The following is a 138968-nucleotide window of genomic DNA, read 5'->3' on the forward strand; positions in this document are numbered from 1 at the left end:
GGAACGGCAGACAGAACAGCAGAATTTTAGGAATGTTAAGAGACAGGGTCACTTCTGATGAAGCTTAATGCAGCTCTTAACTTTGCAGTCGGTGCTTAGCTAACGTGCTGATGGCTCTGGCTGTGGGTTAGTAGCAAGGGTCAGCCTGAGGCTCATGGTGCTTCCCAGGGTGGAGGTCTGCTGTTGAGGTCCTCTTGGTCAAACTGGCTTTCTCCAGCGGTCCCCCCTAAGCTGTCTCCTTGGCTGGCCAGGAGTCTCCTGGGCACAAACCTGTGGGGGCAAGCTTAGGTGAGCCATGCAAAATCGGGCCAGAAACGGACAGCAGAGCAGGAGTTAAGCCGGTCCCTGGCCCCCCAGGCTGCTGCTGCAGGCACTGTTGGTTTTCTCTGCCTCCACCCCGACGGCATCCTCAATGTTGCCCTTGTACTCGGCCGTCCTGGCGGAGCGCGCACAGATCAGGCTTGCGAGTAACAGTATGAAGTTGTACTGATGCCATTTTCGCAGGCGTGCCACAGGCTATTCGCCCCTGCCTAATGCAACTCTCCCCCAGATTTTCCTGCCTGCAGTGGGGCTGCGCTCCCCCATTTCAGACAGTTTCTGATTCCTATCCTGTTATCCTAGTATGGACGGGGTGGAAAACCAGGGAGATGGGCTGCTGGGCAGTGGCATTTGGGGCTGCCCTGCTCCCCGCCTGATTTACCATCATTCCCCATGAGATCATGACCAGGCACCGTGGAAAAGACAACACCATCTTTGAAATAGCAGAGAAACGGGCAAACTTGTAAAGAGTAGCTGGGGTTTTTTTTTGTTTGGTTGGTTTTTTGAGTAAAGGGGTGAAGCTACGAAATAGGTGACTGTGTGGTGGCTGTGAGACGGACCTGGACGCAGGTCGCGTGTGAAGCTGACATCACGTGTACAGAACACACACTGTCCTCCTGATTTGTATTTTTTCCACCAATTTTTGTGTAGTCTCTGCTTGGCGTTAATTCTTTGGCCGCCTCTCCCTCCCCGCATGGGGTGGCGCAAGCCTGGGGCCTGAGGGCAGTCCTGGTGCTATCTGGGGGACGGCACGGCCCCCCCCCCGGCATGACGTCACCCCATGATGGAAGGTGACATCAGAGGATGAAGCGGGGGGCGTGGCGCGGGGGGACCGGTCGCGCTAGGCCGCGAAGCGCGGCCGTCTCCATGGCAACCGCGGCGCCCCCGTCCCGCCTCTCACGTGACCGGGCGGCGGGCGCTCACGTGATGTTTGGTTGCCGCGGAGCTGTTTCCGGGTCAATGCGGGACGCGGCCGGCGGGCCTGGGTGAGCGGGGCCGCGCCGCGCCGGGCCGGGGGGGCGGTTGGGGGGGGAGGCCGGGCCCCCCGCGGCGGGGCGGGGCGGGGGGCAGGGCCGCGGCTCCGCCCGGCCTCCTGCCCGCTGCGGGGGCGCGGGGGGGGGCCGGGGACGCCCCTCCTGTGCAGGCGCTCGGCCCGCGGGGCTGCGCGGCTGGCGGTGGGCGCTCGGCTGTGCGGGGCGGCGGTGACAGCCGCTCCCTGTGCTCAGGCCGCTCTCCTGCAGCCCCGGGGGGCCGCGCAGGTGCTCGGCCGCGGCTGTCGCGGCAGGGTCCCTCCAGGCGCGGGCCGAGCGGCACGCCGGGCCCTCTCGTGCGGTTCCCCCCGCCCGCCCGTTGGCATCGGCCGCTTCTGGAAACGCGGGCCTGCGGCAGGCGAGCAGACAGCGAGGCCTGCTTTGGTGGTGTCTGACACGGCTTCGTGTACTTGGGCAGCTCCCCGGGGTGGCTCAGGGTGCATGTCCGCCTGCCCTGATAGTTTTCATCCATCCCTATCTTCAGATCCCTCCAAAAGTAATTTCCCTGAATCTTGTCACAGAAAAACATACCAGCTTCTTTTAGACAAGTGTATGTATTGTTTCATCTATACCTTACTTTTTTTTTCCGTATATATGAACATGTCAAAACACGTTAGGTGTGTGGCTGGCTAGAACCCTCTCTGAAGGCCTTCAGATGGCATTGGAGTTCATTAGAGCATCATTAGTGATGTAATTTTTCTGACAGGTCTTTTTTTCTTTTTTTTCAGCTTATAGCACTAAAACAGATATGTTTTCATGTTATTTTTGTTTGGTTTGGCTGTTGTCCTTCTCACGCTTCCCTCATCGTCTGGGGCAGCCAGATTGGTTTCCCTTGGAGCTCAAGTCAGGTTCACGCCCTTCTTTGCAGACGCTTGGTGTGTTGTATGTCATTGGGGTCATGGCCTTTCAGCAGCATGTTTAAATAAAAAGAATTTTTGTCACCACCTTCTGAAATCTGAGCACACCTTTTGGAATCCATTGTGTTGTTTGGAAAACCCCAAAGTTATTTTAGGATATGAGTTGTTCCTTGAACCACCAGTACAAGAAGCACTGGGAAGTGCGCACCTTGCCAATTATCGTATCCTGCCCTTGTGCAGATGACATTCATTTCAAATACCTCTTTCTCTGAATGTTTGTTAGCCCTTGTTATTAAGTAACGTAGTAATTCAGAGAAGCTACGTGCCTGACAGGTTATTATACTTAATGTTAAATCTGATGAGAAGGGAAGTGAGAAGGGTAATTGGACCACCTGACACTGTTGTTGTCTGGCAGCGACATTGCTTTGCTAAAGTATATCTTAAAAAGAAAATGTTTGTGACTGAAAGTTTATGAACATAAATGGTGTTAGTTTGGTTTTTTTTTTTCAGTTCTGGAGTACTCTCGTGTTTCAGGAGAACATGTGAATTTTTTGGTGTTTTTTTCTCTCTAGTGTTATGTTGAGGTGACTTCCTCATTTGGAATTTCCCACTTGATGTTAGCTTAGTGGATGAACAGGAGCGGAGTTGACTGAAAAGCAGAGTAAAGGACAGCAAGTTTTATGGGTGGGTGAGTTCCAGAGCAGGATGTTTTAATGTCCACCTAGAAACCAGTATCCATCTCTCTTACAATACTGAGCTTCAAATCCACTTTTAGTTTGAGGGTCTTTCAGCCTAAGGCCTTGGCTGTCCATGTAAATCATTCCTCTCACATACTGAATGCTTTATCTTAAAATTAAATGTCTTCTTTCCAACACAAGTTTTTCTTTGAGGACTTGCTTTTAGATTCTAACCAGATGCTAGGATACTGACGTGAAGTTAACTCTGCAGTATGAATCAGACAATTAGTTGATGTGGGGATAAAAAAGGGTTTGTTGCTTGGGGTATTTCTTTTTTTTTTAGTAAGACAAATCCTTTAAGTCCATATTTGTAACATCTAATCTATATGTTATATAAAAAATGTTAGCAGGCTTCAATCGCTTTGCTCCTTGTTATACCAAATTCCATTGCAAGAGAGGGCTTTTTGGTAGTCTGTTCATGAAGGAGCAGAGTAGAGCTCGTTAAACAGTTGATTCTTAGCAGAGGCACACTGAACCTTACTTCTATTTTTTGCTCAGGAATTTATATCTATCCTTACCTTTTATGAATCTAAAAGAAAGTTTTTGGCAGCAGAGAGAAGTTTTAATTCAGTGTTGGCTAGCAGCATCGCTTCAAAATAAGCGCGGTCTCCTCGTTAACTCAAATTACAGATTTTCTCTAGAAGTCTGGGAGTTGCTGATTTGTGTGCAGAATGCATACGTGAGTTGAGTTTTGCTGGTATATTGAAAATGTAATTATACAGTAATTTATGAAAATGCTACTCTGTGACTAATTGTACACTCTAGGAAATCTGCATTTGTTTCCTGCAAGTTTGCGCCTTGTGGAGTTAGAACTGGCAGCTGTGGATTTCTCCTCTGTGCCCAAGATAAGTGGCAGGCCCTGCTCGGGAACGCCAGGGCTCTATTCAACCTGCAAATAATTTGGTTCCCTTGACTCTGCACAAATCGAATGTGACCCCCTTTTATCTGGAATAACATAAAATGTGAAGTTCAGAGTATGCGAAGCAAAGTGGGACAGGTAAATTTCCTTTCACCTCGGGCGCAGCAGAATCCTGACCGCGATGGTATCATTGTGCCAAGTAACTTCCAGATGACGTTTGATATCTTACTAGAAAGGTCAGCAGCCCACAGTATACCAAGTCTTTTCCTGTGCTGTTCTGTTCTGTGACGTGTAGATATGAAGGGCACGTTTATCTTCAAGATACATTAAACAGCTGCAAACAAAACTTTCTTTTTAGGCTGGCCAAATGATGTGCTCAGATGTGCTTGAGACTGTTTCATGACACAGCAGTTGTATTCCAATTAGAAGCCCAGGTTTGCAAGCAGGGTGGAAGAATTGTAGTTCTTTGCAAATATCAGAGGAGAAATGATGATACTGCTTTTCAGGCTAAAACTTGCTTTGAATGAGGCACTGCTGTCAGTGAAGATGGGAGCCCTGAGATACCTTGGTGAGCTTAATACCAAACTCAAGTACTTCCATGACACCCTGTGGGCCAACTGATGGAGGCCTTGTCAGCAGAGGCTGCTGAGCTCCAGGCTATTTACTGCATTGGGGTAATTTAAAAAAAAAAACAAAGCATGTCCTGTTTTGCATAGTGCTTCTTCATAAGCAGTTAGAACATAAATTTTTGTTTGTTTGTTTGTTTGGAAATGCAAAAAGGTATGACTAAAGCCATCACCTTTATTTTGTCTACCTAGCTGAAATGCAGGCCTCTGGGGTGAAGCATATCTCTATCACACGTATGCAATTGAAGTGCACCGTAATCTGTCAAAGCAAATGACAGTGGATAAATATTATCGTCCCCAGCCAACAGAAGAGTCATTTTGCGTCGGAGCTTAAAGACCGAGCTGTAACTTCAGCACACCGAGCACAGCAATTAGAATACCCAAAGCCAAACTTGACTGAAAGTCCTGAGCTAGAGAAAAGGGAAGTGACAGGATGCAAACACCTTTTCAAGCAATTTCTTGTTCTTAAATAACTCTTCCTTCTCTGCCCTCCTTGTAACCCTGTAAATGTCTCTGAGAATATGTACGAAAATCTCATAGTCTCCTTGTAAGGCAAATATATACTCTCTTACAGCCTGGGGAGTATTGGGAACTGGGCAGGTCTGGAAGAGCATGTGGGGTAAAGAGGTCTTGTACTTGGTCTGTAATGGTATGATTGAATGTGCCTGTGTATCTTGAGCCCTGTTCTTTTCCAAGTAGCGTGCTACTCGAAGATTAATTTTGAAATATAACCTAGTAGACTAGATCTGCAGTTCAGAAGAAATGAAACCCATGACCTACCTGGTCACCTTTTTTCCTGTGTTTCTAAGGACTGTTACTAGAGATGATTATTGGTAGCTGACTGTTATGTCCTCTGATGTTTTCTTTATGAATTAGAAGTCCAAGAAGGGAGCATGGACCAGCCCAGTGGAAGGAGTTTCATGCAAGTTCTTTGTGAGAAATACAGCCCTGAGAACTTCCCGTATCGTCGTGGTCCCGGTATGGGAGTGCACGTCCCGGCAACTCCGCAGGGTTCACCTATGAAAGGTAGGGTTCCTGTCTTTCTGAGCGTATGTGGGGTTTTGTGTGGGATCAGTTCCTCTATTGTTCTTGCTCGTGTTGAAGGAAGAATTCCCCTTAATTGCCTCAAAGAGAACCATCATACTTGTATTACTATGTGTTTCTTACTACTCAGTTGCGTATCTTGGTCAAATTAGTATGTTCTAATCATTGCCAGGCTCCATGTAGTTGGACAGCATTGCTCACAGCAGCAGCCCAAAATTATGTAGGGTTATAGAGCAGGGTTCATTTGCTGGGGCCAAGTGTCCCCTGAATTCTGGTCCTTCTGACTCATCTCCTGACCTTCCTTCTTAACTATGGGAAGCCTATTTTGCATTTATTTTTTTCTTCTTTCAGATGTAGATGATTGTCTGTTTGAAGTATTAAGGGTTTAATTAACATTGTTTGCAAATAAAATGAAATGTAAAAATTGCTGGGAGAGGAAAGAATCGAGAGACTGGCGTCTAACAAAGAGGGAAAGTTGATCCAGTGACTGAACTGGGTACTGTAAAATTCAAGTAAGTTTTCCTACCCCCTTCATTGCTAGCGTAGCAGAATCCTGTCGAAGGAAGATGGGAAAAGGCCCTGTACAAAGCTGATTTTTTTAAGGACTCAGCAGTCCTGCAGTTTATTTTCCTCAGACTAACTATTTTACTAGTAGCTGTAACAACATGTATTTTTGCAGAGGTGGCTTAACAAACACACAAAACTTGATTCAAAGTCTAGGTAGCTCCATATGCCAATGGTATTACGCATTGCCATCAGCTTACATTAACGCCTACAGGTTCAGAGGGAGTCAAGTGTGCACTGGACTGGGCCATTCATCGACCCAAGCAATGAGTCCTTTACTCTCCAAATAGGCTTCTTTTGCAACAAGTGGCTTGAGTCAGTTTGTGGTTTACTTTAGCCCACTTCTCAAGGCACTGAATGATCTCTGAGCAAGCTTATACTGACATTGTGGAGAGATGCCCCTTTCTCCCTTGCTTCTGCCCGTACTGCCTTGAGGGAGTTTCAGACAGATGTGTCTGAAGCGCTCTGCTGTTCATGTGCGTCCTTCAAGCCTTCTTCAATGCAAAATCCATGTTGCTATTTCCAGCTTTTTAAAGTGGATCAATCTGACACCCTTTAGTCTTCCCTCAAGCTCTAGTGCTAGCATTTGGTTCTCTGTTTATTCAGATGGTTCTGAGATTCACATTTATCCCACCAGAACCACCGCTTTTTTGTATAACCTTTTGACTATCTTGAATTGTAACTACAGTTTAAATTTCCGTCAGGTCAATTTGTATCATAACCAGCCCCAAAGGGGAAAAGAGCCATGGAAGTTAGCTGGATGAATTTACAATAACTGAGTTTGACAGAGGAGAAAAAAGTGCCTGAGTTCAGCTGAGGATAAAATGTACTGCCTGTTGCTCAACATTAACAAGAACAGAAAATCGCCTTAATGGAATATTCAGTCAACCCCCTTTCTCCTGTGTGTGAGCACACACTTACCTGAGAAGAGGGTCCTTGTTTGTAAGTCTTAAAATGTGACTTAAACATGACTTACAAGTACCTCATGAATAATTTCCAAAGTGCAGCACTGTCCTTTAAAGAAGCCCAATGCTAATGAACTTGAAACTCAAATTACTCTGATAATTGCCTGCCATTGCAGTACCTTTCCAGTCATGCAATTGTCAAGTACTAAAGAGAGAGAAAAAGGACTAGCTTTTTAGGAAGAAGCTTGTTGTTAAATTTTAGTGGGTTTTGGTACTCAACAGAGGTGAGTGAGAGAGCTGTATTCTATTTGAAAGACTGTAAGATTGATGGTATGCTTTGTCTAAACATGAACTTCTTGTGTTGAAATGGTTTTCTGTTACAAATCCATAGCTATTTACTTTGTCATGGTTATGCATTAGCAAATCAGGCTGTGACTGTGATCCACATCCTTGCCTGTGAGATAGTTGCAAGAATATTTACCTGCATGAGAAGGGACTAGAGCAAAATGTGAGCAGAAACATAAAAGGCAGAGCAAACAACTAAGCTTTCCCAGGTCCCTATTTTGTTGAAAAGGAAGAGCTCAGAAGAGAAATATTTAAGTATTTCCTTGCTGTCCCTAACCAAAAGTGAGCTAAGTACAAGAGGATAAAGGAGTCTGACTCAGTACAACTAATGGTCCACGTAGACCCATATCCTATCTGCAATAGCAGATGCCTGGGGAAGAGCCCAAGTTCTGGCAAGGACTGATAAGACACGGACTATAAACTACAAGTGTCTGGCCTGTCCTTGCTGGGATGTGGAAAGAAATGCGTGTAGTAAAAAAGCATTGATACAGAATGATACTTCACTTTTAGAGGAAAGAAGACTTCCTGATTTATGTCAGACACTTGTTGTAAAATACATTTGTATCCAGATATCTCTTGAATATGTATAAATTGTGGTAATTACCATTGGATCCTTTTCTTTTGCTGGATTTCATGCTCATCTTTTCTGTGCTTGTTGAGACCAAGGGGTAATCTTCTGTAACTAAGGAATGCAATGCTGACTGGAGGGCATCTTTTTTCCCCCTGTTTCAGATCGCCTCAACCTTCCAAGCGTGCTAGTATTGAACAGCTGCGGCATAACCTGTGCAGGGGATGAGAATGAAATCGCTGCCTTCTGCGCTCATGTGTCTGAGCTAGATCTTTCTGACAATAAACTGGAAGATTGGCATGAGGTAAAAAAAGCTTTCTGAATAGCTTTGATGGCTGCTGCTATGACTGTGAATGCATTGCAGGTTATAAGATTATTATGCTCGTTTAAGGAGATACATGTTTCCATTTTTTTGTGGGCTCTTTCTCATCTTTGAAGTTGATGTTTATTTACTTTGACAACTACAGAGCGATAAACTTGATGAATACAATCCATCTGAGCACTTGACTCCATTTTCCTAGTGACTTATGATCTTGGCCTATAGGTAACAAATGTATTTTCTATCGTGCAAAGCACTGGAACTGTCATTTCAAACATCAAGAGGTTAGCGAGCAGTGCAGCTTGTTAACAGAGTAAGAATCAGGAGGTCTGAGGAATGGTCCTTGATTCCAGCTCTGCCACTGATTCTGTGACACTGGGCAAGGTACTTTTTCTTTTTCTGCTTTTGTTTCCCCATCTGCAGAACAGGTTTAATAACATCTGCCTTATAGGACATTTTGAGGCCTCATTAATTAATGCTAAATGCTGTTGTAATATGCATTGAAGTGCTTGACTGAAATATGCTAGGTAAATGCTATGTAATACCAGTAAAATAATCACAATGCATTCAAGTGTTGTTGTTCCTCACTGGCGTATGCTCTATTTTTTGACAGTCTTGATTGCTAGAAATACGTGAAAAAGCACAGGACCTGCGACCTAAAAATTATCCTGAGTTTCTACGCTATCAAGCTCCTGTGTCTTTAAACACTAGCGAATGTAGATTTGCGTAGATGTTCCAACTCTGGCACGATACTGCCAAGTCAGAGGCGGGATGGGTCTCTCCCTGTCCTGCCCACGTCTCTGTTAGCCGAAAAGGTATCGTCTCTGTGGGTGAGAAGGAGAACTCAGTGTTGTCTGCTGAGAGTAGAGCCAGGGAAGATGGTTTTGTACTGAAGGCATATCTGCTTAGAACTGGGATGGTACCTCCTGACTTGGTTTATCCTGACCCCTAAAAGCCCCCTCCCGCAGTGATCAGTTGCTGTATCCCTGCTCACTGTTCTACTACTTGATCCTGGTTGGGCTGGCTTCATGGCTGTTAGCATATTAAGGTCCTTAATCGGTTGAGAGAGATGCACTTCAACTTGTGACTCCACGCTGTGTGCCTCACGCCCTGCCATTTGTTCATTCTGGTGCACTGTTTAGGCTACCCCTGGACAGCACAATTTTCTGGCTCCTGCATGAACTGCAGTAAACTGAGAAACGAAAGGCTTTCCATGCACTTTGGCCCCTTCCTACGAGACAGGATTGAGTTTTTGTAGCCCGTCTCCCACAGATAGTTACCTAACTGGCGCTTAAAAACTGCCAGCGATGGGGATTCCAGATCCCTAGCTAGCCTGTTCCCATGCTTAGCTCACTTTGTAGTCTGAACTATCTACCTGAAGTCTTCCATGCTCCAAATTAAGTTAGTTACATCCTGCCCTATCCACAGGAGGTGTGGAGGACCATTCCTTACCGTCCCCTTCATGACAGCCTTTTATCCTGTGAAGAACTTTAATGTCTCCTTCTGTTCTTTTTGTATGTACTTGTATGGACTTATGTATTTCATGGTCTGCCCTGTCTCCTCTCATCCCACTCGCCTTGTGGAATGAAGCTCTTTAGCCAGTTGTTTTCTGACTTGTAACTTTTTTCTGGACGAACGTCTTTTTCCCCAGATGTCTGTACTTTGACCTTCCCCGAACTGAACTTCATGTTGCATGTTCCACGTGGCTTCACTTTGGATTTTAGTCTTGTACCCCAGTGTGATGGCAGCCCTTCCCACCTTAGAATCACCCACACATTAAGAAAACGCATAGTATTTGATTATTTTGGTCATTAAGAACATAACAAGTAGTACTTTGCTAAAACACCTCCTTGGTTCATCTACCAGTTTCATTTTGAACTCTTAACTTTGTAGTACTTTCCCAGAGACTGTAACTCCCCAGTTTGCCTGTGAGACTCGTACGTGGGTCATGTCAGAAGCTGTCGTTCCATTATATCTAGTACTTCTCACTGAATCAGTTATCCGGTCGAGGAGGAAAATCAGATTGATAGGATGTGTTCTTTACAAATTGATATTGGCTGTCTGTTCTTCTCAGTTAATCTTCTTTTAGGTGCCACGAGTTGATCATTTATTAACGTGTTCCAGTATTTTTCTGCATATAGGTGATATTCACATCGGTACCTACCAATCACATGATCCACTATGTATCCATACTTCAGAGGTGCACACTGTCTGTATCTGCCTTTCTTTTTTATTTGTTGATCTTTCCTCTGTACTTCTCTGCTGATTTGTCCTCGGGTACACATTTGGTACACACAAAAAGAGCAAGTAGCCCCAAGCACAGTTGTCTGAACATTTGGACTGATTGTAAGAAAGCTGCTCTTTTCAGAATAATGGAATCTAGTAAGGAATTCATTGTACGTGTACAGTGAGCTGCTATCTTTTACACTGGGCAGAACAGGGTGGTCTCGGACTAGTGGGGAGCAGTAGAAAGCTGAGCAAGTGATCAGTGTGACAGCCGTAAACTCAAGGGACATACCAATTGCCTCCCTGCCCAAAGAGGACTACAGCAGTTTTCTAAGATATTAACTCCTTTAACATGCTACTTCTTAAGCTTGGTGTTCGGGTGGATTTTATGACCTCTCCCAGGAGACCTGCTTTCTCTTATCAAGCTGCTTGGAAAGTGTAATTAAATGAACTGTTGAGGTGAATGAGCAATTAACCAATCAATCTAGATCAGTGAATACCTGGAGTATGAATTACAGATAGTTATCAAGAAGTCCTTTTTTTTTTCCCCATGTAATTTCCCTGTCTCGTGGTCTTTCTGAAGGGCCCCCTTTTAGGAGATGGGATATTATTGCATGAGGTCCGATTACTGCTTGATATGCTTTTCTTTCTTTCTCTGTTTTTTCCCTCCCCACCTAGGTCAGTAAAATCGTGTCCAACGTTCCCCACTTGGAGTTTCTAAACTTGAGTTCCAATCCTCTCAGTTTGTCCGTTTTAGAGAGAAGGTGTGCTGGGTCTTTCGCTGGTGTTCGCAAGCTTGTACTCAACAACAGCAAAGCCTCCTGGGAAACGGTCCACACAATCCTGCAGGAATTACCAGAGTAAGCTTGGGGAGTTTGGCACAGAAAGGGGTGCTCACTGCATGCGGGTCAAGGCTGTCTTATCAAATCCTGTGGTGGGCATGAGTGAGAGGGATGAGGAAGTGAACGTGATCGGTAGAGGAAAAGGGGATTTGTTCTTTGGGAGCTTGGAAACTGTCCAGTTGAATGTTTCACATTGTCTTTAAAGTTCAAGTTGTTTGGCTCTGCAAAGCCAAAGGCCCCTCTTTCTCATCTAAACACTAGTGCTGAGAGATGGATAATGATCCTGCCAGTTCAGGTGACATGCATTCCTCTGAGTCAGTGCCGAATGAATGGTGCGCCGCACGCCTGTAATAATAACTCTTGAAAGGGATGTAAATTTGAGGGTCTGGCCACTTGTCAAGTAATATTTCATCATGCTTTTTTGTGAGAATTTGTTGATTTCTGTGGCTTGGCCACGGTCCACCTTGGCAGTGGCATTCTGCTTCCCTAAACTTCAACTTCCTTAGTGGCTTCAGTGTGATACTAGATTTCTCTTTATACCGCTTCATAAGCAGAGAAGATCACAATGGTATATCCCACTTGGCAAATGCACACTTAACAGGGATTAGGGGAGCCAGTTTAGTTGCCTGAAAACTTACCAGGACCTGTTCTCTAGTTAATGAGAGTCTTTGGCTCAACCAGTAATATGGATAAAAAGGGTTGTCTGTGTTGTATACAAATGCCTTTTTAAATTAAATGGTGAACATTGACTATTGCAGCAGGTAAAATGACCATGGGAGTTGGGTTAGTGACTTGTTGGACACAAATGTGTAATGCTTTTCTGAGCAATCTATTACATAATTAATACCGACAAGTATTTTGGCGGTTAGGGCAATGCTCAGAGGTATTTTTCATCTGTGGAGAAGGCTTGTGGATGGGAGTGAAGTAGAGACCTTGTTGAAACCCTCCATTTTGACTGTTCCAAGGCCTTTTCTACACTGAGGTTTCAAATCATGTATGAGCCTTCACAGACAGCTGTGTTAAAATTGCACATGCAAGTCCTTCTACCTAAGGTGATAACCATTTCAGAAGGAATACTGGGATGATAATATGATCTTTCTTCCCCTGTGCAGCTTGGAGGAGCTCTTCCTGTGCCTTAATGACTATGAAACAGTGTCTTGTTCTCCAGTTTGCTGTCAGTCTCTCAAATTACTCCACATAACTGACAATAATCTTCAGGACTGGACTGAAATTCGAAAATTAGGAATTATGTTCCCATCACTGGACACACTTATTCTGGCTAACAACAACCTAACAACCATTGAAGAGTCAGAAGATTCTCTAGCAAGGCTGTTTCCAAACCTGCGATCCATCAATTTGCACAAATCAGGTGAGAGCCTGCAAGTTATATGCTTTTTGTTCTCAGTGTAAGTGACAGCTGTTGATCAAAATATTTGCTCTTGAGTAGGTGAAAAACATGCTTGTTCTGATGCACTTTGAAACTTATGCCTTGGCGTGATGGCTTACTAGATCTCTGTTAGTAGTCAGCATTGCTTCCTGCAAAGTGTGAGAGAAGATAGGTGAAGGCACAAGTGCTGTGTGGGAGAATAACTCTTGTGGGATGTCTGTTTTACTCTCATGGAGGTGAAAATGTCCAGTTACCTTTGACCTAGTCTATGCTGGTTTATCAGCAGAATCTATAAATTGTTCATAAATGTGGTCAGGATAAGCTTATCATGTTGAAGTCCTGTTTCCTAATGGAGCTGAAGGAAGGCCACGCAAACAGATGTAGCAAAGCAATGACCTGAAGAATACAGCGAAATCTTTTCCTTTAGGAAAGAAAACAGGTGGGAAATGAACTTGCCCATCTCTGTTGGCTTTGCTTGCTGCTTTTGGTAGTTACTCGTTATCTAAATGAAGAGTCAGAGTAACGTGGACTGGCAGTTATTCAAAATGAACTGGCAAAGGTTTTCTACGTTAGTGGTTTCCCTCTCTTTCCTCTCCCTGGCCCCAGGTGCTCCTGGCTGGGGAAAGGCTAAACAAATGTCTGACAGTGGATGGAATAAAAATATCTCATTTGCCTTTCATTTCCCATGTTTTATGGTCGGTGAAATTAGTGTTGTTAAAGCCAATCTGTATGTGTAGGTATGTGGCATGGAAGGGCTGTGTGTGCACCAGCAAAAGGCATCCATCATCTGTGCTCAGTTGTTAGAAGCTCACCAGAAGTTATGCTCAAGGCTGCTTTACGCTGCAGCTCCAGGGACTTTTTAGCCAGCACTCCTGAAGGAGAATAAGCGATTGGCCTATTAGAAAGTGCACTCTGCGATCAGAGATCGGAAGCTGCAGGGAGGTCGTGAGTGCTGTGACGCATTTGTGAGATTACACGTAGGCCAGAAATTCTTCTGCAGATGTACTAAATTTGTCATCATCTTTTGTTCTGTAAGACTTGACACATCTATGGAAGTGATAGTTAAGAGTTAGCATGGGTAGAAGGTACTTTATTAACAAGGTCTGCAACATAAGCATCATCTTCAGATGTAGTTGTCTCTCAGCACTAGCTTTCTGCCAGATACAAGAACTTTTTGGCCATTTCAGACCAGGGTGATTCAGAGTTACTGGTCACTCCTTGCTGTCACTGCAAGCACTGCAGAGAGAAGGTGGAAGAGTTCTGCTTCTGTATCACAAGCTCTTACTTAATTTGTCTGTCAACGTGGCTGCGGCTGACATCGTTACCCAAACTTTAGTTATAGGTCACCTTGGCAGAGATGTTTTGGCTACCATGGAAGAAGGAAGCTCTCTCGGCCCACCTCGCTCACAGTGCCATGCTAGTTGCAGGAATTTTGATTCTGCTCTGAAAACAGCCTGTTCTTCTGCGTTGCTATTGCAACACAAGGTTTGGGCTTGAACTTATAGTTTCCTGCCAGGCTTAGCTTAAACAAGACCTCTAATTGTTTTTGAAGTGGTAATTTTTCTGTCTTTTCTTGTTTTCTGTGCTGTAGAGGTGAAGCTGCTGATTGGTTTTCTGACAGAACAGTTTTCTAACTTGCTTTGTGAGTTTAAGCATCTGGAACATTCAGCGAAAAGGATTACATTAAACTTTCCTGCAATCACAGCAAAAGGAAGCAAAGATGATTGGTGTTGGTATCGCTACATGATCAGAGTTGTACTGTTGCTTGATCCTCCACTTTTTTATTTTACCGCTTCTACTTGCCTTATTATCCCACGTCAGATCTTGAGGGGGCTAAAACTGAGTTAAAGCTGTTTTCATTAAATGGTGAGATGGCTTAGGGGACTGTTTCACCTTTGGATTGTGAGTTCAGACTGGACTCAGGTTGGTTACATGTGTAAGTTAGAGCAGTTTGATAGCTATTTAGCGGCCTCTAGAATGACATACATCCTGGTAACTTTAATACTGCTTAAGGCAGCATCCCTTTATAGAAGCAGCCATCCTAACTGATGCTAATTGGTATTCAGCAGTGAAGCCAAGGGCTGAGTGGCACATAAAAACTAAGCTCCCTATTCAACGATAGAGATCATCCTTCTAGAGTTAAACAACAGCATGAGAGAACTTAAACTACCACCTCTTACAAGCAAATGAAGGAGATTTGTCGCAGTTTTTCACCAGCAATAAGTTGACTTCACCAAGCAACTTCAGTTGACACTGCCCTGTCATGTATGTTCTTTGGCTATGTCTAATATTCTTTGGTATATTATGTATTATCTGTGTTTGTTTAAGCAAGTCATTTCTTCCAAGCAGGTCTGCATTGCTGGGAAGACATTGACAAGCTGAATTCTTTTCCCAAGCTTGAGGAAGTCAAATTGCTAGGAATCCCTTTGCTGCAGTCCTACACCACTGAGGAGCGCAGGAAGCTGCTAATAGCCAGGTCTGTTGTTTGTTTGCTCTGCTCAGCAGATGTACTAAATTATAGTGAATGGCTGGGAATAATCAGCTGTTATGAGGTGCTGTTTTGTATGAATTCACAGCTCAGAAAGACTTGATGTTTTTCATGTGTGGGAAAGAAGGGGAGAAGTGGAAATGTTCAGCCTAAATTCTCTACTTTTCAGAGAATTTTTTGAGTCTCATACATGTGTGTGCATGCGATGCATATCTGTGCTCAAATGATAATGCTTAATTTTAAATCTGTTTGGGGAAACTGCACGGAACTTGCCCTCCTGAAAGAGGGAACAGAGGCTCAAACCACCTGTCATGATTCTTCTGACCACAGGGTTGCAGAACGTAGCTTTTGGCCGTGACTGTCTTGTTGATCACCCTGGCTGCATTTCTTTTCTCGCTGACTGTGTTTCTCGGTGCCTACAAGCAGGTTGCCATCTATTGTCAAGCTTAATGGAAGCATCGTTGCCGACGGGGAGCGAGAGGACTCGGAACGATTCTTCATCCGATATTACATGGAGTTCCCAGAAGAGGAAGTCCCATTCAGGTATGAATTCTTTGTCTGGAAATGCTGAGCAGGCACAAAAGGGAAGCAAGGCAAAATAGAAAGTGACTGAGAGATGATGTTACATGGGAAATTGGGACTAACTGTTCCATAAAAAACATTCTTTGCCTTCCTCCTGTCTTGTCTTCCTCATTCTGTTTCAGTTCATCTCGTTCATGTTGAGATTGTTGTCCGATGACTTGCTGAATCACTTCTGAGTCACATTCAGCCTTAAAGTGTCCATGTCAAGTGCCATTTCACAACATAACTGTTCAGTTAATGATCTTCATTGCTCCCTGGCCTCCCTGGTGGCTAGCTTCATAATCCACCTGTGTTTGGGAGTCCCCAAAAGCCAGTACAGATCTCTGTCTCTGGTGCCGGGCCGAGACATCTAATTCTCTTGACCATCTGGCATGTGGAATGTGCCTGGTGTTGGGAAAGTGTCCCCTCACTTTTAAACCCGCAAATCGGAAGTCTGATGGTTTTTCCTTGCCAAAAATGTATGTCCAATGATCTGTTAATCTTAGTAAACTAATGAACTTTGACAGATGCTGTTCAGTCAGTGTCTTCTCTAAGCCAGCATCTACTTACTGCTTCTTAATGGGGTGAGGAAGGATCACTGAGCATCAAGCTACTGCATTTGCATGCGTTTTGCAGTAGGACAATGCGCTTGCCCTCACTTACTTTTCAAACAGCGAAGCTTTGTAATCTTGTCTTTAGAGAAGGGGGTGAGAGAAGTGTGTGTGTGCAGGGGTGTGCGTGTTCAAGGACAAACTGAGGTAGAGAGGGTTAAAGGTGTGGCCTGGTAGGGATCACAAAGATGGAAATTAGAATCTGGTCATTGTTTTGTTGGCCTGTCAGTATTTCCTTTAGTTTAACTCATAGGTGAAACTACCTCTGTTTTTTGAAAGAGTTGTGTATTTGACCTGCCAATACAAAGTGCCTCGGAAGGCTGGGTTGGGGAGTGAGGCCATGGTATTTATATGAATACGAACGGGTCCAGCAGTTACAGTATTTGTTAAAGGTGTGCAAGGGATCAGTTCAGAGGTGAATGCTACTAATGTAGTCAGGAGAACAAGACAGCTGGTGATCCCTCTGTGTCCTTTTCTGAGGACAAGTCCTGGCTTGTAATTTTAGCAGTCCTTCAAGCAGAAAAATTGAAGCAAACATTGGAAGGGATAGCAGCACAGCCTGGGAATGCAGGGGAGAGGAAGGGGAAAGGGGGACGGGGACTGTGAGCTCATAGTGCTGTTCCTAAAATGGATTGTTTTCATTAACATGTTATTTCTAAGAAAACTGTTTTATGTCCCTGCATTCATGGCTCCAGAAGGAAGAATTGCAGGGCAGCTGAGCCCAGTTGCTCCAGCTGAGTCCAGCTCTCGGTGAATATGGCTGGGGGTGATCTGGAAACCCTACGCAGGAGAAGGTGAGGCAGGCCCTGGCACTGAAAGAGTGTTCACTTACAGGGTAGGAGGGGAACTAAGGTGCAAGTAACCTTTTAATCATAGTGTGCCACCTTGAGCTCAGAAATGGTTCAGGTGTGAGAGAGAAGCTAAATAATTAAGTGTGCAGACTCTGATTTTTTTTTCCCCTGCTTGTTGCCCTGGACCTGCATCTCAAGGTATTGTGGTGCCTTGTGTGTACAGGAGCAATATGTTATTGAGAAGAAGATGGCCAAGTGTAGCTTCAGATGCACGTGATGCTACTATTGAGCTCCCAAGCAGTGGGAACAGGCCGTGTGTGCCCATATAGTTGCATAGTACCATGTACAACTGAACCGTGTTTCCAGGTGTGAGCTCAGGGTATTCTGGCCATTTCATAAACTACTATTATCTCTCACACACCCCTATCAAAAAGCTGGACTGGGAAAAGAAGTATGTTGATGAACATGCTATCTCTTTATGCTGTTTCAGTAGATACAGGAGATTTACCTCCTCCACTGATTCCTTGACCTTTAAACACTGTTACTGTCCTCCTCTTAATCAATGGGCTCTTTGTCTGGATCCCTTCATCCATGCAGTGTTTCCAAGAGACTTGTGCAGCTCCTAAAGGGGGTTATTCTGTTCTGGAGGGGTTGTGTGCCACTTCAGAATATTTTCCAATGAGGCTGCAGAGGGCTGAGAGGGTGTTCTTGGTGCCAAGGGCCAGATTTCATTTCCTAGGCTCATATACAGCATTTCTTGTAAGAACCGAAATTTGACATTCTTTGTAGAGTGAATATTTGTTTGTTTGTTGTTAAAACTTCCTCCGCTTTGCTCCTAAGTCTGGTACTGTCTCTCAGAAGGTGGTTTGTAATTAGAATCTAATCAGGATGAATACACGTTGTTGCTGGGAGTACGGCATCTGCATTGCAGTGCTGCCTCAAGCGGAGGCATAAGACATATTTGCGCATGGAAGACTTACAAGTGTAAGCACCCTCCCCCCCGCCCCATGGCTGTAGATGCATACTGTGTGATAAACAAACAGCGTGCTGTCTGGTGTTAAACCTCCCCGGTTGTGTTGTATCTCTTCCCGGACTACAGCTTGAAGGGATTGGAAAAGGAGTGAAATGGACAGAATAATTTCTCTCCCTGGGTGACGCGGGCTGGAAAGGAGTGCTGAGCATACAATCCAATATTGGCTGGCTTCTTGAGTGACGTCTTTGTTTCTGTGGGTTTTTAATGAGTCCTCTGCTTGTCTGGTCCATTGTTTATCTGCAGAATATCAGAGCCACTTTTAGCCAGGCTCGGTTCTTCAGCGTCATCTTCTCTGGCAGCCAGCGTCCGTCAGGCTATGAGGGGCGATTATGTAAGTCCCAGAGGTGCCTATTACCAGGGTACGGCAGAACCGCATGAGCAGTATGCCTTCGTCCTTATTGATGGAGGGTATCCAGTTGTTTAGACTTCTAGCTTTGCTTGCGGATTGTGGTTAGTGTGCAAGGAGTGGACTGGAAAGCTTGTTCTGCCTTTCCTTGACTTGAGAAAGTTTAAGACAATCTTGCCCAACCCTCTGCATTTTTACAGCTTGTGTTTGGGTAATCTTAGCACCTTCACAGTACTTCTTCCTCTCAGCTTACCTGAAATTTTTCCTCCTCTTTATTCTGTTCCAGCTGTCTGCACCGTTTGCTCTCATCTGTAGGCTGTGCTTCGGGGAAGCAGCTGTGAGCATACAGCCGTTATGGCAGGGAGTCACTGCAGCCCAGCTGTCTGCAGGCTTGCTGTCTTTGCCTCGCTCTGCGTGGCATGCTGTTTCCCTCAATGCATGAGCTGTGGCAGTACTTACAGTTGGCATGCGAGAAAGCCGTTGCCGGACTGCAGCATGCAGAATTGGTTAGGCCAAGGGAAGTCCCAAAGCAGGCTGAGGGGCTGCTGCTGCAAGGTGCAGCTTTGCGCTCTCTCCCCCTCTGGCTGGCTGGTGCTGCTCAGTGCGTCCCTCCGGAGGCAGTGGAAACTGTGCCGTGTGGAAATCATCCTTGCCAGCGGCATGTTGGCTCCTGCTCGTTCTTACTCCGGTGGTAGCCCAGTGGTAAGACGTGGGGGATGCGTTATCTCCTCTGAGAACGCATGGCTTTCTGCACGAGCCTGATTGTGCCACCCTGTTAGTTGTGAGAGCAGGGCACCAGCCTGCGTTTGGACACTCCACCCTGGAGAAGGCTCATTTTGCCCATGAGGCTAGGGAAGTCCTAGTGCGGTGTGGCCCTTGCCTCATTGCCCGGGCAGACAGAGGGCCTGCTGCTCTGCAGGAACATTCCTACCTTCAGCATGCGTCCCTGGGGTCACCCGTCTTGCCAGATCCCATCATCACTTGACAGGGGCGGTGACACAGCACCGATCACATTCAGCCCGGAGTCAGATTGGGAACAAAAAAAGCTTTCTGTGTGGCGCACAGTGGAGAGCCTCTGAAATGTTACCTCCTCTCAGCAGCCCTTGGTCTTTGTCGTTTCGGTTGCATTGTGTTCTGGGTTGACATTTTGCCACTTTCCCAGCCAGGCAGGAGAGCTGCTGCCTTTCCTGATGGGAGAGAGAGCGGTGGACTTGGCTCTACACGGAAAGTCTGTCAAACGTGTGGTGGAGCTGTTAGAGCTGTGTCAGTAAGATTCCCATGTCATTTTAGAACAGATGCGAGTGATCAGTTGGTGAAGAGTCCTGCTTTTGTTCTGGCACAGTACGTTTACGTAGAGAGCGGTACTGACCTTACTAGAGCAGTGCGGTTTTCACTGTATGATACCAGTTTCCAAAATATGTGGCTGCTCACCTTGACACAGGTGATCTCAGTGATGCTGCGTTCAATGAAAGTGTAGCATCTGGAAACTAGCTAGCCTCCTGAAAAATGCCAGGAATTACCTGAGAATTGGGTCAGGCAGTTAAGGCACCGTTACTGGGAATCTAGACTGAGCAATGTATCATTTGTGTTATTGTCTGTTTAATTCTGACACTCCTTGGGGAAGTGTTTTTGTTTTAGCAGCAGACTTGAACTCTTGCAAGCACAGCATCCTCTCTTATTTCCAGGTCCCACTCCAGTCACAGCTGTTGTTTCGGCAGCTGTAGAACAGCGGTCGTGAGCATTGCTGATAAGTTTTCTTCATTAGGCTATTTTGAGACCAGTTGACCTGAGCCTCTTGGATTGGTGATAGCTTTACCTTCAGTGAGATACCTCCTCCCTGGTCTGACACCCGCTCAGCTTGGTATCTGTGCTGCACTGCAGCTTGGGGACTGTGTGAGACGAGGTGACGGGAGTGGGTGAGCTTTCTGGTTCTATTTTTTCCTTTCCTGTGTCATGCTTGGGAAGCATTGTGAGATCTGTGTTGTGTCATGCTAAAAGAGGGGAAAAGAGGACTCGTACCATTCCAGATTTCTTCCTAGTGGATGTCTGTTCAGCTCGTTTAACTTGAGTCAGGGTTGAACATTGTCTAATGTGAACAAAATACAGTAAGAATGCTCCCTGAAGTGTTTTGAGATTTGGTGGCAAATGGGTTATTTCTTTGATTGTTCCCGGGTGGGACACTTGTGTGATGAGAGGAGTGTACTTCAGGCTTTGAACTCTAGTGCAGCAATATTCTTTACTCATGCGAGCTTCATCCTTTCTCACCTTGAAGGAATTGTCAGTTAAACCAATAGACGTTTCCAGGAGAGCCGTATATGAGCCATTCACTGGAATGGAGGACAGGGATCACTCAGCACTGTCTGAGTTCTGGTCTTAGTTCTTGTCAAATAGTTCTGGGCTTTGCATGGATCGCACTTTGGAATCTGCCCTTACCTCTTGTAAACTGGTTGCTGTATTCTCCATCCAGATGTTAGTTTAAACTTCACGATCTAGTAGCATCCTTGGATGACTGCTGCTACAGAATGGTAGTATTAAAAAAAAGAAAGTGTCTTGTGAAGAGTGCAATGGCTGTATGAGGAACCGCGCCATAACTCTGGACCTGTTCAATTTTTCAGGTATCACGAGCTGGTAACAAAGTATGGGAAGTTGGAACCTTTGGCGGTAGTGGATCTTCGGCCACAGAGCAGCGCGAAAGTTGAAGTTCACTTCAAGGATAAGGTAGAAGAGATGTCGATCCGCCTTGATCAGACTGTGGCAGAATTAAAGAAACAATTAAAAACTGTAGTGCAGTTGTCAACAAGCAACATGTTGCTCTTCTACTTGGACCACGAAGCTCCCTTTGGTCCTGAGGAGATGAAATACAACTCACGAGCACTGCATTCTTATGGCATTCGGGATGGAGATAAACTTTATGTGGAGCCCAGAATGAAATAGCCTCTTTTGACCTTGTGCGTGCACGCACGTGTGCACACACCCCCACACACCCACACACATGCATTAAGGAGTTTTCGCTGGGTTTTTATTTCAGCCGGTTGGTTGAGGTTTGGTTGTGTTTCTATAGCAGGTAATTTCTTAGCCCGGAGAGCGTGCCCTGATCTGAGAACCATGCCCACCATCCAATGCAGGTGACCTTGAGATGGCAATTGACTTCAGCGCATGTGTTTCAGTGTGTCCAATACCTTGATGTTTTCATCGATGCTCCGGTATACTCGTGATTTGGCATGAATGGTCAGTTGTTCAAGCTAAAGAATACTAGGGCCCATAAATTAGGGAGCTGTTTTTTGTGGGTTTTTTTTTTTGATACAACAGAGCACCCTTTTGCCTAGCTATCTGACTGTGGCTTTAGCTAGCTGAAGTATTTTTTCTAGCTGGGTGCTATCTCTTAACTTTTTGTCGCGCTTCAGTTCGCTGAAAGGATGTTAAACAGTATTCAGCTTGAATCAGAGCTCAGGTATTTGGTGCATCCTGCATCCTTAATTTCACTGGTTTGCGAGACTGAACCAGATGGGAGAATGAAAGAGACCCTGTTAGAAGGAAGATTTCTTTTCAAAATTTGCAGTCTGTATATGTCTGTCCCACTCAGATTTTTGATGAAAAGGTTTGATTTCTGTGCCCGTCCTGTAACACCGAAAATCTGGAGACAAAGGTAGCTTGGCCATGTACGTTATGAAGGAAATTTTGGAAGGCGATGGATGGGCCTTGCATTGGGTGGTGTTCAAGGGTGAGAGTACAGAATTGTGTTGAAGAATATATTCCCCACCTTGGCTACTGGAACATTGCCGCAGTGCTGAAAAGATCCAGTTATAAGCACTTAGCATTGCGACATTTTGTACTGAAAGTGGAGTGGCTAAAATTGCTCTCCTGGGAGAGAGTAAGCCTAAAGCTGAAGTTTTTGTATGTTGCTGTTGCACCAGAATTGAAATTGAGCACTTTCCCCAGCCCCGACTGTGGGGTCCCTGCTTAGGGTCTGAACTAGGGAAGTTTTGACTCAGATCGGTTTATAGAAGGTCAGTAAATGAGCAACTATACTCACCTTTATTGTAAAGCAGTTTTTCACCCCCTATATCAGCTTCCCCCCATATGCACCTTGTAGGCATTGTGTGCTGCTGCTTAAATTAGCTCCTTTTTTCTACTTCAGAGATTTCCTTCACCTGTGCTATGAGACCCTCATTCCTTTATATCTCTTGTAAATCAGACAGCCGTTTCGCTTTACTGTGTCCTGCCTTGTTCCTCTGTCACCCTGACAAGCTGAAGACTTTTCAAGTTACTTAGTTATAAGCAACTGCATAAGAAGTTTTTCAAGCTATGCAGTGAGGGCTCTAGTTACACATGAACTTCTGACCTTAATTTTTAAGCGTTCTCAATCCCCACGTGCACTTTCTTTTCCATGATGCTTCTGTCCCAGTCACTGAGCTCCTTTATATTCTTGGAGTTGTGTACTTCTCTTCATATTTTACCTAGATTGTGGGGTGGGGTAGGATGGGGAGGATATGAAGTATTATTTCATAATTTTCAGGTTCAGGATGTAGGATCCACTCAGAGGAGACTGGTTCTGCATCCAAGGTAATGATAAAAATGGGAGGATATAAGACAAGTTAATTATTTGTGCCTCATCCCCCTGCCAAAAAATGTGCATCTCGTGGCGTTGCTGAGATGAGCAATACGAAACAGACCAAGACTTGCTGTTTGTGACAGAGAATCCGCAGTACCTGGCTGTGGGACCGTGGTACCCATAACACAGAAGAATGGGGAGATGGCAGCCGTGTAACATAAGATGATGCTTTTATAAGCTAGAGCTTTACTGAAGATGTATTTTCCATTTGGGTAGTGAAAGGCATTTGCTGCCTTATAGTGGAACTCTAAAGCCAACACTTATGTATGATATATACATACATACGCATAGGAGAAGTTGTGTTTAATAAGATATTTTGTTATAAAGCAAAGTTTTATGAAGATATGGTTGTTTAATATTAGAAGCCTATTTCTCCCATTGACCTGTTTAAGTACATTATCCATCAGTCGCTGGATTGTTAGAGGTAAGCGACTGATGCAGATACAAAGAAATATCTGATCTAATTCTATAGAGCAGTAATTGCCTATGTGGGTATATTTATGACATTGTAACTGGTATTAATGAGATGCTGTAATTATTGACCAACTTTTTCAGCACAATTAAATGTCTCAGTTTCAGAGAAGGAAATAAACAAGGTCAATTAAAGAATCGAATGGGATTTTGAAGAAGACCAAATATGTGCTTGTAAGTTTGTTTGCCTGCAAAAAAGTTACACTTGTCTGCATACAGAATGATGGTGTCACCATGCTGGCTCTGAGCTATAAGTAAATAATGGTTTGATTTACGGCGGATCTGGTGGGAAACTGAAAATGGAAAAGGAGAACACCTTCTGGCGTGCAAGGTTGACACGTGCTGCATAGCCACGGGAGATTTGGTGTTAACATCTAAACTGGATCCCCTGGTCTGTCCGGGTCTGCAGAAGTCACGGTACGAATGTTGCAGTCTTGCTGCATTGTGAGGGGAAGGTTATTTTTGGCCAGCGTTGTAAAGCCATTTACCTTCTCTGCAGCTAGCGGAGCGTGCGTTGGGCGAAAACCAAAAATACCGTTTGGCTTCCGAGGAGGAAAAGGCATGCCCCAAGGCCAGAGTGGGTCTCGCATCCCGGCGCCTGACCTTTGACAGTAGGCAGAGTGGCACACCGCTAATGCGGCAAAATGTTCCAAATCGGATCGCTTTTCATGCGTAACAGCTTTTGGAAAAGGGTAATGTGTTTGTGCAATGTTGCCACTTCATGTAGGACTGTGTCTTGGGGAGAGGGGTCTGAACAAGATAGCTTTTTTTGCAGAAAGTGGGTTGTGAGAATCTGGGAGGGCTCTGAGACGGCAGGAAATTTGATTTAGATCTGTTCAATGTCATAAGGGTCTGCGTCCTCGATTTGCCGACATACCTGCTTTAGCAAAAGGTCCCTAGTTCTGTCTTGTCCTTTCAAGGAGACAAAATACAGGCTTGCAAGCTTCTTTAGCTTTTGTGTCCTTTTATCCGATCGCGACTTTTGTCAAGAGCCGTTTTGTTGTTCATGCTAGTTCATGCATAAAAGTCTGCCACTGGCAGTTTGCGCAGTGGAAAAAGCACCTGGTTCACAAGGAGTTAGGTGACAGCTATATACCAAAGTATCACACGGCTCTGTGTATTGGGATCAGATGCTGTGCCGTTGTGTTTTTGGATGTGTTCCTATTGAATATCCATGTTTTGACCAGATGTCACAACCGGATTGCTTAACCAGCAATGTTACGAATGTGTATAGCGTGGTGATTGTTCGTCCTCTGCTCCCTTGGTGTGTTTTGTAACTGCTTTTACTGGGAGTTGCATACATACTGGTGGTAGATGATATGATGTGGCTGACGGTGGCTTGGGACACCTCAGAGGAGCTGTGCTTAATCACGCTCCTGGCCTCTGGGGAGGGGGTCTTGTTTTGCCCTTGCCTCCTCTGGTCTGTAATCCTAAAAATGCAACGCGTCGGCTCTGCCTCTGTCAGTTGCCGTTTTTGCTTGTAAATGAGGTTCTTCAGGTCCTGTTCGTGTGCAGATTTGCAAATGCAGGCGAACTGCTGAAAGCAGCCCGGAGGCTAAAATATGTATTCCTGGCGGCCGTGCCACCCTCGTTTGCTTGTGGCGCTTCGTGTAGGCATTAGAGGAGACGCCTTCCCCAGAGCGTCGGTAGAAGGGGCTTTCGCCAGCTCAGGCCTTTGTCTCTGTGATTGCTTTTCTGCGGCTACTGGAAACTTCAAATATAATTTAAATATGAAGTTCTATTCTTGCACTCTATTAATTATACATCCATATGTAATTTTAAAGAAAAAGGAAAAACTGTAAGTCCATCTCTTTTTTTTTATTCTGGTTTCTCTCATGGGGAGTATACTTCCCGCGATTTGCCTTTGGTTTACTCGCAGATTGGTGGTGGAATTCAGGCCACTTAGGTAATCGGTTTGGATCAGTTCAATAAACTTATTTAAATTTTTGCACAAAAAAAGTTTCCAGAGTTTTGTGAGCACTTTCTTGTTTCTTCAAGCAAAACTTTTCCCTCCTTCTCACCCACACGTTTATGCACAACTTTGGGAGAGTTAAAGCTGCCAAGAATTTTCAGGTTTTCCTAGCTATTCACGCGAGTCGTCCGCCCTCATTGCTAAGGCTCAGTCACCTTGCTTGTGAGCCATCCCGCTTGTCCAAAGCGGCGCTGAGTTCTTTGGAAATAGTAACAGAGCATTTTGTCTGCAGCCCGTGGAGATAAGATGTGAGCCCTTGGGCGTGAGCTTACTGAGCCCCTTTGCAGGAGCACTTGGAGTCCCGCTCCACTGTGGTGAGTGTCCTTTAAATTTTGTGTGCTGTTGAGATTTGAAAAAAAACCTAACTCAAGCTGCTCAAAATCTTCAGAGCAGTCTGGCAGTTCTGGGCTTTTAGGTTTGGGGGGTTTTTGGGGGGTGGGGGGAGTATTTTCCTGTCCCCTCTCTTCTTCTGTCTAAGGACAGGAAGCAGGTCGTGGATGTACGAGGGAGAAAAGAAGGAATATGTGACTCCTAGCAGTGCACATAGTTAATAAAAGGCCCACACCAAAAATGTCAGAAGAGAAAATCATTCTTTTTCCAAGTTTGTATGATCTGTCTTTGTGCATGAAAACATGACAATTTTCCCACCAATTAATGCTGAGGTTGGAGCACCACCTACTTAAATTGAACCTTAATGGAGGCCTTAAAAGTCAGCTTTACTAATGGGGTTCTGATTCCATCCTTCACACTTCAATCACTTCTCTGTCTCCGTCTGTCTGTCTCTCTCCCTCATATGACATTGATGTGAACTGAATTAAAGTGGTAGAGATCTCAGAGGGTACCGGTCAGGCTCTGGTGAAGAGCTTTGGTCTCTGTAATGCAGCTCAGGGCTTGCATCCTGCAACCATCTGGGCAGGTGCTAACTTCAGGGCTAGCGGTGATCCCACGCTAAACGAGTGAGGACATGTGTGAGCCTGGAATTAAGCACAGTTTGAAATACGTGCAAAGTGAGTTGCTGCAACTTAGGCCCTAAGAAAAATGAGCATCCCTGTTGTTTCCTCAGCTCAGACTGTCACATGCCATGAACATGAAGGGCCAGGATGTCCTTGCTCAGTCCTGCAAATGTGTAATTGCATGCTCGTGTCGCTATTTGTAGTTGCATTAATTTTAGCATGGGACGAGAGGTGGGCATGAGAAAAAAACAGTCACGCTAGGAACTTGCTAGTGGGTTGCAGCAAGAGGTTGAGCAAAGGGAGCTCTGAGCAGCAGAGCTCCTGCGGGCTGCTTTGAATTAAGTGTGAGCAGCTATGTTTTCACGTGGTTACGCTGCAGTTTGGACAGCCTGCACCCCTTCAGAAGTATGGCTTGTGGGCCCTACGTCCTCGCTAAGGTGCACCCTCAGCCTAGGGTTTTGTCCCTTGAGGCAGCCGTGGACCTAACAAACATCCTGGGTCCTGGCCACTGCGAGCTTGATTAAAGATGCGAGGCGGTCCTCTCGGAGGGTGGGAACAGGAGCAGAAGCAGAATCTTCTCCAGAAGATTTGGAGAGAATGTGCTTTATTGAAAAAGGTTTTCTTCTTGTACCTGTAAAAGTAGAACCAAGTTGATTTGCAGAAACTAAAACAAGATTCTGATGGAAAATTAAGTAAGTTCACTGAAATTTTGTGGCACTGACTTTGTACTGTGCTTTAAGCCTAGCACTGTTTAATGCTAATTCTGTAACACTATATTGATGCCTTTTTTTTTTTTTTGTCTGCACAAAGGAGGAAGGGGCTCAGTTCTTCTGAGGTTTTTTTTTTCCCTTCAGTGAAAAGTGATTCTGAGCAGAACAGCCACAAACCCAGCTCCGACTAGCTGACGTTTCCATCCAAATCTACCTGAAGGGTGAGCTTTTGGGGAAGAAAGAAGCTTCTCTACCTCTCCGGGCCAGAATCTGATCTTTAGATTAACCTGCTGGTTATCAATAGAGGCAAAAGTTGCGACTGCAACTCAACACTACTGGAGCCCTAAAGCAACCCTGAAGAAAACGGACTTTTCAATTGCAAGAGCAAGGGGACTGAGACATCGGTTTAGTCATCAGCAATAACTGGCAAAAGAGCATGGAAATGCATTCTCCATTCACATAATTTTTCCTCCTCTTCTACCAAGACTGGTGTAAAATTTCAGACTTAATTTCTCCTCTAGTCTACAAAACAGGTTGGTAATTTTTTTTTCCTCCCATACTGACAAAAATGTATTTTTGAGTGTGGTATGCAAAGTAATGTGTTCACTATTTTCTGTCGGTGCCTTTCTTGGTGCCTTTCTTGGTCTTGTTCTCGGACGGACGTCTTCTCCTCTAGTCATTGTGTGCCTGTTCTCCGCTAATGAAGCTAAAGGGACTGAGATTTATGACCTATATAAAACTCTATTGTCATGTTTTCATCTTTTCAAGATAAGGGATGTGGTAAAGGTCTTTCATGGTGAAATGAATTTTTCTCACCCCAGAACAAGTTAGCTGAAAGGAGATTTTTCCAGCGTAACTGCGACTGGCGCACAGTGAAGCGCTGACCCGGTGTGGAAGCTGCCTTCCGCCGTGTTTTGCGCTTTGCAAGCTCCCATTAATCGGACTCAGGTGTAAGTGATGTGGGACAAATGACATAATGTTCCTCGCTGTAGCGCTATGTTATATGCATTACGTATATGTGTGTCTATAGTTAGAAGTAGTTGGATCTGTCACTCTTCCTAGATTACAGAAATAGATCCAAAACGAGAGAGAGAGAGTATCAAGAGATGCAGTGTTTTGTAGCAGAGTTGTGTCTGCACAATTAAAATGCGTGTGACATGTACAGATTATTTGATACGGAGGCAGAAATGGCAACGAAGGCTCTATGTAATGTGTAGATATAATTGGTGTCCAAAGCTGATCCTGCAATTTTTATTCATATGCATGCACACGGGGAGGACATGATAGCTTCCTATTAGCTCTGCATGAGCCGTGCTTCTGTATAATGAACAAGAGTGATGGGTGAGGAAATCAGAGCAGGTATTTTAGCAATATTTCCTATTTGGTTAATAATGAGCAACAAATTGTATCAGACGTGAAAGGAATTCAAATGGGCGCAGGTTTTCTCCTTCATGTACCCAGCCTCATTTTTGCTTCTCTCTATATCATTGACTTCTGTACAGCGAGGAAATTGCCCAGCTGTGTAAATGTTTGTGCTTCTTTCACACTAGTCACAAATGTTAAGTGATTGTTACATTACCAGCCAGCGCAAAGGATTAGTTAGAGCAACATCCGAAGTCTCTTAACGATGAAAGTACACTGCAGCTTAGAACCGGCTTCATTTATGGAACGACGCGAAGCTGTTGGTCTTGGAGTCGGGCAGAAGTACCCTCACGCTAGGCAGATCAGGCAGGAATTGGTTGCGAGCTGTTAGGAGAATTGGAGACCTACTGAGAGACGGGGCTATTTAGAAAATCCACTCTCTGCGTGAAATTAGACCCTCTTCTGTTATGGTAAGGGCTTGCTTTGATAATACCTGCAGGGCAATGTACTTTTATCACCAGAGAGCTCTCATTACACCACTTAATGAAGTAGGCATTTTAGGCCTGCTTCGCGAGTGAGGGATCTCGATCTCTGAAATGTCCGCCCGTCAGGAGCAAGCAGGCAACTTTGGGAAGTGGTTGCACTAGGCGTCACCTGGGGTTTGCTGGAGGATGAGCTTTCCGGTCGATGTGATGCGTGTCTGGGTTTCTGTCTTTCCTTTAGGATGAACAACCGATCGTTGCTTAGAACCTGGGTGGCCCTTTCGGTCCTAATTGCCCGGCACGAAGGTTAGTACCGCCGACCTCGGGCGCCGCGATACCGGTGCTCTTCCTCCGTGATGGGAGAGCGCTCGCTTTGGAGCAGTGCTGTGCCCAGGGACTGCACGAGCACAAAGGGCCTGAAAAAATCCGCTCATCCCTTGCTTGGGAGCAAGTACAACACCAGGTCAAATTCAGTTTTTCCTCTGGGGTCGGAGGGTCCGCTGGTTTTAAGGGTGAATCCAAATCATGGAGATTTGTGTGCCTTTATGTGTGAGCACAGGTGTCAGTCTGGAAGAGTGCTGTGGGAGATGGATCGTCAGCCTGTACTGAAGTGGCCCTCACTTCATTGGAAGCAATGAAGCGATGAAAGTTTACATAAAATGAGGACCTGCCGGGCTGCTTTGAATATGAAGCTGAAAAAGCTGACAGGACATAGAGGCTGCATAAGTTGTTGAGCTCTGTGAGCGTTTTACATCTGCATGCATATAATATGTATGTATATGCCTGTATGGGCACACACGGCACGTGCAAGACGTTGTGACAGTCTTGCCAGCTGCTATAAAATAGGACTTTGACAAATTTTAAGTCTTTGGACTGCTGACCGAGCAGATAAACCTATGTCAAGTAAAGGGTAAATTGGGTGAGTGGCAGCAAAATGTCATAGCCCCCAAGGTCTTCTGTAATTAAGTTTTCCTTTGAGCTCCTGCCTAGGAAATGTTGGCAGCGCTGGTTGTAGAGTTGTCCGACACCAGGTCGGGATGTGCCCTGTTGTGTCCTCAGGGCTGCGGCCTAGGGAGGGATGCGTCTTGGGGAGATGGCCCACGGTGGCCACACTCCTCTCGGTGCGTTTTGTTTTGTGAGGGTGAGGTTCCTTGACTGGGCTGGACGAGGCTCCCAGCAACCTGATCGGGCTGCGACGTCAGCCCCGCTTGGAGCAGGAGGTGAGACCAGGTGGCCTCTGGAGCCTTCCGAGCTCCGTTTTTCTGTGATGTTGTATGCACATAAAGGTGTCCCTAGTCTCGTGGGGTAATCTTTGTTAGGTTTTACTCCAGGGGGAGGCATGTTGAGTTGATACAGACTGGAAAAGCATCTTTAGTTTAGTAACGCAGCGTGTTTCCACTGCGTGGTTGATAGTAGATGTGCGGCTGACTCGAGGACCTCTAGCCAGGGAGCCTAGAGCTTGGGAGCTGGGAAATCTCAAAGTGATTTCCCTGGTCAGCTACAGAGGACAGCTCATTTAAAAGCTGCGGCTCTGTTTCTTCTCTTGCAAAATGAGGGTGGCAGCTCACCCGCGAGAAATGCCACCGATGGTAAAAATCATTGTCGGCAGGGGCTGGCGAGGTGCTCGGGTGGATGAAGCGGCGCATGCAAAGTTATAGCAGGGTCACCCTAGTAACGCTTAAGTTAACACTGAGAAGTTTTTGCTGAGCTTCACATCTGAAAAAGAAGTTAAATCTATGTCTCGTAGCTGTGCCTCGGCTGTAATAATCTGTCAGTCGCATAACAGCTGTGAAATGACTTGTTTTACTGCCTGGCAGCGAGGAGTTTTGCCACAGTCCTTGAGAGCCTCCTGCGAAAGCGGGCTGGCAGCTCGGTGCCGTCACACACCACCAAACTTTATGTCCGGCAGGGAACTTGGGCCACGTGCCTATATCTTGGGGCATCGAAATGCAAACAGGGTTTAGGCCAGATTTCCCTTTTTTCCCTTCTCCCCGAGGAAAGTGCGACCGAGGGAACGTGCTGAGAAGCGTCAGCTTGCCACCGTCCCTATTGCAAGGCAGTTTCTAGCAGGGGGCAGCTTAAATGTTAGCAGAGCAGAGCAGCTTCCCCTGCGGGGAATAGTAAGACGCCGCTTTGCGTCTTTGAAAGCTGGACTCAGAGCAAGTTCTCTCCAGCTGGAGGCCTCTGCAAACTGCAGGTTAGGACCTAGAAAATAAAAGCATGTCCTGAATTGAGCTAAACAGAGCCCGGATTGTTCTGCGCCCAGTCGCTCACGTCACCTTCAATTGAATATCGTGGGGACAGTACATTTCTTTTCTACATCAAAGAGGAGAGGAGGGGGAGGAAAGCCCAACTAAGTCCCCGCTTCCTCTGTGAGGAGTCACACTGGTAGGAAACTGAAAAAATGGGGAGCCAAACGATTGCAGAGATCTGGCAGGAGCCGGCAGGGGAAAGGCCGTTCGCCCTAGGGACATGCATGTACGCTTGTGAGCAGAGCTGATTGGAAAATGGATTTTAGTCTTGTAGAAAACGACAGGCTTGTATTGAAACACATCAAAACCTTCTTTTAAAATATTTTTAGGAGAGGCGATTATGTTCACCAGCAGCACCTTTTAGCAGGAAAGCTGATTTTGTCAGGAAACGTTGGAACAGTCATGACACCTTAAGCTTTAAGAGCTGTTCTCCCCGCTGTACAGATGCAAAGCTGGAGGTCAAAGCTTCGGGACGGGCAGTCCCCGGGGCCGGGTCGTGCTCTCTCCGAAGTCAGGACCAGTCCTGACATTGTCACAAGGACTCTGTCCTCTCCTTTCAGCGCACGCCATGGCAGGTCTGTATCCGTTCTGGCAGAATGACACAAAAACGCCCAAAGTTGATGATGGAAGCTCTCCTGAGATTAAGCTCTCCGTCCCGTTCATCTTTTTTGGAGCCCCGTACAGAACTATTTATGTAAGTGGAGAAGTAGCTTTGCTGCAGACTTTCCTTTTATTCTTTTCCTTGCCATTAGCAGCTGCATTTTAAACACGCTTTCCTTGTCGTCAGGAATTGGAAGATTTATTAGTACCTACCTGACAAGTTCTTAGATTTCATGAACTGATAGGTTTTATGATTAAGAAAGTCAAAGGTATATTTAATGGGCTAATGTTCACGGAGAAGGAATATAAAAGGCAATAAATTGTCTTCGTAGGTGATTAAATGGTGCAGCAAAGCTAAGGCCTTGACACAGGGAACATTATTCCTGTTACATGACAAGAAACAAGAACCTGCAGAGACCTGCAAGGGAAAAAAAGGCAATGATTTGGACCGTCATTTGGGTGCCCGAGAAAATTATGGACTGCTGCTGTTTTCAAACGAGATCGCAGCAAAAGCCTGGTGAGGGGAAAGCCATCCCTTCCAGGCTGTGCTAAAAGAGGCTTAGTGTGAGCACATAAAAACAGTGCATTAGACGTTGGCCCAAGTCAGCATGACCATAATCCCGATCCTGAGTGTGGCCGTGTTTTGTGGGAACTGATCTCTGTGTGTATAACCAGTCAAAAGCAGGCTGTAAACCTGCGAGCCCAGCTATCAGAAGAGAGGCAAAGATACGTTAGCTCCCCAAACGCAGCCTTCCTCGCAGCACTGGCCCCTTGCAGTAGGGTGAAGCTGAATCTCTCCCTAGATGGTCAGGCCTTCTCGCAGACTATCATTATTATAAGCGAACCTCTGTCAGAAGTTGCTCACCCTGCATATTCTGCCAAATCGGCAACCCTCTGGCTGCTGCTAAGCCTTGGTCAAATGAAAGCTGCTCTCTTTCTGCAGGTCAACAACAATGGCGTGATCTCCTTCAATGTGCTAGTGAGCCAGTTTACCCCAGAAGCCTTCCCTCTCGCGGACGGCCGGGCCTTCCTCGCTCCGTTTTGGGCGGATGTGCACAATGGGATCCGAGGAGAGATCTACTACAGGGAGAGCACAGACCCCGAGCTGCTGAAGAGAGCCTCCAAAGACATCCGCAAGTACTTCAAAGACATGTCCTCTTTCTCTGCCATCTGGGTCTTCATCGCCACCTGGGAGGAAGTCACTTTCTACGGAGGGAGCAGCACGACTCCGGTAAGGGCAAATGGTTATGCTTCTTGAGTGATGGTGTTTGATGTTGGAGTCTATGTCTATAAATGTATTTAGTAAAGGAAGAACTGACAAATGAACAGGAGGCTAATGAGTCAGGAACCAGAACCATGAGTTTTGCTTCCTGACTCCGCCACAGGTTGTGTGTGGAAACCTGAGCAAGTCATTTCATTTTCCTAGTGTTCAGTTGCCCTTCTGGCAGATAAGCATACCTGTCCTCTCCCACGGTAGCCCCTGAGATCTTCGCCGTATGCTGCAAGATCTTCAGGATAAGCATCCTCTCTTAGGTGTTTGGATGTTGCATGCCAAAACGAGGCTCTGATGCTGCTCAGGAGTTTTGGCTCAATCATATTCTGGATAATTTGTTAGATACGAATGCAGATTTCCATTTTCATTTGTGCCTTGCTGCACGACCTTCGCTTCGCCTCTGTTTCCACGTTGATAAAACAGAGCTATTTTTGCATAGGGCTACAGGGACCTTGGAGGAGCCAAATTTTATTAATGGGACATTAGCTCAGGGGCTTCTCCGTAAATGGGGAAGGGGAGATTGATGCCCTCTGTCATGGCATGAATCACTCAATGCTCGCACTGCTAATCTCCAGTCAGTTTCTCAAGCGTGATTCAGTTTAAAGGCAACTTATTATGGCAGTAATGTAGCCTGGGTGTTGGGCGAGAAACAGAAGCGCCCTTTAGCAGGGAGCCGAGTACCAAAAGGAGCTGTGCGGTGTATCTGGCATTTGAGCATGCCCGCTTGTACGTGCACTTGACACTGAAAGGCTCTGTGTGTGCACGTATAGCCGGTGCTTTTAGAGACTCCAAAGGGGCAAGTGATGCCCAGGAATGGAGCAGAAAGCAACAGGCGTGCCAAACTGCACACGCACTTGCATCCGATCCTGCAAAAGGACTTGAGAGCGGCTCTGCTGACCCCAGGGCTGGGTCCGAGCACAGGAGTGTACATTTACGGGGGCAGGAATAGACCTGACCGGCACTTAGCCCTGGGGAGAGGGAACAGGGCCTTCCAATACTGAGAAAAGACAGCACGCGGCAGCGGGGTGACTGAAACAAATGGGTGCGGAGGTGGAAGGGGAAGGCTTCCTTTGTCTCTCTTACAATCTTCTGCTCGGTGTGCTGTTCTCCTCCTCGGTTGCCCTTTTGATGATGGATTTTATAATTCCCCCTTCTCTCCCCATTACTCAGGACTAACTAGGATGCAATACAACTCTGATCATTTTTGCGCTCTTAGCTCAACTTCCAAGGCTATGGCAGCTTTGAAATGAAGCTTAGCTGAAACGAAGCTTAGCTGTTACCTTCTCCTTGCCTCCGTGAGGAAGGAGAGCTGCTCCTGCAGAAAATGCCCAAGTTCAAGAAATGGCAATAAATTAATTTTTGGCTGCAATCCATTCTCTGAGGAGTCTGGGGCAGGAAAGAGAAAATGGGAGCTCTAATTTGTATTTATTTGGCAAAAATAGCCTTTTCCTTTCAGATCACTATGGCTTTTTTCAGGGCTGAAGTTGAAATGCTTTCTTCGTAGCACTAATCCAAGAGGGTGGTGAGGGCATCTCATAAAAAAGGGTTGAACCAGCTGCTCTGAAATCCTATGTGGACGCTTAAATAGGAAGGGGAAAAGTCAAGGGAATATTGGCATTTTTGCAATGATAACTGACCTCTCTGTATTGCAAGACCAATGGAGACTGACCAGAAAGTCACGCTAGCAATTTGGCTGCAGTAGCTCTTTGCATTTCCATAAATGCAAGAGTTTGATCTCAGAGGACAGGGATGGTGGTGGCAAGTGTGATCATCTTCTGGGCAGGAAGCACTTTTAAATTTATAGTTAATATATGAGCTGTGACAACAGCTGACATCGCAAGGTCTGTGCTGTACCGCTCACCTGTTGCTGGTAGAGTCCATGCAGAAGACTGGGGTGCAGATAGCATGCGAGTGACACGCACTATTGTTTCAGGAATGGGTTTTGCAGGATCAGTGTGCAAACTGCGAGTGCCAAGAGTTGGCTGCTTCTGTCTTGAGAAGTTGGCTCTGATGCACAGTTCTGCTCTTTTCCATTTGTTAGAGAGGCTTGAGATCTAATGCATATTTTTTTCCACTCCTGCCAGTGCTCGCTGAAAAAAAATACATATATATATATATATATATTTGCAGACAGTGAGCAATACAGAGATGCCTGAAGAATTACATTTGCAACACAATGCAATTTATTTTGTTATAGAGCAGCCTTCCCGTTCAATAGCCACCAAGGCTGCCGGTTGGCACACAGAATAGCACGATGCAACTTAAGGAGGAAATTCTTCGCAATGCAGAAAAGCTGCAGAAATTTCTGTATCTTTACTTTGAATAGCAATTTTGTGAATGTGGCATCATGGATGCTGCACTTGGTGACTCCAGATCAAATGGGTTTGGTTTTCAAGGACCATTTTGTATGGCTAGGGTTGCCAACTCACTTCTGGCTGTGTCAAACTGGGAAATCCATGTGTTCATGTAATCGCTCCTAATGAAGACTGCCGGCCAATCCAGAAGCGATACTGGGTCAGCTCCCATTAACCTCAAGGATGCACCCGACCCGTGTGGGCTTTGTTCCCCTTGATAGCCTCGTAGTGCTTGTAGTCGTAGGGTATGTTGGGGCCCTGTGCATGCTGGGCACCGCGTGTGCTGTACATACTCAGAGTAATGTGCAGTCCCTGCTGTGGAGAAAGTGCAGTCCTGCAGGCAGGACAAAAAGGTGACAGGAGAAAGGACACACCAACCTGTCCCCGAGTTGCCATGGCAGGTTTGGTTGTGCTCAGCAGGCTGCGGCTCGTAGAACCCGACAGCAGGGCACCTCTTGGGCGTTAGTTTGGCTTTCTGGACAATGGGTCTGATGGGGGATATTTTCTATCGTTTCCACTTTCCTAAAGGCATGGCATACTATTTCTCCAAGGTAGCGGTCGTTTAGCAAGGCCTAGACCCAGTACATAACTATTTAGGACGGGAAGCAATGGGAAAGACAGGAAAATGCAGATAGCTAAGATGAATTATTGACTTGGAATCAATCCTTTACGCTCCCAGTGTTGAGTTCTGCAACAACATTTAGCTACATAGAGGCATGATCTTAATTAAGGGGATAAAGTTTTTTGCCTTTCTGCACAGTTGTAGAAGTTAAGAGTTTAGTTTTATGTTGCCTTCACCAGCTGGCAAAGCACATCCTTTTTTGCATCAGACCTGGGTTCGCAGTTGAGTGAATTTATCTGAAATATTCATGGCTGGAAATGCAGAGTCATTTCAAGCAAAAGAAAGAATGTGATCAGCAGATTTGGCAGGTAGCTGTGGGATCTGGTGGCTAAGCACAGCAGCGTTTCCTTAGGTACAAGACGTGGTTGACTTCGATGCATACCGCTGTTAACAGTGCTGTAGAATATGAACACAGAAGGGAACCCAGTGAGATAACTTGGTGATGAGAAAAGCTAAGATTGGGTAACGGGAAGATAACAAGTTGTAACAGTCCAAATCCTGCCGATTGCTTTTCTTCCATGAGCTTATTCTCGTGCTGCCATCTATTGGTGTTAAATTGGATCAGAAATGTAATTTTCGCTTCCCGGATGGAAGGAACGGTCCGGATGGGAGCAGCTGGAGTCACATCAGGAGGGAGAGCGTATTTCAGCTCACGTTCGGCATCTGCCGCTTTCCCCTGCGAGGCTCTCGTCTCCCGCCTAGGCAAACGAGCAATGTGAAAGAAGGGCAGACAAACTGTCTGGAAAGAGCAATCTCATCTTGTGAATCTACTTGTGTTTTCAACAGGTGAACACTTTTCAAGCTGTTCTGGTCACAGACGGCGTGTCTTCCTTTGCCATATTTAACTACCATGAAATCAGCTGGACCACGGGGACAGCCAGCGGAGGGGATCCCCTGACAGGACTTGGCGGTGTGATGGCCCAGGTGAGGCTCTCGCAGAATCACAGAATGGCTGAGGTTGGAAGGGACCTCTGGAGATCATGTAGTCCAACTCCCGTGCTCGAACAGCTCATCTAGAGCACGTTGTCCAGGACCGTGTCCAGACAGCTTTTGAATGTCTCCACGGATGGAGACGCTACAACCCCCAACTCTCGCCCCAGCACCCCCATCTCCGCTGGGGCACTGCCTGGCTGAACGCTGGCCTGAGAGCGCTCTGACAGCTGCTGTAGCTTTGCTGCCGTAGCTGTGCTCACCCGTGCTGCTCGTTTCTTGACGTACCCAGTGCTGGCGTCGCGAGCTCGCCGTCAGGCACTGTGGGATAAGCTCCCGTAAGTTTGGTGTCAGCAGCTGAACAGAAATGCAATGTTGTCTTCCTCTAGCAAGGATGAGTGATAAATTTTGATCTGTGTCTCTTTTAGGCTGGATTCAACGGAGGAAATATCACCAATTTTTTCAGCCTGCCAGGTTCCAGAACCCCAGACATAGTCAACATTGAAGACACGACCAACGTTAACGTCCCTGGGCGCTGGGCTTTCAAAATAGATGGCAGAGAAATAGATCCAGCCCGCGGCTGCAGCCTGAGAGGTAACGGAGAAACGTCTTTGGCTTTTTAAAAATTTTGTAGCGCAGAGGAGTAAAATATAACACAGCTGCGAAGGTTAATAGTGATGTGCATGACTGCTCTGGGCTGCTGCACAATTTGTACTTTTGCCAAAGAAATCTAGGGTTAAAAGCTCCCTTTTAGTTGCAGTCGGGAGGACAGGATTACGTGACCGGGATTCAGGTCCTGTGTGTGTCTGATTTGCTGCGTGCCCCAGGCGAAGTCACCCCCGTCTTCCAGGAACAACTGTCAGTCTGCCCTCAGTGAAAGGCTAGTGCTTTTAAGAGTGGCCAGAGAGTTTTGCCATTCATCTCAAAAAGCGCACGTTTTGTTGTGTGCTAGAGCAGCCTTAGCAGCGTATGCAGGAAAGCCGTTGTCAGCCAGTTTGCTTTTCCTGCTGGCTGCATTTCCCTCTCCAAAGGGGATGGAGGCATTCTCCCGGACCGGATTGCTGGAGACCGAGCTAGCCAGGAGCGTGTTTGCAGCAAGTTCCCAGGGCGGTTGAGGCCTGAGTCCACAGCTCTGTGAAACCTGAAAGGGCCCCGTAAACAACCAGGACTCTTCTCTGCTGTCTGCGTGGCTTTCAAACATCAGCAAACAAAACTGTCGTCGGCGCTAGCCTCGTTTCCTTCCTGAAATTTTATTGGCAAAGCGCTGCTGAAAGCCTCCATTTGTGCTGCCCGGAAGCACGAGAGCAAGGGAAGATGGGCTTCCAGCGATTCGCGGGAACCGAATGCCACCTAGCCGTCGTCTCAAGTCCTGTCTGTGATGCTGATGGCAATGACGGAAGAGGCTCAGAGATGGCCGTTTTCTCGGCCTTATCACCAGAACGAAACGGCCGACCATCTGGTTTCATTTCCCTTGTTTCAGTGGCAGGAATCGCAGCTTCTTCGTGTGCGTGCCGGACGAATTCAATGCCCTGCACCAATTACGGTGTCTGTGCATGTGTCACTGACAGTGTAGAGCTATAAAGGGATTAAATGCATGCAGTGATAGCAAAGGGACTTTGCTGCATAGAGATTATTGCATTACCATTTGACAGATAAAGCTGTCTGGAGTGTCTGCTTTGCTCCTGGAATCTTTATAGCAAGAGCGAATTGTCACTTGCCGCTGGAAGCCAACGCATCACTGCTCTGAGACATGTGGCTTCTTCACAGTTGGGTTTAGGCTTGTACCGAAAATGCCTCGCTAGACCCAGAGGCTCGTGCAGCCCCTGCGTGAGGTCGAACTGGTCTAGCAACATCTAGTGGCTGACTGCAGGAACCAAGGCCAGACTTTGCAAAGTGACTGAAACCCACGTTTTGCCTTCAAGGTGAGAAGGGCAGCGTACATAAATGCTGCGCCTGGATTTGTAATTCACGGTGGACAGCTCGTCACCACCACGAGAGGAGATGCAGCGTGAGGTGAGAGGGCTCGCTGTGCCTACCACCACTTGATTGCCCGAATCACACGTGCTGGGACAGCTGGCTCGGCAGCCGTTGTGACCAGGTCTCGCTAAGAGGAGATACAGCAGAAAATAGCTTTCCTGTGGGGGGAGACCGAAAAGTTCAGGAGAGGTAGAGCAGGCAGCGTGCAAAGTGAAAACCATGTGAATGAAGAGTGTGAAGGACAACCATATGGAGGGAAGGGAACCTCTCACAGGCGTTTGCGACTTTTAGTTCACCGATCTCCTCTCTGCCTCTCACGTCTCTCACTAGAAAAACCTGAGACTCCTGTTATAATTACTGCTGCATTGCAAGTTAGCTCATTCTGTTGCTGTTTGGTGACTCATTGGTTTTTGTCATCTCTGATGTATGGCATGGAAGCTACTTATCAACAGCTCTTTAGTTTCAGAATTAATATGAACGTTTTTAGAATGGAAACAAATCGACTCTGGGCTGTTTACGGCAGGATTGCTCTGTGACCTGCAAAGTTATGTGAATTGAGTAATTCCAGTTATATCAAAAAAGTTGTAGGACAATGTAATTACAATGGCAGCAGTGGAAATGGCCTCCAAAGTGCATGTGCTTGCAGTCCAATTCCCCTTTGAGAAAATAGCATGAAGGGCTCTCATTTGCTGGACAAATGAACTAGAATTAGGGTAGCATGAGTCAAAAACGGAAAGAGTAGCCTAGCAGTTTCCCAGCCTGCATGGTGCTATGCAAGCTCTGATTCCTGAGTGCAGTCAAACCATCTGCTGAACTTCCAGCGCAGGGAGGATGCGCTTTTGACTTGAATGGCCCTGAGCGTATGGTTAAAACTAAGCCTGCGATTGTAGCATTTTGCTAAATGGCTCCTGCTGGGAGTCTGCGTAAAGCGAGCTTGTGAGAAGCACTGAAGGAATATGCTTAGCTGGTGGGTTCAACTGTAAGGCTGGCCGACCTCCCTGGGGGATGAAGCGGTTCAGTTTGAAGGTGCATCTAACCTGGGGTGATGGGTCCTCTGTTCAGAAAACCAATGCAACGTGGTTTGTTTTTCTCTTTTCAGGGCAGTTTCTTCGTCAAGGAGAGATCTTCTGGGACAACGCAAACTGCACCACCAAGTGCCGCTGCCTGGACTTCAACAACGAGGTCTTCTGCCAGGAGATGGCTTGTGGCCCCTTTGAAGCGTGTGAGCCGAAGATCAAGTTCTTCCAGTGCGTGCCCGTGGAGAGCAGCACCTGCGTGGTGTTTGGAGATCCCCACTACCACACGTTCGACGGCTTCCTCTTTCACTTCCAGGGTTCCTGCTCCTACCTCCTTGCCAGGCAGTGCTGGCCAGGGTCCAAGCTGCCCTACTTCAACGTGGAGGCCAAGAACGAGAACCGAGGCGGCTCCTCCGTCTCCTGGCTGAGGGATATCTTTGTGGAGGCTTATTCACACAAGATTGTCCTCCCCAAGGGCAGCTTTGGGAAAGTAAAGGTAAGACCCTGCCAAAAGAGAAAACATCTCAGGTCTGCTCCTCTGGGGCACAAGCTGGCTTAGTTGTGGCTGAGCCAAAGGCGATGGCCATGCCACCGTCTGAGGACAGCCCTGAGGCCACCTTCTGGGTCTGAATCGCTGTTTGCGCCGACAGCAAGGCTGTGATTGCAGCCCAGGGAGCGATGGATCGCGCTTCTGGGCCCTGCATGTCCCTTTAGAAATGGGCACGGTCAGCAGGCAGTCCACATGGCTGCAAAGCCGCGAGTCAGAAAATGCCCCACGCTTACCTGTGGCTGGCTTTCTATACATTCCCATACCTGCAATGGCAGGCAACAGAGTCGTGCAGCTCCTGTCCAGGTCGTACCGCGAGGCCTCTGCTGTTTCACACGATGGTTCAGTCTTCTTGATTTGTTCCCACAGGTCGATGGCTTGGTGATGTCCTTACCCGTCTCCTTGAAGCTGGGTGCAATCAAAGTCTACCAGAGTGGCTTGTCTACAGCCTTGGAGACCGATTTTGGCCTTTTAGTGACCTACGATGGACAACACTATGCTTCCATCTCTGTTCCGGGCACGTACACCAATGCGACATGCGGTCTCTGTGGAAATTACAACAAGGACCCCGAGGACGATACCCTTCGCTCGGACGGGCGATTAGCAGCATCCGTGCTGGACCTGGGAGAGAGCTGGCGCGTGTACCACCCTGAGCGGAAGTGCTCCCCGGGCTGTTTGGATAACTGCAGCCTCTGCGACGCCGCCTTGGAGTCTCTGTATTTCACCTCCGAATATTGCGGCTTCATCAACAAGAGCGGCGGCCCTCTGTGGGAGTGCAGCGCCGTCGTGGACCCCACAGCCTTCGTGCACAGCTGCGTCTACGACCTCTGCGGCTCCCGCAATAACGGCACCGGCCTTTGTCAAGCCGTCCAAGCGTATGCCCTGGTGTGCCAGGCCCTGGGCATCCCCGTGGGAGACTGGCGGACCCCGACGGGATGCGGTAAGCCTTTGCGTGCCCATGCTGGAAGCTTTCCCCTCTGCAGGAGGGAAGTGGTTTCGGGGGCCTGCCAGAAGCTCCCGGCGGAGCAGGAGCAGGGTGTGCGATGAGGTGGGGAAGAAGCCAGGGGAGGGAGTTGCCCAAGGTGGAGGAAGCCAGGCAGCAGCCAGTTGGTCCCTTCTGTCTGCAACATGAGGCCCTCACGCTCGGGGAAGGGCAGCAAGAGTCATACGTGGAGAAGGGAGCTCCACCTCACTCCAGGGGCACTTGGCCCCCGCAGCAAGAGCCAGAGGCTGGATGGGAGAGCGGGCTGGCTCAGGTACCGATCGCCGGTCCTTGCTTTGAAGCCAGCTCTGCCGATCAGCTGCGGGCTGTCCTTGCGCTCGTGATGTTAAATCACTGCGGGGCTGCTCTGGAGGAGCCTTTGCGTGCGCAAGAGGAATGGCTGGGGAGGTGCATGAGGAAAAGCAGGAGAGAAGTGCAAATCTTCAGAAAAGGGAGGCCGCAGGGTCACTTTGCAGTGCTGCCAATGTAGGCCAGTGGGAAAGAGGTATCTGGCCCTAAATCATGCAGCCACATTGTCCTCCTGTTGTTTCTGTCCCCTCTCTGCCCCTCCAGCGACAGCCATGCAGTGCCCGGAGTTCAGCCACTACTCGGTCTGCACCAGCAGCTGCCCAGCCACGTGTTCGGACCTCACGGCCCCGCTGGCCTGTGGCTCCCCGTGCACCGAGGGCTGCGAGTGCGACGAAGGCCACGTCCTCAGCACGGACCAGTGCGTCCCCGTACAGAAGTGCGGCTGTGATGTCGATGGCCGATACTACGCTGTCGGGGAGTCTTTCTGGGCTGCTGCGGACTGCACGGTGGAGTGCCAGTGCGAGGACGGCGGGGAGGCCAGGTGCTTTAATACGACCTGCCAGGAAGGAGAGATCTGTGCTATTGAGAACGGCTACCAGGGCTGCTATCCCAAGCGGGAAGCCCTGTGTTTCGTGGGGCAGAACCAGGTGCTGCAGACATTTGATGGTGTAGTGTTCCCCTATCCGCTGGAACACTCCTACACGCTGCTGAAAACATGCCCAGAGAGACCGGACTTCATCGAAGTGGACATCAGCCAAAAGAAGCCGGGATCTGCTCCTAACGGGCTCCGTGCCGTGAGGATCCAGGCCGTCAGCCAAGAGGTCAAGATCGGAGGCACTAGCCCAGCAGAGATCAAGGTAATACGGCCACTGTCCCTGCGGCCAGGGCGGGAGGTATGGGCTCGCACCGCGTCATGATGTCCTTTCTGAGAAACCCCTTCTCCATCGGAGCAGTTGCTGCTCCCAGGACATTTTATCTCGGGCTCCTGACCTCAAAGGGACGGTGAGGAGCTGAGCATATACTGGGCTCCCAACCTGCTCCCAGCTGCGCGCTGCCCTCCCCTGTCTCTGAAGGCCTGACCTGTTTAATGTCACGTCAGTGAAGACAGTGGGTGGGGGGGCTTGGCCACAGAGCAACAGATACTGATGTCCCAGCGTGGAGAGGAGCTGGAATTTAACGAGTATTTGTTCAGGCACCTTTCTCGCGGCACAGGGAAGGTGAGGCTGTGAGCTGTCTGCCCACAGAAACTCTGCTCTGAAAAACTGCCAAGACTGGGGGCATGCGGGAAATAAATCTGCAAGTTGTATACTGCAAGCCCTTGGTTTTTAATTAAAAGTACAGTTGCCTGCAGAGCCAGTGGTTATACTGCTGTTACAGTCAGCAAAATGGCTGTGGAGAAGAAGGAGCATCTCTAACGGAATATCTCTAATCCCAACCCTATCTGCTTGCTCGGAGTTTCACCGGGAGGGTTTGCTTCTCTTTGTCCTGCTGAGCCAGGACAGCCACAAGAGAGAAAGCGGGATGGTATTCTGTCTCATGCATCATTAACTAGAGCCATTGCTAAAATTCCCAGCTAAGCCTCATTTGCCAAACATTTATTAGCAGTGAATGATGGTGCAAGATGCAAGAAGAGCTCGGCCAGATTGATGAAAGCCCAGCTCGAGGCTTTCTCAGGAGGGGACTGAGTAATAGCCGTCCAGCCTCTGGAAGGAGCCGTCCAGCAGCGGCTGTGTCGGCAGGGAATGAAGCAAGTGCCCTGGCATCCTCCACCGCAGATTTGACCTAGAGTCACTTCTGCCCGTGACCTCGGCGCAAGTCTGTGCTGCCAGCCAGCACACAGCTCTGTCCCAAAGCGTTTGAGACATGAGGGCTATGGCAGCACTTGGAGGGAGCCCACATGTGTCACTGCCGCTTTGGGGCCCTTTAGGTGACTCTGAAGTTGTTGTAATACAACTGTTACTCCTGTCTGCTTGCTGAGTTGACTTTGGAGGCTTTTCTAACATTACTGTTTTCTCCTCCAATGTTTTCTTCCTTGAAATTGTCCTCTGTTTGCGGGACAAAATGCAGGGAAGCAGCTGCTTCCTCAGCCAAAGGCAGTGCCCAGTCTTTGATGGTCCAGCCCGGGTCGGGAAGCGTTTCGCATTGCTGATACGGTTTTGCTGGTGGGCAGGAATGGCCGCGCGTTCACATTGCCCTTGGAAGCAGCTCAATACGCTCATTCTTTGCAGGTGAACGGCTACGACGTGGAGCTGCCGTATTCCCACCCTTCTGGCCGACTGGAAATTTACCGTAGCCAAAACGGCACCGTGCTGGAGTCGGAGGGCCTCCTGAGCATCCAGTACTATGATTCAGGCCTCCTGGAGATACGCCTCTCCACTGCCTACTTCAACTGTACCGGAGGTCTGTGCGGCTTCTTCAACGGCAACAGCAGCGACGAGTTCTGCCTCCCCAACGGCAAGTGCACGGACAACCTAGAGCTCTTCTTGGAGAGCTGGACCACGTTCGACGAGATCTGCAACGGCGAGTGCGGGGACCTCCTCAAGGCCTGCAGCAACGACTCGGAGCTGCTGAAGTACTACAGGAGCCGCTCCAAATGTGGCATCATCAATGACCCCACCAACAGCTCCTTCCTGGAGTGCCACAGCGTGGTCAATGTCTCAGCCTACTACAGAACGTGCCTGTTTCGTCTGTGCCAGAGCGGAGGCAACCAGTCGGAGCTCTGCGACTCTGTCGCTCGCTACGCCAGCGCCTGCAAGAACGCAGAGGTGGACATCGGCCAGTGGAGGAGCTACAGCTTTTGCCGTGAGTCCAGAAAAGCCTTTAAGTACTTTTTGGGGGGTTGGAGGGCGCACAGAGGACCTCAGGTGGTATCTTTTCCTCAGGTCTTTTTGGTGTGCATGGGATGTACATCCTATGGCATGACAGAAGTTATGGCCTTTCTTCCCCCCTTCCCCGTCACTTGCTTGTGCCCCTTGCTGTTGTTCTGCTGCAGCTGAGGATCGAAAGCATGTTATAGAAAGGGCGTTCAGAAGGGTGGCTGTGAGCCAGAGGGATGTCAGAAGCTCACTAGAAATCCAGCGTTTATGGCAGCGGTAGGCGTCTAAAATCACAGAAATGGGGAGGGGAAGAGGTGCCTCAAGACTGGAGATCTGGAGCGATTTATTTACTCTCATTGTACGATGACGGAGGCTAGGGCATGGGAAAATCTAGCGGACGTGCTTTTGGTTGTGCAGAAAGTTGAAGTAGATAATCAGGGAAATGGCTCTGGCTTGCGAAGTCTAAGGCAGTTATTTTGAGCCAAAATAAGCAGCGTTCCTCTTTGTGGAGAACTGCAAGCGTTAGGGAGCAAATCCCATCTCCTCCTTCAATCTCCATACTGTGGCCAGCATGGCAGGGCCGTAATTCGGGAGCATGGCACCTAAACACATCTGTGAGAGTATTTGCAATATTGACGGACTGGAACAATCTCCAGTTGAATGAGGCTGTCTGTTGTGGGGGTATCGAGATACAATGCAGAAGCAAAAGGGGTCACTGCACATTTTCTTTTGTGCAGCACCGCCCTACGGCTCTCTCCCACTGCTCCCACAGTACAACCCTAGGGAACCAAAGTGAAGGCTCGCAGTCAGCAAATACCAGTCAGTCAAAGGTTTGTTTTGCTGTTGGAAGAGCGCCGTCCAATAGAGCTTTCCTCTGTGACGGCAGCCAGCGTGCGTGAAGTGCTCTCCCACGTAGCGCGTGGAGCCCCGCATTCAGGTGAGCGGAAAGGAAGCAGGCGAGTCTCCTCACTTCTTTAGTGGGTCTCTCGCTTTTTTCAGCTGGGAACCCACTTTAGCTATAGCAGCATTGTAGCAAACCCCAGTCCCATATTGCATTGGGGGCCCATTCTTGTGGGAGGTGGCAAGAAAACGGGTGACTTGTACTTTAAGAGTGCAATGTTTTTGAGCCTGAAGACAAGAAAGTGTCGTGCTTTGTACTGAAGGTATTTTCTAAGTGGTGCCTGTGCCTGCAGAGACAGATTTCCCAATTAAGTAATTTCATGGTGGTGTTTCAGGAGACATCAGGAGTTTTACGATGCCGTGTAGGAGCGTTACAGAACCGCAGATGGTTTCTAACAGTACTGCAAGCCATCAACAGAGGCTAATTTGAAGAAGGCATGTTTGTAGCTATCGCTGTAAACTTGCTGTTGATGTGAAAACATTCATAATTCAAAAGCAAATGTGAAAAATCCACAGTGCAGAAGTACATAATAGGTGGTGGAGTAGCCTCTGTCTCTGTCACGGAGGTTTAAGAATGGCATCTGTTGGGGAAGTGGGGGAACAGCACGTCATCTCGGCTCTAGGTGACATCTGAAGGCCGTGCCCTGGACTCGGCCCCTTAGAATTCGTGGGAGGAGATGTCACTTGGTACTTTGCAAGGCAAGGACTTGATGCGAGGACCAGTGATAGGGAGAGGAGAGAATAAAGAGGATTGTGCAAAGCAGGTGGCCAGGAGGTTGGTGGCACCAGGCCTCCCCTTGCTTTCCTTTCTGAAGCAGTTGATCCTTGCATTATCCCACCTTTTGTCCATTCCCACATTGCCTGCTCCCTCAAGGCCACCAGAGCCACTAATGCCATGTACTATGTTTGATCACCCTCCAGCTCTCACGTGCCCAGAGAACAGCCATTTTGAGGAGTGCATGACCTGCACTGAGACCTGCGAAACGCTGGCGACGGGCCCCGTCTGCATGGACAGCTGCGCAGAAGGCTGCCAGTGCGATGACGGCTTCGCTCTCCAAGGCACCCGCTGCGTTCCTCGCAGCGAGTGTGGCTGCAGTTTCGAGGGGCGCCAGCTGGCCACCAACCAGAGCTTTTGGATGGACATCTCCTGCCACTTTCTCTGCTACTGCAACGGCTCCGACAACAGCGTGTACTGCGAGAACGTCCCCTGCAAGGACGATGAGTACTGCCTGGAGGAGAACGGCCTCTACTACTGCCGCGTCCGCACTGATGCCTCCTGCATCGTTTCTGGCTACGGACACTACCTGACTTTCGACGGCTTCTCTTTCGACTTCCAGAGCAGCTGCACTTTGGTCCTTTGCACCACGATCTCCCGGCCAAGGTCGGAGAGATCAGACACTTTCCCCACGTTCACCGTCACCGCCAAGAACGAGGACCGGGACCCGTCCCTGGCCCTGTGGGTGAAACAAGTGGAAGTGGAGGTCTTCAATTACAACATCGTCATCCACCGTGCCTACAAATACACAGTGCTGGTGAGCGGGGGCCACGAGGGCGGGGGAGAGGCAGTCACCCTTCGCTCGGGAAAATGGCCCAGCCACGGTTTGGGAGCATTGGATATCCCCATCTGAGAGAATGTTTCTGCCCGTGTCAGCCACAGCTCCCAAAAGTCATTGGGGTTTCTGTTCCACAATTCCTTATGGATTATGAGCTTTCTAGAGGGGAAGGGGAGCAGGGAATATCCTAGGCTTTTCCCTAAGGTGCCATGGGACACAGCTTTCGGAGGGGGCCTTCCTTTTGGCCACTGCTCTTTGGAGCTTGTAAGGAGGCTGGCAGAGACTTGGTCTCAGCAGCAAACTGCTTTCGTTCGCATCCTCATGCGGAAGCACTGATTGTCTCTGCTCACTAGGCGTCTTGTTTTCTTTCCCGCAGATTAACAATGAACGTCTCTACCTGCCTCTGAAGTTGGGCCAGGGGAAAGTGAACATCTTTGCCTTTGGCTTTCACATCGTGGTCGAGACCGACTTTGGGCTGAAGGTGGTGTACGACTGGAAGACCTTCCTCTCCGTCACTGTCCCGCGTAGCTTCCAGAACCTGACCTACGGTCTCTGCGGCCGCTACAACGGCAACCCCGAGGACGACCTGGTGGCCTCCAGCGGTCTGGCGGCGGCTGGCGTCACTGACTTTGGCCAGAGCTGGGTCAGGCGGGACACGTTCTGCCAGGTGGGCTGCGGTGACCGCTGCCCTGCCTGTGGGAAGGTGGAAGGCTTCTGGAAACCGCAGCAGCTGTGCAGCCTCATCCCCAGCCAAAGCGGTGTCTTCGCAAAGTGCCACAGCAAGATCAGCCCCGGCTTCTTCTACAAGAACTGTCTCTTCGATACCTGCATCGACGGGGGAGCCATGCAGACAGCCTGCAGCTGGCTGCAGAATTACGCCAGCACGTGCCAGACCCAGGGCATCGCCATCACCGGCTGGAGGAACTTCACCTCCTGCTGTGAGTACCATGCTGCCTTCTAGCCTTTCTTCCCTGGACACATCTTCTGGGGCTGTCTGCTCTGGGGCAGAACCCTGAGGCAGCGGCAGATCTGCGGCGTTCACTGTGGGCACGCGTATCGCTGCTGAGGGATCGGGCACGCTGTGGTCCAGACGCTGACGTGTCCGAGCCCAGTAGGATGTGGGAGGCGCAGAGGGCCATGGAGATGACGCTGGGTGTGTGACTGTCGTGGGGGTCCGCTCCGGAGGTGTGGCGATAGAGATGGTCTACGCTAGCGGATGCCTGCTTGTCTGCCCGACTCTTGCACTGTTCCGTGCAGGTTGGAGGAAGCCGGACGTCAGGGGGTGGGGAGGACGTGAGGGCTGCCATACCTCCCCATCGGATAAGGAGGCAGTTGATGGAGTAGTGAGAGAAAGCAGTGTAGGGGCTGTAGGTGCAGTAGCTAAACATGTGCAAGGCAGAACGGTCCAGGAAACGGGCAGCTGGAGGTCTGGCTTCCCCGCGTGCCACCTGTGTCCCCCATTGCCAGGTGAAGGCCAAGTAGCTGACCCACCAGCATTGAGGGATGGGTTTTAGAGGCACCTTTCTGCGATGTGGACAATGCTGAAACCTTTTTGGCGTTTGACATCAAAGGGCAGTTGTTGATCTGTTTTCAGTGCAAGTGCCTCCACGCTGTGGAAAGGATTTAAAGCTTGTCCCTGCTTTTGATGGAGGAGGAGACAATTTCCAGCCCCCTGCAGCCTCCTCCTGACCCTAAAATGTAATTGCCTGGGCAAGAAAGCAACGGCTGCTGACGCAAGCCTTTCTTGGCTATAAGAAGGGCACCTTGCTGCAAGGAAGCTGCCTGAGAAGGGAGGGGCAGAGATGTGTTAGGTAAAGAGTGTCTGCAGGAATGCCCAACGCAGGTGGAGAGGAGCACAGGCAGCACTGTGCCAACCTCTGCAGTCCTCGGGAGGCCAATGCGATGCGAAGGGAAGCAGCCCAACTTATGCGACCCAGAGCAGTCTGAGTGATGCCAAAAATAAAGCAGTGGTCAACCACGATACAGAGAAGAGGAGACACGGAAGAAAAATAGCGGAGCAAATAGCCTGACAAGGAAGAGATGCGTAGCAGATTTGCAGGAGTTTATCTCTCCTGTTGACACATTCATAAAGGAAATAGAGCTGTGGAAGAATGAGCGATGGCCACAGAACATGACAGGCCTCTGCGCATTTGGGAGAAAACACGTCTGTCTGGTAATTTGCTCGGCTCCGTGCCAGAGCCAGCCACAGCCCTGCTCTGCCCTAGCTCGGGTCAGAACGGCCATGCCGGATCCTAAGGAAGGGCCATGCTGCCGCCCGACCCGCTTCACGTCGGTGCAGTGCTGTCCCCGTGCCAGGAGGGTCCCTGGTCCCTAAGCAGCCTAACGCTGAGAAGCGTTAAAATTGGAGTCCCGAGATTGCAGCAGGCACACTGCGGGACTGTGCCTGGAGCTCCCCTGTGCCGGGAAACCCGCTCGCGGGGCAGCAGCACGCCAGGCACCGGCAGGCCCATCGCTCTCGCAGGGAAAAGCGTCGCTCCCGCAGTCGATTTGCTGGAGTTGTTTCAAACTGCATGTGCCGTAGCAAAAGCAGGGACGGAAAGAGTTAAGAGTCCAGTTCAAACAGCGTCAGCTACTCTTCCTTTGTTAAGCATGAATTGTATTAGTCATATTCACAGAGAAGAGTCCGCGTCTGCACTAATGAAGCTGCCTGCTATTGTCAACAAGTTTACAGCGCAGTGTCCAATTAGGTGCTGCAGAAAGGGACTCTCTCTGGCAGCCAGACTATCTGGCAAATCAGATGGAAAGTAATTTTCATTGCTAACAAGACCGACAATTAAATATGTGCTGTTCTTCTGTCTTACACACAAAGTCATGGCTTAGAAAGCACTGCTGCCAACAGCGCGGACAGCGAAGCCGGGACCCGGGACACTGCACGCTCAGTCCAGGGTCACCCCTCGTCTCCCTTTTCAAGCCGGTGAGGCCGAGGGCACAGAGAGGTTTTTTCCCCGGTGTGTGCACCTTTGGGGCTGGAACCACCCTCTCAGGGTTTCTGGTGGGATGGCAAAGATAACAAGCCAAAATGATAACCGGCTGCCAAAAATGATACCGGTTGCCAAGCCAGTTAGAGAGGCCAGTTTTGTCTGTCGAGCTAACCTGCGCCTCCCCGCTTTCTCCCCTTTCTGCATGGCAGCCGTCAGCTGTCCCCCCAACAGCCACTACGAGAGCTGCGTGTCCCTGTGCCAGCCCCGATGTGCCGCCATCCGCCTGAAAAGCGACTGCAGCCACTACTGCGTGGAGGGGTGCCAGTGCGACCCGGGGTATGTCCTGAACGGCAAGAGCTGCATCCTTCCCCACAACTGCGGCTGCTACTCGGACGGCAAATACTACGAGGTACGTCGGCCGTGCCCTTCTCTCGGTCCTTCCCCCACCCCTGTTCTGGTTTTGCCCGCTAGCATCTGGCACCCCGAGCGGGGAACATGGACAGGCTGGAGCCTTGTACGGTGTCGTGTCGTGTCTTTTCCCCGGGGTAGCAACGTACCCCAGGGGTGTGCTGTGTTTGCCTCTAAGGGAACAAGCCGTGCACGGCCAGCACCTGCGCAAACTGTTTACTATGCAAGCAGCGTGCACTGACCCCCTGCCCGGGCTCAGCGTCTCTCAGCCCGAGCCAACAGGCAGGCAGGCTGCAGGCCGTTTGCGTTAGGGCACGGATGAAAAAACAGGTTTTGTGCACACAGGGCTGTGCACGGTACGGATGCTGGCGTCCGCGAAGCGCTGCGCGTAAGAGCCGCGATCTCGCCTGGGCTGGCATTGAACAGCAAACCTCACGCTGGCTGATCCCCACTGCTATGCTGCCCAGGTGAAAGGTGTGCAGCTGGCGACTGAGGGGCCGGCAGAGGCTTTGGGCCTAGGGAGTCCCGGGGCAGGTTGACGCAGGGCCAAAAGCGTGTCGATACATGCCTGGTCTCAGCCACGGGTAGGTTACTTTGACCTACGAGTTGCACAAGATGCTGCTGAGAAGGGTGGCCACCACGTTCTGTGGGCGGCATTGCCTGCAGTTGTGTGGCTGTTATTTTCCTGCTGAAGATGTTACGTGCACTGTTTCATCACTGAGCCAAAGAAACTGGTTTTGTGCAATTATTCCAGTCTTCTGATATGTGGACCTCAGTCGATCTGTATTTGGCAGGCAGAGCACAGAGAGGTGGTCCGGGAGCTGTTCAGATTGCTGTGGTTTTTTGTGTGTGTGCAAGAGGGGCAGGTGGTTGCTGTGGAAATGCAAACTTGCTGTTTCTTTGCTGTGGCGGAGTCGCAAAGATTTGGGAGGAATTTGCATGTCGTCGCCTTGTGCTTTGCTCGCGTCTCTCCACCCTCGTTGCCCGCTCTGCCTTTCCCTGTGGCTGAGGAGAGTGAAAGTGCATCGGAGAGTCTGTGAAGGATAGAAAGGGATTGATGGGGTCCATGGACTGTGAAACTCGGCCATCGCGCAGCGTGGACCAAATGGCCTCCGGGACGTGGTGCTGGCTGTCGCAGATTTGTGTCTGCTTTGTGCAGCCGCCCCTGTTTGTCCAGGGAGACCGAGCTGCTCCCCCACAAGAGTAAGAAAGCGATGTGTGTGCCCTACATGCCCTCCGCCAGTCCCGGGACCCCCAGCCCACACCCTCAAATCCCCCCCACATCCTAAAATGGGTGAGACGCAGCGAGGTCACCCCTGCTGTGCGGCTCCGGCCATCCTTCCCGCTGGTCCTGCTCTGCTTTGCCACGCACGGGGCTGGAGACCAGGAGAGATGCCATGGGGCGTCCCCTGTTCAGGGACGGCTGCACCCACCGGACCCTGTCAAAGTGCCAGTGCTGGTGTCAGAGATGGTGTGGGATCAGTGGCGTCCTCTGAGAGACGTCCCCCCACCGTCTGAGCCTCGTCAGACCGGGGTCCTGAGCGGGTTGTCTTCCCGCCTCTGTCTTTCAGCCCAAGCAGCTCTTCTGGAACAGCGACTGCACGCGCCGGTGCCGCTGCTTCCGGCGCAACCTCATCCAGTGCGACCCGCGGCACTGCAAGTCCGACGAGGAGTGCGCGCTCCGCAACGGCGTCCGCGGCTGCTTCAGCACCAAGAGCTCCTTCTGCCTGGCGGCGGGGGGCGGCGTCTTCCGCACCTTCGACGGAGCCTTCCTGCGCTTCCCGGCCAACTGCGCCTTTGTCCTCTCCACCATCTGCCAGAAGCTGCCCGACTTCTCCTTCCAGCTCATCATCAACTTTGACAAGTGGTCCTCACCCAACCTCACCATCATCTCCCCTGTTTATTTCTACATCAACGAGGAGCAGATCCTTATCAGCGACAGGAACACCGTCAAGGTAAGGTCTTGTCCAAAGCGTCTGCCCTCCCGGAGCAGGGCCGAGCAGTCGGGGAGCAGGGGAGCAACTCCCTGAGCGAGGGGAGAATGAGCCCGTGGCCTGAGCTTTGGCTCAGCCCCGACCTGGCCAAAGGGGCTGCCCCAAGAGATGTGGTGTTCTCCTGTCCGGGGCACGGGGAGGTGTTAGCGCTGATGTTTTCAGGTGGCTTCTGCTTACGTTGGGAGGCAGAAATTAGAGCGGCAACGTCAGCCTTGCATCCTTTCCCAAACCAGGTGAACGGCAGCCAGGTGAGCGTCCCCTTTGTCACCGGGCTTTCCACCAAGATCTACAGCCTGGAGGGCTTCCTGGTCATCGACTCGAGCCCTGATATCCAGATTCGCTACAATGGCTTTAACGTCATCAAAATCACCATCGGGGAGCGGCTGCAGAACAAGGTGTGCGGCCTTTGCGGCAACTTCAATGGTGACCGGACGGACGACTACGTCACCCTGAGGGGGAAGCCCGTCGTCAGCAGCGTGGTGCTGGCCCAGAGCTGGAAAACCAACGGCATGCAGAAGAGGTGAGCTCTCGGCCGGCCCTGCGGCGCTCAACGCGGGCAGGAGCAGAGGGGTTCGTTGCGAGCGGGAGCATACGGTCGGGCAGCAGGTCAGGCACATCTGGACTCCCGTGTTGTGTGTCATGCCCACAGCTGTAACGAGCTGCAGTACTCTCAGTACGCTGCATCCTGCGACAACGTCCAGATCCAGATGCTGCAAAGCGACAGCTACTGCCTGAAGCTGACGGACATGAAAGGCTTCTTTCAGCCCTGCTACGGCCTGCTGGATCCCCTGCCTTTCTATGAGTCCTGCTTTCTAGACGGCTGCTATAACCACAAGAAGTTCCAGCTCTGTGGCTCACTCGCTGCCTACGGAGAGGCCTGCCGCACCTTCGGCATCTTGGGTACCGAATGGATCGAGAAGGAGAATTGCTGTAAGTGAGCTGGGGGATCTCTAGCCATGCAGTATGAGTTTAGGGGAGGTTTCTTCTAAGTCTCACACCGAGCTGACCCTGGGTGGAGAGGGGAAGTCACCAGAGGGGATGGCTTCAGCTGGGCTGCCGATGGCACGCAGAAGCGTCCGCAGTCTGGTCTGAGAATGAAGGTGTCGTTTCTCGTCCCTCTTTTCCTCTTTAGCAGGAGTGGTGGAAGACCCCTGTGTGGGCGCTGACTGTCCCAACCGAAGCTGCGAGCTGGACAACGGGGGGGAGCTGTGTGGCTGCATCGAGCCTCCGCCCTACGGAAACAGTGAGTCTTCTCGTCCCAGCAGTGAAGTGGTGCTCGGTGTCGGGTCAGAGTAGCGTGGGCATTTTGGAGGCAGTCTGACAGCGGAGGCTTGTGAAATGGGGGTGCTGGGTGTCAGGATACCTACCTAGCTGGGCTTGTTTCATTGTGAGTGGTCAAACAGGAGCAAAGCCAAGTTGGAATCTCTTCCACTTCTGTTTGGGTGCGTGCATTTGGTTTTCTCGGTCTCACGAGCAAGCTGTAATTTGGCAAAGCACGGCGATTCGATTGCTGGGCAAAGCTGCAGCCAAAACTGCCACAGTCTCGCATCTGCTTGGAATGCGGACTCATGTTCGCAGCTCAGAGTATTTTTGTGGTGCCCTGGCGGTCCTGACCCGATGCATGGTGAGGTAGAAGATAGGTAGGCTCCTGCAGTGTTATATGTTTGTGCAGATTTTAAGTGCTATATGGCACAATACTGACCTCTGCACAACACCCCGCAGAAACGTGTGCCCATTAGGTTTCTGAGACCGCGCTCGCTGTCCCTGAGGCTGCAAGTGGGTTCCCTATGAGAGCGGGAGCCCCACAGTTGGGTGCACCAACGTAGTGCATCAGACATACCGGGTGTGGTGGGGTTGTGCTGCAGGGCCATGTCCTCTGTCCTGTGTTTGTGCATATGCTGTAAGTCTTCCCTGGCACAAGCGGCCAGTGGCGCGAGCACCGTCGCCATTTGGGCACTCAGGGTTTGGGGGTGGGGGGTTGTTATTGCGTGATGCTGTTTTGGGAGATAGACAAGAACCACTGTGCTCTCCTGCAAGAGCAGCTCATGCTGGCACCTCTGAGGAGAGAGGGCCAGGCAGGCTGGTGGGCCAGGTTGGCGGCACTTTTGGGGGAGGTTCTTATACTTTATTTTACACTTCTCTAGACACACATGACATCATTGATGCTGAGGTGACCTGCAAAGCTGCACAAATGGAAGTGTCGATCTCGAAATGCAAGCTCTTTCAGCTGGGCTTCGAGCGAGAGGGGGTGCGTGTTAATGACCGTCACTGCCCCGGCATCGAAGGGGAGGATTTCATCTCCTTCCAGATCAACAACACCAAGGGGAACTGCGGGAATGTGGTGCAGGTACGGCGGCGTGAGGGGAAGCAGAGCTGGGAGCAGAGGGCAGGCCGCTCGCTGCAGGGGACTTCTCCATGGGGGAGCAGGGCCGGTAGGACTGGGGGTGGTGTGCCAGAACGGCTGTCCTCTCAGAAGCGGCGTGGCATGGCTAGATGCAGGGGTGGGATACCTTTCAGTGGCACGTAGGTCGGCTAGTTGCGTGACAGCGGTTTGGGCGAGCGTACGTTGGTATTGCCGTGCGGGGCAGTGAGCCGAGGCTCTTGCCGCTGTTGTTCGTAACCCTTCCGGCGAGGGCCAGCAATGTCAGAGGGGTGGCCGAGCCCTCCGTCGTTTGGCTGGTTTCAGGGGTGAGGGGCGTGTTAGGAGTGAGAGAAGGGAGACAGGAGAGCTCACGCGGCACCGCTTGCCTCCTCTGCAGTCTAACGGCACGCACATCGTCTACAAGAACACGGTGTGGATCGAAAGCGCGAACAACACAGGCAACATCATCACCCGGGACCGAACCATCAACGTGGAGTTTTCCTGCGCCTACGAGCTGGATATAAAAATCTCTCTGGATTCTGTCGTGAGGCCAATGTTGAGGTAAGCGTGGCGGCAAGTTGCCCATCCCATCCTTTCTCCATGGGGTTGAGGTGTGGCGCTGCCTTGCGAGTTTTTGCCTTACTCTGAGCTTGTTTTTATTTCATCACTAGTGTGATTAACCTGACGGTCCCGACCCAGGAAGGCACCTTCACGACCAAGATGGCCCTATATAAAAATTCATCCTATAAGCACCCCTATCGCCAGGGCGAAGTCGTGCTGACCACCCGGGACGTGCTCTACGTGGGGGTCTTTGTCGTCGGAGCAGACTCGACCCACTTGATCCTGACGCTGAACAAGTGCTACGCGACGCCCTCGCGGGACAGCAACGACAAGCTGCGCTACTTCATCATTGAGGGAGGGTGAGCTACCACAGAGGGTGCTTTGTGGCACCTGTATTTTTCCTTTTTCTTGCCAATTAGGAGGGTGTGCGGGGGAGATTGTAAGAGCTGGGGGAGGAATGGAAAAAGGGGGGTTGACGGGGCATTGTTATGGCACGAGTGAGGCAAGGGACGGACAGTCGAGAACTGGCAGAAGGCATGTAGCCGACTGCCGTTCAGGAAAGTGAAGGGGAAGGTGTTCATTGCCAGGGTGGGGGAAAGCCAAGCATTTCTGGGCTAAGGGAGGGAAAGTTGCTCGCCGAGTCTCCGGCATCCCCAGAAGCGACGTGTGGCAGGGTGTCGCGGTGGTGGAAGAAAGCTTCCCACGTTGCCAAAGCTACAAGGGAACTGAACTGTTGCTGCTGAGTGTCAGGAAATGGGATTACAAATAAATCAGTAATGTCACAGAGATGCTGAGATACACAGCCAGGTCGCATTGTTGCCATCCATTTGCGATATGCTGAAATGAAGTGCTGCCATGCTCTCGTGGATAAGGTCACTTTATTGGCATTGCTCTGGGAAGCAGGAGAGGGGACTTAGAGGGACAGGAGAGGGCAGAGGCTCCTGAGATGAGGTTGCATCTGTGAGGGCCTTGGTGAGCACGAGCCATTTATGCAGGTGCCAAAACATGAAGGACAACACCATCGGCATTGAGGAGAACGGGGTGTCATTGACTTGTCGCTTCCACGTCACCGTCTTCAAGTTCATCGGGGATTACGATGAAGTTCACCTCCACTGTGCCGTCTCGCTCTGCGACTCGGAAAAATACTCCTGCAAAATAGTAAGTTTGCCAAATGCTGAACATCTGTTCAGCCTTTCTGTGCAGGGGGAGAGATGTCCCTTAAGAAAACAGTCCTGCAAAACGGTTAGTTTCCCAAATGCTGACAGATGCCTTGGCGCACAGGGGAGGGGGTTTGCCAGCTCCTGGGGAAAGCGCCAAGAGCATGGTTCTGAGGCGCAGGAGACAGCCTCGTGCGGAGGCCAGGAGGACTCCCTTTCCCTCCCGGTGACAGGAGGGGCGTTGGCTACGGCCCGGTCACGTACGGGGCCTGAGCCCGGCCACAGAAGTTGGGGAGTTTGGGAGACGGGGATGGGGACGGGCTGGAGGGGCGCGGGGCGAGCCCGGGCATGGGTGACAGTGACTGAGGCTGACTTTTGTCCCTGTCTAGAACTGCCCTCAGAATAGCCGGATGGCCAGGGATTTCACCACAGAGCCCAAGGAGCAGATCCTGTCAGTGGGGCCTATTCGCCGGAAGCGTAAGTGTGCGTGGCACAGAGCAAGAGCTAGGGTTAGTCCAGCTCCCAACGCATCCCTGCTGAAGCGCTCCGGGAAGGCTGGAGTAGGATCCCCGTCTACTTGCGCCAGTTTGTCGCCAGGCGCCTGTGCCCTTCCTGTGTGCAGGCAGGGCCTGGCAGGAGGAGTCCAGGGCATCTCGGAGCTTGCTCAGGAGTAGCCTTGGCACGAGGGGTGCGTGATTGTGCGTGCCAACCATATGGGTGCTGCCCCGGCTGGTGTGCAGGCTTTGCCTCGCCCAGTGATTTTATTAGGCTTTGGGCCTAGCTGTGTGAGAGCGCAAGAGAAACAGTGTGGGAGGCAGCAGGAGCCCGGTGCGCACGGAGCTGTCTGTCTGCGGAGGAGAGGCACAGGGCAGCGTCTGCTTGTCTCTCTTTGTGGAGAGGCCCAGTAGTGCGTAGGGCATTGACTGGCTCCTGTGCAGTCTGGGTACAGGAGTCCTTGCACATCCGAGTGGGATCGCTGTCCTGCGTTACAAGAGGGGGAGCTCCTGGCCGGTTGACAGGAGGGCTTCAGAGGGTCTGGCACCATAGCCAAGGGAGTGGGTGTGGGAGGAAGGACTCGGGGTCGAGGCATGTCTGTTAAGGATATGCCCGGGCTGTTTGCACCCAGGGTCGGACTGGTGCGAAGACAACGGAGGGTGTGAACAGATCTGCACGAGCAGAGCGGATGGGCCTCTGTGCAGCTGCGTCACGGGGACGCTGCAAGGGGACGGCAAGAGCTGCAGAGGCAAGTCCTGCGGGCGGCCCGGGACATGCACAGGGGAGCCTGTGCGGGATGTCGGGGCGAGCACGTGAGGTCAGTCACAAAATGTACCGTGTCCAAGGCAGGAGGGTAGAGGGTCACAAAGGGCGGCTAAATGGAAGCACACAAGTCCAGAGCAGGTATGGATTAAGGCTGGGAGAGCAGTGGAGATCCTGGGGATGACCTGGTGGCCCCAGGGATGGACAGGCACCTAGGGGCCTGTTGTGTCGGAGATGTGAAGTGTGGTGGGGGGAGATGTCTGGCCGGGTTGAGATGGCACACTCTGAGGCTGATGTGCTGTGAAAGGCAGATGGGCTTTTGAGGCCGGTGGGGTGGGGGTGGGGGATCGAGGCAGGAGGCTCCTACAGCAGCAGGGAAGGGAAGGCGGGGGTCGGAGGGAGGGAACGGACTGTGAAATTTTGGGGCTATGTGCGGCAGGGGAGCGGGGTGCCCATGGCTTTTGTGCTGGCTGGGTAGTCTGTAATGGCTCCTAAGAGTATCTCTTTGGGATGCTGGAGGGGCTGAGCTACAGGTTGAGTCCTGCAGGACAGTGCAGTGATTGCCTATGGGCTGAGCGGGTGAGAGGGCAGTTGGGGAAGGTTGGCAGGGAGTGGGCTGTATTCAAGCAGTGCAGCCTTTGTGCAGAAGGTTGTGTTGAGTCCTTAAAAGCAGCGGAGCTCACGTGGGTATTGTTGGTCTCTCTGCAGCTTCCAGCTCTTCAGGGGAATCCCGAGCCTGGGTCTCTGTCCTCACGGTCACCCAGCTGTTGCTGTGGCTTTGTATGTATAAATGGGACTTGACCTCATAAGGGATGTGCGGCTTTGCTGCCCAGTCCGGTACTGTTGTTTCGTAAGTCTGAGTATCTGTAGGATAGGAGCAAGTGCCCCCAAGCAGCAAGCCGACCTCTGACTCACACCGCTGCCAGCGATGGGGAAAGCAGGAGCAGAAGTCAATTGGAAAAGCAGCAGGATGCAGCCCGGGAAGGGCAGATGAAGTGTCTGAAGTGCCAGAGAGGCAATGGCACGGTGGAGTGTGATGTTTTCTGGAGGGATGCTGGACCTTGCTGTTTCTGTAGTTTCTTCCCAGGTTGTCTCTCGTGATGGCCCCTGTAGTTTGTGTGGGGGGTGGTAGGGCTCTCTGCCCAGGATGTCGGGGGCACTCGAGTGCCAGTTGGCATCAGGGCCCAGGTGTTGTCTGTGACTGCATTGTGGTGAGTCAGGCGGTGGCAGTGCTTTTGAGCGAGCAGAGTCATCCTGAGGTAGGTGTCCCAGGGCAAGGTCTCGGTGCTTGCACGTGGGTTTGGGTCATAAGTGTCTGATGACACCTTGGAACTAGTTGGGAGCGGTTAGCTGCAGCAGGGCGTCCATAACGCACATGATTGCAGGCCGTGTCCCCTCCTGTTGGGCCGGGGGGGGGGGGGGGGCACATGTCTAAACTTTCGAAGCAAGGAGTCCATCCAAAATTGTGCAAAGTGCCTTCTCCCAGGGGTGGGTGCCTGTGGCTCCATAAAAAGAGGTGCGGAGGGAAGCCCTGCTGTCACTGAGGGATAGGAGCCACCACGGTGTCCTCAGTGGGGTCGGTCACGGGAAGAGTGAGAGCAGGTCCAGTTTCGGTGAGTCCGGCGGGAGAGTCGGGAGTTGGCTTGGTGCGTCGGTAGGCTTGGGCGGGGGGATGGTTCTTTTGCTGACATGTCTTGTGTTTGTACTCTGCGAACTGGCCGAGTGAGAATAAAATGTGTTGTAACCCTTCCTAAACTGTGTGGTCATGTGTGGTGGTGTTGATGCTGGGTCAGGCAGTCGGCGGGAGAAGGGCAGCGGGTGGGGGATACAAATTGCGAGGAGCCGTGTGCCGGGCGGTCGGCGTGGGGCACGGAGCCGATGGCTCTGGGGGAGCGGAGGGGCAGGGACAGGGACCTCGGGTTTTGGTTGTGGCTTGCCGCTGTGCGGTGGAGGGTCTGGGTGGGAGAGGGGGGAAGAGGGAGGCAGTGGTCCTCTCCCTTTGGGTTGTGTGCACATATGGGGGGCAGGGACTTGAGGGTCTTACCTGTGTGCAGCCTATTAATGCTCTCTGCTTCCATCCTTCTGGCTGTCCTTGGCAATCCCTGCGGTGGAGAACTGGAGGAGGTCACCGAGCCCCAGGAGAGGAATTGCAGCCGGGAAGGGTTCTTGCGGTCCGAGCGAGGAGCTGCAGCATCGGTCGGTCAGAGTGAGGCATCCCAGCGTTCGGATCCCTGCAGGGATGACAGCGCAGGATGTGCAGGTCAGTGATGGTCCTGGCCTTTGATATTTTGGAGGGGGAAGAACCTGTGAAGTAGTTAATGGTGTTGTGTTTGTGTCCCTGCTATGGTGGTTGTCAAGGCCCAGGGCTTATCTTTGTAGGGGTAGGAGTGGTAGGGAGGCTCAGAGAGGCTCAGGGAAGGGCAGGAAGGTTGCGAGGCCAGGTGACGTTGTGGAGGTACGATGTGCAGGGGTCTGGGTGACCGTGTGGGGTCGATGGTGGGCTGAGTCTGTGCGAGGAGAGGTGGGAAAGTGGGTAGTCCTCAGAGAAGCTGGCGGGACGTAAGAGCGTGGCCGGGAAGGTGCTGTGAGAGAGGGGGCACAGGGGAGTGGTGCTGTGACAAGTGTGAGGGGTTTTGGACTTGGACAGTGAGGTAGTAGGGGTGGGAGGGAGAAGGTGGGCGAGCAGTTGGGAGGCACATGTAGGGCTGGTGTGCCCCATGGCCGGTGAGGGGTTTGGCAAGCACGGGGTGGGGGGGGCACATGATGGGGTGGTATGGATGTGCAGTGCAGGGAATAGAGGATGAGGTTTTCTTCCCTGTTGTGGGAAGAAAACACCCTCTGTTTGGTGCTTGGAGGTCTGTAGCGGGGGTGGCAAGTACGGGAAGCCAGGTAGCGCGATGGTGGAGGGGAAGGGTGTGGGGTGTGCACGGGGGAAAGGGGCCGAGAGATGGGGGAGCCGGTAGGGGACCAGGACCTCGGCGGTGTTTGGGGCTGGGCAGCGTGCCAGGTGTCACCGTGCCCGCTGGCAGGTCTGTGGAAGGCCAGTGTGGCTGTTAGGGTTGTGTGGCTGACCCTAACTGAAGGTGGCTGTGGGATTTTGGTGACATAAGGAAAGGAGCTTGTGGAGGGGAGGGTAGAGGCGGTGGCAGGGAAGCTCGGGGACTCTGGGGGAGGGCCTAGCGCTCAGATTTTCAGGCTTCGAGCAGTAGCTGGCATTGGCTGTGGGTCTTCTAGGTGCATGGTGGAGAGGCCGCCTTGTGCGGGGAGGCAGAGAGAGGAGCGTGCAGGAGTCATGTGTGGTTGGAGGTGCTGGATGGTGGCCGCTCGCTGCTGCCCCGGGAAGGTGACGCGCTTTGGGACGAATGCAGGGGGAGAGTTGGTGTGCTGCCTGGTATTTGGTGGGGCAGGAGCAGGAGTGGGATCTTGGCGCATGTGGGAGGGTCGCCAACTCTGGGGGGGGGGGGATAGGGAAGGGCTTGGCAACAGAGCTGTGTGAAGCGCTGGACTGTGCGGCAAGAGAGGAGGAAAGTGGCCCTGCTCTGAGCAGACAGCGTGTGAATAAGAGAGGGTGCAATGGTGGCAGTTGTGTGTCACGTGGCAAAGGAGCTGGTCACAGAAGCCATGATGCACGGGCTGCCCGGGGTGGCGGTCAGGCTGGACGTGCGAGGCCCTGGGCGGGGGGGCAGGCAGGAAGTTTTGCTGGGGTTGTCAGTGGGATTGTGGCAGGGGAGGTTTGTTGTGAAGGGCTTGGCTGATGATTGGTTTTGTTTTTGTTTTTTTTCCCCCTCCCTCCCTCAAGATGTGCCAGGAAGATATTTCAGTGTGGGCAGTAATGGAAGCAACGTGCCACATACCAGGACCCTGACAGCCTGCAGAAAGGATTTGTGAGCAACACTTTGGAGCATGCTGAAGGTAAGGGACAGTGTAGATCTTGTGTGAAGAGTGCTCTGTGTGTGTGACCTAGACCCACGCCAGTAAGCTTTGTACAAGTGGAAGTGGAGCAAGTGTGGGAGGTCTGTTTGGGGCTGGCTCACCTCGTCCCCAGAGAGATGCTGACTGGTGGAGGTGTGCAAGTCTTGTGCAGTAGTGCACAGACGGGAGCGTGTGGGTACTGGGTGGTGTGCCTGGAGGAAGTTTTTGGGAGAAGGGTTGAATATGTGAAAGGTGAGGGGTTGTCTGTTGGCTAGGTTGCTAGAGTTCTGTTCTGTTTTGTTCTGTTCTGTTTTCTGCTGTTTTCTGGTTTCTTCTGCTGTTTTCTGTTTTGTTTTCTTCTGTTTTCTGTTTTCTTCTGTTTTCTGTTTTGTTTTCTTCTGTTTTCTGTTTTCTTCTGTTTTCTGTTTTGTTTTCTTCTGTTTTCTGTTTTCTTCTGTTTTCTGTTTTGTTTTCTTCTGTTTTGTTTTCTTCTGTTCTCTGTGTGTGTGTGTGTGTGGGTGGATGGATGGATGGATGAATGAATGAATGAATGAATGGAGAGATAGATAGACAGATAGATAGGAGGGTGCATGTGCACATGGCTGAGGCTGTCAGCTTGGGGTTAGTCTTTGTGGGGAAGCACCTAGGGGAGCAGGTTTGGCTGCGAGTGGACTAGTGCCAGGGCCCTGAAATGTTGCTCTTTGTCCAAAACAGGCTGTGTGAAGAAAGGAGGACTTGTCCACTTGCCTCATGGAGAGACTAGAGAATTTGTCAGTATGACTGAAGGAGCGGCAGGAGGAGGAGGAATGTATCCAGTGCGAAGAAGCGGTCAGGAAGGCATCCCTGGAGAGATGGCATCAGTCTTCTCGCCATGTGGCTCTTGTGGCCCCAGCGGACTTATCTATGATGTTTGGCGCGGTGGTGAAGGGTGTGTGTGGGGTCCTTTGGTGTGGGCTTGCAGTCTTGTCTATATCTGTGAAGAAAGAGGCCTGTCAATAAAGGATGGCTTTGTGCTGCAAAGGTATGTTCGTCAAGGTATGCTTATTTTTTGTGTGTGTGTGAGGTTTTTTTTTTTTTTTTTTTTTTTTTCAGGTGAGTGCATGGAGTACAGTTGGGCCTGTCCAGACCAGACAGGCTAAGTCATCAGAGAGTGGTGGGGAAGGGTAGTATTAGCTCCTGAGCATTGCGCAGTGTGTCTGGTCTTGCAGGAGAGGGGAGTCAGTGGAAGAGGAGGAGCCTCAGGGGATGGGCCCGTGTCTGGGTGGGCAGATGATAGGGCCCTGTTAGGGTGTTTGGAGGGAGAGCAGATAGATAGTTTGGTAGCTATCATCTAGGTAGGAGGGAGTTGGGGTAGGTGAGTGCCTAGGAGGTAGTCTGAGTGGATAGGTAAGCACGTACTGACCTAGGTAGATGGAAAGGTGGAGAGGAAGATTGATGACTAGGTTGTTGGGTGGCTTGAGTGATGGCCTGGCAGACTGATAGCTGGGTGGGGATGTGTATGGTGCTTGGTGTACAAGGTGCTCTGGAGAGCTGCAGGCACAGTAGAGGACTTAAGTAAGTCTCTTGCTGAGTCAGTAAGAGACTTAGGTGTTGGGAGGGAGGGAGAGATGACAGGTATGTAATGAAGTAGATAGATAGAGAGGAGAATTGACAGCTGGGTGCTTGGTGTACCAGGTGCTGCAGGCACAATGGTGGATGACTTTATTTATTTTCTTACTCACACAGCAAAAGACTTAGGTGTTGGGAGGGAGCCTGCCAGCCAATGGGGGCTGGCCCAGCCCCCCCGCTTTTCCCATAAATCCAGGGGGCCGCAAGCGACCACGGAGCGGAGCGACCAGGGGGCAGCGCGACAGGGCACTTAGCAAGGCACTTCGCAAGGAACGAGCAGGGCCAGGGCCCCACACTCTGCCCGACGTCCAGGGGGGGTGCCTGGGCAAGCCTCGCTCGCCTGGGCCCCCGGAGCACTTCCAGAGGCCTCCAGGTAAGCGGCGGGGGGGGGGTGCCTGGGGGCTAAGGGCGGCGAGGCTTCCCCGACGTCCAGGGGGGGTTCCTGGGCAAGCCTCGCCGCCCTTAGCCCCCGGGGGACTTCCGGAGGCCTCCGGGTTAGAAGGGCCCAGGCGTCCTGGGCCGCCCTTAGCCCCTGGAGGCCTCCAGCTAAGAAGGGCCAAGGCTTCCCTAGGAACCGCTCCCGGATGTCAGGGAAGCCTTGGCCCTTCTTAGCTGGAGGCCTCCAGGGGCTAAGGGCGGCGAGGCTTGCCCAGGAACCCCCCCTGGACGTCGGGCAGAGTGTGGGGCCCTGGCCCTGCTCGTTCCTTGCGAAGTGCCTTGCTAAGTGCCCTGTCGCGCTGCCCCCTGGTCGCTCCGCTCCGTGGTCGCTTGCGGCCCCCTGGATTTATGGGAAAAGCGGGGGGGCTGGGCCGGCCCCCATTGGCCAAGGCCCTGCAGAGCTTCACCACTCCTCTGCTCTGGAGTGACATCTCCAATGCAGACCAGGTCAGATGCAGGGGGGGCCACGCCTCCAAGGCAAGGCCCCTGACCGACTTACCTGCCCACTCAACCCAGTGAGCCAGCCATCCCCCTGGGGGGTCTCCAGCCACATTGCTGGACTAACTCACCTGTCTGGGGCTGCCTCACTGCATCACTCTCTTCTGCTCCACTCCAGCCAAAATACCTGCAACAGCAAGACACTCTCAGTCACCACAAAACAGCTGCTGCTTCAAGCCACCCTTCTCACCAAAAGACAGACCCCGCCCCTGAACAAGCCAAGTCTCTATCCACCACCAAGAGCTTCCCTCCGCTAGGGCCCCTTTGAGCCACTTATTTCCACCTACACCCTCCCCTCCAGTTAGGCATCCCGTGGGCTGACAGCCAACCATCCTGGCTGCAGAGCTGAAAGACTCACCTGCCATCCACAGCTCTCCACTCCAGGCTGTCCAGGCTCCCTTAGTTGTCCACTGCAGACCCCCGACTCCTTCCTTCTCCTCCCATGAAAACTACTCACCTCTCTGCTGCCAAAAATCCCCAGGGGTGGGGGCCAGGCCACCTTCCCCTTCCCCTTCCTGAGGAACATGCCCAGAGTGCTGCCCCACAGAGGCACGCATTGCATGCTGGCTGCCTCCAAAGACAAAAAGGCCTTCCCCAACAGCCCCCCGAGCCCTACTGCACGCCCAGGAGCTGGCACCCATCCCCACAGGGCCGTGGGATGGGGCACTGTCCCTCGCACCCCGCAGATCCTCTTCTGCTGCACGTCACGCCCCTGGCGCGTGCCAGGCCTGTCCCGCTGCCACTCCTGCAGGGCGACGTCACCTACCTCTCCTCGTCTCTCGGCCACTGCACGGTCTGCTGCAGCCGTCCTCTCGCACCCATTGCTCTGCACCTGAAACACAGGGACCACGGACTGACTTACTATTTGAATGCAGGGGCCACTTAAACACTGGGGCCACTTACTTACTTATTTAAATGCTGGGGCCACTTACTTATTTATCTAAACACAGGGACCACTTATCTATTTACTTACATGCAGAGGCCACTTACTTACATACATGCAGGAGCCGCTTACTTATTTAAACACAGGGACCACTTACACGTAGGGGCCACTTACTTACTTACTTATTTATTTAAACACAGGGACCACTTACTTACATGCAGAGGGCACTGACTTACTTATTTAAACACAGGGGACACTTACCTACCTACCTACCTACCTACCCACCCACACACACACACAGGGGGCCACTGACTTACACGCAGGGGCCACTTAATTACTTATTTAAACACAGGGACCACTTACTTACACACAGGGGCCACTTATTTAAACGCAGAGCCCACTGCCTTACTTACACACAGAGTCCACTGACTTACTTACTTACTTATTTATTTAAACACAGGGGCCACTTACTTACTTACACGTAGGGGCCACTTATTTATTTATTTAAACACAGGGGCCACTTACTTACACGCAGGGGCCACTGCCTTACACACAGGGTCCACTGACTTACTTACTTATTTATTTATTTAAACACAGGGGCCACTAACTTATTTATTTATTTAAACACAGGGGCCACTTACTTACACACAGAGGGCACTGACTTGCTTACATGCTGGGGCCACTTACTTACTTGCTTATTTAAACACAGGGGCCGCTTATTTAAACACAGGGGCCACTTATTTAAACGCAGGGGCCACTGCCTTACTTACACACAGGGTCCACTGACTTACTTACTTACTTATTTATTTAAACACAGGGGCCACTAACTTATTTATTTAAACACAGGGGCCACTAACTTATTTATTTATTTAAACACAGCGGCCACTTACTTACTTACACGTAGGGGCCACTTACTTATTTATTTATTTATTTAAACACAGGGGCCACTTACTTACACACAGAGGCCACTGCCTTACTTACACACAGGGTCCACTGACTTACTTACTTATTTATTTAAACACAGAGGCCGCTAACTTATTTATTTATTTAAACACAGCGGCCACTTACTTACTTACATGTAGGGGCCACTTACTTATTTATTTATTTAAACACAGGGGCCACTTACTTACACACAGAGGGCACTGACTTGCTTACACGCTGGGGCCACTTACTTACTTACTTGCTTATTTAAACACAGGGGCCACTTATTTAAACGCAGAGCCCACTGCCTTACTTACACGCAGGGTCCACCGACTGACTGACTGATTTATTTAAACACAGGGACCACTTACTTACACGCAGAGGGCACTGACTGACTTACACACTGGGGCCACTTACTCACTTGCTTATTTAAACACAGGGACCACTTACCTACCTACTTACTTACATGCAGGGGCCACTTACGTACGTACGTACGTACTTACACGCAGGGGCCACTTACTTAAACACAGGGGCCACTGACTGACTTACACGCAGGGGCCACTGACTTACTTACTTACTTACTTACTTATTTAAATGCAGGGGCCACTGACTTAAATGCAGGGGGTCACTGACTGACTGACTGACTTACACGCAGGAGCCACTGACTTACGCACAGAGGCCACAGACTGACTTAAACGCCAGGGCCACTTACTTAAACGCCAGGGCCACTTACTTAAACACCAGGGGCCACTTACTGACTGACTTAAACACAGGGACCACTTACTTACTCACATGCAGGGGTCACTTACTTAAACGCAGAGGCCACTCACTTACATGCAAGGGCCACTGACTTGCATACAGGGGCCACTGACTTGACCACTTACTTACTTACTTACTTACATGCAGGGGCCACTAACCTATTTACTTACTTACTTAAACACGGGGACCACTTAAACGCGGGGGCCACTGACTTAAACGCAGGGGCCACTGGCTTATACACACGGGCCACTTACTTGGCCACTGAGTGACTTATTTAAATGCAGGGGCCACTTACTCACTCACTCACTCACTTAAATGCGGAGGCTGCTTACTTATTTACACACAGGGGCCACTGACTTAAATGCAGGGGTCACTGACTTATTTACACGCAGGGGCCACTGACTGACTGATTTAAATGCAGGGGTCACTTACCAACTTACTTATTTAAACACAGGGACCACTTGCTTACACGCAGGGGCCACTTGCTTACACGCAGGGGCCACTTGCTTACTTAAATGCAGCGGCCACTGACTTAAATGCAGGACCACCGACTTACTTAAATGCAAGGGCCACTGACTTGGCCACTTACTTACTTACTTACATGCAGGGGCCACTAACCTATTTACTTACTTATTTAAACGCAGGGGCCACTTACTTAAACGCAGGGGCCACTTACTTACTTAAACGCCAGGGCCACTGACTTACACACACGGGCCACTTACTTGGCCACTGACTGACCTACACGCAGAGGCCACTGACTGACTTATTTAAACGCAGGGGCCACTTACTCACTCACTCACTCACTTAAATGCGGAGGCTGCTTACTTATTTACACACAGGGGCCACTGACTTAAATGCAGGGGTCACTGACTTATTTACACGCAGGGGTCACTGACTGATTTAAATGCAGGGGTCACTTACCAGCTTACTTATTTAAACACAGGGGCCACTTGCTTACTTAAATGCAGCGGCCACTGACTTCAATGCAGGACCACCGACTGACTTAAACGCAAGGGCCACTGACCTGCACACAGGGGCCACTTACTGGGCCACTTGCCCACCCACACACAGGGCCACTGACGTGCACGCAGGGCCAGCAGCCCCCCCGCCCCCACGGCGCAACAGCCAGTGACAGCCCCGCGCGCAGCCCCGCCCCGCCCCGCCCACTGCCACGCCCCCCGCGCGACCGACGTCACCCGCCCGCGGTGGCGCGAGCCCGGCCCGGCGCTGACGTCGCGTGGCGCTACCGAGCGGCGCGCCCCGCCCACCAGCCGCGCTCGGGGCGCCGCAGGCAGGTACGGGGCGCGCGGCGGCGGGGGCGCGTCGCCCTGGCAACGCTTGGGGGGGGGGCGAGGGGGGCGCGTCGCCATGGCAACTCTGGGGGGGGCGCGTCGCCCCGGCAACGCTTGGGGGGGGAGCGCGGGGGGCGTATCGCCCTGGCAACGCTTGGGGGTCTGGGGGGGCCAAGCGGGGGGCGCACCGTCTCCCGGCTTGCGGCGCGCGCCCCCGGGCACAGGCCATGGCTGCCGCCGCAGCCCCCCGCGCGCGACGCAGGTGCGGGGAAGGCCGGGCCGCCCGACGCACCCCCTCCGCGCACAAAGCGCCTGTGGACACGGCACGGCGCAAACAGCCCCGGCCCCGGGGGTTGCCATCCCCTTGGCAAGGGGGGGGCCAAGGCAGTACCGCCTCGCGCCCCCCGGCCCGCAGGTACACGGGGGTACAGTGTGGCCACACGCTGCCGTCCCAAACGCCACCACGGAGAGACGTCACCTGCCCGCCGCGATGCCAAACACGCTGAGCAAACCGAGGCCACCACAATTCCCCGGGATGAGACCGAAAAGACCCATTCCCGCCTCGCCGCAGACCTCAACAGGGACGCGCACCCGCATTTCAGTCCAGAAAGTCCATCAACAGCACTCGCACCTCTGAAGAACCGGCCGGAAAACACCCCACCGTACACACGGCTGCCTAGGACACCCCGCGGGCACGTGGTGACCGAGATGTACGCTTCCCGGACGGGTGGCCACCACCTCGGGCAGCTTTCTACCACCTCTTTTATCAATCCCCAGCAATGCGAGGAGCCCCAGCACCCCTAACTACGCTTACACCCCCCACGACAGACTGCACGTCACACGTTCACAACGCAGACTCGATACATGCAGCCTCCAAAGACACGAGGGCACTCGGGTGATGGGGACACCCTCCAAAACACAGGCATGAGCCTTCCCCTTCTTCCCAGCTCCATAAAAAGTGCTGGAAAGCCCCCAGCAAGGAGCCCCGGGGGGACCCCGAGCTCATCATGGGGACGGCTGTCTCGCCAGGACCGGGACCGGGACCCTAGGAACGCTGCTAACTTCAGAGGCGCTGCCTGTCTGCCTCCTGACTCCGGGAGGCTCCCCCCTTTATCACCGTCCCCTGCTGCTTTCGCCAGAGCCTCCCTTGCCTGTGGTCGAGCATCACGGGGGCCAACGGCCTGCTAAACGCTTTCATGAAACGACCACCCTGTCTGCAAGCTCCATCCTCATGAGACCATCTCTACATTCCTAGCACCTACGGGGCAAGAAAAGGAAAGCTTTCCCTTTCCTGCACCTATCTTCTGTCCTTTTCTCTTTCCTGCAGGACCGACCATGGATCTCGTCCTGAACGCCGCTGACTACCACCTCCTCACACCCTACGTGTATCCCAGCGCCTGGCCGGAAAACGAACCCTTCCGACAGCTCCTCAGTCTGTTCGTCATCACCAACCTCGGGGCGCTGGCCCTTTACTTGCTGTTCGGCACGCTGAGCTACTACTTCATTTTTGATCACGAACTCAAGAAGCATCCCCAGTTCCTAGAGGTGAGCACACACGCCACGTCCGCGGGCAGGTTCCAGTTAGTAACGCTGCCTTTGAGCTTACGTTGTGGCAGGGAGGGACACTTTCCTCCCCTGTCACACCCTCACCGCTACAGACCTGAGCGGAACAAGGCCCTCTCTTTACTCACACAGAAAGCTCACATTCGTCACCAAGGGCACAGTCACATTGCACCCAGCAAGTCCCGTCAAGGTCTACAACAACACAGCTTTCAGATAGCACCGCCAGCTGCTCATGGGCCCTTTCCTTTTTTCTACCTCTCAAAACAGTCAACACATTGCACCAGGCCCTCATTCCCCACGAGATGTGCCCAAACTACTTCCCGTATGCACAGCACCTTCTTGTCCCCGCGCTCTGCCCTCAGCCCCCTGCGCCCACGCCGGTCCAGGACTCGAGGAGCAGCACGTCCCTGGCCTACTCTGAAACGAGTGCGCCCGTGCGCCCGCCAGCACTGACATTGCCTGCTCCAGTCCCCAGGGTCTGCAAACACACACACCACTGCGGCCCAGAGTGTTGCCTCATCTCACAAAACAGCCAAGCTGCTTGCGACACCCCACGCTCCTTCCCCTGCACGGGTCCCGCCGATAGTACCTATGCGCTGAACGGATTGACACGCGTTCCCCAAGACCATGTTTTGTAGACACCTTGCAGCACACCCCTGACCTCCTACAACGCTCACGAGGCCTGACATCATCATGCTGGACTGAGAAAAATGGCCAAGAAATGCAGGAGCTCCCCTACATCCAACCCACACATACGCCGAGCTCTGCACTCGTAACCACACTATGCTGCCACAGCAGAAAACAGGCTGGCAAAAAGGGTGCCCGAAACCTACGGCCCACGTTGGCGTTCCCCCATGTGCAACCGCTGTGCTGCAATGTGGGGTTACGTTCCAAGAGAGAAGCGACAGAGCTGGGGAGCCGTGGCAGACTCGACACGCGCACACATGCCGCCTCAGCGACCGTGATGCGCTCCGAGTCGTGGCAACGGGGACCACGGTATGCCATTTGGCATGTGGCAACTCCCCGGCCTTTGGCAGAAATCCCACCTGCAAGCTTGCAGCCTCCCCAAAGCATCGGGCCCTTTGTCACCTCAGAGCAGCTACGGGCACGGCTCCCGGTCCAGACGGGCCCTGCCGCTGCCGGGCAGCAGCCTCCCTTTCCCTCAGCAAGGCACGGAGCCGCACGGCGCCGCACGGCAAGGCTGACCAGCGCGCGAGCCACCCTCGCTCCGGCCCAGCAATGCGTGGAGGCGGTCGGGGGGCTGTGGCGCTCTCATCTGCGCTCACGGTCCCTAATGCACTCTCTGCCTTCATATTCTCCCTTCCCCGCTTCCTCCCTCAGAACCAGGTGCAGCGTGAGATCGCCTTCGCTGTCCGGTCCCTGCCGTGGATAAGCGTGCCGACCGTCGCCCTTTTCTTCGCAGAGGTCAGGGGTTACAGCAAGCTCTACGACAACATTGAGGACTCACCATATGGTAAGGAGCTTCCCTTGTACCTTGGCTAGGTCTCCAGCTTTGCACCCTTCATCCACACAGCACCCCTTCCTGGCTGCCTTTTTCCCATTTTCTCGCTGCGAGCTAATGACATCTCCCTTGGCTCTCCCCGGACCTGGTGTTCCCCAACCGCCAAGGACTGAGTCACGCTTCGTACAGGCCCCGAGGAGTCCGCCTGCAGGTTTCCGGGCTGTGACAGTCCTCAGAAACGAGCACATTCCAAACCAATCACTGGGCTGACACAGTAAGAGTGACAACTGCCATCTTAGTTACAGTGACAGGCTGGCTCACTTAAATGCAGCCCTCCCTCCCCCTTTCCTAGCTCCCGCAACACCGGCCCCACCACGTCTCTGCTACTCATGTGAGCGATCCTCCTCCTCACCCCATCTCCTCTGCAATGGGCACCATTACAAAAAGGCAGCGCAAGTTGCTGCGCTCGCCTGAGGTTCCTCCGGTAGGGGAAACAATATGCAGCGAGGGGGAGTGCCGTGCAAGCGCACCTTGCCTGTAGGCTAGCCTCCGAGAGAAGCGAGAGCCACACTAGAGAGAAATACCTCCTGCCTTGTTTTGCGAGCATCATCTTTTCCCTGGACCTCTATTTCTGCCTGTGCCTACAAGCTCCCTACTCCTTGGTTTGTCCTCCCCGGTCTGAACTCCACGTCTCTTGAATGACATACCATAACGTGCGTTTCCCCCCAGGGTGGTCAGGAGTTATTCTCAGCATGCTGTCTTTCCTCTTTTTCACCGACATGGGCATTTACTGGATACATCGATTCCTCCACCATAAATTGCTATATAAGGTAGGAGACGTTCCTGCATGCTCCACATCACAGCTGTCCCTTGGTCCCAGAGCTCAGGAGAAGCTACTCATCTGCGGGGAACGACCGCGGCAAAGGGAGTGGGGTACAGTCGGCCGAGCCGACAGTTACAGTTTTTGGCCTTGGGCCTCGTCACAAAGGGAGACGTGCGTCAGCCCTGAGCCAGAACAGGCATATTTTTTAGGCCTTCCCCCAAGGCTGCCCAGCTGGTGACGGCCCCTTCCCCCTCATTATTCCCAACACCTCAGACGCTCCTCTGCACTTGCCCTGTCCAGCGGCCGCCGTGAGCGGCCGCCGTCTCCTGCAGGCCACCCAGCATGTCCCTGAAGCTAACGTCCCCTGCCAACCACGGCTTTGCAAACAAAGCAGCGGACCAGGCTCCCTCCCGCCGCCACGCCGCGGTCAGCCTTGACAGGTCTGAGCTCTTCCTAACCAGAAGGACACGCCACTAACATTATTTCTCCAGGCCACGCCAGGCCCGTGCTTTAGCCTTCCCTTCTCGTGATGCCAACTGCGCTGTCATCTTTAGTGTGACCCTGACCATTGCCTCCGTGGCCCTTTCGGGTGGCAACCCCTTCCGGGGCCACAGCTATGACACTAGAGCGGAAAGAGCATTCGCAAAAGCTCGACTACTTTTTTAAGGCCTGTCGGGGCGCAGCACGGTCTGCAGCCTTTCCCTGCAGCGGCCTCCCTTTAGATCCTGACACGGGGAGAACGGGGCAGAAATGGCGCGGGGCGATGGTGACGTGCAGCCCGACCTGCTGGCAGGTGGCATCCCGCGATGGGGACAGGAGGTTGTGGGCTGCACAGCCGGGCCGGGACAGCCGACTGGACTTCAGCAACCGACTCCGCTTTCTTTTTCCGCAGCGTTTCCACAAGCCCCATCACCTCTGGAAGATCGCAACCCCCTTTGCCAGTCACGCTTTCCACCCGGTTGACGGCTTCATGCAGAGCCTCCCCTACCACATCTACCCCTTCCTGTTTCCTCTGCACAAAGTGACCTACTTGGGTCTCTACATCTTCGTCAACGTCTGGACCATCTCCATTCACGACGGCGATTACCGCGTCCCCAAGATCTTGAGGCACGTCATCAACGGCTCTGCCCACCACACCGATCATCACTTATACTTTGACTACAACTACGGTCAGTATTTCACGCTCTGGGATAAAATCGGCGGCTCCTACAAAAGCCCCACCTCCTTTGAGGGCAAGGGCCCGCACGACTACTTGCGCAAGCTCCGAGAGAAGGAGTCGAACGGCCGAGAGAACGGTTGCGAGCCTCGGACGATGCCTAACGGGGACAGCGAAAAAAACAAATAGTTCTCCGTGGTGTCGCCCTCATCACAGAGTGCCAGATCTTGTTGCGTTCCTTTCTTTTGCCAAGAGCCAACTTCCCTGTACAAAAAGCTGTCTCATTCTGTCGCTTCGGGGACGCAGTGATTGTGGGTCCCTGAACCCTCTCGACTGGCCGGGGCCAGAGCGCTTAGAGACCGACAGACGGTCCCGTCCTGGGCGTCAGTCGGGACCGAGAGAGAAAATCTGAGCCTCCACGTCCAAACTCGCTACGTGACCCTACGGACCACCCCCATGATTTCTGACAACTGGCGCGCGCTACCCTCCAAGGCCCCTTCCCTGCACATTGACAAAACCTCGCTGCGACGCAGACCTGGTCCCAACAGAGCGCTTTTACAGTTTGCCAGACAGCTCCCATTGCCTGGGCCACAAACAGACCCCTCACTGGTTCTCTGCCAGAGACGGCTCCCGCGAACTGCTACGGCGGGTCCCGCGTGCCTCTCGCATCCGGACGCGCCTGTCCTTCCAGGACTCCCTGGACTCGGCCTCACGCGGCACACCAACACGCTGACACTACGTGAGGACATGACCGTATCTAGACCCCGGCAGAGGACGCGTGCCCGTTCGGTTCTCCGCGTCTGCACGCAAAGGGCGGCATGTGCCTCGCGCATCCCGAGACTGCCACCAACCTGTCCCACTTCAAAGATAGCTTTCTCCTCTGCGGCGAACGCCCCCCCAGCAGAACTCGCACGACAGCGACGGGTATTGCGGGCGCGTTCGGAAAGCACTCAAAGCCCTGCCCACCCCGCTTCCCTCGTTCATTCCTGGAAATCCAGGCACCTGTCTGACTTTTATCTGATTACATCAGTGTGGGGTCCTTTGCGACATGAGTCAACTGGCGAACTGAAGACATTTCCTGCTGCCTTTGAGGCCCCTTTTCCCCTTCCTGGTGGCCTTTGCGTCCCTGCAGTGACCCTGGTAATCTTCTAGGATGACTATGAAGGTATTCTAAGGGCATGGCGCTTCCTGGGGTTTCTACTCCTCTGTACTGCATGACACTGTAGCACCTTATCAAGGACAGGTTCAGAAACTGCTCAGTTTGCATGACCCTACGAAACAGTCTGCACTCGGGGTACGTTCATCCTCAAGTGTGCCCTTCCGGATGGGATTTCGCGAAATACACCCCGAACGCCTACCTTACGGAGCCTCCGCGGATACTCCCGACGCGTCCTCGGTAGAGCGACGGCTTGTCCTTTCAACGTCGTGCGACTTCTCGCTGCTGAAAGAAGGCTCCTAGTCGCCGGGCGGTGCAGAATGCGTCCCTGGGAGTCTCCTGTGGGGGTCGGACGGTGGGCAGGATTCATCAGGACGAGACCTGTTAGAGAAAGGCAGGTTTTGAGTCACGGGGGTGGTTTCCCAGGGAGGGACACAGAGTGGCCCAGAGCCTACTATGAGGGTGGTGAGACAGGTATCAGGAGGTTAAAGATTGCTGTACGGTTCGTGGCTGGTTTTCCCCTTTAACATCCAACATGCTCATTTCTGAAACCTGATTATGCTGCATTGTGGTCATGCCCACATTCAATAATTTGAATTTGACAACTCTGATGAGAACCTGTGCCTTCACCGTAACTCCCAAGACAGCACAACGACCACGGGCATTTCCTCGGCTGCCTGCCCGGTGGGATTCTTTCCTGGTGGGTGCCTTTGGCTCTTCACCGGGAGGGGGGGATCTTGGGGCCCTGGCGCTCTGCTTAGGCTTTGCTTCTTTACATTTTGTCTGTTAGCCTCCTAATAGACACGTAGAGAACCTGCTCCCTATATATGTGTATACACAAATATATACATATATACATATATATATATATATATATATGCGGAGAGTCTGCTTAGAGAGACGAGAGAGACGGTGCTGCACCAAGTCCTCGCTCCCTCGCGGACGGAGCGAGCGTGGTGCAGAACGTCTTGGGAAATGCTGGTTTGGCCGAGTTTTCTATCTCCACACACACCGCAAGACCCACTGGCCCCTTCTCCATCCCTTCTCCTTGTAGCACAGTGACGCCTCCTTCCCCACCGGACATCGCCCCTCTCTTTCCCTGCCTTCTCACCTCCCATCCCTCTATATCCCAGCCCAGGAGGGCGAAGGATTGCACGGCTGTTGCCAGCCGCTGCCTCATCCTTGCTCGCTCTTCCCGCAGGCTTACAGACTCGGCACAGCTACCAGGCGCAGACTGTAGATGGTGCAAGCCAGTTTCCTCATGCCGCCCAGGAGCACCCTTGGTCCGCGAGCGCTCGGTACCGGTCAGGGAGCCCGGCCCGCTCCGGGGGACGCCGGGCCTGGTTCCTCTGGGAAGTGCCACCCTGACCGTGACCTCTCGGGCACCTCGTCCCCGCGTGTCCCTCCTCCCTCCAAAGACGGTTCTGCGGAGCCAGTAAAAGATACCCAGGCACTGCAGAAAGGGCCGTCTCTGCACACCCCAGGCTAGTCCCCTTCGTCCTGCTCGAGCCCGAGGACGGACGCACGCGGATGGCGTCAGCTTCCCGTAATCCTCTGACAACCTGACTACATCGCTGCTTGGTGGACCACGGTCAGGTTTCCACCACCACCAGCACCCGCAGCCTCGCCAACACCGCGGGGTGCCGCTGGCTGCTGCTGGGGCGCGCGAGTCCTCGCGGCGCAGGGTGCCCAGGCTCCCGCACGCGGCCCTGCCCGTCCTGCTCCCTAACCCTGCCGGCTCCTCCGAAGCGCGGGATTTTGCTGAGCCGGGGGCTTAGGGAGCAGGGCTCCAGGAATTACAAGTCACGGATTTGGTCCGTGTTGTTACAGCCCAGATCGCGGGCATTAGCTCCCTCCCTCGCTTCTACCGAGAGAAACTCTCCTGCCTCGACGCACAGCACCGGCACTCCCCTCTCCCTCGGCAGCTCCTCGCTCTGCTCTCGGACAGCGCTAAAAACGACGCAACCAAACGCTCCGAGGGAAACCCTCCGTACCTCTTCCGTGCGCAGACATAAATACATTTGGGGTAGGTTGGTTTATCCCCCCCCGCCCTCTGTTAGCATCTCCCCAAGCTGCTCCTCACCTGACATCCCGCCCCACACCTTTCACATCCACCCCACCACGCATCTTGGTTGAGAAGCCACAACTGCTATGAAAAGTAATTACTCGCCCCGGCGGCTTTACAACCGAAGGCAGTTTCTATTACACTTACACCTAAGGGCACTTGCCTCTGGCTGGCCCAGATAAGGGGCAACTGCCAAAAATATACACACGTTGCAAAAATTAAACAATCCCAGCCAAAAACCACTACGGACTTGTTTCCAGGGAAGGAAAGAGAGAGGATCATATGGATGTTCCTCTCTGCAAGCCACAGAGATCCAACGGCGGTAAGCGGGTTGCCCGAGCACCCGTCCGCCCCAGCAGCTGCACCCTTCTCCCCCCCGCTTGCCCAGGGCAGCCCCCGGGGTGCATCGCCCGCCCGAGCCCACGCACCCAGCCAAGGCGTTTCGGGCGAGCGGCGCTGGAGGAGACGCAAAGGCCGGGTTTGCGAGGACCCGGGCGCTGCTTTAGCCACAAGATGGAGGTGTTGCTTACAACAGGCCGCCGCGGGGATGGCCACCGAGCACGGCCACCGCGAGGTGGACCTCCTCTTGGCACCCCGAGCCCGCGCCCTGGGCACGGGCTGCCGCTGCGGCACCCCGGGGCACGGCACTGCCGACGAGGCCCGCGCACGTGCCACACGCGAGCCCGCTACTGCAGGTCCACACGGGCGGCGGGGCGCGTGCCGCTCTGCAAGGACCGAGCGGGACCTCTATCATGGCCATGGATGTCGGGAGCGCGATTTATACCGCTTGCCGCACGCGAGATGCCTGCCTGAAAGGATGCGCGGTGCCCCGTGGGGAAGCGGATGAGCTGTTTAATGATTAAGAGGGGACGGCCTCTCCGTACTTCCAGGGGATATTAAGGATAGGACGAAGGGGATGGCCAGAATGAGGAAAGCGTGACCTTTTTTGGCCGAGGCACGATCCCCCCAGCTAGAACAGAGCAGCAGCTCCGAGCTTTGCTTGTAAAATCTAGCGCACGAGTTGCACCTTTTCTTAAAAAACGCACTGATGTTCCGCTAGACAAGCGCCCTCCTCGGCACGGCCTTCCCCAGCCGAGGGCTCGTTTATGGGCCGAACAAACACGCACTGATCAACCCTGCCTAAGGGCTGGCGCCGGAGGCCCAGAAAGCTGCCGGGGGAGACCCTGCTCCGCCTGCCTGCCCCGGCGCCACGCGGCACCCGAGCGACCACGGACGCTCCGGGCCTCTCCCCGGTGAGTGCTCGTCCCCTTCTTTAAAGGGCATCGCAATGCGCGGCCTGAGAGAGGACGCTGCCAGCATCGCGCCCTGCAAATGCCGGAGGCCCAGGAGGGTGTTGGGGTGGGGCAAAGCTCAGAGCTGAACGTCACGCATCCTCACTAAACGAGAGACGAGCAAGGAGGTCACAGCGCACGGCAGGCACGGAGCCTTGTTTTATAGCAATGCCTACTGCAAAGACAACCACACCGAGAGGCAGCAGTGCCCTCACGCTCCCGGCTGTCCTCTCCATAACCTGGACCTTCAGCAGAAACCCCACCGTGATCCTGATGTTCCTCTGCCACGGGAGCTTACAGAAATAACTCTCCTGCTCTGCAAAACCACAGCTCTGGGGTCGGATCCCCGTTGGGGCCGCGCACGCTGCCGTTCGACGTACTGCAAGGATTTGATAACACATCCCAGGCTGCTCCTTCAGACTGAAATTTTATAGCCAATTAGCACATAACGCGCACCGATGCCTTTGGGTGTTTGTCGAGCGAGAGCGCGAGCGAGCATGCAAGCGAGCACGCAGGGGGAGAAATTAAAGTCGAGCAAGTTAATTATGTTTGCAAGAGCGGTCGCGCTGCAAGCACAGCCACTCTCGCAAAGGTCACCGGGACTGAGCCGTGGGAGACGTTCGCCTTGACGGGCCCTTCTGCATTAATTCCTGAGCCCAAGACCAAGACGTCTCAACACGATACACGACAACCAGCCTGCTCTGGGGCACAGACCTGCGAACGCCTGGGGGATCCCAGCAAGTGGCTGCATAACCAAACACCCCTTTCCAAGCCGCCTCTTCCCCGCACAAAGAAAAAGGTTTCCGAGCCACCACAGCTACAAGGGTTACGGTGTGCGTTTGGAGAAGTCCTGAAACCCAAGAGCAAAGCGAAGGGTACTCTGCATCGGCCTCTGCCGGGCGCGGACACACGCAGCGGGACCGCGTTTCAAAGCGGGGTCCCCAGTCCTGCCCCGGGGTAGCTACCACCGTGCCCATCGGCCGGCAGCGGTGCTGGGAGCTGCCGCTTGAGTGGGACCGCAGCCTGAACGTGCAAAGGAGAAAGTTAATGGTGCCGTGGGAGACACAACGTGGCCCTAGGAGCACCTTTCGGCATCACCTCCCCACGCAACAGGGAGAGGCAGCGCTTACCCACGGAGAGGCTCGCAACATTTCCAGGACCAGACCTACATACAGCTACGGAGAGGCAATGTTGTTGCTCCCTCCCGTTTCTCCACCACCTCCTTAAAACCAGAGCTGCATCTGTTGCTGCTACAGCAATGCAATAGTGACACCTAACAACGCGGTTGTCCCTCGTCCCCCAAGGCGCTTAATTAAGCACTGCTGCTGTAGGATATAGAGCACCTCCTACCATCAGTCACCTCTAGGCATCCCTGAGAGTGCAGCCAGGCTGGGACAAGGACAAAGAGACGTCCGTGAGGCGGGTTTCCCTGCTTGCCTTTGCTAAAGCACATCGCATCCGTTCAGCCTCTCCCCCCGCCTCCCCCAGCTGCCTCCCCTCCATTTGACGTGCTGCCGCGCTACCGTTCCCTTTAAAGATGCTAAGTGGAGAGCCTCCCTTTCGGAAGACGCTAATGCGGCGGCGGGTGCAGCACTGGGAGGATTTTTGTGTGTAATTAGCCCAAGCGGCGTATGCTAAATGAGGAAACAGCAGCAGACACGGGTAATGGCTCCCGCTTCGTGCGCCAGGAAACCCGAGGCAAGGGAGGCTTGTTAACGAGCGCGCGCCCGGCAAGGGGAACAAAATTCATGGCAAGCGTCTTCGCCTTCCCCGCTGGAAACGGCACAGCCTACACAGCGGCTCATTCCTGTTACCCTGGAAAGCACCTATTTGCAGGGAAAGCACCTATTTGCAGAGGCACCCCCCACTTCTGATCTTGGCTCCTGCTTTCGGCACACGTTCTCAGCAGTGCGCAGCAGCGTAACACCACCGACACCAACGGGGCTTCGCCCGCCCGCATCAGCCCACGCCAAAGCACGGCACACCTTCAGCTACTGACCTCCTCCACTGCAGCCTCCGCAGGCAAAATCTGCTGGCGGGGCCACATTTCGCAGAGCTGCTGATGCTCTCCAGCTGCGATTTCAGTGAGTCACCCTGCACCACCCCAGCGATGCCTTCCATCTCTCTTGCAAGGCGCTCGGTTTTGGCCGCTGGCCCACCTGCCTTGTCCGACTCGCTTTGGCATGCTTGGCTTTACGGCTCTTTGGAAATTAGAGCATCCGGCAAAGTGCTATTTGCCCGCTGGTGCCCATCGCTGGAAGTATGGGCAGCACGGCCCGGCTGAATGTGCCGGCTCACCCATCGCCTACGCCACGTCCTCCCGTCTTCCCCAATGACGAGAGGCCGCAGAGCGGCCAGCAATCGCCGCGAGGCCGGGATGCCCCGTTAGGCAATGCCACCTGAGCTGCCTGTCGCCATCCGAGATCCACCGCACACGAACGTCCAAGGCGCAGATGCTCGGGCATCGGCACCTACACGTACGCAGGCCGACAGAAACGCACCCGTCCTGACCGAGAGGTCCCCCCAGGAAAACAACGTGCCCTACCACCATGCCCTACCACCGGCCCACTGCAATGCTGCAGACACGTGCGGGGACGCCGGCAGCGCCGCATCCTCTGCTACGTGCCGGGGCCGGCGCTCCCTCTCCGCCAGCGGAAGCCAGTGCCGCTGCGGCCCGCCTGCGCCCACCCCGAGCACCGGGCCACACCAGCGCCCCGTACGAAGGCCCTGCGCAGCCCCCGCACCCCGAAAACCAGGCCTTTGCGCCCCAGGTCAAGCATCCGGAAAGGAAGACCCCCTGCCACGTGCATGAACACTACACCGCAAGCCTTTTTGTCTTTAAAAACCTTATATATACATACACAGACACACAAATATATATATATATATACACACATACATATATATAAAAGGCCACGAGTGCCATGCTGCTAACTCCACTGGAGGAGGACGCTCTTTGATGGGAACAGCTTTTTCTAAGGACAGCGTGGCCGGGCCCCAGAGGGACATGTAATTCATCCTGCTCTTAGGAAACCAATGCTACTAAAAATTGCGTACCCTCGTATGAAACAGAGATACTGCACGGGTTGTGTAAAGGCTGTTAGATGTATTGCCACATAAAAGGAGATACAGAGGTGGCAGAGGGATGTCCCTGATACATTACACATGTCCATACGCACCTAAACAAATAGGCTACATCCCCTCGAGACCCACCGTCTGCTCGGCTTGGCTCGCCTGCCACCTCCCAGAGACGTGGTCATGCCAACGGAGCACCACCTTCCTCCGCAGACGGCCAGCGGCTGCCGGAGGCGTTTCTGGGCACGCTTTCACTCCAGCGACTGCGAGAAGGCAAATCTGCCCGGAAAGCGGCTCCCTCGTGAAGGGCAGAACACACTCCCGTCCCTCCGTCTTGCACGTACTGCTTTTACCCCAGGCCATGCACAGCTTAATTAAAGCATCTGCTCGCGTGCTGCACATTGCTGGGAGCCGGAGCGGTCCCTCCCCGCCGCGCAGGAGACTGCAGGCCCCGGGTTTTGACTCAAGCCCATTTGCTTGGCGCTCCAGCACGTAATTAGCCACGAGCCGCGCGCAGGGACCCCAGCAGCTACACCGCGGTGCTGGGAGCGACCGGGCCATGGCTCCCGCAGCACAACGAATGGCACAGCGCGACCCCGCCGGCTCGCGTTGCCGCCCGTGCCCCGTTTTGCCCATGGGACGTCAACCCACGGGAAGGTCCAGGCTGGCAGAGAAGTCAAGGAGAAGCCCTCAGCAGCGGCCACGAGCTCCTCCAGGCAGCAGGACCAGGCAGCGAGCCAGGGTTCGGGGCCCGACATCCCCCCTGCCCCAGCAGCACGCAGCCCCCCACAGCCTACCCTGCCCCGGCTGTGGTCACAAGAGCACTGAGCGATGACCAAGTGCTCAGAGAGAGAGCTTCTGCAGGGAAAACTATGTAAGATTTAAGCCCTACCAGCTGTCAGGGGCTGGGCCCTCCTCTGCAGCAAAAGTCAACACAAAGACCCGCACAGGCATCAGGGGCTTCAAGGGCAGGAGCTTAGCTCCAGCGAGGGAAGCCCCCCGCTCTGGAAGATCGGCCTCACCACGAAACTTTCAGGCATCTCAGGTCTCAGGCATTTGGACCGCGCCGGGGCAGGATGTTGACCACACGGCAGGTTTGATTAAGCTCGAAGCGGAGCCAGATTAGAGCCGCCGTTTCTCTGTGTTCCCCAAATCTCCGGCACACGCACAGCACGACGGCACGGTTCCCTGGGCGCGTGTAGGAAACCTGCCAGCCCCCGACCTCCTAGCGCGTTCCCGGGGTGGAGGGACACCTCCGCCCCTCCGTTAAGGGTGACACTGAATCCAGCACCAGCTCTCGCCTTCATCCAAACATCAGGCCACCCTCCCTCTACACGGCGACAAGCACACGCAGAGAAAATTGAATTCTGGACCTGTGGCTCTGCAAGAGCCGAGCTATCTCTATAGCAGCCCGATGAGAGGCTCTGGGAAGACCATTGCATTCACGGGGTGCCGCGTGCCAGTGCAGCCTCTGGACCCTTACGAGACTGCTCTGTGAACGCAAGCAGGCTACGAGAGCTCGCTGCAACACGTGGCAGTGCTCAACCCCCGAGCTAGCTCCTCCGGGACATTTACTTTGTAAATTAAAGGCTCGTACGCCAGAGAGCCACAGCGCCGGCTACACAAACCGCACGCGCAAGCAACATCGCTCCCACTATGCCAATAAAAGTAGATGCAGTGTCAGACGGGCAGCCACAGAAGGATCGGTTGCTTTGTGGCGGTTTCGGTACAGCACAGCTGGCCAACTCCAGCTGCACGGCAGGTCAGCAGCGGCGGGGAGCAAGGGCCGGATGCAGCGTGGTGGGAGCCGTCCCACAGAAGCTGCAGGGTTATATTGCAGCTGCTGGGAGCAATCACAAGAATCTGCTACGACAGAAACACGCACGGAGAAGGGGAAGCTGCCAGCAAGCATCTTTGGAGGATACGAGACTCTTATAAAACACAGTACCAGGGAGCGGAGCAAGTTTCCAGTGCTACCATGGGTCCGTCAGACCATCCTGACCTGAGCGGGATGTCAAATCCCCCCGTCCTTCCTCCAAGCCCGCCTGCCTTTTAAATGCATGCCGGGAGGAGCACCGTCTCCAGCCAGAGCTGCCTCGGCAAAAACACGTATGCAGGCTAACGAACCCTTCCTGCGGGGTCCGAAACAGCAAACGAAACTGCAGCAACGCGTGAGCCCACCTGGACGCACCTGGGCCTGCGGAGAAAGCCACTGCTGGCGGGCTCGGCTGCTTGGACTACACGTTACGCAGCCCTGCTTACCGCAGGCCCGGCCAGGGGGCCGCGTGGGCACGCGGTTCCTCCTAAATCCGGACTCTAGACAAGCTGGACGATGGGAGCAGCGCAGAGTGGCCGAGCGACCTGCCGAAGGGCACCAGGGAGCTGAGCGATAGCACCGGTATCCCCATTTTTTCCTGACCCTCTCTACCAGCCGTGCCATAACCCAGATGACTCTATTTCACCAGTCTGGTTATTAAGCACGGGACAAACTCGGCCCTTAGCGCGGTCCCAGAGGAGGTGTCACCGCTGCAGAGCCTGTCCTGCTGCAACGCGGGGCACAGCCTCCGCTGGCTGCTACACGCGCCGGCTCTTCTTACAGACGGCGTGGGAAAACAACGGTCTGCGCGGGTCCAGCTCGCGCCGAAACACCACCCTGCAGGCTGCCGCCACCACCGGCGCCAGGTGACAACCGACGCGGGTTTCTGCACCCGCTGCCACCGGCACCCGCGGCCCCACGGGCCGGCCGACCGCCCTCCCCGGCTCCCCCCGGGAGACCGCTCTCCCGTCCGGAAAGAAGGAGCCGCTTTGCCGCAGCTCTCCGAACAGCAAGGTCCAAGACCTGCAGGAGATGGTTATTGCACTGGATTTTGAGCCAGGGACTCTTGGCACGAGAGCACAGAGAGGGGAAAGGGAAGAAAGGATTAGTGACCTGCGGGGCCCCGCTTATGCCCCATGCAGAGATTTGGCTCTGCAGGCAAAAAGGCTGCTAATTGTTCATATAAAAGCTAGATGACCCATGAAATAAATGCGTAAGCGATTGCTGAGATCGGTACCTTGCTGCATTGCCCAAAGGGCAGGCGCTTTGGCACGCGGACCCCGCGCGGCGACGCGAGCCGGCCGGCCTCCTGCGGCACGCTCAGCCCCCCCGGGCGCCCCGACGGCGCTCCGCGGGCCGCTCCGGCGCTTGCTCTGAACACCTCTGCCGGCGCGACGGCAGGCGAGGCCACCGGCACGGCAGGGGCGCGGGACACGCTCCCCGGCAAGGACGAGCGAGGCGGAGGGAGGGAGGAGGAAAGGAGGGGGAAGGGGCTTCTTACCTCCCTCCCTGAGTTCACAGCGTTCACTGCTGATGAAATCCAGATGGACCTTAAAATAAACTCTGCTGCGCTCGCCCTCCCCCTTACAGCGGGAGACGGACTTTTTTTTTTAAAGAAAAAAACCTACCCTGGCAGAAGAAAAATATATTTCCCTCAGCAAAGAAAGAGCTATTCATCTGTTACCATTTACCAGCTCTAAGTTCACTCCCGAGGTCCTCGCTACTGCTCTCCCCCTCGCGCCAACCCAAACAACCCCGCGGGGCTCGGTCCCGCCGGGAGCGAGGGGCCGTGCCGGGCGAAGGCGAGACCCGACCGCGTCCGTGCCCCCGCACCAGTGCCACAGCCTGTCTCGGGCCTCCCATACCTTGCCCGGAAAATCTGCTCCCGATAAACATCAGGATTCCTGCGCGATACCAATTTCCTACGGACTCTGCCCTTATCCGCGGTGACCTCCCGGTCCCCGGAGGGACATGACGCTCGGCGGAGACAGCTGAGAGCTTCATTAGCAGGGCTCATAATTGTATCGACTCAGTGATTGAAACACACTAACGGGGTTTCCAGGCAAAAGGGACCTCAGGGAAAGGTCGGGACATCATTTCTGCTATTAAAGCCAGCGAAAGCCGGGGGACGAGATCGCCCCAGGGCTGTCCGCAGGATTTACGCGCTGCCATTCCCCCGCTGCCAGTTTGCATCCATTTTCCGTGAAGGTTTCCCGACAGCACTAGAAACGCCAGGGCAGCAAACAGCACGCAAGGCGAAGAGACAAAGCCATCGGTCTACTTCCAGCATCTCCAAGACGAAAGACGGTAGCAGAGAGGCGAGGCCTTAGCTTAGCGGCACGGTTATCCCCGTTAAACACCTCCGCGTAGCCGCAAGGGCAGTGGAGGAAGGGCACAGAAGCGCTGCTCTCCTTTAGCCTCCGATCCGCTCTCCCACTTCCAGCCCCCTGTCCGTAACGCCTGGAAAATGGCACTGCCTTGCCCGAAAAATGCCTAAACGTTATGCAGATTTCCAGATTTCATCGCACCCGACGCACCTCCGCAGCAACGGGGACCTGTTCCTACGTCACCGCCAGCCGAGCCGCCCCACGAACCAGTCCCTCGCCAGCCGCTTCTCCAAGCAGTCCGAGCTCCCGGCAGCCCGAACCGATCACCACACAACTACGCACGCACAAAAACATCCAGCACGGCAACAGTGCTTGAGAAAGACTGGGCAAGTAGCATAACTGTTGGCAAAGGGGATAATCTCCGCAATAACTGCAGAATGTATGGACTTCGTAAATCATCTATCACAGGAAACAGAAGTCTTTCACAGCTGCTCTTCTTTCCCATGAAATGCTCAAAATCACAAGGAGCCTTAACCCGACACTCAGAAACATGTCGCCACCCCAGTCAAACAACGTGCAAGTCTGGTAGAGATTTAAAAACGATGTGGGCTTCTCCGATATTGCTTTAGATGAGTAACAGACCGAAACACAAGAGAAACAGTATAGAAACGAGCCCGGAGACAGAAAAGGGCCCAGGTACCCCTACCGACACGCCGGCAGCACGACCTCACGGAACAGTCTGGAGCGGCAAAAACTTCCAAGAAGTTCGCAAAGATTCAAAACCATAAGGCAGAAAGGTCCCACCCTGCAGACCGCCCTCCCCGCAGTCAAAGGGGGGGTGAAGCATGCACAACACCTGCACCGCCAAGCTTCCCGCCTCTCCGCTCTGTCCCTCCTCACACAGGCAGAGTAAAACATACTGCAAGAACTCCCCCGGCGCGTGACATTCGATCAACAGCTCCGGTGCATCAGAAAGTAGCCGGAGTACGGCCAGGCTGGCTCTGACAGCACCTTGCTCCCACTGCACGGGCAGGGAAGGTTAAGGCTGGCAGAAAACCCGTGGCCGCTTTCAAGCCTGGCAGCCTCCGCAGCGCCTGACGCAGAAACGCCTGGCACCCCGAGCCCGTGCACCGCCGCGGGCCCCGCGCATCCCCGCCTCGGCGCAGCGCACGCGTGGCGGCCGCTCCCCTGCGCTTCCCAGGCATCCGCGGGCCCGGCCATCGTTTTCCCTCCTCCCGAAACATCTGGAAACGGGTAGCTGCGGCGCAAGGGCAGTGGGTCACCAGCACAAGCCGCACTCCACCAGCCGCAGCAACCCAGAGGCTGGATTTGCCACCACCTTCCCTCCCGGCGCCCTGCCCCCGGACTGCACCCACGCTGCGCGGCCCATCGCCTCCCCGCGCGGCCTCCAGCAGTAACCCCGCTGCGTGGGGCGCCCCACAACCGCCCGCCCTCGGGGGCGAGCAGCGGCCCCCCGACACCGGGCGCCCCAGGCCCGCGTTCGGGGCGGGGGTGCGGCGAGCAGACGAAAGCGCCCCGGCTCCTTTTGGGGGGGGACTCGGAGCATCCCCGGGGCGGGGGGGGGGGCAGGGGAAGGGCCGCGGGGGCGGCGAGCATCCCCGGGGCGGGGGGCGGGGAGGCGCGGAGCGGCGCCGCTGCCCATTGCACATTCTCTCCGGGCGGCGGCGCGGCGCTGCTCCGCGCTGCTCTGCTCTGCTCTGCTCTGCTCCGCGCTGCTCCGCCCGGCTCGGCTCGGCTCGGCCCGGCCCCGGCCGCACGAACATGGCGACGCCGAGCAGCGGCCGGGCCGCGCCGCCCCCCCGGCCCCGGCCCCGGCCCCGGCCCCTGCTGCTGCTGCTGCTGCTGGCGGCGGCGGGCGGCGGCTCCGCGCTGCTGCCGCGCAGCCGCCGCGCCGCGCCGCCGGAGCCCATCCAGGTGTACGGACAGGTGAGAGCGCGGCGCGGCGCGGCCCCCCCGCGGGCACGGGCGGGCGGACGGAGCCGGGGGGCTGCGCGGCGCGGGAGGCGTTTTGGACACTTGCTGCTCCGAAAATAACTTCCGCCCGCGGCGGCGTCGGAGGCGAGACCCGGGGGCAGCGCCGCGCTGCCCCTCCGCTGCCCGTACCGCAGCGCGGGGGGGGGGAGGAGGAGGAGGAGGAGGAGGGGGGGGGGACCCGCGGGGGGAGGCAGGTTGCCGGCCCAGCCGCGCTGCTTAGGGAAATAACGCCGCGTGCGAGTGCCCGACACTTGCCTGTCTGGGGAAAGGGGAGACGCGGAGAGGTGAAGCGCTGCTTTCTGTTGGCGTGCAACCGTTCGCACGGCCCTTCCTGTTTTTCGCTCCAGCTAGTTGCACTAGCGAGCTGCATCCTTTATTTGCCGGCTCCTTTCCGGGGAGAGGAGCAGCGGCGGCTGCCGGGGGGACGCGCTGGGGGACAGGCCGGGGCTCTCCCTGCACTAGCTCCTGCCGCGGGCAGCGGGTCCCTGGGGCTGGGAGCGGGCACGGCGGTGGCATCATCTCGTTGGCTGGAGATGCGCACATTAAGTGTTTTAGTGTTCGGACTAAGCAGAGGGAGGTGACTTCTTGTAGCAGGAGAAACTGCGTTTGGCCAGGCACCATACCCTCCTCCGCAGGAAGGTTTGCGCTCTAAGCTGCATTTCTGATTGGTCTTCCTTGCTCCTTGAAAAGAGGGGGAGAGGAGTTGCTCAAAGTTGCTCAGCATCAAAGACATGGGAATTCATTCCCGAGGGTACCCCTGCTCAGGCTTCGGCAAGCATGCTTTGCACCACTCCCTTCCCCCCGCTTTTCCCTCATAACCATCACTGTAGGGGTGCTGTAAGGGGGAATTGCACTAGGGCTCCCAGGGCGCTGCTACAGCAGGCTGCAACTGCTTTTCTCATGGATCCTTCCTCCCTGTGACTATGCCGACATGCTGTTTGACCCACCTTTCTCACTCTGCCCATGTCCCACCATGTGCCCGAAAGGCTGCAGAGGGGAAAAGCGGGACCAGCCCCCAGGAGGAGGCCGCACGCTTGAGGTTAGGCTGTTCGCCTTGAGGCACATCTGCCTTTGCCTCCTTAGCTAGCACGACGCCTTCCCAGTGCCCTGCAAATGCTTCTTTTCCCTACTTCTGGGAGCAAAAAAGCAGCCAAGAGGCAGGACTCGCTCTAGAGCAGCTAGAGGTGCAAGAGCAGTATTCGTGCTGCTCCCCAACCCCCTACTCTTGCTCCCTATTTTCTTTTTTATGGGCCAGGCAAAGTAGTTCCTACCCACTTGGAAAACCTGCTTCACCTCCCCTTTTCCCAGCATTTTACTGCTTTTAAGAGAACACAGCAACACTATTTTTAGGAATAACAGCACATTTGTCTCATCTCTAAGATGTTTATAGCATTTTCCCTTCAGCATCCCCATGGCTTTCACGTAACCCACCTGAGCAGGTCAGGGGCAAAGCTGCTTTGGCAGTAGCAGCCTCCACAGCCTTGATATGTAGCAGCAAATCTGAGAGGCTGCAATAATCCCAGCGCTATCCAGAGCAGGACAAATAGGAAGCAGTGGGAGTTAAACATCAAAGTTTCCCTCTGTTTGGTCTTTTCTTGTTGCCTTAAGCTTTCAAAAGGGATTTGCCTGGAGAATTGAGTCACTCTTGCTAGCAGCAAGAGATGCAGTTTCAGACTTGAATACAAAAACTTGCCCTGCCACAGCTTTGGGGCAGGATGCAAGAATTTTAAAGCCCAGGTAGCAGACGTCACCAGAAAGAGTTTGTGAGCCGAAGACAACATTTCTGAGTGGTTTCAGGCACAGCAGTGCTCCTACCCGCCTCCCAAACCTTAGTTTCAATCATGGTCTCCTTTAAAGAAAGGAGAAGGACGGAGCCGGCACGTCCCAGCCCCCATTACGATCGCAGCCGCACGGAATCGCAAGCACAGGGGAGGACAGCGAGCTGTGCCACGCAGCGCTCAAGGTCTCGCGTCTTGCCGAAAACACCAAGAAGTCCGCATCCATCCCAAGTCCTCTAACATCGGCGGAAAATTGTGCTGTCAGAAAAGCAGTCCCGAGAAGAGGGACACCAGCAAAGGGCACAGCTTTTGGGTGGAGCATCGGAGCAGCCCGCGGGGACGCCAAGCAGCACAGCCCCTTATCTGGGCCACCTTGCTGCTCCCGTGCTTGGCAGGCCGCTCGGCCATATGCCGCGAGCTGGCTCCTGTCCTTTGCAGGCCTGACACAGGCTCAGGCCCAGTGGGGAGATGAAGGAAAGAGCAGCTAGAGGACTGCCGCCTGTCACTGCTGCAGGGGACGAGAACAAGAGGGACACACCACAACAGCCAGGAACAGGGTGGGGAAGACAAAGTCAAAACCAGCTGTGGCTCCTTAGGAGCCCAACAGCTGACCTAGCTCTAAGTAACAGGCTTTTAGACCCCAACCCCCAAAGAGCCATCAAAGCCACAAGCACAATTCACACACAGATTTCTAGGTCAGACCATCACAACTCATCTCCTCCTTCCCCAGGCAAACTTGCTCTGGCTGCACCTAGGGCTACAGCAGAGCTTTGAGTGCCTCAGTGATCAGTAAGTCCAGTAGCCAAATCCCCTATGCCTTTGTGCCCTGTTATCCCATTTTTCTTATGCAAAAGCCACAGCAACAGAGAGGCCGAGCCCTCGGCTCGGAGGCTGTCAGCTTGCAGACAGAGTGGGTTTTGTTCCCCTGCACAGCCTTCACCTCCACAGGACACTTGGCAAGCGCTGCAATAGGGAGATCAGTGTGAAGGAGGCACCAGCGCATTGCAGGTCCTTTCTAGGACGCCACGGTCCACGAGAAGCGCCCCGGGGCGAGACGGCCGCTGGGGACACCCCACGGGGCAAGCACTACCCGAAGCCCTGCAGGCAGCCAAGGCGCAGCACCGCACAGCCTCCCCCGCCAGCCCAGGCCCCCGCAGCACCAGGACAGTAGGTAACCTGCAGCAGGCCTTACTTAACAGCTTCCTCCTTCGGCTCAGCATGCCTGGGTGCAAGCACTAGGCTCCGGGCGCGTACACTGACAGGGCAGGTCCTAGCTGTCCCAGAGAAAGCCCACCCCCCTTGGAGAAAGCCAGCCACGAACCGCATAGCCTGCAAGGACTTGGCTTCGAGCAAGAAGAAGGGAGCAGAGAAGTTGAGCTAGAGCTGCGTACCTGTGTGCTGGGTCGGAGCGCCCTCCGTCACGCTGCGGGTCCGTGTCCTGCGAGTGCCGTGCCACAGCCGGGGTGCAGAACCAAGAGCAGCGCCAGCACAGGAGGTTAGCACCCGTCTCCCTGTCCTGAGACACAAAAGAAAGGCTAGCGGTTAGGGACAGCACTTAAACTGCTGTGCTGCTAATACAAAAATAAAGATCAAACCACGATCCATAGGCATCCCTTCCCCTGATTGAAAGCACCTTCTTTGGAAAGCGCTTATCTGAAACCTCCCCCAAAACTGCACAGCTTGCAGGAAACCTTTGATTAAAGCCACACTGGGACCCAGGACATCTCATCTAGCCTGTGGCTGCTCCTGCAGCAGCAAGCTCGTGCTCTTTTGTTATTGCTGTGAGGCCTTGCATCCTCCTGCCTCTCCCTGCGCACGTCAAGTGTTGCTTCGCACAGCCCTGGTCTTTGTGCCTCCCCGTCCCTCTTTGCAGGCATTGCTGCCTGGCTTAACATCAGCTGATGCCTTTCCCTCGCTCAGGGATATACTTCATCCCTCTCAAACTGGCTGTTTCCTGGTGATAGCTGATGCTGCCTTTGAGGGAAAGAACCAGGCTTTCATTATTTCAAGGCCATCTACCATTTCATTGCATAAGGGCAAAATGACCTTTATCACCCCACCTGCCCTGACCATGACATAGCTCTGCCCATCCACACCCATGGGGACCCGAGACAACTGCCTCAGCTGCCAGTGCTTGGAGCACTGAGGACTGCCGCAGCCTGCATTAGGTTCAAGCCACCACCACTGCTACGAGGAGACTCAGTGAGCTTTAAGACACTCCGTTTTTCAAGACAGCAGGGAAGAATTCAGCTCCCATTAAAATAAAAACACCAAACTGACTTTACGCAGGAGACATTAACATCTCTATCTCAGCTGCACAGCACGCTCACAGGGAAAGCAGAACACCTCCCGAGACAAGCCCTCTCGGGGCAGAGGTTCCCTTGGGTTTCGGGAGTCCCCTGCTCCTGGCCCCGCTCAGGGGCTGCCAAGCACACAAAGTCCGGAGGCGCGAGCAAGCTTTTTCCTTCTGAGGCCATTAGCACATCTCAGACAGAAAGCCCACCTTAGCTCTCTTTCCCTCCCAACCCGTGAAGTGGTGAAGAGCCCTTCTTGGGGCAGATGCAGCAACCTGCTTAGCAGAACCATCACCCAGCTACATGAGCAGAGAAATCGATCACATCTGAAACCAACCATGCTTAATTCTGACCTAGTTTCCCAACCCAGAGAGCTTCCCCAATTAGGGTTTACCCTTCCAGCTTGCATGCTGGCTTAGCAAAGCACTTGCCAGCAGCAGGGTTAGGCACAGGCCCCCTGGTCCCGCATCCTTTTTCCCCCTGGGAAATACCCTTCCTCATCGCTGCCGGGGCCTTGCACATCTGCCTGTGTCTTGGCCCTGCTGGCAACGCTCCCTGCTTGCTTTACCCCAGAGCTCGGCAGGGGAGGGAGCTTCCTGGGAACTCTTTGCAAACAGCATTAAGCCACAGGGTTGCTGCTCTTGGCACTGACACAGGTGGGAGAGGTGTGTGTTTGTGGTTTTATTGTGCTTTCACCACCGAATAGCCCTGCTCCGTGTTTACTGCCTGGCAGGTGCCTAGCAGGTTCTGCTGTTGGACGGGGCAAGTGGTGTTGTATCTCGAGGGCATTGCTTCAGCTCCCTGTAGCAGTTGTGACTAGCTCGGTGTGCTTCGGCAGGAGCGTTGGGACCCTTTCTGCAGCCTTCGCCAGTGCCTCTGTTCTGAGGGAGCCGCTTTTACCAGTGCTTGCCCCAAACTGCCTTGATTCCCCCCAGTATGAGTTAAGGAAAAGTCAAGTTCCCTGAGAACTTCAGATTGAGGGAATTGCCCATCCCCTGGGTAAGCTGAGCTCCCAGCTCTACTCCGATATTCCCCCTCTGATACCTTTTCTGCTCTAGAAACACAAGGAGAGCTCTGCTGGTGGTAGCAGAGAGAAAACAAATCCGCTACCGGATGATTTCAGTATTAACAAAATTATCACGGGCCTGGCACTCTCTGAAATGAGTCACCCGTGTTTCATATCAGTGATTTCAGGCCCTGGCATTTTTCAGTCCAAGCCACAAGCAGCACTATGGCAGGCACAGGCTGTATTTTAAAATATCATGGCAGGGATGGAAGCAGATGCTTGGGAGCAGAGCAGAAGGTACAGTAATGAAGCTGTAGTGGGAGTGCACGAGGAAAGCAGCGTGCCTTGAATGCAATATCCACCCATCACAAGCACTGCTTCTTGACTCATCCGTGATGCCAGGCTATTGCATAACCCTTGCTGGGGGAGGCAGGGAGCAGGCAAAGGGAAGCATTTGTGTGCTACAGCATAGAGCAGGTTCAAAGGAGAGAAAGGGGAGACTGTTGAGGGGACCTTGCCATAGGGGACCTTTGTACCAGCCCTGTGCTAACAGAGCAGCCCCTTCCCTTCTCTCCTGTTTGCATCAGCACACAGCAATACGATAGCTGTCTTTAGCCCATTTCAGACTCCCTGGCTAACAGGTACAAAGCATTTAGCCAACTCCTTTTCTGCAAGGGTCTCCTTAGAGTCTTTTGCACCCTAATTTCACCACCTCAATCAACTAAGCATTTCAGGAGCTCAGGGAGCATAGCCACAGCTTTGTCCTACCCCTTAAGTCTACCCACACTGTCAGAGGGACCCCAGGTCTACCAGCTGGGAGGCCTAATCCCTCCAGATACCATCAGCTTTCACCTGCAGCTCCTGCCCTCGAGCAGCCCCAGCCCCATGCCACAGCCCTGCCTCACTCATCTCAGATGAAAAGTTCAACTAGATGGGAGCCCCCAGCACCTGCACAAAGCCTAGAAACGCAGCACCACTGAGCTCATTTCCTCTTGGAGCAAGATCCAAGCCATAGGCAACACTAAAAGTGTCAGCAGCCATTCAAAGCCACACAGGCCCTTACACTCCAGCACACTCACTTGTCAAGCCATGGCAGTAGCCAATTATTTAATTACTCAGGCAATATTTAGGAACTACATTTGTTTTGAAGCCTCCCGTTTTCAGTTACATAAAACCAGGACAGGCAAAATACGAATGATCCCTGGGAATCTTTTCTTGCACAGCTCAAGTTTGCAAAGTGTTGAGCCTTTGCAGCCAAATGTTCTCACCCCATCACCTCTTTGTTAACAGTGGGTGCCTAGGCCCATCCTGTGGCCCAGGTCACATAGCTCAAGTGCTAATTCATGGCAGGATAAACCCACAGACACACAGTTCGCTCCTAAGCCCACTCAGTACCAAGAATAGCCCTAATGGTGTCCTAATACTTGTCATTACATTTGGGTGTTAGGCATTATTACAAGTCAGCAAATGTGTAATATTTTCATTTGCAGTTCATCACAGCTGAAGGGTGTGATATCTGCATGGGGAAATGAAGCTTCCTGCACAGAGCAGCTCAGCCGCACTGGTGCCTCAAAGGCAGGGATTTACAGCCCTGATGACGGAGGGGTCCGAGATATTCCCGACTAGCCCACCCGCAGCCAGCACCAGTAGCTAGAATGAGGTGTGCACATTGGAGCCAGCGATCCTCAGGCCAGCCCGCGCTGTTTTGGAGCCCAAAGCTTTAACTAGCACTGTGGTTTGTCACACACGCTGCCAAACCAGAGACTCTCGCCACAGGAGCGCACGGCCTGGGCCGAGGCCGAGCTAAAGCCCTGCCTGTAGCTTCTCAACCCCTGGCGCGAGCAGCTAGGAGGTACTTGCCAGGAAGGGACTATTGCACACAGGTTTTGCAAGCGCTGAACTTTGCTCGGCCGCGCAGAGGAACACCAGAGCACAGCACATCTCCCCCCGCTCTGCGGGAGCTTTGCAGCACGCACACCCCAGCCACCTCTGCGCAGAGCCATTGCCTCAGCAGACCTCACAAGGCAGTGCAACTGTTTCAGCCCTTTACCTTGCCTCAGGACTCCTAAAAATATCCTTCCCCCCATGCCCTCTTAGAAAGGGAATACCCAGACCTGTGCTATGTCCCTTGGAAACCCTCCGAGAGCAAGTACCTGCTTTGGAGTGCCCTCCGACGTGACGCTGGCTCCAGTCACCATCTTCTCATCCTGTTTCAGTGGCTGCTCCATTTAAGAGAAGTCACTGTTAAGAGGAAAAAAAAAAAACCCTTGAGCCAAGCTAGCAGCATTAACTACATTAACTGCAGATGCAAACAGCCTCTGCTATGTCTTGGCTCTAATTCTCCCCTCCTGGACTTCATTTGGCACCTCACATATTAGGAGGACAAATTAGAATTTTGTGCATATTTCATATACACTTAATCACTTGGCAAAGACCAAAAAACATCCACATTAAGTGGAATTTGCACTAAATACTGCTTCCATTAAGCAAGAGCCATTGCCTGCTCATAGATTAAGCCAGTTTACAGGGAAGGTCTCTCCCATTAAGCAAGGTGCAGCACTTTGCAACACCTGCTGCACCAGCCTCATCGCCACAAGCAGAGCAGGGTTGCTTGTGTCAGGGATAATAACAGCCATAATTCAAAGCTATCTTTAAAACTTATTTCACAGCAGGCATCCTGGTCAACAGGACATCAGACACTGTTAACCTGGGGCACAAGCCAGCACAGCTACCTGGAGAGCAAAGACCCAGCACCTCACTCCGTAGCCCAGCTCCAGCCAGGTCCCTACAAAACTTTGGGAGGGGCATAACGAGACCATTAGCTGCAGATGGTGGTCTCCACCTCCAGGGATGCCTAATACTGGCTAAGAAGAACACATGGGGCTCCTAACCCCAACACTTACAAAACAAGGCATCCTTTGGGCAACTTCTTCAATTCCCTAAAAAAAAGGCCCAGTGCAGTAACCTGGAGCCCTTCCAAAGCTCTCCTGCTGCACACAGCCCCCAAGCACACTGCAGCAGCCTTCCTCCCTCCTACTGAGGAACCAAACCCTGCCCCAGCCCTGTCTGGCCCCTATATAGAGCTCAGCCACGGCTGGGCTCCCCTGGGGTCACCTGGCTCCTGGGGATAACGAGCCCAGCTGTGCCCCCAGGGCTAATCAGGCTGCCCCTTCCACCTGGCCTTCTCCCCAGCTGGGCTTGATTGGCTCCATCCTTGCTTTGACTGACAATGTCCTCTAGGCCCCGAAAAAAGCTTTAGAGGCTTGTTGAGTTCAAAGCAAGGCAAGAGTAGGAGTCCCTTGGGTTTTATGCCTTTGTTACTGTCCTGGCATCACATTTCTTGCAGAAAAAAAACACAAAGTGCTACAGAAAATGCAGTGGAGTTGGTGACAAACCGATCTTGGCTGAGGGGACCTGAGGCAGACGTGTTCAGAGGATGACAGGCACATCTAGACTTCGGCTTTCCTTAGGGGAACTGGGAAAATCTTCCTCCTGGAGGTCTTCCCCTAAGAAGAGAAGCTCAGCAGGGTTGCTTGCTTCCCTCTTGAGCACACAACAACTGACTGCCCCTCACTGTTCCTCTGCCCCCCAAAATACAAGCAGAACTCCTTAGAAATTAATAAAACGTAGCTCTTTGTGTAAAACAAGCAGCCTCATCCCCAGCAGGTCGGGAGTCGGCAGGAGCACGCTGCACGCAGAACAGCTGATGTGCGCATCCGAGCCCGAGCCCGCGCAGTCTGCTTTCGGCAGAGGGCACGCGGAGCACCAGGCTGGCTGGGATTTCGGGCCGGGGCGGTGCGCGGGCCCGGTGGCTGCGCATCGCCAGCTCCTGCGTCTCAGCCCCCTCTCCCTGCGCCCCCAGACACTGCCGCTGGCACTCGCGAGGCTGCCGCTTGCTCGCTCTGCAGCCGCTGCTGACCTAAATCTCTGCCGCGCGCTGCGGCCGGGTGCTGCGGCAGGGCCCGGTGCCGGGGTCGCCCGCCCACCCGGCAAGCGGTGGCACGGCTGGGGACGCCGGGGACCGTGCCATGCCACCCCGGTGCTGCTTATGGCTGCTGCCAGCACCGGCTGCTTGGTTTTTTGTCCCCCCCCCCCCCCCCCTTGCATGAACCTATTACATAAGTGGGATTTGAAGACGTCTGTTTTGCTCCCCTCCTGCCCCAACCTTCCCCAGAATAAAGACCTTGTTTTTCCACACATTTTATTTGCTGCGCAGTGGGGGGGGGGGGGGAGGCTAAAGCAGGCCCCGGGCAGTGGTCCTTGCTCAGCGGGGCTTTCGGCAGCGACGGTGCTGGGGTGAGCGAGCTCACCAGCCCCCCGGGCCCGGCTCCCAGTGCCTGCTCGCTGGCAGCGGCCGCTGCAGCCGGGGGTCAGCGCCGAGCAGCTCCTGCGCCCTCAGCTCCCGCCGCCGCTTCCCGCGATGGCTCAACCATAGAAACCAGCCCTTCGCGACCTGCTTTGTTCAGGCGCTGCCAGATACAACCTGTGCACGGGGGAATGATGGTACTGCGTGTGATTCAGTATGTTTTGGAAAGCAGATCATGTTCTTGGTACGAAAGAGAGAGCTGTAGAAAAGGTGATTCTCTTTTTGCCTGGCCCGTCTCTTTTTCAGGCTGGATGTGAAATCACGTCTTGTTCCTGGGTTGTGGGTTTTGCTCTCACCCGCTCCCAGACCCTATTGCTCCGAGGAAAACTAGGAGGGACACTACCCGCTTTAGACCCACGCGGTTCCCCAGCATCCCCTCGGTGGCTGGGCAGGGTGATGCTCAGACACCCCCCCCCCCCCCAGACTCCTCCTAACTTGCACCGCTGGGTAGCTGCTCCGGGCGCGCAGCAAGGCCCGGGGCGAGGGCGGCCACCTTTCCTGCTCCTCGCTGCCCGGCCCTGGACGGCTGACAGCAGCAGCCGGGTTAAAGCCGCGGGAGAAGGCTGGGCGGAAAACAGGGGCTTGTTTCTAACGCTCTTCCTAATCTGGCCGAGAGCCCGTCCCTCGACCTGTGCAGCCTCCTCTGAGATTTGCAAAGCCTGGACGCCAAATGTCCGCGGGCTTTTTTTTCTCCTTGACCGTTCAACTCCTGCCTCTGCGCTTCCCGCGTCCCCCCCACCCGAACCGCGCGTCTCCCGGGACGGCTGCTCCCGAGCGGCTCCGGCTCACGGCTCGCTGCCGCTCTCGCCCGCGCTGCAGGTCAGCCTCAACGACTCCCACAATCAGATGGTCGTGCACTGGGCGGGAGAGAAGAGCAACGTGATCGTGGCCTTGGCTAGAGACAGCCTCTCCTTGCTGGGCCCCAAGAACAGCGACGTGAGTATGCGATCCGGCGGTCCCCAGGGGCGTCCGAAAGGCTGCTGCGCGAGCGGAGATGCTGGCGCCTCCGCGGCCCTTTAGCGATACCCCTTGCCCTTCTTTGTATGTTCAAAAGGTAAAAGCAAGGCCCGTGAGTTTGAATTCAGAGGTAGGAAAAAAATATAGGCTCTCTCTAGTGGTCTATACGCCTATTTCAGACAGTCTCCTGCACGTCCTGCTGTGGTGCCTCGTCTCTTGCTTGCTAAAAACGGCCCCCTTGAATCTAAAGACGCGTGATGCTGCCGGGAGGTGGCTCGGGAGGGAGTTGCCCTCTTTAGCTGCTGAGCGATGCAGCGACGGTAACAGCGCAGCCCCGCCAGCCTGGCCCCTGCCCTGTGCCCTGACCTGCGCCTGGAAAACACGCTGCTCTCCCAGCCCCAGGCATCCCGGCGGCTCCGGGGAGGTTGCCAGGGCTGGGGTTGCTGGCGGGTGGACACCGGCCCAGAAGGAAACCGGCCGAGACCCTTTGCAAAGCATCACACGGACTGTGGCACCGGGGCAGCACGGTGATAGCTCCTGCCGTCTCAGGCTGGAGTCAGTCCGACAGATATCCCTAAAAATAGCCGATGCGGTCCGTGAGCTGCCGCCCGCGGGTGGGCAGTGTCCTGCCCCGCTGGGGATGCTGCCCTGCACGCGGAGCGGGCACAAGCCGCCCCTCGCGCTGCTTCGGCCCCCGGGCAGCCCTGGAGCCCCGTGCAATGCCCGACGCAAGCGCCAGGGCCGCTGCCTTGGGCCAGGCTGCACCCACGGCCTCCCGGGGGAAAGCTCGCTGTCCCTCCCCGTCACCTGAGCAACCTGACAGCTGTTTGGGTATGTTTGCTGCTGGCATGTGTTTCCGTGTTTGCGTTGGTTCTGGCTGGGGACAGACGAGGATCGCTGGTTTCTTCTTCTGACCAGCTCCAGGCTGCGTGACAGCGACTCATCCCTGCCTCCGCCCAGTGTTGCCTCAGGCTTTTATCGCCTGGTCTTTCGCTGCGCGGTCTGTGCACAGTGCAGGAGCCCCGTGTGCCGTAGCACCTCCTCGTCTTGTCCCTTTACGGAGGACCTGCCTTCCCTCACCTGCCCCGGGCCCCCACGGCTCCTGCTGCCCCTGAGAAAGGAGGGTGGGCTTTGTCCTTCCTTATCCTGCTGCTCTGGGGCCTCTTTCACCTGCCCCCCCCCCCCAACACTTTGCTGAAATGTTAATAAAGAGGAGGAAGAGCCAGAATAGGAACCAGCCCTCAGTGCTTCTCATGCTGCAACTGCTCCTTTGCAGGTTTACGTGTCCTATGACTACGGGAAGAGTTTTAAAAAGATTTCGGAGCGATTCGGCTTCGGCAGCGGGAACACGAGCGAGGTGGCCATCGCGCAGTTCTACCACAGCCCCGCCGACAACCGGAGGGTGAGAGGAGGCCGGGGACCGGCCCGCGGCCCCCGCGCTGCCGCCGCCCTGCTCGGGGAGCAGGGGCAGTCCTACCGCCGGGACCAGGCTGGCCGTCACGCTCCCCTTCGTGGAAATCCCCCCCCTCCAAAGCCAGGCCAAAGCAACGGAGCGGGCGGCAGATTCCTCCCCTCCGGCGTTTTCCCTCCCGAACGCTCCCCGAGGGCTCGCGTCTTCCTTAGCCGCCTGCCAGGCTGGGCCCTGCCCTGATGTCCCGTCCTTCCCTCTCTTCCCAGTACATCTTCGTGGACGCCTTCGTCCCGTACCTCTGGATCACCACCGACTTCTGCCACACCGTTCAGGGCTTCTCCATTCCCTTCAGAGCGGCAGACCTCCTCCTGCACAGCCGCAGCCCCAACCTGCTTCTGGGCTTCGACCGCTCGCACCCCAACAAGCAGGTGAGCACGTCTCGCTAGGCGGGAGGGCTGCGCCGGCGGCTGCCGCGGTCGCCTGCCGGGAGCGTGCCGTTCCTGTCCGGAGCCGGCGGGATGATGCTCTTCCCCTTGCCGTCCGTACTCTTTCCCTAAGGCGGTGATGGCTGTTGTGTTCAAGTGCTAGCTTTCTCCTGGTGCCGTGTTACTCCTGAAGCGCTACTCGCTCCTATACAGGGTGCCGAGGGCCACGCTGCTTGTCCTGGAAAGTCCTGCGGGTTTGTGCGTTGCTAGACCCTGCCATGGAGGGTTTCTCTTCTCGGACTATTTGTCTATTTACTGACCTCTTGTGCAGCCAGGAGTACTGTATCTGCAGGACCGCTGCTTTAAAAGTTCCCTCTCCCTTTTCCCTCATGTGCGCTGGTCCTTCATGTGCGCTGCTCCTTGGCCTCATCAGTCTCCCCAGACTATTTTGGTCGTAACTCACAGCAGAGCACTGCCAGCGACGGCAGCAGTGACCTTTGGCGGCTTTGTGCCTGGCTGCGTGGTGCCTTCCTGACCGGGACAGAGCCAGCCACGAGCAGTGCCTTTCTTTTAGCGGACTGTCAGGTTGGACGTTGCAGCTGGAGTCTGGCCGGCCGTACGTTCCTACCAGCAAGAATGAGCTGCAAAAACGGCAACTCAGATGTCAACACAGTGCTTGGGAAAAACAGGGCAGCTTTCGGGCACACAGGCCCTCTGAAGAGGGGGTCTGGAGAAGGGCTGATGTGCCCGCAGGCTTGTGTGTTTTCCCCACAGTTTTTGTTGGCGCAATAGAAGATATTATCTCTCCCCGTGAACTTTGCCTTACGCAGGCTTGCAGCTCTGCAGCAACACCGTGCTGCTGTGCTTGGCGTTGTAATCGGCTCCGAGAGGGAGGCAGCTCTGCCCGGATATTTGCCCATGCTCTTGCACTCTGCGAGTACATTAGAAAAAGTTATTTCTATTTCCAAGCTAGCGTAAAGCCGGGTGGCTCGACGGGCAGTGGGAAATCCTCGTGGTAGGAGACTGAGGGGAAATCATCTCGTGTTCGTGTTATTCTCCTGTAGCTGGAAAGTCTGCAGTTGCTCCAGGCAGCTGCCGTGTGAAAAGGCGTCGTGGAAGCAGCACGCGGCTTTGCAGTGTGCTTGCAGCCAGCCTGCCCCTGCTGCCCGAGGTCTGCTGTCGTGGAGGAGGCCTTCTCGGCTGTGCAAGCTTTGGAAATAACCCAGGCCTGCGTGGCTGCGGGACGCACGGCCCACTGGTTTCTCTGATCTTTTTACTTGCAGCTCTGGAAATCAGATGATTTTGGCCGGACGTGGATAATGATTCAGGAGCACGTGAAGTCGTTCTCGTGGTTTGTATTGCGCCTTTGTGTTACCGCCAGCCTCCGTCTCCCCGGGCGTCCCCTTGCAGCACCCAGCTCTTTGCTCTTTGCCTCGTTTGCTGCCCTGCACGAAGCAAGGAGCTGGGTACCAGCCTCTGCTGCAGCGCTGTCCCTCTCCTCTCCTTCACCGTGTCCCCAGCGGGGCAGCAGAGACCGTTCATGGGGATTTGGTGCCGAGGGAAGGGTGTCGGGCGCACGCTTGCTTTCCGCTGCGTTGGCCGCAGCCCCTGCGGCAGCGCGTACCCGGAGGGCTGAGAGGCACTGTGATGTTTCGGACATGGGGCTGGGTCGGGGCTCTCGTGGCAGCGTGGGCAGGGAGCCAGGCGTCCCCCCGTTTGGGTGGTCCCGGGACTGTGCTGCTCTCCCGGGTAGACGTGGTTTCCATCTTCCTTTCTGCCTCCAAGCGCCGCGCTGCTCTGACGTGTGCTGATGCCTATCTATCTGCGGAAGGATGTTATAACCGAGATCTGAGAGGCCGATCTGCAGGGAGCGTTTTACTCTTCTTTGCAGGAGACTCTGCATTGCCACTGCCATTAAGACCAGGGCTTAGGCTTCCACGGAGGTGGGATCTGGACTCTAATGTGACCTGCCCAAAGCCCCTCGAGATCAGTCCCTGCCCATCCACTTCCTGCTCTCAGCTTGCACAGACACTCGCTGGTGGCCCCCCGACTGACTAGGCGATGAGTTTTGGTGGTTTCTTTTGCCTGGTCATGTCAGTTGTAGCCAAGCTTTAGAAAACAGTCTGCAATATTCCGTTCTCTACCATCTCGCCTGGCCTTGGTAAAGGCGGTTACATGCCAAAATAGAGGGCAGGGGCTTCTACCTAGCAGATTATTTTCCTTGCCGTGTTAAAAGCCATATTACAGTAGCACTGCGTCACCACCTTGCTAAAGCTGCCTGAGACAGACCCTCGCTCGGGGCCGTGTCTAGCTCTCCGTGTACTGGCGTGGTGGAGTCCTAGGGCTCCCTCGGGCGAGACGCTGCAGGGACTCGTCCCTTGGCCAAACCGCTAGTCCCAGGCTCACCATCTTTCCCGGCCTCCATGGAAATTGCCTTCTGGCAAGTCAGCTGCCTCTGACATGCAAGGACGGTGCTCAGCTCCCCTTCTGTTCTTTATCCCCACCATCTCTGTAGTTTAACCACAAGCCTTGCAGCATTCAAACTTGCAGTTTCATCTAGATTTACAGCTCGTATCTGCAAGGTCACATAAGAAGGGACATAACTAAACAATCAGAGTTTGAAAGATCTCCAGACCAATCACTCCTGACTTTAGCTAATGCAAGAAACCCAGAGATCCAGATAAAACAATGAGGTACGGGCACCCCCACGCATATATTCCATTGCATTCCATAAATCAGATCTGGTCCCTCTTTCCTAGGGCTTTTCCAAATTTCCGGGAGGTGATGCAGAACCTTCTCCTTCCCCACGGCTTGGTCTCTGACTCGGAGCCAAGCTGTGCTCCTCGCACAAGCACCGAGGGTGCTCCGACGTCCTCTCCGCTCCTTGCACGCTGACCCCGTCTCTTGTCAGTGCTTTGCTTGTCGGTACCTTCTGCATTGCCAGGTCAGTGTGCAGATAATAAAATGCCTTCTTTTTCTTTTTTTCCCCCAGGGGTGTAGAGCCTTTCGATAAGCCAAATACAGTGTACATAGAGCGGCACGAACCTTCTGGGGCTTCGACTGTCATTCGCAGCACTGATTTCTTCCAAACCCGAGAAAATGAAGAGATAATCCTGGAAGACGTTGAAGACTTCCAGCTCAGGGACAAATACTTGTTCGCCACGAAGGCTGCGGTAAGTGTCAATGGAGTCAGTCACTGCCGAGGATGACGCCTGACGCTCCAGCAGCCTTCTCGAGCTCCTCCCTGTGTCACTGGGATGGCCCTTTCCGATAAACCATATTTTGTCAGGCTTAGCTAGGAGAAAAGCAGAGGCACTTCCTCTGAGCTCTGGAGGCCAAACGCAAGCTCTGTTATCAACCCAGACCGTCCTGAGGAAGGAATCTAGCTGCAGCGCGCCGAGGGCCCGATGCTCTCCCTCGATGAGCAGATTAAAGGAAGCCAAACAAAGCAGCCCGTTAATACGGAGCTGTCGTCGCCAGCGCGGCCTCGAACCGGGGCCTGTGTCTGAGCCGCGACGGGAGCCTTTCCTGAGGGTGATGCTGCTGCCTGTCCCTCACGCGGCCCGCAGACGCCCGTGTGGTTGGTGCTGGCGGCTGTCGGAGCCGGCCGGCCTCGCCTGGCCCGCGCTGCGCTGGGGAGAGCAGCACCTGCAGATCCCGCCGCCCCGGCAGCGCTGGCAGCAGCAGCACTTTCGTACGCTTGATTTCAGTAGGTTGGGCAGAAGTAGGTCAGGCTGCAAGATGCTGAAACCCTGGTAAAAACGAAAGGTGCCTGCGAGGAAAGGCAAGGCGGAGGATCACGGGGTGGCAGCGACGGGACAGGCCAAGGGCCTTGACAGCGCTTTGGTTGGGAGACCACTCATCACAAGGGATTACAGTCAAAAATGGACCAGACCCGAACAGCCTAGCTTACTGCAGTCTGATAAGAGAGCTGGCTTTTTAGTTTGCTTTCCTAAGCAAAGAGGATGTGCGTGAATAAAGGCCGTCTTTCTATTCTGCTGCAATCTAATCCCCCAGCTCTTTTTGAAGCTGTTGGCCAGCTGAAAAGAGGACCACATCTGAAAGAAGGACCACATCGAGCGCTTTATCTGTGCTTTCACTGAGGGAAAGTCCTCTGCAGGTGGTCAGGGAAAGTACACTGGGGAGGGCTGCTGTGTTCATCCTAAAATTTAAGGATTTTTTTTTTTTTTTAGGAGATGCATGCATTGCCTCCCCCTCCCTTCCCCCCCCCCCCCCGTTGCTTCTGTCGAGTCTTTTTTAACAAGTCCATTGCCATTAAACCATTCAGTGGTTTGCAGACACTTAGCTCTGACCACTGCTTGTCCCTGAAGTAGTTAACAGAGGATGTGTTTGAGGAGAGCTTTCAGTTTCTCAAAGATATCTCCTGCAGGTAGTCTGCAAATTTTAGAGCCCGTCAGCCTGGCATTTTGCCTAATCTGAAGCCTGCTGTGGTTTGGAGAAGATTTTATCTAGGTTTACTGTTGGTGTGAGGTAAAAATGCGGAGGATGGTATCTGTCTCTGCAGAGAAACAGCCCCATGCAAAAGCCCGACTCAGGAGGCAGAGCCCTAGGAGCGTGAAACAGGACTGAAAAATCGTCACCCTTTAAAGCTTGAACTAGATCTGGGGATTCTCCTCCTCCCTGGGAGAAGGGAAGTTAGCCTGGCTGGATCTTGTGGCTGAAAAGCCCTGGAGCTGAAATGCCCAGATATCCCTGTGTCGGGGACCGGGCGCCTTGCATCGAGCCTCGGCTCTGGCCGCGGTCGCGCTGGGTGAGAGCTCGGCGCGGGAGCCCGGGGCAGGCGTCTCCGCGCAGAGGCCTCCTGACTTCTGCTCCTTTCTGTGGGAGTCCCGGTTGCTTAGCAATACAGACCCTGGGAAAATGAGGCCACTTATTTTTGGAGCCTAAATCTGGGTTTAGGTTCTTACCATAGGCATCCCATGTGAAAAATGTTGCCCCCACTTTTTCCCCCCTCAACACTGGTGCCTTTTAATTGCCTCAAATCATTAAAAATGTCAAGGAAAGCACAGAAACTGCTACGCAGAAAAAGGAGGAATTAAAATCAGCCTTCTTACCTCCGCCTGACCTGGCAGGAAGGACAGTGGGAGGAAAGCTCCTGTTTACCTGATGCTAATCAGCCGGGAGCCAGCCTTTCCAGCTTCCAGGATGCTGATAAGCACAATCAGCTACTTAAAGACACAGAAACCCTGACCTGTGCTGGTGTCTCCAGCAGTGGCCAGGATGAGCTGCAAGGGGTTCAGGTTCTTGTGTAGGACTACGTGAGAATGGGGATTTCTAAGGCTTCTCTCCCTTTCCCCAGCACTGGCCACACTTGTGCTGATAGGAGCGAGCGGCTGTGCTTCCTCCTAATAGCCCCAGGGCTTTTGCACTGTGCCCTCACCTGCAAGGGAGCTGCATCCCTCTTGCATGTTTTTTGGCTGAGCTCTGGCACTGTGCTTTGGTGCTGAGCAGGGGCCGGGGGTGTGCGTGCTTACTTGCTTCCCGGCCACGCGGCTTGTGGGTTTGCCCCAGTCTGCCTTTCAGCTGTTTTGGGAGACCTAGTGCGATTTCGGGGATGAAGCCCGTTCCTCACGCTTCCCTCTGCTCTCGTGCAGCGTCTATCAGGCAGCTCGCAGCCGGCCTCGGTGCAGCTCTGGGTGTCCTTCAACCGCAAGCCGATGCGAGTGGCCCAGTTCGTGACCAAGCATCCAATTAAGGTAAGTCGGGTTTTCCAAGACGACCTCCTTACCTTGTCCTTGGCCAAGGACACCCTCGCATGTGAAGGGCAGTTCTGCGTCTCACCACGATAGTGAGAGCTTGGAAGGACCCTCGTTTTACCCCACACGCGGCTCGGGTTTGGCCCCGTTGCGACAGAGCGAAAGCTAATGCAAAAACGACCTCATGGTTTAAGCAAAAGTAACTTTATTCAAGTGAATCATGTACCTGCCACAACGACAGGTACTCGAAGGAGCAGAGGGACTATTCTGGGCTAGTATTGACTTGGGTAGGCGCCTCTCTGCAAAGAGACAGCCTCTGGCTTCTTCCCAAGCTAGTGACGGTGGCTGGGAGCAAAGCCTAGATTTGCAGAGCGGGGCTGATCTCGCTGCTTCCTACCTTGGCTCTGCTTTTGGAGAAATAAGAGCCTCCCCGTGGCACGAGGCGCTCGGTCGCTGAGCGTACGCTGGTTCCACCAGCACAAGCTGGCCCAAAACGTCTGTCTTTCCTGCAGACAGAGGATGCCCAGTGGGACAGCCAAGGCTTACAAAGTCTGCGATGCTCCTCCAGCAAGGAGGTGTATCCAGACGTGCTGTGGCTTCCCCAGGCGGGCAGGGAGGGAGGAAAGCCCTGGCGCTGTGCTGGGCGTTTGGCAGCCAAGCAGGGTGTGTTTCCCGCTGCGAGACGCCCTAGACCCGCTTCGGGTCCAGCCAGAAGGAGATCCGGCACCGATGGGACTGGGCAAGCCGGGCCGCGCGGGAAGGGTGCTGAGGATGCTGCAGCGCTGAGCTGCTCTGGGGGGGCTTTACCAGGGATTTGGGCTTTGAGGAGAGGTGGGGAGGGCAGAAGATGGAGATCTCTGGTAGAGAAGTGCAAGGGAAAAAGCAGAGAGAAGGTACGTGCTTGCCAAGTGGAAAAAAACAAAAAAGAGTGGAAGGAGGAATTACTTTTAGCTATCTAAGAGGAAACACTAAATCAACCGGTAAACAAACCCTGTTTGCGTACCTACGCACATAAAGCCTGCATGTCTGTAATTTACGTCCCAAAGGAGTATTACATCGCTGATGCATCCGAGGACCAGGTGTTTGTGTGCGTCAGCCACGATAACAACCGTACCAACCTCTACATCTCGGAAGCAGAAGGCCTGAAGTTCTCCCTGTCTCTAGAAAACATACTCTACTACAGCCCAGGAGGAGCGGGCAGTGACACCTTAGTCAGGTAACAGGAGGCACTGACTTGTGATAGGGCCTCAGGGCTGCGTGGCTTGGTGGTAGAAGTCATGTTGTCATCTCTCTTCATCGTACCTGGAGCAACACGTGGGGGGCTTTGAAGCGTTTGAAGGCTGGGATCAGTGTAATTGGCTGGGGGGAAGAAGAATATTGTCCAAAGTCTCCTTTAGGAGCTTTTTGCTCTGTTTATCAAAGTATTCCCTCGATCCGCAGTCTTTCCCCGTCGAGGCCTGGCACTGATGGTACCACGCGTGCATGTCCTTGCAGGTATTTCGCCAACGAGCCTTTTGCAGACTTCCACCGGGTCGAAGGCGTGCGGGGTGTCTACATCGCCACCCTGATAAACGGCTCGTTCAGCGAGGAGAACATGCGGTCCGTCATCACCTTCGACAAGGGGGGCACCTGGGAGCTGCTGCAGCCGCCGGCGTACACGCGCTACGGCGAAAAGATAAGCTGCGAGGTAAGTGCCGGACCGGATGGGACAGGGGAGCAGGCAAACGCAGGGAGAAGGGCTAACGCCGAAGCGCTTTGCTTTTCCAGGCTTCCCAGGGCTGCTCTCTGCACCTGGCGCAGCGGCTGAGCCAGCTGCTGAACTTCCAGCTGCGCAGGATGCCCATTCTCTCCAAGGAGTCGGCGCCGGGACTCATCATCGCCACCGGTACGGCTCTCCTCCTCGGAGCCGCGGGCGGGCTGCAGGGCCCGTTGTTCAGAGGACGTTAAGACCGTGGCAGCATCCAGCCTGTATAAGTAGTAAAAACAGAGAGTTTATAAAAATTGAATCAGAATGTGTGTTTTGCCATCTCTTTTTCATCTGCAGTCCCGGTACAGTGATCACGACATGTACGTTTTACTGCACCACAGTGACATTAGCAACCTTCCCATTTTCAGCCTGTTCCTCTCTCCTGCCACTATCCAAGTGAGGGGTTTCCTACAAGTACAGAAATTAATGTCTGTCTCGCTATTTTATTGCAGAAAACAATTTATGGAACATTTGCAAAACCGAGAGCACATTTTATTTTATCATGTTTATAGCCATATGTTTCTCCCCAGCTGCTTTTAAAACTTGCAATAGTCTTTAAAATAGACAGGAATTGGTTTATACTAGGAAAAATCAGCTCCTCGATCATTGTCATTTTACTCACTGAGAAAAACAGCTTAGAGCTGGCTGGCTTCATTTTAGGTAATCGCTTCGTATACCTCACGGGGAGGGATTTTCTCATTCTCTTAGGCTCCATTGGCAAGAACATGGCAAAGAAAACCAATGTGTACGTCTCGAGCAGCGCTGGAGCCAGGTGGAGAGAGGTAAGGCCTGCCTGGCACCGGGCCGTTTACCTGTTTTTCTCTCTGGGATTTCGCTCCTCAAAGGCAGGCACCCCAACCCCAGACCTCCTTCCTGCAGGAGTGTCTGGAAAGCCTCTGGCATCCTCCAGAAAAATGAGATGTTGCTCTCAGTTTCTGGGGAGCTGGATGCTGTTTACTAAGTGGGTGTTCTGGGCTGCAGCGGCATTTGTGGCCTGCCTGTGCGTTCTGATGCGAGTGTAATATGGGATTTCAACATCTGTAAGCTATTTAATCCTGTGAATTCAACGGCCGCCTTTTCCTCCCAGTAAGTGCTGCGCGGTCTGGGCTGACATCTGGGCGGCTGGAGCGGCGCTGGGGACACGCCGCAGGTCCGGCGGCTGCCAGAGCCCGGCGTGGTGCAGGGGCTGCCCGGCACCGGGGCTGCAGCTGGGAGAGGCCGGGGCACCCGGCATCTCCCTCCGCGGGGCTACTGCGCGAGATGGAAGCGCGTACCGCCGGGGAAGCATATCCAGAAAGCGGAGGCTTTCATGCCCAAACCTCCCCGGGCTCGCAGACAGTTTTCTTTAGAAGTGCAATTAAAATATGCGGAGGAAAGGCGATCCTGCAGTTAGCAGTGCCGGGCTCCTGAGTTACTCGGCCTCTTTGTGTGCTGAGCGGAGGTGCGGAATGACCCAGCGCTGTCATTTTTCAGCTGTGAAATAGTAATACAGCTTTTTCCTCGTGGTTTTTGGCAAGCAGCTGCTGAAAGCAGGCTGGAGGCTTACTAGCCTCCAGATCACTCATACGGTCTCAAAATGCAAAAAGAAAGAAACATTATATGCAGTGCCCTTTGCAAGAACGTCCCCAAGCGCGTTAGTGTGTACTACTAGCAGAGTCGAGCACGTTCGCAATTTCTGTTTTCATCCTGAGCTGCGCTGAGCCCGCCAGATAGGAAAGCAAAGGGGTGATTTTGTGTCGGTGGTCACTAGCTAGAGCAGGAGGTGAGTGTGAAATACAACAGTTTTCTTACTGGGGGTGGCTGTGCAAGCTGTCTCCAGGGAGTGGTGTTTGCCTGCCATGGCCTCATTTATCTCTCAGTGTTTAAAAAACCTTGCAGACTGAAAAACAAAACTTATCTGCAGTCTTAGAAGGCAGCAAGTCCCTGATGAGCGTTCAGAAAGCTTTGTAGACAAGAGCTGCAGACTTAAAGAGGGGGAGATCGATTCTGGTTTCATGTAACGGCACTCTTTCAATTAGTTCTTACACTAGCATACAACACATGAGAAGGAGAGTCCAAGATACAGTTCTGCTCTTAAACACAGCTATATATTTAGAGAAATTGGGCTGACTGCTCTTGACAACAGATGTTGGCCCATAAACACTTGAATCTCTAGTGCCTCCAGATATTTGGCTCAGCCCGAGCCACTTGAAACGTTAGCAGGGGTCAGGACGCATTTCTGACAGAGCACGCTTTCCAGCAAAGCTTTGCCCTTAATTCAGCATAGCTCTGATGAGCGTGAGCTAAGCTTTAAGTCAAGGTCCTCCTGACATGCTTGAGTGGGTCAGGGTCTCTGCAGCCAGACCTGGAGGGGTGTGATGCTCTGGCACCCCTTGTCCTCCTGCTCTGGGCTTCTTCCCTTTGCCACTGTTTCCCTCCCCAGGCGCTGTCCGGGCCCCACTACTACACTTGGGGGGATCATGGTGGCATCCTGGTGGCAATCGCGCAAGGCACCGAGACCGACCAGCTCAAGTAAGTTACCTGGCACGGTGCAGCCCCGCGGCGGGGCCCAGGCGTCCTCCGGGGCAGCGTGCAGCCGGTGGGCTCGAGCGAGTCCTCGGCTTACTTGAGGACTTTCCCGCTGTGACTCTCCCAATCCTCTTTCTCCAGGTATAGCACAAACGAAGGGGAAACCTGGAAAACATTCACTTTCTCAGAGAAGCCGGTGTTTGTGTACGGCCTCCTTACCGAGCCGGGGGAGAAAAGCACCATATTCACTATCTTTGGCTCGTACAAAGAGAACGGGCACAGCTGGCTGATCCTGCAGATCAACACCACCGACGTGCTAGGTAAGGGGACGGGCGACGGAGCCCTCGGCTGACACGGGGTTGCGGCAGCCGTCCTGCCTCCCCCCCTTGCCTTTACACTTTAAACACGCAAATAGGCATTCAGTGGAAAACAGCCCATCCCCACTGCCCCCCAGCAAGACTGTGGATGCAGCTAAGACCTTTACGTATCATCTCCAGAGGTCTTACAGTGAGGAGGAGTGGGGTGAGATGTCGAGGAGAGGTTCTCAGAAGCCCAAAGTGACCTAGAGACCCAGGCTGCGATCCAAAGCACGTCATCACCTAAGGCTCTTCTAAGACTCCCACCAAAGAGCGCGGGAGATTCGATGCCTAAGCAGGAGTCCAGAGCTGAAACACCTCCGTAGCTCTTGCCCGCAGTCCCATTCCCTCGCGGGAGCCAGGAGCCGACCTCAGGCCCTGTTACCAGCCCGTCCTCTCCCGAGGACGCCTCCGCAGCAGCCGGACCTGCCAGGGCATCTCCTGCCGGGGCTGGGGCTCTGCGGTTCTCCCAGCGGTCCCGCGTCCCTCGGGGCTCCAGTCCACATGGAGATGGCTGCTGAAGGCACTCACATCTTCTGTGCTCCTGCCAACCCCCCCGGCACCGAGGGATTTGCTAAAAGGGAAACGGAACAGAAAAAGAAAGCCCTTCTGAAGGCATGCGCCTATGAATGTTTTATAACCGATTTCAGCTTTGATTGCGAGGCAGCATTTTAATCAAAGCGCAGTTAAACTCAGCAGAGGAATTTACTTCACTAAAATTTTAACTGACTCCCCTGACAGTTCGTTAGAAACAGATCTGTTTGGTAACCGGAATGGCTCCATTTAAATGAGGCATTAGAGATGCACTGCGGCCGCGCCGGAGCTGCTTGCTGCCCTCCGCCACGGGCAGCCGCTGCCCTTCCCGCGGCTGCGAGCGCTGGGGCTGCGGCCGGGGTGCCCCGGTGCCCTCCTCCCTCCGAGCCGAGGGAAACCAGAGACTCGCTTGCTTTTAAATCCTCAGTCTTGGTTACCGCAAGGACGGTGCCTTTCATTAACCCAACTTTGCCGCTTACCTTAGGGGTCCCTTGCACAGAAAACGACTACAAGCTGTGGTCACCCTCCGATGAGCGAGGCAATGAGTGTTTACTGGGGCATAAAACCGTTTTCAAAAGGAGGACTCCTCATGCGACGTGCTTCAATGGGGAGGATTTTGACAGGCCTGTCATGGTCTCCAACTGCTCTTGTACAAGGGAAGACTTTGAATGGTAAATACCAATTAATTTCTTTTAGTCTGGATTGTAATTCTGAGATAAATATCTGTGACCAATCGCACAAAGCGAACAAACGTCCAATTTACTTAGCTCTTTTTATCACTGCTTGATTTTATAGCAAAGAGGAAACTAAATAGACTGAAAACATCCTTTCATTAATAATGGGGCATGAGACTTAATTAATGTCTTTAGAGCTGTATGGGAGCCTCTGAAAGGTTCTATAGAAGAGCAAGGTATTGTTAATCCATCACCTTCCTTCAAATGATGGAGGACAATTTCCCATCACATGTAGAGATCTTCTGCTAAAAAGCTTAGTGACCCTTTAGCTGCAGCAATGCAACTGCTCCTGCTATATCATTTTGTTATAATTTACACTTTCCCAAAGCTGCATAGCTGTCAGGATTAAGCCGCCTTGCTTTGGCAGTCGAATGCAGAGGTTTGGGGTTACTGAGTGAACTGCTTTTCAGGGACTGGGCTTTCAGCAGAGCTCAAGGGCAGACTGCTAGAGTGCCCAGTACCTGCAGTTAAGGACAGAGTTTCAGACCTCCCTGCAGACGCCTAGAAACAGACTGAAGAGGAATCTGGCTCCTCATGGCTAGACCAGGAATTAGGCTGGTGGCAGCTAATTTCTGCCTTAGAGTCAAAGCCCTGGAGTGTCTGTAAAGTCAGATTGACATAACCTTTTCCACAGCACTTTCCAAAGAACAAAAGCATTGTAGCATCCATTTTACAGCTGGGAAAACTGAGGGACACCCCAGTGAAATAAGACAGCTAGCGGGAGAATTGGGGCTCGAAGCCAGACCTTCAGGGAGTACTGGCTCCAGTATGGCTTGCTGCCTCATTTACCCTATTCTGCTTGGTCACTAGGAAGCTTATTTGCACAGTGTTTTTGTAATGTCCCAATGGAAAAAGCTGTCTGGCTGTAAGACATTATTATTCAGCTAAATATTGATAATAAATGAATGGCCTTCTGAGATACTTTGTGTTCTTAAAACTTGATTGCAAAAATAGAGGAGAGTATATAGTCTAGTGTGGTGCATTTGTCCCTTCTTTCCCTTCCCCCCTTACACCATTCTTCTCTTGGCAGTGACTTTGGCTTTAAACTGAGCGAGGACTTAGCGTTAGAAGTTTGCGTCCCTGACCCTGAATTTGCTGGAAAGCTGTATGACCCGCCGGTACCTTGCCCCGTTGGCTCAACGTACAGGAAGACTCGTGGGTATGTTGTTATACCTGGGAAAAGAACCCGCTCTTCTAAACGCTGGGATTTATGCCGTAGGTGTTAAAAACCACACAAGTGGCAGTGAAAGGAATGCATGTGCAGACATACAGAGCAACACTTAGTCTGAAATTAAGAACCAGCGGGTTGTCCTAGCTGCTCATGATGCTGCATTGAGTTTTCTTGGAGTAAACTGCCCGGCTGTGTGTGTTGCAGCTACCGAAAGATCTCCGGGGACACGTGCGCAGGCGGAGACATCGAGTCGCGGCTGGAAGGGGAGCTGGTGCCCTGCCCGCTGGCTGGTGAGTGCGTGCGGGATTACCTCGGCCACCAGGCCTTCGTTCACAACGTCCTTGGCTGGTGCCTGAGGGACCAGGCGCAAATTCCCGGAGGCTTCCCAGAGAGAATCTACAGACCAGCAGCTAAAATGCCTTAATCAGCAAAAAAAAAAAAAAAAAAACCCAAAACCCCCAAAACCCAACATCATCTCCTGCCCTGTCTAGGGAAACCCATCTGCAGATACTACCCTGAGATGTGCCACCGCGTGCGGCTCAGTGACAGGCGTGGGGCACCGGACCAGGGCAGGGGCTGGCCATCCGTGCCGACCCGCGCGTGCCCTGCAAGGCGTGGGCGGACGCCAGCACCTCCTTCCCCTTCCTTCTCCTCTCAAAACGTCCGAGGCACCGAAAGGATTTCGTGCCCGTGTGCTGCCAACGTTATTTGCATTCTGCTCATTAAGGCTTTAATTTAATCTTCCGTCATGAGCAGCGTGATTAGCATGCCACCACGCGAAAGGGAAGAGGTTGCTGTGAGCCGCGGCTGACCGGCAGCGCGGCGCTGGCTCCAGCAGCCGCTGGAGATGCAGGTGGTTTTCCCGGGGAGCAGGACCCTACGGGGGCAATAGATAATCCAGGTACGAAACCTGGAGGAACTCCCCCTCTGCTGGGATCCACGCCAGTGCAGTGTTTAGTTTTCCTCTGAGCTTAGGAATCGACAACGTTTTTCACCCTCTGAGCCCTCCTGAGCTATCTGGAGAGCCGTGCTGGTCATGCTGCAAATTGCTCTGCTGCCTGAAGGATAAACCTGCAGCCCCTACCAGCCTGGGCTGTGCGGTGCTGCGTTCCCAGCGCGCTTGCTGATAGCATTCAGAAACACCGCTTTCGTGTACAGTACGTGTTTGGTATCTCCGTAGGGATGCATCGTCAGCGTTACTGACGTTAGTGCTACTCGTTAATAGCATTACTGGAATTTACTGGTGGCGTGCTAATGCCGGGAGTCGTTGTCCTGGGTGAGGGTCCCGCTCCGCTAGAGTCCGCGCAAAAACCACCCAGGAATATTTACTGCAGGAAAGGTGTCCCCTGGGACTCACAACGCTTACATCATTTGCACCTTTTTTATGAGCATTTTGAGGAACAGGAGATTGGTATTTTGTTTTTAACTGGCAGAATGCAAATGTGAAAAGGAAACAGTCAAAGCAGTTTTTGCCATTTTTGCCTCCTCCTGCAACCCTCTGCAATAGACAATAGCAGTAGTGTTTTCCTGTCACATGAGGGCATAAGGGGACCCTATGAGCCTATTAGCATTTTCTAATTAACCTAATCCTGTTGAGACAAAGGGCCTTTGCCTCAGTAACGCTGAGGTGCTAAATCATACTGTTGGGGGGGAAATACCTGTTATTTGCTTTTTACCCCTTGAGCAACCTAAAAAGCTAGAGGCTTCTATACAACAAGTCCCTTGTTCTGGCAGAGGAGAATGAGTTTATTCTGTACGCTACCCGCTACTCCATCCACCGGTACGACCTCTCCTCGGGCGTCAGCGAGGAGCTGCCTCTGGCCGGGCTGCGAGGGGCAGTGGCCCTCGACTTCGACTACGACCACAACTGTTTGTACTGGGCCGATGTCACCCTCGACATTATACAGGTGAGCAGGGCACCGTCTGCGCCGGGTCGCTCAGAGGTTTGGGTGACCTAGGTCCTCCAGCGGAAAGCACAGCTCGAGTTCAGACTGCATCACATCATATCATATATCTTATCATAACATATATCATATCATAAGGGTCATTGTCATACGACTGAACATACGCAACCTATCTTAGAAGACCCATCTTGACCAGGTTGACCCCAGATCCTTTCCTAACATACATGCACCTCAATCCAATGATTTCCCATTAATTTTCAGTGGTTTTTATGTTTCTAAAATGCTGTAACAAAGTTCCTAAAAGGCAAGAACAAACACTTATTTTCAGCCAGGTGGGAGAGCTCCACGGCTTGAGCTCCCAGCCTGGAATACGCGTGTGCCCGGGGAGCGAGAGCATCCCTCCCTGCGCGGCCGCTCACCAACTCGGCCTCCAGCAGAGGCACGGCGCTCCCTTGGCCTCGGTCACGTTACTCGGCCGAGACTCGGAAAGGCAGTGCCGAGCACTTTGCAGAGTCTGGCTGTGAATGAACACCGAGAACAGCACCCTGCACCACATTAGCGTTTCACCCCAGTGTTATTAGCCAAAAATTCCTCCTGTTCCTGCCGCTGCTCCGGCCTCCTGTCACCTGTGTCATTATCACCTTGCACTGTGGACACAGGTGCAGGGCAATGGAGCTGTTACATAAGTGCTTTGAAATCTGAGCACTTATTTGAGGTATTTCTCATTTGTGAGCTCTCTGTTAAGGCTTGTCTTGCACACCTGAGTGTGCTAACCTTGAGGCTGAGTTTCCTGTTTATTTTATTTATTTATTTTTTTTTAGCGTCTTTGTCTCAATGGCAGCTCTGGGCAAGAAATAATCGTAAGCACTGGGCTGGAAACAGTGGAGGCTTTGGCCTTTGAACCTCTGAGTCAATTGCTTTACTGGGTCAATGCCGGGATTCCTAAAATTGAGGTAAGTCTACAATCGCCGGTGCTAGAAAGATGCATTTGCATCGGTGTGTCCAAGCTGGATGCTGCCCTGAGTTGTTATTGCTGGTGTGGCATCGCTGACCACCGACCCTCCTCCCGTGCACGGTATTCCACTTTACGGGGCCTACATGCAAACAGGGTATGGTGCTGCTCAGCCCTGCGTAGTTGAACTGAGATCAGTTTATGAGGCCAAAGTGAGCAGTAGAAATGGGGGGAAAAAGCCAACAGCTCATTAAGTAGTTTACCTGCAATTAAGCTATTTTAGATTGTACTATGTCCTGCAGTACACGGGGCTAGAATGGGTTGTGGTAGAGAGCTGCTACAGCCAGTTACTCATTCACTAACATACAAATAGCAATAAATAAACCAGGCCTATCATCTTTTAGCACTTGCCTTAAGGTAACTGCTCCTTGTGCCTGTATATTTTGGATAGCTATTTTATTAGGGAGCTGTATTTAAATGCCGCGGAAAGTCATGTAACGTTAAACAGTGCAATTGCTCTCTCTGTTGCCAGCAGTGAACACACCCCTCCTTTTTTGCTATTACTCTAGGTTGCTAATCCAGATGGAGACTTGCGACTTACTGTGCTAAATTCCTCGATACTGGAACGACCCAGAGCCCTCGCTCTGGTTCCCAGAGAAGGGTAAGCAAGAGATCGCCATGAATAGTTGGGAGATAGTCCGAGACTGGGAGCCCGTTTCTATTTCAATCAAACTGCTGTTCTCCTACCCGCACATTTCCCCTGATAATAATTTTTCCTGCCAGTAGAACTGGTCTGGTCAGTGGAGGAAGCTGTGGTGGTATGTGAGGAGTTGCACTGCACACAAATTCAAGAACCGAAGGAGAGTTACGCCTCTTTTGAATAAGTCTTTGCCACGGCCACTGCTGTGACAACAGTGACAAACCTGAGCTGCCTTTAGCCCTGTTTGCTCAGCCAGTTTGAGCAGAGCAACCGCCTCAACAGCAGCCTCTGCAGCTCGCGCTGCGCTGCCTGCATCACTCCAAGCCCTTAAGCACAGCAGTTTAAAGCTAGGTCACCTGCAGCTACATCTGCACCGCACAAACTGCCACCTAAGTACGCCGCTCTGCTGCTTGTAGGCCTCCCGGTCGCGTTGGCTTGAATAGCAAAAAGTTCCTTTTCCAAAGACACGCCTTGCAAGAGACGGGGAATTGAAAGTATTCAGATCTCTGCTTTATAACCTGTTCCCTTTTGAGGAGATGTGGTGTTACCGTTTCTAGTAAGCTCTCTGGCTCTTGTCAGGTTGATGTTCTGGACAGACTGGGGAGACTCCAGGCCCGGCATTTACAGAAGCGACATGGACGGATCATCGGCCGGCTGCATCGTTTCGGAGGGCGTGCGGTGGCCAAATGGCATTTCTGTGGACGACCGCTGGATCTACTGGACAGAGGCCTACATGGACAGAATCGAGAGGGTCGACTTCAACGGCCTCCAGAGATCCGTGATCCTGGACAGCCTCCCTCACCCCTACGCCATTGCTGTGTTTAAGGTATTTATGCAGCGTCTCTTTTTGAGTAGATGGAGACCCGCACAGCATACGTGGTCCTAGGCAGTGGGGCTCGCGCTTGAGGAGCGTTTAGCACGCTGGATCTGGCTCCTGGGAGTAAGAGGGTGATGCTTGCTTGTTTTCTGCTCCTGGCATGTTCAGACAAATCCCAGAAACTAACAGGCAGGTGCAGCTCAAACCGGGACTGAAATCCAACAGGCTCCCAGCTTTTCCAAGCAGCTGCACTGCGGTGTCTTCCCCAGACTGCCTGCGACTCAGCAGATGTGCCTTCTGCTCCCGTTTGCGCGCACATCCCCTTTTGAGTCTTTCTCATCTTCCTGCCCTCAGCTTTGAGGAGCATGTGGACTCCCGTTGCCCTGCGATTCCAGGGTGTTGCAATGGTCCCAGTCCAGATAACTGCCGGCTAGCACTTCCCAGGTGGCTCCACTCGTGCCTCCTGGCACTAAGGAGCAAAGCTTGTGTTTCAGAACGAAATCTACTGGAATGACTGGTCACAGCTGAGCATTTTTAGAGCATCGAAAACCAGCGGCTCAAGAATGGAGATTTTAGTCGGGCGGTTAAACGGGATCATGGATATGAAGATATTTTACAAAGGAAAGACGACAGGTAACTGAGTGTGCATGCAGATGATCTTTCCTTGGGATACTGTGACAGGCTGAGCGCTTGGATGGATGGGTCCCATGGCACGGGGTGTGGAAATCCGTTTATCCCCCATTTCCACAAGTTCCCAAGCTGCGAGGTCGTCCCATCTCCTCTTGAATGAGCCTGAAGGTACTCACCTTCCTGCAGGGCTTTTTAAGCGCTCAGGTGCCCTGTTCAGGATGGCATTTCATTCGCACCGCTTCCTACTTCCAAGCTGCCATGACGGATATTCCCTGTCGGAGGACTTCGGGCCCTCCCTGTGCTGTGATGGTACCTCCCCGTCTCGGTCACAGACCGTGGCCTTTCCATGCAAAGGCAAAAAAGGCGTCACTCTGGGCTGTGCTTGGCTTGCAGCAGCCCCTGCGTGAGGTATCACCGAAGGGATTGGCATCACCTTTAGATGGGTTTAAGATCATCAAAGGGCTTTAAAAATCAGCACCACGCAACAGACCGGGAAGACCATTAAGGCCCTCGATCTCCACGGGAGCAGAAAGCTCTTTGCACTTCTGAGCCCGGCCTCAGCGCTTGGCACTGCCGAGCTGGCTCCTAGCCGGGGGCCTGAACCCAGGGAGCGAGGCGATGGGTAAAACTGGGCTTCCCACCGCGTCTCGCAGCCCTCTGTCCTGACCGTGTCCCTTCGCCTCCCGCCAGGGCAGAACGCCTGCATCGCCAAGCCCTGCAGCCTGCTCTGCTTGCCCAAGTCCAACAACGGCAAAAGCTGCAAGTGTCCCGAGGGCGTTTCCAGCACCGTGCTGCCTTCGGGGGAGGTCAAGTGCGACTGTCCTCACGGCTACGTCATGAAGAACAGCACTTGTGTGAAGGAAGGTACAGCTGTGCTCAGTTCTTGTGGCTGCCTTATCTTGGGAGGTGGTGGCTTCCGCCACTTGCAGAGGTCAGCACGACCTTGCCCACCGCCCTCGGGGCTGGCAGAAGGACGGCGTCTGGTCCGAGAGGGCGGCACCGTGCCTAACGCCAGCCTGCGTCTGTTTTCCCCTTTGCACCAGAAAACACCTGTCTGCCGAACCAGTACAGATGCTTCAATGGGAACTGCATAAACAGCATTTGGCAGTGTGACAACGATAACGACTGCGGGGACATGAGCGATGAGAAGAACTGCCGTAAGTGTCCTGTGGTGGCATTCGCCCGTCCCAATTTAGAGATCTGCTGTGTCAGGGTTGCACCTGAGCTGCTTGTCTAGACTCCCGTTACAGTGGCAGGAGCACGAGGCACCCGGAGGGCACGATTTGTCTCGTCCTGAGGGACACGTCCAAAACTGGTTGCATGAGTTGCACCCTGCGGTGCAAATTTCATCCTCGCCCAGCTCAGGTGCACAAGTCTCAAGCTAGGTGAGACAGATCCCAGCTTCCCTGTGACGGTGCACGCTTGTCTTTCGCAGTAATTATCCTCTGAGGCTAATTGAGGGCACGGCTGAGGCTGAGGAAATAGTGCATGCAGAAAGTGCCTTTCTGTCTTCCTCACGAGGGCTCGGTCCTCTCGCTGAGCTAATAAATCAAGTTCAAACGCAGCAAAGACAGAGGTCACCTTCTCAGGTAAAATGAGGGAGCCCAAGTGCACATAGGAAGCGCAGCTCTTCCAAGCATCGCAGAGCCTGAGGGGTTTGGATTAGCTCCCTCCGAGCCTTCCCTCCGTCCGCTGCTCCGTGCCGGGGGCTGCGCTGCCTTTCCCTCCGTCCCGCGCCCCAGGCCCCTTCGGCGAGGCCAGGCAGCCCTGCAGCCCGGAGCCCGTCTGCTCCTCTTTGCTTCGCCCTGGCGGGAGGGCGTTTTCCCCGGCTCGCTAGCGGACGGCCAGCGAGAATAAAGCGGTAATAACTCAGACGGCACGGAGGAAAGCTCTGCAGCCCGCCGTCCCTCCGTCCTGCCCCTCCGAGCGCCGCGGTTGCGTGCGGGTTGTCCGGCCGCGGCCTCCAACGCCGTCTCTGCCTCTCCCCCGCCGGCGGCAGCCACGACGGTGTGCGACGCCGAGAGCCAGTTCCGCTGCCAGGGCTCGGGCACCTGCATCCCGCTCTCCTACAAGTGCGACCTGGAGGACGACTGCGGCGACAACAGCGACGAGAGCCGCTGCGGTGAGTGCGGTGCCGCGCCGAGGCGCCCGGTCCCCCCTCTCCTCCTCTCGCGCGCCGCGGCGGCAGCCGCTGAGCCGCGTGTCCTTGCCCGCAGAGGCCCACCAGTGCAGAGGCGACGAGTTCAGCTGCAGCTCCGGGATGTGCATCCGCCTCTCCTGGATGTGCGACGGGGACAACGACTGCAGGGACTGGTCAGACGAAGCGAACTGCACGGGTGAGCTCTCCGGCGGGTCGGTGAGCGCGGCGATGGCGCTTTGCTCCCTGCTTGCTGGCTCGCGGCGCTGGGGCCGTCACCTCGCTGCATCGCAGCCCTGCCGAGCGGGGATCTAAACGGGCGGTGTCCCAGGTTTATAGCACTCTCGTATCACGTCTGACATCCCTGAGCCTGTTTTTCCATTTGCATCTGAAAGCCACAGCACTCAACCGCCCTCCCCATCACGGCACGAAACTGCTGCCCCTGAGCTCACGCTCAAATGGGGACCGCATCTGGTTAGAGAAGCCAACAGGAAAAAACGCTCTGGCCTTTGCCATTAACATTTTTCTCAAGTATTTGCCTGCCCGGGCTGTGACGCCGGGAGCCCAGGGGGTTTCAGGCGTTCCGCTGGGGCTGCCGGTCATCAGTATTCTGCGAGCGTGGCTGTGCAAGAAGGTTTAATTTATACTGGTATCACTTATCTCTCGTATGAGTTTCTCCAGAGAGAATTACTACAGGAAAGGAACCTACTTCAAAAAGCATATCGGGTTTGTTAAGCCTAAAGTTGAAATTATCTAAGAGGATCACAGTTATTTGAGAAACATTTCATCTGACTCCACCAGCTGCTTTTATTGCTCTTATCTAAAATAATTACATTTCACACCGAATACCTAATAGAATATTACTGCCACAAGATTGTAATATTTTGAAATATCTGCAAGTGCATGTCACTTGCTAACCTAAAATCCAGTAGCATGCAATTTAATTAAGTTGAACATTGCTTTTCTTCTAGATAATGATGAGTGCTCTCCTGGTTTGAGTGGTATTCGTTTTTAAAGGCACACCGTACGTTAGGCTTCAACCAATTTAAGTCATCGCAGACATTTTCCCAACAGGAGCCTGAGGAAGGCCCGGGCCCTAATCCCTTTGAAAGCCAAAGAAAACTGTATTTCTGATCTGCTTTGGCAACGCTGAAAAGCCTTGCCTGGCTTAATTAAGGGCTACCTTTGAGACGCGAGGGATAGACAGGCCGTTCCCTCCCGGACCCGCTGTGGCCGGGCAGACGCGTGCGTGGCTCGCGGGCGGTGCTGGCCGTCCTGCCCCGCGTGGCCGCCCCGAGGGGTGCGTTTGCTCCCGCCCGCAGGACACAGCCATCGTCCCCTTTGCCCGCGCGCCCAGGGGACGGAGGCCGAGGGGAAGCAGCCTTCAGGAGGACCTAGAGAGCTGCAGAAACATTTCCTAGCGCCAAAAGCAGTCCGTGAGGTGCAGCGGGTTGCAATTGTGCGCTGTACCCATTAGCAAACGAGGGACAGGGAGGAAAACACAGCACGAACCGGGTAAAATCCAAGATTCCCAGCGCCCAGTTCCCAGCTCGGACCCCGCAGGGTGATAGCTTGTGTGCGGAGCTGTGCATCAGCGCTGGGACGTGCCACAGCGTAAAATCACGGTGCAAACGGCAAGAGCGGGGGGTGCCTCTGTGCAGGGCCCGGTGCACAGCGTGCCGGCGCGGCGCGGGGCGGAGATCCCGGCCGGGCGCTGCACTCAGCCGCCCTCGCCGCTCTGCTTCCAGCAGTGTCCCACACCTGCGAGGCCTCCAGCTTCCAGTGCCAGAACGGCCACTGCATCCCGCAGCGGTGGGCCTGCGACGGCGACGCCGACTGCCAGGACGGCTCCGACGAGGACCCTGCCACCTGCGGTAACGCGCACCGCGCAGGGGAGGGACCGCTACAAAACCGGGGAGATGAAACCGTAGCAAACTCGGGGAGACAATTCCCTTCCCTCCAAAAGAGGACAGATGCAGGGAGGGGAGGTGATGCGGGCTGTGCTGGGGATTTTTATCCCTAATGAGGAGCAGCTCTATAAAAAGCAACAACACTCAAATCTGGATTTCAGAAAAAAAGTGCAACGGCTTCCAGTGCCCGAACGGTACTTGCATCCCCACCAGCAAACACTGCGATGGCATCAACGACTGCTCCGACGCCTCTGACGAGCAGCACTGTGGTGAGTACCGGGGCCGCGGGGACCTGGCAGGACCCCAAGAGCAAAACCAAAGCATCAGAGGGATGCCAGGGTACAGGATCTGGACTTGCCGCCTTGCCAAAGCCTGTCTCACCGAGGGGAGCGGCACCGATGAGCTAATGGGAAAGCCGTAGTTAGCATTCATTAGCCCACCGGGAAACGTGCTCCTCTGTGCTTGCTCGTGAAAGGCTAAGTAGGCGGGATAGCGCGGGGGAAGGAGGGCAGACTGGCAGGAGCTATATACAGGGACGTGCCCAGATCCTGCCTGATGCCTGTGCCAAGCTGCTCGTACCAGGATGCATTACCGGGTGAGGGCATTACGCATGGATACAGAGCTCAAACTGTTTGTCATGCAAACTTTCTGCACCTTCATGAAATCTAGCCCCTGCACTTGACTCTGCGCCAATCAAAGAGGGTTGGTGTGGTATTGCTTTCCCCCCCAGACTGTAATTTGGGGATTTGAGCAGTACCTCAGTTACTTCAATAAAAGGAGCTGCCGTTCCCTCCCTTTCTGCACCCCGATTTCTGCAGAACCCCTGTGCACCCGCTACATGGATTTTGTGTGCAAGAACCGGCAGCAGTGTTTGTTCCACTCCATGGTGTGCGATGGCATCATCCAGTGTCGGGATGGGTCAGATGAAGATGCCAGCTATGCCGGATGCTGTAAGTGTGACGGCGTGCTCTTGCCTTCGGCTTGGAAGGCAATCTCACAGCGTGATGCAAAAGGAGGGATTGATAGAGGAGGAAACCAATGCACGGAGAGGAGAGTGCTTTCCCCAGGGTACCCGAAAGCCAACAGGTCTCCTAAGAGGTGGCCCTGGACTACGACACTTTGCTTTTAAGTCCATAGATGCCTTTTGGTGTGCTCCTTCCTCTCTCTAGCATGATGAGCTTCCCTCAGCCCCTAATCCTTACACTAAAGCCCTGCTGAAGAACAGCTGGCTCCTGGGGGACAGCTTTCGTGTGTCGCCCTGCAGCCCAGGACCCCGAGTTCCACCGCACCTGCGACCAGTTCAGCTTCCAGTGCCAGAACGGCGTGTGCATCAGCCTGGTGTGGAAGTGCGACGGCATGGACGACTGCGGCGACTACTCCGACGAAGCAAACTGCGGTGAGCGGTACCTCAAGGTCCCCTGTCACCCCACCTCCAGCTCCCTCTGAATTTGGGCAGCATAAAAAGCACTGGCTTCTTCATGTTTCATATACGCACCCATGCATACGTGTATATACCTATACATGGGGGCGTATAACATTCTGCTTACACGTTGCACAGTGTTTTACCTAGAGATCAGTATCATTTTCCTCATATTACAGGTAGACTGAAGCACACTGAAAATCTGATATAGAAGACACATATTGCAGTTGACTAAGTCATATGAGAACATATTTACTCCACAGACTCCCAGCCCGAGGCAGATAGGCAGCTCAGAGCCAAACTCAATATTTAGCAATGCTTCCTAGGTGGCTTTGGGGGCCGTGCGCAGGCAGCTGAAGCAGCTGCGTGCTCGTTTCGGGATGGCTGGCTTTGCCTCTCCATCTCTGCCATGCCCTGCCTGCATTTCAGCGGCCAGGGCTTTGCGTCTGAGGTGTGGCACCCGGCGCGCTCGGGGTGCTGCGTAAATAGCAGTGACAACAGGCTAACGAGAGCTGTGAGGGATGGGGAGGCTCACGGGACTCTCCTCTCGCTGTCAGAAAACCCGACGGAGGCCCCCAACTGCTCTCGGTACTACCAGTTCCAGTGCGGGAACGGCCACTGCATCCCCAACCGGTGGAAGTGCGACGAGGAGAACGACTGCGGCGACTGGTCCGACGAGAAGGAGTGTGCGGGTACGGGCGCGCGGGCTGTTTGCAGGAGCAAATGTCTTTTCCTACTGTCTTGTCTGCCCCTCCCCGTTCTCCCTGCTCGTCGTGGCTTTCGGGCTGCTGGGAGTAGGCGCAGCTCACAGCGCGCGCACAGGAACGGGCGGGAAAGATCAGCTCTGGCTGTTGTATTTTTAGGTTCTCCGGTTCTTCCCGTTACTACATCGATCCCACCAACATGTTTGCCTAATCACTTCCGTTGCAACAGCGGGGCCTGCATCATGAACAGCTGGGTCTGCGATGGATATAAAGACTGCACAGATGGCTCCGACGAGGAAGCCTGCCCTACTTTACGTAAGGTTTTCTCTTCCTTCACCCCTTTCCCTTTTCTGCAGGATCACATCTGCAAGGGCTGTAGGCCTTTAAGTCTCAGATACTTGCCAAATTACACCGCTACATTATGCGTCGCTGTCAAAGCCCCCCACCTCTCCCCTCCCGGGGGTCGCACCTCCTGACGCCAGCAGAGAAACGGGTCCAGCCTCCCCCCTTGCGTGGATTAAAGCCGGCACCGGCGCTGCTGCGGCAGTCCAGACTGGGCTGCTCAGACCCCTGCTGCAGCTTCTTGGACTGCGTGCGGCAGCGGAGGCCGGGCCGAGACCGCCAGCCAGCGCGGGGGGCAGCTCCGCAGGGGCGACCGCTCAGCTCACACCTCCGCTGAGGGTAAAAGCCAGCCCTGCCTGCCGCCCTGCCGGGCTCCGAGCTGAGGCAGGAGCCGCGTACATCACTACCCCCAGCACCAGCATCCCCTTTCCCGGCCCGCTTTAGAGCTGCAAAACCATTTGCTTTTCCAGCCCCCTGCAGTCAGGAGAGCGAACGGCTTAGAGATTTAGCAACCCAAAAGCCGAAGGAGCCGCGTACCTGTTGGATGGGAAGCTATTGCCATCTAGCGGAGCTGAGGCCTGGGGACAGATATGGGGACAGATATGGTGGCAGCAGCCGTGGCCTGGCAGTGCCCGGGGCCGTTTCTCACCGGGCTCCTGCTTCCTTGCCCAGGACCTAACGTAACGGCCACCTCGCCGGCACTCGTGGGCCGCTGCAGCAGGTTCGAGTTCGAGTGCCAGCAGCTGAGGAAGTGCATCCCCAACTGGAAGAGGTGCGACGGCTTGCGGGACTGCCAGGACGGCACTGACGAGAGGAACTGCCGTAAGTGCGGGGGGAAGAGCTTGGCCAAGCTCTTTGCAAGGGCAGATGCGCTGAGGAGTCTCACTGCTAGCAGATTCCTTGCAGTAAATGCAGCATTATGGTTAAAAAAAAAAAGCCCCAAAATAGTGCCCATCCCATTAGACAAGGCTGCTTTTCCCTAATCAGCTGCAGCTCAGAAATGTCATATGCCTCGGGTGTGATGTCTTCCGGTTGGGCCCTGCGGGAAACAGATGGCTCTGATTTCCTGGATCTCCTGTGTGTCAGGCAACTCAGCACAGCGGATGAGTTGATCCCAAACCATATGCTGACAAGTGGGAAAGGGGAGGAAATGTTGGAGGTGTAGTTGGGGAATTCAGGATGCCACTGCTTTGACATCTAGAGGGTAGTGCTGCTGATCTCAGTGGGGGAGGCTCCAGGTTCTCACCACAGCGGGTGTGAGCATGCCAGAAGATGTAGCAAAACACAAACAGCCCTATTAATGATCCACTCGGTGAGAGCTGTGTCCCTAAAACACAGCCACCCCTGCACCCGAACACGCCTGCCTTGGCACCCCCAGCAGCACGGTGCTCGTGAGGGAGCTTCCCTGCTGTGAATCGTGCAACCTCTCTGCGTCTTGCAGCTACTCACAGCACCCTGTCATGCCCTAACGGGTTTAAGTGCGAAGACGGAGAGACCTGCCTTATGCTGACGGAGCGGTGCGATGGGTATCTGGACTGCTCAGACAGCAGTGATGAAAGAAACTGCACTGGTGAGAAGCGGCCCTGCTCCATTTTCCATCCCTTCCTCCGTGGTAGCACACCGAGGTGCTCTCCTGACCCTTCATTCGCAGTGTCCTGGCCCTGCCTTCCTCTTCTCCCTCTATTTAGCTGTCTGAGTTATCTCCTTGCCCATTTATAACCATCTGGGACAAACTTCCCTGCCAACTACACAGCAAATTTGTTTTTTCAGCAACCACAGGCATAGAAAACATAACTTTAGGACAGGCAGGAGCAAAGCTGCCTGCTTTGCGTGGCCCCCAGGTGAAGCCACGCTCTGCAGCTATGTCCTTCTCTGCAAGGTGACCCTGGGGCAGCGGCACCTGCCCTCCCCGTCCCCGCTGCTCTCGCGCTGGCCTTCGTTAGCCCTACGGAGGCGGCCGCGCCGCGAAGGTCATCACCATCAATCGCTGTCTCTCGCCAGCCGTGAGACTCAGCTATTTTCCTACTGAACGGCTTGGGGGACGGAGCATCAATCAGGTTTTAGTTCTTTAATTAAATATCGATTGGGAGAGGCTGCCTCGATACAGCGAAGGGGGGAAGGAGCTGCTGAGATGCACAGCCCGGCTGCTCTACCGAGGAGAAACCATCTCTCTTTCCCTCAGAAAGTTTGTCTTGCCGAGACTGTCAGCACTTCCCCCTTCCCTCCCTCGGACCGACAGCCTTACGGGGCTGAAGTCCCAGCTGGTCCGGGGAGCGGAGCAGCAGCAGGTTGGCCCCGCTTTGCCTGGCTTCCCTGCGGCACTGGGAACGGAGCTAGGCACTCGGCAACTGCCCAGGTCCCCGGGGCGCGGGTGGCAGCGAGCAGGAGCACACGCAGGGAAAGAGCTAGGCATGGTAAGGAAAACTATGCAAAGAAAGGCTCCGGATGGCTTAGAGTGTCCGTACGGATTAATTGCACAAGTAGAAGAGTGACTTTGGTGATCAGGTTGCACTGATACATTTCCAAAGTGATGTTAAAGAGTGTTTTATCAGTGGCCGTACTTTGCCTTTCTTTGGGAGCGAGGGGCATGTTTGCATTAGGCACCATAAAGCCCACCAAGATACACTCTGGGGAGAGCTAGGAGCATCAGGGTTACGTCCCTGCCCTGAACAGCCCGCTCTTCTCCGTCAATAACACCTGCCTAAACTCCCTGTCTAAACTGGATGGTGCGAATACTCCCTTTAGTGCATACTACTATTTCTACCTCCACATGCTGTCCATGCTACCTACATCACTCTTGTTTCTGTTCTGGGTAAAGGACTTGTTTTCCTCCTGTAAAATAACTTTGCCTGCTGTCGCTTAGATGACACCATCGTGTACAAAGTCCAGAACCTCCAGTGGACAGCTGATTTCTCTGGCGATGTCACTTTAACATGGGCTCGGCCAAAAAAAATGTCCTCGACCTCCTGTGTCTACAATGTGTATTACAGGTACGTTGTGTATTACAGATACGTTGGCTGACCCATTGCTATTTGTATCAAATAAAGGACAGGAGAAGCAGGAGCACTGATAACGGTATTCGCCTGTTTACAACAAAGTACCAAACCAAATCAGGTCTTGAAAGACCGGGAACTTTGCAGTCCTTTTCTACTTGAAAAATTTTCTAATACTTTGTTACAAAGGAGACCCAAAATAGCTGTAAGTAGGGGACATTTGTGAAAAGCTCTCTGCTTTTTACAGTGTTTACTTTGACAGTAACGTGGGTATATTCAGTTTTCGTTTTCTGCTTGGGCCTTGTCTTTGCGGGACCACTAACGACAAGAACAAAGTCAAGAAATGAGAGCACAGCAGCTGCAGAAACCTCAGAGGATGGTGGCTGTAAGGCACTAAGCTAGGTTTAGTTCATGCTTTGAAAAGCTTTCCTTTCAAGTTGGTGGTGTGGCTTTACTGAAAAGAAAAGGAAGACGCAAGTTCTTAACATATAGTTAGATATTTCATCCTTTAGGACCAGCTGAGCCCCCTCTGTCACTAACCCTCCTCCCGAGTGAAGTGCTTTGACTCTTGTACAGGACGGTTGGTGAAAGCATTTGGAAGATTTTGGAAACGCACAGCAACAAAACCAACAGCGTTTTGAAAGTCCTGAAGCCAGACTGTACCTATCAGGTGAAAGTGCAGGTGCAGTGTCTCAGCCGCGTGTACAACACCAACGACTTCATCACCCTCCGCGCGCCCGAAGGACGTAAGCAGACTCGCGGGGCTCCTTTCACTTGCCTGATTCCTGCTACTTTGGCCCACGAAGTGACCGTGGAGGTAGCCCCAGTGTAAACGGAAAGGAGTCTTCCCCGAACCACAGCCCAGGACAGTCTTTTCAGCAGGCCCAGGGAGTTGCCCAGGACTGGGTAACAGGGCTGCGGCTTCCTGCCCTAGAGTCGGTCCTGCCATTAGGTCAAGATCCTATTTTCCTTCTTCCCCTACAATTTTGTGTTTCAGTATCACTAGGAAATTCATTTCTTCTTATAACGCAGTGACAAAGCTATGAGGCTGTTCAGTACCACATACAAGGAACAAGATAATCTAGCTGCACGTGAAGGTCAGATTAAGGAGAAGGTGCATAAAAAAGCAGAGCTCTTAGCAAAATTTTAGCCTCAGAGTCACTAAAAAGGACCAAAACCCACCATTGCCCCGGGGGGGGGGTGGAAGGGACATGGGGCACAACTGCGGGAAGAAGGCATCTGCCCTCTCCCATGAGCCAGGGCCGTGGGGTCAGCCCCACTCGTTTCCCACCCCTCTGAGAGACCCTGTGCTGCTCTTGCTTTCTGCCCGGTGGTCCGGACACGCCGACCGTGGCAGCGGCTGTGTCGCTAACGCCTTTGTTTCTCTCCCCAGTACCGGATGCTCCCTTGAACCTTCAGCTGTCCTTAAAAAAAGAAGCTGAGGGGGTGGTGACTGGCTGCTGGAGTCCTCCTGTGAACGCCCACGGGCTCATACGGGAATTCATCGTGAGTCCTGCTGCGTGGCGGGAGCTGGAGCCCTGCCCACCCCTCAGAGAAGAGCGGGTCCTAAGGGCTCCTAGCAGCGGGGGCTCACCTTTCTGAGCAAAAGGGATCCCTGCAGAGGGTGGGGTGGTCCCCAAATAGGGCCTTCGTAGGGGACATCTGCTGTGAGTGTTAGGCAAGAGAGGAGAAGAAATGCTGCAGGACTCGAGGTAGCAGCACGGTCCTCAAACTCATGATTTAATTTCTGGCTCTTTTTCTAAGCTTTTATAATTCATTGCATTGACACTTTGACACAGAAGGACCTGTGACCCTGTAGTACCGGTGACAGCAGAGCCCTCATTGCTTGTTTCTGTGCTCCCAGGTGGAATACAGCAAGGGTGGATCCAAGGAGTGGTCATCCCTGAGAACTACCAAGAACTATACCGAGATCAAGAACCTACAGGTCAACACGTTATACACCGTTAGAGTGAGTATTTTCAAAGCTTTAATTATACAAGTACTATGGATGCTCTCAATATTTTCTGCTAGATGGTCTAAAACTGCACGGTAAACTAACTGTTAGAAAGCATGTTGTTAAAATTCTGCCTTTTACTGTCAACCCACAATGCGGACTTGGCATTTATGCTGGTAATATATATAGTTTCAAGGCCTGAATTTTGCCCCTTGATTTGCTCCTTCTCCCAGGAGGCCAGGCTGTATCATGAAATTTGTGCTATTAATTGCCCATTTCAAAGTCATTGCCATTGCACCAGATCTGGGCCAGAGATAAATTTGGTCCTAACTGTATTGCTGGGAAAAGAAACAGGTATACACGTGGAAAATGCATGCATTTGGGAGAAGCAGGGTAATTATAGACTGAACTGATAAGAATAGGAAATCAAAGTCTGTAAAGTGAACCCTGTTAAACATATACTCTGCTATTGTCCATCTTCCAAGTGCTGACTGATCGTGGATACTTGTGGGAGTTCACTGTGAAATCGAGGATGGGGATAAAACCCCTCATGAATCAATGTTACTCTTGCAATCACTTACACAATTCTGTTTGCCTGCTGCATTGGAGTGAGACTTTCCTTCTATGTTATTCCTTCCCATACTAACCTGTCTGCAAATTAATCTTTGGAACTGGATTCAGTGCTAGCAGAGGCTTCACAGAAGTGGTGGCTACCCATAGCAGGGCTGGAGATTCCAGAGCTCCTCATATTTATAGACTTTTTAGAAAGATCTCATAAGATAGTGGTTATCTGTAAAGCAGATGCACCTCCGCCTTCTTGGATTCCCTTAGTTGACTTAGTCTGCTTTATCTCTATTCATAAGCATTTTATTACCACGTAATTAAGCTATTGTTTGCGTCAAAGTCCTTTCCCCATGAGTTCCGCCATGTGAGTAACCTTGTTCTAACCTCATTCTCTGGCTGCATTATACAACGTTGGCAGCGTACATTCGTTCATATTAACTAACCCTCTATTTGGAAAGGTTGCTGCAGTAACTAGTCGAGGAGTGGGAAACTGGAGTGATTCCAAATCCATAACCACCATAAAAGACAAAGGTAAGCGTTGTTGTTACAGTTTAAATCGATTTGAACAACATAGCAAAAACTCTGAATATTAGCCTGAAATTTTAGCATCAACATGCATAACCATCTTCTTTCTTTATTCTTCCCTATTGGGCGTTTTACAATCTTTAGCAGCTTTGCTCTACCATTTCATTTAACTTTACCTGCCTGAAAGTTCAATGGCAAGTCTGAACGGGTGGTTGACTCTTCCTCTGTGCTCTGTGGCGTGAAGGATGGGAGCACTGCCTCTGGAAGCGTGTGAGGAACCTGTCCAGAAGGTGCCCCTCTGCCCTGGGCTGCAAATGGATTCCCAGTGACTTTTGTAGGCTAGATCCTGCCTCTGGATAGGCAAGGTGCATGACCATAAACTCCTTCAGTACTTTTGCCTGAAAGGACACCTATTCTTTCCTTTCCCTTTTAGCTTATGATGGTTTGTGCATTTCATACAGGCTAGACCACTAAAAGACCACAAAGGTTCCCAGGAACTATCACAACATCGCAGTCATTCACTTGCAGACAGTAGATAAATGGAAACAAAACAATAAACCATTTCCCACTGAAATGTTTTTGAAAAGCCTTTTTGAAATCATTTGTATTCATGGCAACTTCTTTTTTTTCAAACCTGTATTCTGATGTCAGAATTGTCTGCTACCTAATTTGTCAGATAAAAGTGCATCCTCACGGTGTTGACAAAGAAATGAAAACAACATGCTACTAAAAATGCAGGATTCTTGATAATATGAAGAGCATGAATACCTGATCATTAGAGGTAGCTAGAAAACAGGTAGAAAGATCTGTAACGCCTTTCACTTCAATTTGCATTACAGCTTTGCAGCTGTCCGTACTGACAGCTCCTGGCCTTCCATCACTGCTCACTCTGAAGGCCTGAACATGTGGACTGTGATACGGAGCTCTTCCCAGTGCCTTCAGCAGTAAAGCACCTATGTCTGGTCCTCTCTGTGTTCATCCTGTGCCTAGCAAAGCACAGAAATGTAAGGCAGCTTTTAGGTGATTGATCTGAAAAAATAACAACAGAAGTACCTTTTGTATGTCAGTGCCTTTTCTGAGGGACACGTGTCTTAGAGACAGGCAAGCTTGGGCCCGGAGAGACTGGGGAAACTCTTGGTCTGATATATGCTTGTTATTGTGAAAGTCTGTATTCTTCTTATCCTCTCTCTCTCTCTCTGAGTGTTGAAGTAACAGCTGTTTCTTCCCTTCCTTCCAGTCATTCCTCCACCTGTCATACATATTGAGAGCTACAATGAGGACTCCATAAGTTTCACCCTAAAAATGAATACTAATATCAAGGTAAATTTTTTACCTTTTCTTCTAAGACTGTAGGAAAGAAAAGGCCTGAGCTGGAAAAATTGTAAATATTGGATGGGACAGATAAGATCAGCTACTTAAGTACAGCAATTACTTCTTAGAACTAATTGTTTAATACTGATTTATTACTTAGTACTCATCAACTGCCCCATCTCCCTTAATTAGAATGGAAAATAAAATGCACAGACTTAAAATGGTGAATCTTTCCCTGCATGCAAAGAACAGCTGAACAGATCGTTCATACTGGTGCCATTGCTGCTTGACAGGTCAGCGGTTATGTTGTGAACATCTACTGGACATTCGATACACACAGGCAAGAAAAAAGGACTCTGATCATAGAAGGAGAAAAGTCAGTCCAGAAAGGTAAATTCTCTACATGTAAAATTCTCCTGTTTGAGTCAAGTCCAATGGGAAGTTTTCAATAAAGGCTATAGGCTTATTCTTGCAGCTACATCTCAGCTGAATAGTTTATGTTCAGGAAAGAGTGAATCTTGAGAAGACAAACTGGCAAATCCTGGGCCTCTATTATTAGGAATTGGAGATTTCAACCAGATTTGGGATTCCTCCTCAGAGCTGCACTAGCCTTTTCTCATCACACAGAATTTTGGTTCCTTTTCTACTCAGCAAAAGGTTAACTATTTCTTGGGCTCATATCCAGTACATGTCCCTGTTAAACAGATTATTTTCTCGTTTGGAGAAATCACTGGCATGTGCGGGCAAGATGCGGGAAAGCATCCCAAGGAAGCAACAGGCTCGAATAGGTGCTAGGGTCCCAGGTGCATTTGTACAAAGGAAATTACTCAAAAGAAATAAAAACACAAAGCAAGAGACAGCGGCTCCTGTCTAGGACTGTTTACTGATGCTGACTATTTACTAATGCTGTCATTCAGCCATAGTAGTAATTTGCCTCTCCTAATAGTGCAAATCTCTCTTCTTCCTCAGTGGCAAATCTGACAGCGCACACACCCTATGAAATCTCTGCGTGGGCTAAGACGGAGCTGGGCGACAGCCCTCTGTCCTTCGCGCGTGTCACGACCAGTGGGACGAGACCTGCATCTCCAAGTCTCAAAGCCAAGGCCACCAACCAGACTGCAGTGGAGTGCAACTGGACCGGACCGAGGAACGTTGTAAGGCGCCAGTTCTCTTTTCTCACCCGTCAGGAAGGGGTCTAGATCTGAACATCAAAACACGAGTAAATCTTCCAAAAAAAGTGTTCAGCGGGATTGAATTCCACAGCCCTGAAAACTTTAAATCTGAAAAACTACATAAAGGACCTGCTGCCCCACAAACATAGGCAGAGAAAGCATTTTTATTGCTTAGTTGTTCTCTTCCTCCACAGGTCTACGGCATCTTCTATGCCACATCTTTCCTAGAGCTCTATAGGAGCCCTCACAACACCACCACTACTTCACACAACATCACCGTGATCGTGAACAGAGATGAGCAGTACTTGTTTCTGGTAGGCTCCTTCTCGGTTATCCCTTCTACCTGCAGTGCAAGCTACGGTTTGGTACCAAAGAGTAACGGCACAGTATTAACTGCTGTGTCACCCCTTTAAGGTCCGTGTGATATCTCCCTACCAAGGGCCACCCTCTGACTACGTTGTGGTGAAGATGATCCCTGACAATCGGCTACCCCCTCGGCACCTCCATTCCGTGCTCACTGGAAAGACATTTGCGGTCATTAAGTGGGAATCGCCCTACGATTCGCCCGACCAGGATATGGTAACGTCTTACAGAGTGTTCTCCTATCCCTTTGCACGCAAAACCCTGGCTAAAAGTGAGATCACCATCTTGCTGCGGATGCAGAACCGAGTCTGAGATAAGGTCTACCCCCGTCTTAATAGTTATCTTCAAGCTTGCATGGACACAGGTGAGATGTTAGGCCAGCCTGGGCTAGGGGCTCTGCCTCCCGCCCGAACAAAGCCCGATCCTGCTTTCAGGCATGCTGCCCTACGGTGAGGTCTCGCTCTACTCAAGGCAAGTCATTTTCTCAGCAAGCTTTCTAGTCCTGACCTGGTTCTGAGCCTTTAAAGGTATAAATCTTCCTGGCAGAACTGGCATCTTTAACATGGCAGAAGTCTGCACTGCCTCCTTGCTATTCCTTAAGAAACACAATCTGAGGTTTTTCTCCTGCCCACGTATGTTCCAGTAACTGCATTTTCCTCATCGGTAAATAGTGACCTAGGGCAAGGATCCAGCTGCTCTAGCAAGAGCTTTGAAATCTAACTTCACCTCACAGGTTTTCAGTAGAGTGAAGATATGGTTTAATCCGAGTTTTGCCCCCGAGTCCAATGTTCTAACATGGCTCAAGATTGCTAGCAAGTCTGCAGGAAAGTAAGATTTTCTGTCATTCACTGTGTACACCTTTCCTCCCCCTCCAGTTATATGCTGTTGCAGTTAAAGATTTAGTAAGAAAAACCGATAAAATCTACAAAGTGAAAACCCGGAACAGCACAGTGGAGTACACCATTAAAAAACTCGAACCAGGAGGCAAATACCATGTTATTGTTCAACTGGGAAACATGAGCAAGGAATCCAGTATGAAAATCAACACAGGTAAAGGAAAAAAAGTATTAATGTTTGGGTCCCCTGTAAATTCTTGCAGCACTATCCTGTAGAGGGAATCCCGTGCCATTCCCTGAGACCGATGCTTGAGACTGCAGTGCTTCGGCATCGCTTATCAATCTCCCACCACCAAAGCATCCATGCAACTGCCCGCGAAAGCAATTAAAACAAACAAACAAACAGTGGAGAAGTATCCTTTGGCACGATGGCCAGAGAATTTTTCTTCTGCCTAAATGGAGATGGGAATGACACCTTTTTTGCTGTGTAGAGGGAAGGAAATGCTGTTATGGGTCTGCCATAAAAACCCACTGGAAAATTCCTGCCTGCTTACGTGCTACAGTATCCTGTCCTTCAGGACAGCCCTTTCTACGCAGAGTATTGTGCTGGACCCTAAAAAAGTTCTGACTTTCCAAGTGACCTCATTGCTGTTTCTTGTGCTTGAAATCTTACCTGTTTTCTATTTTATTTGCAGTTCCCCTGTCTGCACCAGATGCCTTAAAAATAATAACAGAAAATGACCATATTCTGCTTTTTTGGAAGAGTTTAGCATTAAAGGAAAGTAATTTTAATGAAAGCCGGGTAAGTTGCACCCACGTCTCCGGTCCTACAGGCAGTGTTTCAGTAAAACCTAGAGCAGAGGCCCTTGGACGGCTCCTTTCTTAGACGCTATAAATACATCAGCGTGCTCCTAAGTGTCCTTGTTAAGCCTTCTATATAGAGCTCACTTCAATTCATGTCACGGCTAAGGTGTAAGATCCAATCGGCTGCTTTTTAAGAACATAATTATCCTCTTGAAAAAGGTCAGCTATCACACGTGTGAAAGGACTGGGAGCAGGCCACAGCCTCTCACGTTGGTAAGCGCATCAGTAGCGTCTGAGAGTTGTTATTATTTAAATTTTGAAAGAAAACCTGTGAAATGTTCTCTGTCAGGGCCTGGACAGGTGGAAATGTATGTCAAAAAACCATCATTGTTACTGGACTCCATTTTTTGATGGTCTCAGGTGGATGCTAAGAGCAGAGTGAACCACAGAGACTGAAAACTTCTCTGCTCTCTAGCCTGGCCAAGGTCAATGCACGCTGACAGGGATGCCTGGAGGAAGCTTTGTTATTGCTCTCTCTTGGCTGATTGCCCAGCACATTTCATCAAAGCTAAATTCAGGAGCAAAAACAAATTTTCAAGACCTGTCAGAAGAAGCAAACCTGCCCTCTGCAGCTTCACTTAGCTGAGTGATTTGGGGTTTGTGCTTTTGTCTTCACAACTCGCAGGGTTATGAGATTCACATGTTTGACAGCTTGATGAACATCACGGCTTATCTTGGGAACACCACGGAAAACTTCTTCAAAGTTTCCAACCTGAAGATAGGTCACAACTACTCATTCACGGTTCAGGCCAGATGTCTGTACAGTGGACAGATGTGTGGGGAGCCAGCCACGCTTCTCTATGATGAACTAGGAACAGGTAAGTCGCTGGCTTTTTTTTTTTCCCTCTTCCGTAATGAAGATTAATGAAAACCTCAAAAGCTGTCCAGAGCAGGAGTTAATAAAATCTTACATAGCTAGTCAACTTGGCGTTTGTGTCCTAGCACGGTAGGCTAGAAGAAATCATCGTGCAGTTTCCTGAATGTGAACGTTGTGGCGATTTGGCCATATTCTGGTTGGGTTTGGTGCACTGACGGATCGCACGGGACACAATCAGTAGCAGGTGGGGGAACGCGGTTTCGGTTGCAAATGGCACTTCTGTCCCTCTGTGGCCTGTAGGTGAAGACTCCTCTGCATCGAAAATGGGTAAATCCACAGATGTGGCGGCCATCGTGGTACCGATACTGTTCCTGCTGCTTGTGACCCTGGGGATTGGGTTTGTGGTGTTATACATGAGGCACAGGAGACTGCAGAACAGCTTCACGGCCTTCGCAAACAGCCACTACAGCTCCCGCCTGGGGTCGGCCATATTCTCCTCAGGTGACGATTTAGGTACGTAACAGTCGATTCCATGCAACGGATTTTAAGGACAGCTTTAAGGAACTGAAATTAGTGAAAGACCTAACTTGTGCATCATGCCTTGGGTCACCTTTGGCATGGAGATCTCTAAGGATTTGATCTTGTTCAAAAAATATAACCCTGGCCCAGGAAAAATGTTTGTAGTAACTTCACCTAAAGAACACCCGTTAATGCAAACGAGTTCAAATTTGGATATTCCTGTAGCTCAAAGTAGTTATCCTAACATCTGTTCTTATTAGGAAGGGGGGATGTTAGAGCCCTTTTTTAGGATGACCAGCAGGACTGAGGTGTGCATACTCCATTTCTTGCTATACTTGGCCCAGGTCAAAGCAAGAGAGAAAATATTTTCCCTGGCCTTACGCATGGTTATGTCCGTGCCAGCATGAGAGAGGATGCTGCTGGGTTTTCAGCCTGGTGGGTTGCATAGTTGTGACTGCCGGCTGTGACGCTGGGTGATGCGCTGACCTGCTACGCTCAGACACCATATACGAGCATCAGCAAGGCCACGCTTGCGGGCTCACACCACTGATACTCTGCTTTTGAGGGCACTTTTGTGGCCAGCTTCAGCAGCCAGTATAGTTATAATCTGTGGCACTCTGGGGCAAGCGTAACTGAGCTTTGGGTTTGTTTTCCAGGAGATGAGGATGACGAAGCTCCAATGATAACTGGATTTTCAGATGATGTTCCCATGGTCATCGCATGAAGCGCGCTTCTGATTGTAAAAACCAAATGGTGTAAATATTTTATTTGATAAAAATAGTTGATTGTTTATTTTAAAAATGCACTTTGAGTTGCAATACGTTATTTTTATATGGGCCAAAAAATTTAAAAAAATACACTTTGTAGTAATCAACTGTGAATTGCAAACTAGGTTGATTTAGTAACAAATTGCTTTGATTTAACATTAATTTAGTCTTACAAGGCTATGCTTGCTGGGCATGCTCTTAAGTCTGTGAGATATTTTCCGTTGACTAAATTGGCTACTCATTTTATTTTTCTAAGACGAGAATAAATTTATTTAAAAAGAATTCAGGAGATTATATATGTAGAGAGAAAGAAGTAATATAGTCCCTGAAAGTTTTGCTTTTACTGAAAAAAATCCTTTGGACTTTGTTTTATATGAAAGTATTTTTGTTGTGTTAATTTATTGGGAAATCTGCTTGAGCACAGATTTCCAAAGTCGTCAGACATTGTACACATTCTTGTGTAGAACATGTGCCACTTCCTCTTGCAAGGCAGTAGTATTTTGGCATCCCCGTCATTGTTCTTGCCATGATAATAAAACCCCTTATTTTTACATATTTTTCCCATTATTAAAAGACACACAATCTTTGAGGAAGCTGAGACTCAGAGATACCTGAGTACATGCTGAACTCTAACTGTGAGCTCAGGACCCCTAGGCTGCAGCAGGATTTAAGCAAGTGCTTCAGTGCTTTGCTAAACTGGGACCACGGGGCCTAAAATGAGGTGCTTAGGGTGCTACAGACATCCTGAAAACTAAAAGTAGCCTGGTTGAACGAAGGCCGGCGGTGCTGAAGCACGCTGCTGCGTTGCGGTGCAAACCCCTGCGCACGCACATGCCGTGATACGGGGCACATCATGCCACGGCGCGAGCCCTGACTTTCCCGTGTCCGCAACACCCTGCACCTTCCCTGCCCCAAACCCTGCAGTTACAGAACTGTAATTTATATCAATAACTTGACTGAAAAAAATTGGCCACTAACTGTCTTTAAAACACTCATCTCAAAACACATTTTCCAGCATAATTAGAAAACCTGGTCTCCTCCGTGGAGCATCTTGAAGATGCTCGTATGGTGACGGGACAGAAGGGGGAGCCTGCACTGTGTAAAGCTAGAAAAGTGCTTCGTGTACGCATTTTCCACAGTCTTACAAAGCGGCGATTACTGCAAATCTAAATTCATTCGGTTTACAGCAGGGAGCCTGTGCTCCTTCCCTAAAAGTAGCTGCAGTCCTACCTTCAGCTTTAGAAGTAACATATATATATTTATATATATTCAAATCACGAGCCATTTTGCATTTACCGTAGACATAATACTGGCTACCGAGCTAAGAAGTAGAAATGTCTGGTTACCATTGTCTAGCTTTCTTTGTGATAGCAAAACGTGAATCTCACCCTGCATCAAACCACTTGCCAGCCCAGGAGCAAGGACATGAGTGGGTGTTCATGGGTGGCGCCTCGCCATGCTCGATATATGCAAAGCCCCGTAGTAAAATACAACACACTGTCTTGTCACTATTTTCTTTGTTGAAACCAAAAGTATTTTTGCTGTGTAAATGAAATTATACTTGCAGTCTTCCTACAAATGAAAGGAGAAGGGCCAACTATGTTTTGATACATGACTGATCCATTTAATTTCACATACAGAAAATGTATAAAACAGTTGCGGTTCTGTATGGTTTGATACGCTATAGAAATACTAACTCTATTTTCAATTACTGGTGTTATTGATCCCGGTGGCAATTTTTCCCCTGAAGCTGGGACCAAACTATAATCAGATTTTATAAATAGCAGTGATCTTGCAGAGCTGCAGCATTTTTACCTGGTTAGAGGGGCAGGTGCTGCTGTTCTGGGGTAAAAATTTTGAGTAAGTCAGCATGGTATGGTATAATCCATTTTTTCAGGAATTACAGCTACATACAGAGAGCAGAATCTGACCCAGAGGCAAAACTATTCAAGCAATGTCAATCAAGAGATTTTATATATTTCTGTGGGAAGTAAAGCCTAAAAGCAGAGCTAAAGAGTGCTGAACCCCTTCCTTATTAAGCAGGCATTTTTGGCACAGGTATTACGATGCAGTATCCCAGAAGGGAGTACCTCTCTCGTGAGCTTTACTACTGGTTAAATACTGCTGCTTTCCTCCCTGGTGTCAGTGCTGCTTGAGCAAGGCAAGGAGGATTTAGCCTGTCCCGTGTCTCTATGTGGAAGGCAGGTACGAAGGACGAAGCTCGTAACCATTTTAATACTCTGCAGAAGTCCTTTGCTTGGATGTTTTCAAGCGTCAGCAGGGTGACAGGTCACTTCTGGTCACTCTGAAAGGTCCCTTTGTACTTGCGGCGCTGCGACGCTCGTACGGAGCTAAGGCTATTGCCAGCGAAACGTTTGCTTGGAATATTATGTTCAAAAAAAAACCCCTCGTGGTTGACGGTGCCTCAGTGATGCAGCGTGGGTGGCACAGAGCTGCGGGCCTGCCCCGCGTCGCGAAGGCTGTGCAGCCCCGGGCAGAGCCGAGCTCCCTTGCGCGGCCGGCGCTCGCTCCTCTTTGCAAAAATGACCGCTGTGCTCTCAGCAAAGCGTCGTTACAGGGCTAGCTGTATTTTATACATAGATAGGAAATCCTAAGCCCCAGGTGGGGGGGGGGGGGTGAGCAGGATAGGTGCAGTTCTGCGTAAAATGTATATTTTTATGAAATTTTGAAGCGCGAAATCTTGTTCACGGAGATGTCTATGGGGTGGGAGGGCTCTGTTGTACATATGGTACATGGATGTGGATGTATATTTTGTTCTTGTTTTGTTTCAGTAGCTTTACGCAACGTGACATGACTTGTTATCCGAAATTTTGGGAGGTGGCTAGGGCTTACCTCACTGTAACACAGTGAAATGTCTGGATCCATAAGG

The 138968-nt window shown here is 52.6% G+C and overlaps 3 protein-coding genes and 1 long non-coding RNA gene across 14 annotated transcripts in view; 3 read left to right on the plus strand and 1 right to left on the minus strand.

The window, feature by feature from the left end:
- Positions 1-1208: 1208 nt before the first annotated feature.
- Positions 1209-62768, plus strand: TECTA (tectorin alpha). 9 transcript variants are annotated; one of them, XM_064524278.1, is made up of 33 exons: positions 1209-1304; positions 5305-5454; positions 8019-8158; positions 11078-11259; positions 12354-12610; positions 14978-15104; positions 15543-15659; positions 29262-29326; positions 31022-31036; positions 31848-31966; positions 32816-33103; positions 36908-37045; positions 37480-37645; positions 40128-40540; positions 40961-41531; positions 42147-42739; positions 44111-44684; positions 46520-47130; positions 47528-48089; positions 50303-50502; positions 52073-52456; positions 52729-53015; positions 53145-53425; positions 53628-53738; positions 54640-54842; positions 55255-55418; positions 55529-55777; positions 56414-56576; positions 56965-57052; positions 57702-57818; positions 58541-60092; positions 61632-61744; positions 62459-62768. In XM_064524278.1, exons 2-31 carry the CDS (start codon positions 5322-5324, stop codon positions 58639-58641), a joined length of 7419 nt encoding a protein of 2472 aa, XP_064380348.1. In that variant the 5' UTR covers positions 1209-1304; positions 5305-5321; the 3' UTR covers positions 58642-60092; positions 61632-61744; positions 62459-62768. The 9 variants fall into 9 exon arrangements, with proteins under 9 accessions (XP_064380348.1, XP_064380343.1, XP_064380341.1 ...); XM_064524273.1 differs by lacking the exons at positions 1209-1304; positions 5305-5454; positions 8019-8158; ... (3 more) ...; positions 15543-15659; positions 31022-31036 and adding exons at positions 21388-24233; positions 25746-25827; positions 27321-27709; positions 27998-28126 and having other exon boundaries at positions 31833-31966; XM_064524271.1 differs by lacking the exons at positions 1209-1304; positions 5305-5454; positions 8019-8158; ... (3 more) ...; positions 15543-15659; positions 31022-31036 and adding exons at positions 21388-24233; positions 25746-25827; positions 27321-27709; positions 61067-61175 and having other exon boundaries at positions 31833-31966.
- Positions 56283-65122, minus strand: LOC112982693 (uncharacterized). The gene is made up of 5 exons (XR_003259034.2): positions 65055-65122; positions 64360-64415; positions 61867-62717; positions 59877-60063; positions 56283-56566 (listed from the first exon to the last, which is right to left on the minus strand). It is a non-coding gene; the product is annotated as an uncharacterized LOC112982693 (long non-coding RNA).
- A 2891-nt stretch (positions 65123-68013) lies between these two features.
- On the plus strand, positions 68014-74859 carry SC5D (sterol-C5-desaturase). Of its 2 annotated transcripts, none has more exons than XM_064524279.1 (5): positions 68014-68146; positions 69471-69688; positions 71048-71180; positions 71898-71998; positions 72884-74859. In XM_064524279.1, exons 2-5 carry the CDS (start codon positions 69479-69481, stop codon positions 73334-73336), a joined length of 897 nt encoding a protein of 298 aa, XP_064380349.1. In that variant the 5' UTR covers positions 68014-68146; positions 69471-69478; the 3' UTR covers positions 73337-74859. The 2 variants fall into 2 exon arrangements, with proteins under 2 accessions (XP_064380349.1, XP_064380350.1); XM_064524280.1 differs by having other exon boundaries at positions 68014-68142.
- An 11685-nt stretch (positions 74860-86544) lies between these two features.
- SORL1 (sortilin related receptor 1) overlaps positions 86545-138968 on the plus strand; it is a 53518-nt gene continuing 1094 nt past the window's right edge. Inside the window, exons 1-48 of one of the 2 annotated variants that reach the window (XM_064524281.1) lie at positions 86545-86825; positions 97137-97253; positions 98551-98676; positions 98952-99113; positions 100394-100461; positions 102103-102283; positions 104726-104827; positions 105874-106043; positions 106322-106514; positions 106595-106712; positions 107283-107356; positions 108997-109085; positions 109224-109402; positions 110457-110643; positions 111737-111865; positions 112082-112167; positions 113612-113784; positions 114603-114734; positions 115303-115394; positions 116013-116259; positions 116745-116883; positions 117571-117744; positions 117924-118037; positions 118880-119002; positions 119097-119216; positions 120766-120891; positions 121089-121196; positions 121746-121877; positions 122192-122323; positions 122905-123039; positions 123211-123366; positions 124066-124215; positions 124835-124963; positions 126257-126383; positions 126963-127132; positions 127780-127892; positions 128251-128355; positions 129363-129435; positions 130667-130749; positions 131034-131130; positions 131710-131894; positions 132107-132226; positions 132327-132491; positions 133151-133325; positions 133807-133913; positions 134601-134793; positions 135093-135305; positions 135968-138968. The exon at positions 135968-138968 is cut by the window's right edge and continues 1094 nt beyond it. In XM_064524281.1, coding sequence (XP_064380351.1) covers positions 86661-86825; positions 97137-97253; positions 98551-98676; positions 98952-99113; positions 100394-100461; positions 102103-102283; positions 104726-104827; positions 105874-106043; positions 106322-106514; positions 106595-106712; positions 107283-107356; positions 108997-109085; positions 109224-109402; positions 110457-110643; positions 111737-111865; positions 112082-112167; positions 113612-113784; positions 114603-114734; positions 115303-115394; positions 116013-116259; positions 116745-116883; positions 117571-117744; positions 117924-118037; positions 118880-119002; positions 119097-119216; positions 120766-120891; positions 121089-121196; positions 121746-121877; positions 122192-122323; positions 122905-123039; positions 123211-123366; positions 124066-124215; positions 124835-124963; positions 126257-126383; positions 126963-127132; positions 127780-127892; positions 128251-128355; positions 129363-129435; positions 130667-130749; positions 131034-131130; positions 131710-131894; positions 132107-132226; positions 132327-132491; positions 133151-133325; positions 133807-133913; positions 134601-134793; positions 135093-135305; positions 135968-136035 — 6522 coding nt within the window. In that variant the 5' untranslated portion in view covers positions 86545-86660 and the 3' untranslated portion in view covers positions 136036-138968. The remainder of the gene's footprint in view (positions 86826-97136; positions 97254-98550; positions 98677-98951; positions 99114-100393; positions 100462-102102; positions 102284-104725; positions 104828-105873; positions 106044-106321; positions 106515-106594; positions 106713-107282; positions 107357-108996; positions 109086-109223; positions 109403-110456; positions 110644-111736; positions 111866-112081; positions 112168-113611; positions 113785-114602; positions 114735-115302; positions 115395-116012; positions 116260-116744; positions 116884-117570; positions 117745-117923; positions 118038-118879; positions 119003-119096; positions 119217-120765; positions 120892-121088; positions 121197-121745; positions 121878-122191; positions 122324-122904; positions 123040-123210; positions 123367-124065; positions 124216-124834; positions 124964-126256; positions 126384-126962; positions 127133-127779; positions 127893-128250; positions 128356-129362; positions 129436-130666; positions 130750-131033; positions 131131-131709; positions 131895-132106; positions 132227-132326; positions 132492-133150; positions 133326-133806; positions 133914-134600; positions 134794-135092; positions 135306-135967) is intronic. The other variant, XM_064524282.1, reaches the window with a different exon arrangement.

This window comes from Dromaius novaehollandiae, chromosome 21 (genome assembly GCF_036370855.1).
Source record: "Dromaius novaehollandiae isolate bDroNov1 chromosome 21, bDroNov1.hap1, whole genome shotgun sequence".
Lineage (NCBI taxonomy): Eukaryota > Metazoa > Chordata > Aves > Casuariiformes > Dromaiidae > Dromaius > Dromaius novaehollandiae.

Excerpts from the sequence above, each read along its gene's own strand:
- TECTA (XM_064524278.1), top strand. The coding sequence starts at position 5,322 with ATGGACCAGCCCAGTGGAAGGAGTTTCATGCAAGTTCTTTGTGAGAAA. Across the intron at positions 12,611-14,977 it reads CATCAATTTGCACAAATCAG|GTCTGCATTGCTGGGAAGAC; the intron begins GTGAGAGCCTGC and ends TCTTCCAAGCAG. Across the intron at positions 55,419-55,528 it reads GTCGTGAGGCCAATGTTGAG|TGTGATTAACCTGACGGTCC; the intron begins GTAAGCGTGGCG and ends TTTCATCACTAG.
- SC5D (XM_064524279.1), top strand. The coding sequence starts at position 69,479 with ATGGATCTCGTCCTGAACGCCGCTGACTACCACCTCCTCACACCCTAC. Across the intron at positions 71,181-71,897 it reads CATTGAGGACTCACCATATG|GGTGGTCAGGAGTTATTCTC; the intron begins GTAAGGAGCTTC and ends GTTTCCCCCCAG. Across the intron at positions 71,999-72,883 it reads ACCATAAATTGCTATATAAG|CGTTTCCACAAGCCCCATCA; the intron begins GTAGGAGACGTT and ends CTTTTTCCGCAG.